At 46.0% G+C, this 140,018-nt stretch overlaps 3 protein-coding genes and 1 long non-coding RNA gene across 12 annotated transcripts; 3 read left to right on the top strand and 1 right to left on the bottom strand.

Annotated features, from left to right (window-relative positions):
• Positions 1-1,748: 1,748 nt before the first annotated feature.
• PIP4K2B (phosphatidylinositol-5-phosphate 4-kinase type 2 beta) lies at positions 1,749-45,063 on the top strand. Of its 2 annotated transcripts, none has more exons than XM_079949837.1 (10): positions 1,749-2,603; positions 10,519-10,616; positions 21,213-21,309; positions 25,049-25,201; positions 27,235-27,381; positions 28,687-28,725; positions 31,857-31,970; positions 33,714-33,972; positions 36,482-36,585; positions 38,151-45,063. In XM_079949837.1, exons 1-10 carry the CDS (start codon positions 2,427-2,429, stop codon positions 38,229-38,231), a joined length of 1,269 nt encoding a protein of 422 aa, XP_079805963.1. In that variant the 5' UTR covers positions 1,749-2,426; the 3' UTR covers positions 38,232-45,063. The 2 variants fall into 2 exon arrangements, with proteins under 2 accessions (XP_079805963.1, XP_079805964.1); XM_079949838.1 differs by having other exon boundaries at positions 2,360-2,626.
• Positions 45,064-49,326: 4,263 nt separating this feature from the next.
• Positions 49,327-57,946, bottom strand: PSMB3 (proteasome 20S subunit beta 3). The gene is made up of 6 exons (XM_079950126.1): positions 57,813-57,946; positions 55,032-55,216; positions 53,841-53,948; positions 51,334-51,511; positions 50,450-50,544; positions 49,327-49,544 (listed from the first exon to the last, which is right to left on the bottom strand). Exons 1-6 carry the CDS (start codon positions 57,813-57,815, stop codon positions 49,496-49,498), a joined length of 618 nt encoding a protein of 205 aa, XP_079806252.1. The 5' UTR covers positions 57,816-57,946; the 3' UTR covers positions 49,327-49,495.
• Positions 57,947-71,677: 13,731 nt separating this feature from the next.
• PCGF2 (polycomb group ring finger 2) lies at positions 71,678-110,565 on the top strand. Of its 8 annotated transcripts, none has more exons than XM_079949773.1 (10): positions 71,678-71,836; positions 96,502-96,644; positions 97,078-97,174; positions 101,310-101,365; positions 101,787-101,837; positions 101,970-102,078; positions 104,175-104,223; positions 105,040-105,138; positions 107,521-107,601; positions 109,882-110,565. In XM_079949773.1, exons 2-10 carry the CDS (start codon positions 96,533-96,535, stop codon positions 110,239-110,241), a joined length of 1,014 nt encoding a protein of 337 aa, XP_079805899.1. In that variant the 5' UTR covers positions 71,678-71,836; positions 96,502-96,532; the 3' UTR covers positions 110,242-110,565. The 8 variants fall into 8 exon arrangements, with proteins under 8 accessions (XP_079805899.1, XP_079805898.1, XP_079805902.1 ...); XM_079949772.1 differs by having other exon boundaries at positions 71,679-71,963; XM_079949776.1 differs by lacking the exon at positions 71,678-71,836 and adding an exon at positions 91,210-91,233.
• A 5,027-nt stretch (positions 110,566-115,592) lies between these two features.
• LOC307201082 lies at positions 115,593-117,611 on the top strand. Its single transcript, XR_013832512.1, has 2 exons — positions 115,593-116,409; positions 116,788-117,611. It is a non-coding gene; the product is annotated as an uncharacterized lncRNA (long non-coding RNA).
• The last annotated feature ends 22,407 nt before the right edge of the window (positions 117,612-140,018 follow it).

Raw genomic sequence — 140,018 nt, 5'->3', positions numbered from 1 at the left:
CTAAGATTCCTGTGTTGCATGGGGTTGGACTAGATTGATTGATTTCAGTTTTGTGTGTGGGCATGAGGTTTACCTGGGAGGAGTCACCCTTTTTCTTTAGGCTTCTTTAAGTGTTGGTGCTGACCTTGAAAGCCCTAAATGGCCTCGGCCCAGTATACCCTGAAAGTGTGTCTCCACCCCCATCGTTCAGCCCGGACACTGAGGTCCAGCTCCGAGGGCTTCTGGCAGTTCCCTCACTGCAATAAGTGAGGTTAAAGGTAAAGGTAAAGGTACCCCTGCCCGTACGGGCCAGTCTTGACAGACTCTGGGGTTGTGCGCCCATCTCACTTAAGAGGCCAGGGGCCAGCGCTGTCCGGAGACACTTCCGGGTCACGTGGCCAGCGTGACATTGCTGCTCTGGCCAGAGCCAGAGCCAGAGCCGCACACGGAAACGCCGTTTACCTTCCCGCTGGTAAGCGGTCCCTATTTATCTACTTGCACCCGAGGGTGCTTTCGAACTGCTAGGTTGGCAGGCGCTGGGACCGAGCAGCGGGAGCGCACCCCGCCGCAGGGATTCGAACCGCCGACCTTTCGATCGGTAAGCCCTAGGCGCTGAGGCTTTTACCCACAGCGCCACCTGCAGGGAACCAAGCAAAGGGCTTTCTCGGTAGTGGCACCCGCCCTGTGGAACACGCTCCCTTGAGATGTCAAGGAAATAGACAACTATCTGACTTTTAGAAGACATCTGAAGGCAGCCCTGTATTGGGAAATTTTCAATGTCTAATGTTTTACAATTTTTTTATGTGCTGTCAGCCACCCAGAGTGACTGGGGAAACCCAGCCAGATGGGCGGGATATAAATAATAGAATTGCTATTTTTATTATTATTTATGAATGATTCCCCGCCAGCCCAAAATGGGCTGGAAGTTGGGTAGTTGTGGGGGAGACGATGCTTAATGGAGGAGAAAAGAAATAAGGGCTCAAATTTACCCATACACTGGGCACTTTTTTCTCTCTAGGTTGTCAAATGGGGTGGATGGGCTAACTGAAGGCATGACAGCTATGAATGAAAAGGGAGACAATTGCGTGAGGTTCACTCCAGCCACAGGCGGCGCTGTCTGCAAAAACACCACGTCCCTGACGTACCATCGCAATTCCCCATTCATAATTCCAGGCGCCTCTCCGCTGATTGGTCATAAAACGGAGAGGCGTGGTCCCTCCCATCTGTACGTCACTTTTTCTTTACCGGAGCGTACTAATACTGAAAGAAAGGGATGTGGAGGAAATATTTCTGGTTCCTCTGCTCGAATCTCCCTGTAACCTGTCTCAGATTGATATTTTTTCTCCCCTCCACACGGGGAACCCCCGCGTGCCTTGACTTTAACTATCCTCACAGCACTTTTCTCCCCCCAACTGAAGCGCAAATGGTACATCCCGCTCCGCCGCCCGCCCCCCTCCCTCCCTCCCTCCGGCCGACGCCATCTTGACGCCTCTGCGCAGGAGCCGAGCGCGCGGGGTGCTCGTTCCGCGGTGGAGCAAACCACCGAGGAGGAAGCGCGGGGGGGAGGGAGGGGTGGAAGGGAGGTGGGCAGGCGGGGCGGGGCGACGTGTTGCCCGCGGACGAAACTACTTCTGGCGGCCGCGGAGGGGTGTCTGTGTGTTTGAGGCGGGGGGGGGGGCGGGCAAGCGCCCGGATTCGGTTCGCTAGGGAGGCGGGCGGCGCTATTCGGCAGCAGCTGACAGCGGGTGGGTGGGGCGCGGGCGCGACCATTATGCGGACGGCGGGGGTGGCAGCGCGGCGGCCGATTCTCTGAGCGGAACCACTTGGTGGCACGCAGCGGGGGTGGGGAGGAGAGGGTCTGCTGCGAGCCAGCGGCTCAGGTGATACAGGTGCGGCGGCGGGCGGTACCACTCTTAATTCCCGCGGGGGGGGGGAGAGGGCAAGAGAGCGAGCGAGGGCGTGCTACTGACGGGCTTGGAATGGTAACAGCTCTGAGGAGGCGTGGCCGGGCGGTACCATTCGGGGGAGGCGGGCGGGGAGGCATGCCACAGACTTGACGTGTGCGTGTCTGCGAGGGGGGGGAATGTTCCATTGCGCGTGGGTGAGGAAGGCTCCATGTGGTGCTTTTGGGGGGCCCCGTCTAGGGTGATACCACTGCATTCAGCAAGGGGGGCAGAGGGAGGCAGGAGGTGCCACTTAGGGGACTGAGGGGGGGGCAACTTTTGGTTTTGGGGGTGCCTCTCTGGGGAATGCCAGGCAGTGCCAGCGCATGGGGCAAGTGGTGCCATTTTGAGCTGTGGTAGCGGAAGGGGTGTGCCTTTCACCCAAAGAGCATCAATAAGCGGGTATTGAAAGGGACCATGCCCCGGCCCTGCTGCTCTTAGGGGGCTGTGAGGGGTGGTGGTCTTTTTTGGCAAGCGAGGAGCCCGGCGGATCCCCTCGCCGCCATGGCCTCCAACTGCACTGGGGGCACGGCCTCGGCGAACGTCGGCGCGGCCATCGGAGCGGCGCTGAGCGCTTCCAAGACCAAGACGAAGAAGAAGCATTTTGTGTGCCAGAAGGTGAAGCTCTTCCGAGCCTCGGAGCCGCTCCTCAGCGTCCTGATGTGGGGAATCAACCACACGGTGAGCAAGAGAGGCATGCAAACGTAGGTAGATCCCTACTCCCACTTCCCTTGAGTCACGCACAGGCGAGAGGCGAAAGGTGGCATTCATCCATCTCCATTAGGAGAGGTACACCTCCTCATGCCATGAGTCTTAGTGGCAGATCTTTCGCATCACCTGTTTGTTTGTTTTCAGTGACTAAGCTCGGAAGAACCAGTTCTTACAGGTCCTGTTGCCAACATGGATTAGGATCCATATTCTGCAGGAGAACATGCTTTGCGGAAAGAGAATTTAAAAGTTCCCATCTTTTGAAACGGGAGGCGTGTCAGGTTTCGTTGGACTGCAGTTTCCATCATCCCAATGGTCAGGGTTGATGGGAGATATATAGCAAGATCTGGAGGGTCACCATTCCCCAACCTATATTTTAAAATAATCTGGTAGTGTGTGGAGCAGGTGATAATACTCATAATACAACAGCTTGGGGTCATCCACTGAAGCTGAATATCAGAACATCCAAAAGGATGGACTTCACACAGCACATAGTTCAATTCTGGAAGAGGCCACCACAAAATGTCGTGGTGGCCACCATCTTGGATGATTTCAAAAGGGGATTAGGCAAATTCATGGAGGATAAGGCTATCAGTACCTACTAGTCATGATGATTACATACTACCTTAGTACTGGAGGCAGTAAGTCCCCAGTTGCTGGGGATCACGAGTGTGAGAGGGCTATTGTGCTCATGTTGCGCTTATGGGCTTCCCATTGGTATCTGGTCAGCCACTGTGAGAGCAGAGTGCTGGACTTGGTGGGCCTTTGGTCTGATACAGCAGGGCTTCTATGTTCTTGTTAAATGCTGTGTGAAGGGGTAACAGCACTGTGTTTAATGAACTTGAAGGAGGGCCCTTCTACGTGGATGTCATCCATATCGATTTCACACAATGAGATAGGCAGTTACAAGTCCACCTCCCAGTTTACCTTATCTAGGGTTGCTTTCCCTGTTGACCCTTCTCTTCAGCTGTTATGGGAAGAAGAAACAAAAGGTTTTTCAGCCACTTCAGCAATTAACTCCACAGTCCTACATGTTTCTGCTCAGAAGTAAGCCCAATTTCCTGCAGTAGGACTTACTCCCAGAAAAGTGCAAGTAGGATTGCACACTAAATCAGATCTAAGCAAGCAAGTTTCCACTTTTATATTGGCTTGGATGTGTCTGTTTGGAGTAAGCTGCACACCACAAACTTGTTTCTATAAATACATTATTTTGCCATGATGAATTCTGATTTCTTGGGTTTAATAATTCACAGTTTAAAACATGCATGCATACTTTTGGATGGTGGTTTGGTGCTTGATGAGGCTTGTAAAATATTCCAAATATTTCCCCAACTATTATTGGTGCTACGGTGACCAGGCAAATGAGATTTTGTCAGCCTTATTCAAAACCCTTCTTTTTACACCAGGTAACAGAAATGAGTGGTCACTTCCTCTCCTGAGGACAGAAGTGTTTTGCTGAATCTGGGTTCCAATCCCCATTCATCTTGAGCTCGCTCTGTTGCAATTTATTGCTACTCTATTGATCACCTGTGTGAAATGGGAAGCGTACCTTCCCGAGTATCTGGGTGGAGAATGAGAGAAGATGGCAACATTTTCAATATGCAACAGTGTGCCAGATAAATGCTACACAAACATCTTATCACCTGTTGCAGTTTAATAGTCATTTTGGTTGCAATCATTTGTACACCAGCCACCCACGTGTTGTGGAACTCCAGTCCCCATGAGCCAACAGGCGGTTGAAAGGCGTTGTCCAACACCTGGAGGACTGCAAATTCCACGTTTCCCACCTGTGCCCTAAAGGTGTTTGCTAGCTGTGGTTGATAAAATGGCCCCAGATAACTGGCGGGGCATTTATTGACTAGCACAGGCATAGGCAAATTCGGCCCTCCAGACGTTTTGGGACTACAACTCCCATCATCCCTAGCTAACAGGACCAGTGGTCAGGGATGAGTTTGCCTATGCCTGGCAGAGCCCCCCTCCTGTGGACTGGGAACAATGCTGTCTGTTCAGGAATTGTCTACAGTATATATGCATGTACTGGTTTGTGAGAGGGGGCTGGATTATTCAGTGGTGTGAATATTGGCGCCATGCATAACTTATATGAGCAAAGTGCCCCCTTCCCCAGGACTTTCACATTCCCTGTGATAAATATGGCAGTGTTGTCCTATGTGTCGTGCATATAAACTCTGTGAAACCACACCTCACTCTTGGATTATTGGATATTCCTCTGCCTCTGCTAAGCATGAGACAAAATGCAGTAGCAAGTAGAGAGAATGTCAACTTTGGCAATGTGTATTGCTCAGCAGGAAACTGGAGGGCACAGGAGACCTGGATTATTATTATTATTTGTCTAGGGTTTGATGAATTGAGTAAAAAAACTGGACGGCTTGAATTTACAAGCAGTGCTTTTACCTGCTGCAGCTGACCTGTAATTTTGTAATATTGATTTAATGGCGTGTTTTGTTGCAACTGCGTTTTTCAATTTGTTTTAAGTTGCCTCAAGTAATAGGAAATTCGCCAGGTAAATGGCAGTGAATAAAAAGGAATAGCTTTGACCAATCCTGCCAAATCGGTTGGGTACGTTTGGGTTGGACAGAGGGGTCACATAGTTGTCAATCTGTGGGGTTTCTTGTTGCCAGAGGTGATGCTGGCCACCAGCATAAAAGGCTTAAAGATTAGATGCATTTATGGGTGGCGCTGTGGGTTAAACCACAGAGCCTAGGGCTTGCTGATCAGAAGGTTGGCAGTTCGAATCCCCGTGACGGGGTGAGCTCCCGTTGCTCGGTCCCTGCTCCTGCCAACCTAGCAGTTCGAAAGCACGTCAAAGTGCAAGTAGATAAATAGGTACCACTCCAACGGGAAGGTAAATGGTGTTTCCGTGAGCTGATCTGGTTCGCCAGAAGCGGCTTAGTCATGCAGGCCACTAGCTTACCTTCGAATTTTGGGTTGCAAGCATCAGGGCAGAAGGGGGTGGAGGCAGTTGGAAGAAGCTTCCCTAAGGTGCATTGATCAGCATGCAACTTAATATTTTTTTCTGAAGAAGTCTGCATGCATACGAAAGCTTATACCAAGAACAAACCTAATTGGTCTCTGAGATGCTACTGGACAATTTTTTATATACAGTGGTATCTCGGGTTAAGTACTTAATTCGTTCCGGAGGTCCATTCTTAACCTGAAACTGTTCTTAACCAGAAGCACCATTTTAGCTAATGGGGCCTCCCGCTGCCGCCGCACCGCCAGAGCACGATTTCTGTTCTCATCCTGAAGCAAAGTTCTTAACCTGAGGTACTATTTCTGGGTTAGCGGAGTCTGTAACCTGAAGCGTCTGTAACCTGAAGCATATGTAACCCGAGGTACCACTGTAAATATATATATAGAGAGAGAGAGCCCAAGTTTTTCCACCCTCGTGGTTGAAAGTGGGTAGGTGGTGTCTCCTGTAATGTAAGGAACTGAAAAAGCTTTCCAGTAGTCAGGGGCAAGCCCTCCGTCCCTTCCTGTTATAGTCCCTTGAATATTAAAAGAGAATAAATCCTACACAAGAGAGAGAGAGAAATAATTGCATTACTTAGGTTGTAGTATTCTGCATTTCATGACACAGAATTATGATTGACTGGCTACAGATAAGTTTATTTTTTCTAATGTGGACTGTTTATGTCCATGGAAGAGTGTCATGCAAATCCACAGTGAATGGGCTTTGCCTGTAAAATGTGACTAAATTATCTTACAATGTGAGCCTATTCAAACTGGTTTAATATGTGCTGTGGGTAACCATAGTTTCCTGGTTTAGATGAAATGGGAAACTGTGGTTAATCAAAGGCTTCCTAGCTGAATCATGGCTTTTAAAAAAATTAAAAGTTTATTGGTATAAACACATACAGAATACAATAAAAATGATAGATACGGTGAGTAAAAATATATGTAAAAGTACAAAAATAAAACACAGGTACATGGGTGGGGTAAAAAAACCAATAAACTACTGAAAGTCATTTTCTGTCCGTGCAATGTCATTTTCACTTGTTGCACGAACAGAAAAAGGTGGGTCAATTCAGTTCTCAAGAAAACGTCTCCACATACTTGTCTGTAAAGCAAGGGGTTTAGTGGGCTGTTCAGTTGAGTTAGCACAGGAGAAAAACTTATGCCGTATTGAGTAGAAAGGATCCAATTTTGATGAACCACTGAGGACTCTCTGGTTTTATGTCTGATGTTCTGACAATGCAATGTTCCATTCTTTCGCTAGCCACTCTTCCTGAGAAGGAAGTGACTTGGACTTCCAATGGGCAGCCACTGGCTGCCGAAGGAAGCATGAACACAAGAGATTTATGCGTGATAGATGAGTTGGTCCCACGCTCCAAGGATAGCAGTGCCAAAGCTGGGTCTGAGAAAAGTACCTGTGAAGTAATTATGGGGATACAGTGGTACCTTGGTTCTCAAACGCCTTGGTACTGAAACAACTTGGAACCCAAACACTGCAAACCCGGAAGTAAGTGTTCCGGTTTGCGAACTTTTTTCAGAAGTTGAACTCGGTTTTGAGTGTTATGCTGACAATTTGAGTGTTACGCTGACGATTTGAGTGCCAACACTTCAGTTTTGAGTGTTACACTGAGGTCTGTCTGTTTTTACTATTTATTTTGCGTTTTTGTTTTCGCGGCTCTTTTTTGTTTTGTTTTTGTGAGGAACCCAGTTCAGCTACTGATTGATTGATTGTGTGGCTGCAGTACATGGTTCATTGCTTTCATTTTATGGAGCAATGGTCTCGTTAGATAGTAAAATTCATGTTAAATTGCTGTTTTAGGGGCTGTTTTTAAAAGTCTGGAACAGATTAATCCATTTTGCATTATTTTCTATGGGAAAGCACGCCTTGGTTTTGGAACGCTTTGGTTTTGGAACGGACTTCTGGAACGTTTTTGAAAAGTTTTTTGCAGATAAAATCGCTCAGATTCGGGAAGAAGTAAACTCCACCGTGGGAGCAGGGCCGGGGCGGGAGAGTGCTAGAGACCTGTCTAGTCAAGTTGCGTGGGATCAGTTCCAATCTATTACCTCCGAGGATGTGGACAGGCTGCTTGGACGAGTGAAGCCAACCACCTGTCTCCTGGATCCTTGCCCATCCTGGCTTATAAAAGCTAGCTGGGAAGGACTGGGCAATGGGCTTCGTGGGGTGGTGAATGCTTCCCTCCGTGAGGGAGCTTTCCCAGACCCGCTGAAAGAGGCGGTTATTAAACCGCTTCTTAAAAAACCATCTTTAGATGTGGCCACGATGGCCAACTATTGCCCAGTCTCAAATCTTCCATTCTTGGGCAAGGTGCTTGAGCGAGTGGTTGCTGAACAACTCCAGGCACGCCTGGAAGAAGCGGACCATTTGGATCCCTTCCAGTCGGGATTCAGGCCTCATCATGGGACTGAAACTGCCTTGGTCGCACTGGTTGATGATCTCCGGCGGGCTAGGGACAAAGGTGAGAGCTGTTTCCTAGTTCTGCTGGATCTCTCAGCGGCGTTTGATACCATCGACCATAACATCCTTCTGGACCGTCTTGAGGGGCTGGGAGTTGGGGGCACTGTCATACAGTGGTTCCGCTCCTTCCTCCTGGGCCGTGTTCAGAAAGTGGTGGTGGGGAATGAGTGTTCAGACCCCTGGGCTCTCACTTGTGGGGTGCCTCAGGGTTCTGTCCTCTCCCCCATGCTTTTCAACATTTACATGCAGCCACTGGGAGAGATCATCAGGGGGTTTGGGCTGGGTGTCCATCAGTATGCAGATGACACCCAGCTCTACCTCTCTTTTAAATCAGAACCAGTGAAGGCGGTGAAGGTCCTGTGTGAGAGTCTGGAGGCGGTTGGAGGATGGATGGCGGCTAACAGATTGAGGTTGAATCCTGACAAGACAGAAGTACTGTTTTTGGGGGACAGGAGGCGGGCAGGTGTGGAGGATTCCCTGGTCCTGAATGGGGTAACTGTGCCCCTGAAGGACCAGGTGCGCAGCCTGGGAGTCATTTTGGACTCACAGCTGTCCATGGAGGCACAGGTCAAATCTGCGTCCAGGGCAGCTGTTTATCAGCTCCATATGGTACGTAGGCTGAGACCCTATCTGCCTGCGGACTGTCTCGCCAGAGTGGTGCATGCTCTGGTTATCTCCTGCTTGGACTACTGCAATGCGCTCTACGTGGGGCTACCTTTGAAGGTGACTCGGAAACTACAACTAATCCAGAATGCGGCAGCTAGACTGGTGACTGGGGGCGGCCGCCGACACCATATAACACCGGTCTTGAAAGACCTACATTGGCTCCCAGTACGTTTCCGAGCACAATTCAAAGTGTTGGTGCTGACCTTTAAAGCCCTAAACGGCCTCGGTCCAGTATACGTGAAGGAGCATCTCCACCCCCATCATTCTGCCCGGATGCTGAGGTCCAGCGCCGAGGGCCTTCTGGCGGTTCCCTCATTGCGAGAAGCAAAGCTACAGGGAACCAGGCAGAGGGCCTTCTCGGTAGTGGCGCCCGCCCTGTGGAACGCCCTCCCACGAGATGTCAAAGCGATAAACAACTACCTAACATTCAGAAGACATCTTAAGGCAGCCCTGTTCAGGGAAGTTTTTAACGTGTGATATTTTAGTGTATTTTTGGTTTCTATGGAAGCCGCCCAGAGTGGCTGTGGAGGCCTAGCCAAATGGGTGGGGTATAAATAATAAATTATTATTATTATTATTATTATTATTATTATTATTACGGATTAAGTTTGAGACCCAAGGTACCACTGTAGTGTCAAAAGTTTGGATCCAGAATCTCTGAACTATGCAACAATCCCACCACATGTGAAGCAATGGTTCAGCGTGTCCACAACCCTGCCAACATAAACTGTAGCCTTTGCCAATTCTAACTAGGCGGAGTGGAGTCCGATGCCATCTTAGCAATGTTTTCAACATGGCTTCCTGTATTCTTACAGAGATGGTTTTAAGTGGAGGTTTAGACCATATTGCTTCCCATACTTGATCCTTTCTCCGAAGGCCCAGATTACTCTCTCACACTGATCATAGCCCCTGGGAAGAGCCCGATACTTTATTGAGTAGAATTTTGTAGCTATTGGAAGCCCTACCCTTGTTATTTAAAGGTAAAGGGATCCCTGACCATTAGGTCCAGTCGTGACCGACTCTGGGGTTGCGGCACTCGTCTCGCTTTATTGGCCGAGGGAGCCGATGTACAGCTTCTGGGTCATGTGGCCAGCATGACTAAGCCACTTCTGGCGAACCAGAGCAGCACACAGAAATGCCGTTTACCTTCCCGCCGGAGTGGTACCTATTTATCTACTTGTACTTTGACGTGCTTTTGAACTGCTAGGTTGGCAGGAGCAGGGACCGAGCAATGGGAGCTCACCCTGTTGCGGGGATTCGAACTGCTGACCTTCTGATCGGCAAGTCCTAGGCTCTGTGGTTTAACCCACAGCGCCACCTGGGTCCCCTCCCTTATTATTTAGGGACTCATTAATACGAAGTAGTTCAAAGGGAGGAACCATGGTTTGCTGCAAAGGAGGAGCAAAGAGGTTGTGTATGTGGACAACATGTTTGTTCACATCCCAGCTTTATACGCCAAGATATACCCATCCAAGCTTGGCCAATGAGTTCATAAGATTGGATTCCAGTTCCCACAAATGCGTGGCACGGGCAGCTGTAGCCTCAGGATTGTACCTGCTCAGTAAACGCAGCAGGGAATTCAGTGTGGCAATGCATTAAGTGTGTGGTTGAATATAAATCTGGTTTCTGTTCTGCAGAATTCTGCAGGTCTTCACTTAGCGCTGACTCTCCCAGTGAAAGTTTAATGGGGTTTATTGGCTCTGCGCTCAGTACAGATGGTTTTCTTTCCCTTCTCCCTTCACTGCCTATTTAGATTTTGTGTTTCTTTTTCAGATTAACGAATTGAGTAATGTCCCTGTCCCAGTTATGTTAATGCCAGATGACTTTAAGGCCTACAGCAAGATTAAGGTGGACAATCATCTTTTCAACAAGTGAGTAATGAACGTAACTTTTGATCTGATTCCTCCCTTGATAGGAACTTCAGTATATAAATAGCTGGTTTCTTTTTACTTGATGTACAATGATGTATCGTCCATAATTTCACAAGAGTCACTTTGCAATGGAGGTGAAAGAAATGAGAAGCATAGACCGTAGAGGAGCATGGTTTTATATACAATTTCCCACATGTTTGTCTGTGTACTCTAAACCCTGCTGGTGTGTGGATATTGCTTGGAATCTGCAGCTCATCTATTGAGAAAGACAGGCCATGGGAAACATTACAACTCCTATTCAGGCCCAGCTGCATATGGCTACTTATAAGTTTTTATACTTTCAAGCCCAGTTCTGATTACATTTTCAGCCTATCATGGTTTTGGACCTGCATACCTTAAAAGGAGCACCTCCTTCCATATGTTTATTTTCACTTAACAAAATTTATATATCAGTTCTTTTTTTAAGAAAAGCTCTCAAGTGGTTTGCCAAAATGTAAAATGTAACTTCTACAGGTCTGGATAGGCTCGCCCGCACAAAAAAGTGTTTTAAGCAGAAGCTGGAAAGAATATGACGAAACTGCCACAGGAGGCAATTGGCAAAACCCTAAAACTAATGGTTTTTAATTTGTGAGGGAATGAATGGATTTTATTTTTTTTTTTTTTATAAATATTTATTGAGATTTTTTAAAATACAAAATGCAAAAATAATAAACAATATAACATAGATCATAACACATTTTTCAGAACTTCTTTGGACTCCCTCGCGTCTCCCACTCCCACTTACATCGTTGTAAATTTTTTCCAGCAATTTATCATCTTGTTTATATTCTTAAATTTTATTCAGTTAATTTAATCTATTCTCCACAAATTTATGTTTCCCTCAATCTCACTTATCGTCAAGTTCAATCTAATTCAATGGTAGGCAATTATTTATGATCTAGCATCCTTCTTAGCATTCAACCAAATTGCAATACTTTTGTAGATAAATCTTGAATTTCTTCCAGTCTTCTTCAACCCTCTCTTCTCCCAGGTCTCGGATTCTGCCAGTCATCTCGGCCAGTTGCATATAGTCCGTCAGCTGCATCTGCCATTCTTCCAGTGTGGGTAGATCTTGAGTTTTCCAACTCTTGGCAATGAGTATCCTTGCTGCCGTTGTTGCATACATAAAAAATGTTCGGTCCTTCTTTAACACCTTCTGGCCGACAATGCCCAGGAGGAAGGCCTCTGGTTTCTTAGTAAAGGTATACTTAAATACCTTTTTCAACTCATTATAAATCATTTCCCAGAAGGCCTTCACCCTAGGGCAAGTCCACCAGAGGTGAAAGAATGTTCCTTCATGTTCTTTACATTTCCAACATTTATTATCAGACAAATGGTATATTTTGGCAAGTTTAACTGGGGTCATGTACCATCTATATATCATTTTCATTACATTTTCCTTCAAAGCATTACATGCAGTGAAGTTCAGCCCAGTGGTCCACAACCTTTCCCAGTCCTCAAACATAATATTATGCCCAATATCCTGAGCCCACTTTATCATAACCGATTTAACCATTTCGTCTTGTGTATTCCATTTCAGCAGCAAGTTATACATTCTTGATAAAACCTTAGTTTTTGGCTCTAACAATTCTGTTTCCAACTTCGATTTCTCCACCTGGAACCCTAGCTTTTTGTCATTTTTAAAAACTTCTTTAATCTGAGCGTAATGTAACCAGTCTCGCACTTTATCCTTCATTTTCTCCAAACTCTGCAATTTCCAATTGTCTCCATCTTTTTCTAATATTTCCCAATATTTTGGCCAGTTGGCCTCCATATTGAGTCTTTTTCGGGCCTTAGCTTCCAGAGGTGAAAGCCACCTCGGAGTTTTATTTTCCAATAAGTCTTTGTATTTTATCCAGACTTTAAAAACTGCTTTCCTGACAATATGGTTCTTAAAGACCTTATTAATCTTAACCTTATCGTACCATAGATATGCATGCCAACCAAAGGCATTATTAAACCCTTCCAAGTCCAATACGTCAGTGTCCTCAAGAAGTAGCCAGTCTTTTAGCCAGCAAAAGGCTGCGGCTTCATAATACAACTTTAGGTCTGGCAGGGCAAAGCCCCCTCTTTCTTTCGCATCAGTTAGTATCTTGAACTTAATTCTGGGCTTTTTGCCCTGCCAGACAAATCTAGATATATCTCTCTGCCACTTCCGGAAACACTCTGTCTTGTCCACAATCTGCAATGTTTGAAACAAAAACAACATCTTTGGCAATACATTCATCTTAACAGCAGCGATTCGGCCTAACAGAGAAAGCTTCAATTTTGTCCAGCTATCCAAATCTCTCTTAATTTCAGACCAACATTTTTCATAATTATCCTTAAATAGACTCAGATTTTTTGCTGTTATGTTTACCCCTAGGTACTTTACTTTTTTAACCACAGTTAGTTCCGTTTCTCTCTGAAACTGTTCCGACTCTACATCTGTCAGATTTTTCCCCAACACCTTAGTTTTCTGTTTATTTAGTTTAAATCCTGCCACCCGACCAAAATCTTGAATCAGTTGTAATACTCTTTTTGTACTAGATTCTGGCTCCTGCAGGGTCAAAACTAGGTCATCTGCAAAAGCTTTAAGTTTATATTGTTTCACTCCGACCTGAATCCCTTCCACCAACCGGTCCCCTCTAATCATATTCAAGAGCACCTCCAGAACTGATATAAATAACAAAGGGGAAATCGGGCAGCCTTGTCGTGTTCCTTTTTCAATTTTAAACTCTTCAGTGACCACATTGTTTACTATCAATTTAGCCTTTTGTTCTGAATATATTGCATCAATCCCATTCTCAAAACCCCGACCCACTCCCATTTCTTTTAAATTTCCCTTCATAAATTTCCAAGAGATATTATCAAAGGCCTTCTCCGCATCTATAAAGATTAACACTGCTTTTGTATTTATATCAATTTGCAAAAGTTCCAAAATGTCAATAATGTTCCTTGTATTAGCAAACATGTGTCTGCCTGGGAGAAAGCCTGCCTGATCTTTATGAATTACTTCATTTAGAACTTTTTTAAATCTACTTGCCAAAACATCTGCAAAGATTTTGTAATCCACATTTAAAAGGGAGATGGGACGGTAGTTCTTAAGTTGTGTCTTTTCAGCTTCCGATTTTGGTATCAATGTGATGAAAGCTTCCTTCCACGATTCCGGCGCCCTCCTCCCCTCCATAATTTCATTGCTAACCTCCATCAGTGGTTGAATCAAATGGTCTTTTAATATCTTATAATACTTGGAGGTTAGCCCGTCTGGCCCTGGAGATTTGCCCGGTTTCATGTTTTGAATGGCTTGTTCAATTTCTTGACATGTTATTTTGCTGTTCAGGAGAGATCTATTTTCTTGTGACAACCTTTTAAGTCCATTTTTCTCCAAAAATTGTTTTATCTCGTCCTCATTCTGCGGCCCTTGGGTATATAATTTTTTGAAGTATTTCTGGAAACACTTTCTAATCTCCGTGGGGTTCTGAATGTTTCTTCCTTCAATTTCCAAATTTGTAACTGTATTCAATTTTTGTCTCTTCTTCAACTGCCAAGCTAGCAGTTTCCCACATTTGTTTGCCGATTCAAAAGTTTTTTGTTTCATTAATTTAATCTTCCACTCTATTTCCTGATTTATCAGTTTAGAATATTGTGCTTGATAGAGTTTGATTTCTCTCAAGATCGGCAGGGACTTCGGGTTTGATCTTAACTTCTTCTCCAATTCTTTTATTTTCTCCAAAATCTTATCTTTTCTATCATTTTGTTTCCTCTTCCTTGCCACGTTCTGTTGTATCAAGAACCCCCTCATCACAGCTTTACTTGCATCCCAAATAATTCTTTTTTCCACCGCAGTGTTCATATTTATCTCAAAGTAATCCTTCAATGCTTTCTGGGCCTTCTTAGTAATCTCCTGATCTCTGAACAAATTGTCATTCATCTTCCATCTAAAGGAGCCAGTTGGTAATAGTATCATATCCATTTTCAGTGCATTATGGTCGGAGCAGGTTTTTGGGCAGATTTCCACCTTTCTGACCTTCGGTGCCAGACCTCTAGTTATCCATATTTGGTCGATTCTTGTCCAAGTCAGCTGAGCTTCAGAGAAGAATGTTCCTTCTTTTCCCAAGGGATTCTTCGTTCTCCAAATATCTATCCAGTCCATATTGTCAGTCATTTCAAAAAAGGTCTTTGGTAGTCTGCCATCTTTGGTGACATTCTGGCTTTGTGACTTATCCATATTTGTTGATACAACCCCGTTCATATCTCCCATCATGATGATGTTGTCATAATCCAGATGTTCCAGCATAGTCTCATGCAACTTCTTGAAAAATTCCGACTTCCCTTCATTTGGTGCATAAATTCCTAATATCAGAATCTTTTCTCCTTGATGTTGTATTTCAATTGCCAAAATTCTTCCATATTCATCTTTAAATAAGAATTTGGGTGACAGGCTCTCTTTTGCATATATCACCACGCCTCTCTTCTTTACTTTGTCTGAAGATATAAATTCCTGACCTAGTCTTTTGTTTATTAATACTTTCCGATGGAGCCTAGTCACATGTGTTTCTTGTAAGCAAATAATGTCCAGTTGTTCCTTTTTCAATATATGAAAAATTTTCCTTCTTTTTTCCGGAATGTTACAGCCATTTATATTCCAACTCAAAAGTTGCAGAGACATCCTGGATAAGTCTGGTTATTTTTCTAGGGGTAGTACCTTGTTCGCTGGGTCTTCAGAATCCGAGGGTGCAGGCACCTCTGGTACTACAGGCCCCGAGGGTAATTCCAGTCCTTTTTGAAGGTCCTCTCCGTACGCAATCAGAAATTTGTCTCTATCTTCCAGTGATCTGATTTTAATCTTCTTCCCTCTAAAAGTAAAAGATAATCCTTGAGGAAAGTCCCACCTGAAGATAATTGTGTTGCTCCTTAACAGTCTTGTTAGTTCCAAATAGTCAGCTCTAAGATCCAACAGTTGTTTAGGAATATCCTTAAAAATTTCGATTCTTTTATCCAGAATGTCCAGTGACTTTCCGTAATGTAAGCCCAAAATCTTATCCCTTTCCTCCTTTGATCTCAATATTATTAAACAGTCTCTGGGCTTCTCTCTCTTTATAAGTCTTCCAAGTCTGAAGGCTGATGTAATTTTGAAGTCCTTTTCCTCTAGGTTCCAAAACTTGGAAAATTCTTTAGTCAGGAACTCAGCTAAGTTGCCTTCTTCCACCTCTGGTATCGACCTTATCCTTAAATTAGTCTGTCTATTCTGTAGTTCTATCATAGAGAGATAGGTCTGGTGTTCACCTACTTGTTTGCTGAGTGGTCTTACCTCTTTCTCTAAATTTCCCAATCTTTGGCTGGTATCTTCAGCCAATTTCCGATTTTCACCTGCAGTCTCCTTCAGTTCTCCAATTGCTTGCACATTTTGTGCAACTTGTCCAGTTAGTCTATTTAAACATTCAGTATTTTGTTCAATTTTAGCTGTTTGTTGATCAGCTTTTTTATCCAAAGATTCCACTTTTTTTTCCAAAGATTCCAATTTTTCAAGAATTTTCTCTAAAGTAGAGCTGATTCCTCCTGAGGCCATCTCTTCCAATTGAAATTCCTCAGTTTCTGCCCTTGGCAGAAAATCAGCTTCTTTCTCAGAAGTCAGAGTAGGCAAAGTAAGCACAGTAGGCACAGATGATCTACGTGCCTGGGAGACTGCGGTTAGAGTTGTTTGTCTGGTTCTCGGTCCCTTTCTTCTTGCGCCACTCATTCCAGAGTTATCTAAAATTCAAGGTCAAGCTGAGTTGTTCCCATGAGAGAAACAGCGGCCCAGATGGTAATAATCAAACAGGAGGCCGGGAAAGGGAAAGTAAAACAATGTCACTGCTATTAATCCCAAATCCTCTAGGGGGAACTTAAAATGTCTTTAGAGAAGAAGACAAATTTCCATAAAAATATTGTAATCCCATTTAATGTCCGAGAGCCTTCAATAAGGTAATTTTTAGCAGAGTTAGTGTTTAAAAAGTCACAGTGTTTCAGTGTTTCAGACAGTGCTTGCTGGTATTCCAAAAGATGCTTCAAAGTAACCAGTTCAAACTCCCTCAGATTGTTTCAAAGTTTAAGTTCAAAAGTATCCAGCCCTGCAAGCTGGCTACTCAATTACTCAGGCAGTTCCAGCACCTGGGTTTCTTGCTTTAATTGTAATCCAAATAGAAGAAAGGTATCAAAGTCCACATAAAAGTCATATAATCAATTACTTAGAGTCCTTATTCAGCTTAAAAATAATTTCCATGAATGCCCAGATCTGTTAGGTTAAAAGTTCACTCTTTGCCTCCACTCCTCCGGCTCTTTGCTTAATGATTCAATGACAGCGGAAGACGGACTTCCTATTTTTCGTCACTCCGCTTTCAGCCAAATTAAGTACTTAAAGTCCCGAAACTTTTAAAGTCCGTTTACTCACGGGTTGTTGTTTTCCGAATCTGTAGTTTAGGAAGAAAGGACAGCGCTCACCGACAGCAGCAACGCGGCTTCACTCCGCCGATTGCGGAACGATCCTCAGCGCCGCAACCCCCTCCGCGATCCGGAGCCCCTTACGGGGCTCCTTCAACGTTTTGGGGGCTGCTCCTGGCGCCCGCCGGACCCCAAGACCACAGGCTTCTGCTGCCTGTGGTTTTCCTGAATGGGTCCCCGCTTTGCCGCAGCGGGAGACCCTTTTTCGGCGGAGCTTCCCTTTCCCGACTAGGAAAGGGCAGCCATTGCCGTTCGCGCCGCCTCCGGAAGTGAATGGATTTTAACTGAACAGCACCCGAGGAGTATATGTGTGTTCTTGGGGTGTTTGTGAAGTTCATTGCATATAAATAAACACCCCATATGCTAATGCTATGGTTTTGTGTGTTTCAAATTCGTTCCATCATCCAGCAGTTTAAACCTGTGTTAACAAGAGACACAGAATTGCATGCGGATGCTTCTTGTATTGCATATGGAAAGAGCTCTTACCGCTTTAGCTCAAGATTAGCTTGCCCACAGTTTCCCCTCCCTGCCTCTGGACAGCTGTTATGAAACCAAGGAACACTTAGATTGTGCATTTTGTGGCTACACTGTTCATTAACCTTGCAATTTTTTGCGCTTAGTGCTTTTCAACCGCTTCTGTATATTTTGACCATGAACGTTTTGGAATCTGATTTGAGGCCACCTCATTCTGCTTCAGGAGACTGATATATTCAGGGTAGCATCTACTGTACCTTGCAGAAGAAACCAAGAACAGAATAACTTCCCATAAAAGAAAGGACAATATTTGTTTCTGTCTAAATGTAGGATTTGGGGTGCAGGAAATTCATTTGCCCAGCCTTTGAACATAGGGGTGGGGGAAAAACTAGCTGGGGCTAGTATCCTGGGAACACTTAGTTGGGAATTTGACCTGTTGAACACAGTGGGGATTCCAAGTAAAGAGGCGTAATACTGTGCTGCAAATTGGTACCTTGCCATAATATTTGTTCTAGGTGACCACTCCTTGTTGTGCTTATCTTGCAAAAATGTTTCATAGATGTTGATGAAAGGGAAGGAGAATGTCCACTGCCCCTTTTAAGAACTCTTCAAGGGGTTATGCCTTGGTCTTCTGCACTATGTTAGTTGTACAGTTGTACCTTGGAAGTCGAATGCAAGCCGTTCCGGAAGTCTGTTCGACTTCCAAAATGTTCGAAAACCAAAGTACGGCTTCTGATAGGCTGCAGGAAACAGGCATGTATGGATTTGCAATGTTTGGGAGCCAAAACGTTCCGGAACTACCAAATTTTTCGCCCTATAGGACACACTTATTCCCCTCCAAAAATGAAGGGGAAATGTGGGTGCGTCCTATGGGGCAAATACAGGCTTCAGGAAGCTCTGCGCAACCCTCCAGAGCCCTGCGCGAAGCCATGCCGGGCTCCGGAGGGTTGCGCAGAGCTGCCTGCGTTCCGAAGCCTCGGGCGTGCTTAAGAGCGCGCCCGGGCTTCGCACAGCTGTCCGCAAGCCTGGGGAGACCAGTGCGGCTCCCTAGGCTTGCGGATAGCAGGCTGTTCTGGGGGCTGGGGTCGGGGGAAGCCTGAGTTTCCCCTGCGCCAGCCCCGTGCCTGGGGGGAAAATAATTTTTTTTCTTTATTTCCCCCCCAAAATAACTAGGTGTGTCCTATGGGGCGAAAAATACGGTAAGCTGTTTGACTTCCAAGATATGACTGTACTCTTGTACTATTCCAGAGCAATGGAGCAACTATCGTCAGAAGTACTTTCAACGTTTGTGCAAGGGGAGCATGTTGTTAGGATATCGTTCCGTTCCACCTTAAAAGGGAACAGGCATGACTGTTGTGTGTCACATGCCTGTTTACTTCCAGCAAGTCTGCTGGGAACTTCCGTTTGTATATTGCTTTTGCTTTTAGCTGTTTTGCTGGAGACGAAGGGAAGCAGACATGTTTTCCTTTGTTCCTGAACTATGCTGAATAAATGCCTGTAATTAATGCTTACATCTGCCTCTGTCCGCCACTTCTGCCGTGAGAAGATTTATTCACTCTGCTGATAGAGCGTGCACGGGTCTCTAAACGTCTCTGAGGCTCGTGTCGCTGATTGATGATGTTCCAAGGGAGACCGGCGATCGTCTGGCTGCCGGCAGGTGGCTGGAGCCAGCTGGGGGCCTGCCTGCTGCCCCCGTCTCCCCGGCAGTATCCCAACAGATGTAATGCACCCCAGTTCAGGTGAATGGGATGGGACATGTGCTGGTATAGGTGCCATAACTTCTGCAGCACGTTAAGATACCTGGCTGGCACATACCGACCAATGTGACTCTGCAGAGACACAAGGGGGAAAGGCCTTTACTTGGTACAGATGTAAATGGATCTGGTTGCTATATAAGATTAAGCCAGTGTCTTCTGAAAAGCTGGAGGTTATGTCTGCACAAACACTGCCAACTCCTCTAAGATACGTCAGCTGGGCAAAGTTAAAATTCAAGTCCTAACAAGAGTGTCACAGCACACATCAAGAGGAATCACCCGCTTGTCTTCCCTTGGATTCGATTGGCAGGACTGAAAATCAGGGAGAGGCTGAACTTTTATCTATTGGTTACATCAGCTCTAGAGAGTATTGCTGCGGTGCAATAGTAAACATTGTCTGAGAAAATCTGCCAAGAAAGGAGGTGAACAGGCATGATGCAATGGTAATCGGGTGGTGGTAGTGATAAATGCAAGGTTATGGAAGGCTTTGACAAACTGCTATCTAGCAAAAGGCATAATAATAATAATAATAATAATAATAATAATAATAATAATAATAATTTATTTATACCCCACCCATCTGGCTGGGCGTCCCCCAAAAATAAAATAAAATACTGTAATGCATCAAACATTAAAAGCTTCCCTAAACAGGGCTGCCTTCAGATGTCTTCTAAAAGTCTGGTAGTTGTTGTTCTCTTTGACATCTGGTGGGAGGGCGTTCCACAGGGAGGGCGCCACTACCAAGAAGGCCCTCTGCCTGGTTCCCTGTAACTTGGCTTCTCACTGTGAGGGAACCGCCAGAAGGCCCTCGGTGCTGGACCTCAGTAATGAAAACCACATTAAAAGCTGGAGTTGCTATGTGGTTTCACACCGATCCAATTTAGTCCAGGGTTCTGTGCTCTTACGATGGCCTGTGACTATTGTTCCTTTATGAGCTGGCACCAATGCTAACATAATTGGGTCACAAGTACTACAGTGACAATGTCAGCGTTAAAAATGCAGCTCTGATTGAACCAGCTCTCTCTTTGATCCAGAAGAGATCTCCATCAACAGAATGGAGGGGAGGGCTCTTTTTCAATCTTGAACATTGCCAAATGCACCAGTTACTGCCATGAATGGTTGTTCTGTTCTTTGGATGATCCCTCCAGTGTCACAAGGTGTGATACAAGATGACATTGACTGATTTGTGGCATGTGTTATTAGGATAAAAGCTAAACGTGAACTAGCATGTCAAACCACTAAGTGATAGAGCCTAATTATGCAGACCACACTTCCGCCTCGGAAACCTGCACATGCCCAAGTCATAGAACTCGTTTGCTACCAGCTTTGGGTCGAGTTATGGCAAAAGAACAGTGACTGTCCACTACACAAAATTATAGGAATTAAGAGGATCCAGTCCCATCCTGAAAGAGGTTGACATGAGTTTTTGCCATCTTGCGAAGGGGAGATCTCAAGGACTGCTCATGAAGAGGCAGAAGTAATGATTCCATTTTTTAAAAAAGGTTTAATATTAGAGAACACTTTTCACTTGTGCTCCATAAAGCATGGAGACGGTGAGTTAGTGCGTATATAAAACCAAATTACATCTAAATGCTGAAAGATTGGAAGACCCGTTTTGTCAGAAGTCTTTTTATTTAAGTGTTTAATTAAGTATTAATTAGGAAGATTAAGGGTTTTTTTATGTACGTAAATTTGCTTTTTCTTCTTTCTTTTTTCTGTATTTTCTTTTTTCCCCTTAATTGTTTTTTCTTTAATTTTCTTTTTGTAGTATGAGATTGTAAATTCTTTGTATAAGTGTGTAAATTAAATTAATAAAGATTATTTAAATAAAAAGAAAGAAAGACAGCTTCTCTGCATCTGCTTCCAGGGAGAACCTCCCAAGTCGCTTCAAATTCAAGGAGTACTGCCCACTGGTGTTCCGAAATCTCCGCGAAAGGTTTGCGATTGATGATCAAGATTATCAGGTACGGAGCATTCAAGGAAGCGGATGAGTCGAAACAAAAGGTTGCAATATGTTGGGAGTGGTTTTGTTCAGAGGGTTGGGGTTTGTTTGCAGGGTGAGGCCAGGGGGGAAGTCCTTGCAGGAGGAAGCTTGCTTCACTGGAAGCAAGACAGATCCAGCGCGAAGGATGCAGGATGAGCCAAGATACTAGTTGTAATGGGGGTTGGGATTGCTTGTGCGTAAGTCGCAAACTGCTCCAAGCTGAGTAGTTTGGTTAAAACTTTCCCCTGGCTGGACAGTCAGTACTCCGTGACTGTCTCAATCACTGGCAGAATCTGTCAGTGGGCGTTTCCTGAATTTCCTCCAACATAAAAGTTCCTTGACACCAAGTCGTCGCCTAGCTTCCCTGCGCGGAAGCTTTCTGCGCAGAGTGGGCGTCCCAAGGGGAGGTCCTGTGCTCTCCCCGCTGGTCTCGCTGGAACAGTCCCGGAGCCTTCCCTCCGAAGCTCCCTCAGTCCCCTCTTTCTCCCTGGCGTCACGTCTATTTCCTTCCCCAGCGGAAGCTCTCCCTCTCTCCTTGCTGGTTCCCTCTCCAGCGTCATTGGGGAGCCTTACCACCACCCTTGGCTCCGATGGCAGTTCCCTGACACTAGTCCTTGGGGCCAAGGTGGGAAGTAGCAGGGTTACTTTCCATGGGAATGAGATCGGGAAGTAGGGAGGTTCAATGAGGAGGAGGAGGAAGATAGCAGTAGCTGACCGTGCAAGCAATGGAAAGGAAAGCCTGCAGCACTGTGGCAAATTCAGAAGCGCAGAGCCCCTTTATGATAACCACAGCCACGCCTCTTCTGAGATTATACAACTTTCTAATATTGTACAATACAGTGGTACCTCGCAAAACGAATGCCTCGGAAGACGAAAAACTCGCAAAACGAAAGGGTTTTTCGTTTTTTGAGTTGCTTCGCAAGACGGATTTCCCTATGGGCTTGCTTTGCAAGACGAAAACGTCTTGCAAGTTTGTTTCCTTTGTCTTGCGAATTTGTTTCCTTTTTCTTAAAACTGTGCATTCACTTCGGGGAGCAACTCATAGCACGCGGTGTGGTAGCCTTTTTTGAGGTTTTTGAAGACTTTGGTGCTTTTTGAAGCTTTTCCAAAGTCCGTGCTTCCCAAGACGAAAAAAGCGCAAGACGAAAAACTCGCGGAACGAATTAATTTCGTCTTGCGAGGCACCACTGTAATTGTAAATTGTAATTAGGTCCGGTCGTGGCCGACTCTGGAGTTGCAGCGCTCATCTTGCTTTGTTGGCCGAGGGAGCCGGCGTAAAGCTTCCGGGTCACGTGGCCGGCATGACTAAGCCTCTTCTGGCGAACCAGAGCAGCACACGGAAACGCCGTTTACCTTCCCGCCAGAGTGGTACCCATTTATCTACTTGCACTTTGACGTGTTTTCGAACTGCTAGGTTGGCAGGAGCTGGGACCGAGCAACGGGAGCTCACCCCGTCACGGGGATTCGAACCGCTGACCTTCTGATTGGCAAGTCCTAAGCTCTGTGGTTTCGACCAAAGCGCCACCTGCGTCCCTTCACAATAATCTTACAATTATACAATAATAGTAATTAAGGATGCTGTGCAATGATTGCTGTAGTTCTCCATGTGTTGCCTTTCAGCTAAATGTACTGTATTCTGTGCACGTACATGGGCAATTGATTTAGAGTACTTATTTCAGAGTGACTTGGTTGTCTGCAACAGAGCTCATACACCGCTCTCTTGAAATGGAAGCACCTTGTGTTTTCTGTGCCCCTAAATGCTTGGGCTTGGGGCATACAGGGGCTATAAATCTCCCCTTTTGTGCTGTTTGGGTAGCTCTAAGACATTAGAGACAGGGGCCCTGCTGCAGAAATGCTAATAGGTCTTTGACCCCGGCCCCGTGACCCTGGACCACTACACCACTAGACACAGTGAAGATCTGTGGTGGATGTGCAGCACAGTCCAGAGTGCCAGCCTCTTCCCGGACAGGCTTGTGTTTGAGTGTGTTTTCAGGGGCAAAGGTCTGATCTAGAAATCGATCGCTGCTCTGGAATGCAATCCTGGTATATAAGCTGTTATGGCAGCTTTTATGGGAAAACAGAAGAGGTTTCTACACCTGCAGCTGTTTAAAGCAGCTTTGGAAATATACTGAATACCCAGAAGGGGTGTGTGTGTGTGTGTGTGTGTGTGTGTGTGTTCATACATGGTGAGTGAGCTTTCAGTGAAGAAAGGGACATGACGTGTGCAGTCTATGTGCTTCCCTCTGTTCCCCTTTGCACACTCCTCACCCCCAAACCTTAGCTCTGTCAGTCATCAGGGAATGGCTTCAAACTTGGAAAGAAAATAGGACTGCTAAAACTTGTTTAGTTGTTTAGTCGTGTCTGACTCTTCATGACCCCCTGGACCAGAGCACACCAGGCACTCCTGTCTTCCACTGCCTCCCGCAGTTTGGTCAAACTCATTCTGGTAGCTTCGAGAACACTGTCCAACCATCTCGTCCTCTCTCGTCCTCTTCTCCTTGTGCCCTCCATCTTTCCCAACATCAGGGTCTTTTCCAGGGAGTCTTCTCTCCTCATGAGGTGGCCAAAGTACTGGAGCCTCAGCTTCAGGATCTGTCCTTCCAGTGAGCACTCAGGGCTGATTTCCTTCAGAATGGATCAGTTTGATCTTCTTGCAGTCCATGGGACTCTCAAGAGTCTCCTCCAGCACCATAATTCAAAAGCATCAATTCTTCGGCGATCAGCCTTCTTTATGGTCCAGCTTTCACTTCCATACATCACTACTGGGAAAACCATAGCTTTTACTATATGGACCTTTGTTGGCAAGGTGATGTCTCTAACTCTGCTAAAACTAGATCGAGGTAAAATTAGAGAACTGATTCCAAAGAGTTAGTTAGCTACTTCGATATTTTATTGCTAACCTTTACCCTTGGCTGAGCAGTTAGAATATTCATAAACATTCCAGCCAGTGGTTAGTGGAGTTTCCTAAGGGGCAGCCATTTTTGCTGGTTCAAAATGCATTCCTCAGATTGGTTACCTTTTAAAGTCAGCAGCAACAAACAGACAGCAACTCTTGGTTTCAGTTGCAAAAAAACCAGTTTAAAACTGGGATTATTGCAATGTCAAGGATCTGAAAGATGAGGGGCGTACTGTTTTGTTTTGTTCGCAGTGCTCTATATTAAGGGGAGCGGGTGGCACTGAAGGTCAGCGGTTTGAATCCCCGCAACAGGGTGAGCGCCCGTTATTCTGTCCCTGCTCCTGCCAACCTAGCAGTTCGAAAGCATGCCAGTGCAAGTAGATAAATAGGTACCGCTGCGGCGGGAAGGTAAACAGTGTTTCTGTGCGCTCTGGTTTCTGTCACGGTGTCCCGTTGCGCCAGAAACGGTTTAGTCATGCTGGCCACATGACCCGGAAAGCTGTCTGTGAACAAACGCTGGCTCCCTCGGCCTGAAAGCGAGATGAGCGCCGCAACCCCAAAGGCGCCTTTGACTGGACTTAACCATCCAGGGGTCCTTTGCCTTTACCTTTTACCTATATTAAAGTGCAGGCATGCCAACATAATGGAGCTCTGTTGTGCATAAGGCCTGGCACCCTACTGGCATGGCACGATGTGCTTCCGATGCAGCGTTCAATGTCCTTCTTACTCCTGCATCCAGTGAAGTTGCTCCAACTTTCACAGGGCTGGTCTGAAGAGGCGGCCGGTGCATCTCCTCCTCGTTCTTTTGTTTTCCTCTTTGTAGAATTCTGTGACGCGTAGCGCCCCGGTGTACAGTGACAGCCACGGCCGTTGCGGGGTCCGTTTCCTCACCACCTACGACCGGCGGTTTGTCATCAAGGCGGTGTCGAGTGAAGACGTCGCAGAGATGCACAACATCCTGAAGAAGTACCACCAAGTAAGGGAGGTGGAGAGAAAAAGGGTGTCTTAAGCACTAACCTAGCATTACTGAGAAGTGCTATTTCTGGTAATGCCTGGATTCTGGGTCATTTCTCTACGGGAGCTTCCTGCCCTCCCAGCACTGGACAAGAAAGCAGTTCTGATTATCTGCTCTGCTAGGTTCCCACAGTAGAGCCAGGTTGTCCTCAGTCCCACTGCAGTCTAAATTGACATTTCTGGTACTGAATTGAGCTAGTTCCTACTCTGGTTTTCCAATGCTGGGTATGCAAGGCTTTCACCATGGAGCCCCATAAGGTTAACAGATTTTTTTCAAAGAATCCAGGAACACTATTATTATTATTATTATTATTATTATTAGAGTTTATACACTTTTTATACACTTCCCTATACTTGAAGGTCTCAGGACGGTTCACAGAATAAATTCAAGATATAAGACCACAAAATACAGTGGTACCTCGGGTTACATTTTCTTCAGGTTACATACACTTCAGGTTACAGACTCTGCTAACCCAGAAATAGTACCTTGGGTTAAGAACTTTGCTTCAGGATGAAAACAGAAATCATGCTCCGGCGGCGTGGCAGCAATGGGAGGCCCCATTAGCTAAAGTGGTGCTTCAGGTTAAGAACAATTTCAGGTTAAGAACAGACCTCCGGAACAAATTAAGTATGTAAACAGAGGTACCACTGTACACAATAAAAATAAAAACAACAGCCCAATAGCCTCCCCCCCAAAAAAGAGCCACATTTTAAAAGGGCGTAGGATGTAGATCAGATCAACCAAAGGAAAGGCCTGGTTAAAAGGAACGTTTTTGCCTGGCGCCTACAGGTGTATGATGAAGGTGCCAGGCGAACTTCCCTGGGCATTCCACATTCAGCAGCAACTGGAGGGCCACAGTCTAGCCTTCTCTGCCACAGGAAATCACAGCCAATACAATGCCGCAGGTCTCACTCTCCCATAACTCCTTGCAAGCCTTTACTCACTGCTCTCTAAACATATATTGGGAGCAGAGCAGCCGCCACAGAAACCCAAATCTGTACTGGAGGATGTATACCTGAGTGTATGACAGTTCCAGAAGGAGAAATCATTAATAATAATCATCATCACTTATCTATAACAACAACAGCTCCTCTGGGCAACTCCCAACAGAATATTAAAAACATGATAAAACACCAAACATTAATAATAATAATAATAATAAATAATTTTTTATTTATACCCCACCCTCCCCAGCCAAGGCCAGGCTCAGAGCGGCTTACAAGCAATAATAAAAACAAGATGAATGATTACAAACTTAAAAACAAAAATAAAATACAACATTAAAATAATGGAACATTAAAATAATAAAATGTAGCCTCATCGCAGGAGGAGAAGGAAAAGAAACTTAAAAACTTTTAAAACTTAAAAAATTTAAAAAATTAAAAACTTCCCTAAACAGGGCTGCCTTCAGATGTCTTCTAAAAGTCAGATAGTTGTTTCATTGACATCTGATGGGAGGGTGTTCCACAGGGCGGGCGCCACTACTGAGAAGGCCCTCTGCCTAGTTCCCTCTAACCTCACTTCTTGCAATGAGGGAACAGCCGGAAGGCCCTCAGAGCTGGACCTCAGTGTGCGGGCTGCACAATGGGGGTGGCAATGTTCCTTCAGGTATACTGGGCCAAGACCGTTTAGGGCCTTAAAGGTCAGCACCAACACTTTGAATTGTGCTCGGAAATGTACTGGGAGCCAATGTAGGTCTTTCAGGACCGGTGTTATATGGTCTCGGCCACTCCCAGTCTAGCTACCGCATTCTGGATAATTGCAGTTTCCGGGTCACCTTCAAAGGTTTCTTTTATCTAAAAAGAAAGAATCCTTTCGGGTTCCAAACTCTTGTTGTGAAATGTTTACCTTTTTTTGTATGTTTAAGTGTCTCAAATACACTTGCAAGATTTGAAGCCGTCCTGTCCCTTTTGATCAAGCTGTGCTGAAGATCTGTGGCCTGATTCTAACAAACTTCTTGTTCTTGTTTTCTCCTCACCTCCTCTCCTCTTTAGTTCATTGTGGAATGCCATGGGAATACGCTTCTCCCCCAGTTCCTTGGTATGTACAGGCTCACTGTAGACGGCGTGGAAACATACATGGTGGTCACCAGGAACGTGTTCAGCCATCGGCTGACAGTGCATCGGAAATACGATCTCAAGGTGAGGGACGTTATAACATTCTTGCGTGGAGCCACATTCTGCGCATCTGACTGGCCATCGTGAAAACAGGATGTTTGGCCAAATGAGCCGCTGGCCTGATCCAGGGTGCTGTTATTACATTTTATTACATTCCAACTTCTTTCCTGTAGTGGTTAGTCTGACAGTTTTCTTCCTGAGGAGATGGACATTGGAGGTGTTTTAGTTATTTTACTGCATACCACGTGAGAGAGAGCATAGTTAGAAATGCTCAAATAAACAAACTGGATGGGGAAGAGGGGGAAGGATGCTTTCAGATATTTCACAGGTTACCTGCTTGCATGTGGATCACGTCTCTCGTCATGAGAGTGTGGTATCCTGAGAATCTCAGCTTTCGAGGGTTTGGCTGTAGGGTAAAGGTAAAGGGACCCCCTAACCATTAGGTCCAGTCGTGGCCGACTCTGGGATTGCAGTGTTCATCTCGCTTTCTTGGCTGAGGGAGCCGGCATACAGCTTCCAGGGCATGTGGCCAGCATGACTAAGCCGATTCTGGTGAACCAGAGCAGCGCACGGAAACGCCGTTTACCTTCCCACCGGAGTGGTACCTATTTATCTACTTGCACTCTGACGTGCTTTCGAACTGCTAGATTGGCAGGAGCAGGGACCGAGCAATGGGAGCTCACCCCGTAGCGGGGATTTGAACTGCCAGCCTTCTGATCGGCAAGCCCTAGGCTCTGTGGTTTAACCCACAGCGCCACCCGCGTCCCTTTTAGCTGTAGGGTGGTTTTGTACAATTGCATCTAGTGTGCCAGAAGTCCTTTTCAGACACCGCATGGTAGAGTTTAGGCTTGTGAGAGGTTATTGGAGACCACTTGAGGGAACCAGATATTAACACTGCTTTCTTAGGGATTTCTACATTAGACATCTGGGGCCCCTCTGGGCCGTGTGAGAGAGTCTCCTGACCGATGCATAGAATATCTGCTTCCATAGAATTGCTACCTACGTTATGCACATGGTAGCCAGAAGTTAACTATTTGCGTACTAAGTTCCTGCACTTGTGTGTCACATGTGCAACCGTATTTCACATAGCCCCCCCCCCCCCGCAACTTTTAAGCAATTTTAACATCCAAATTTCCACCCCATTGGTTGCATACTGTGGGTTTGCTTTTTTGTTGTTAATACTGTGAATTTGGTTTTAAGTCTGTCTCTCACTGCTGGAAATCTTCAAAAAGGCGCTCGGTTATCTAAGGTTCAACACTAGGGGCTATTTTTTCTTTAAATACTAAGTTTATTGGCTCTAAAATAGGTCTCCGCCCCTTTTCTTTCCAGGGTTCAACGGTAGCAAGGGAAGCCAGCGACAAGGAAAAGGTAAGAGCAACAGTCGGGGAAGGCATTCTGAATAAATCTACAAATGTCGCTGCTGTGGCTATAATTCTGGTAGGCTTAGAGAAAAGGGGGGTGCAGTTCCCCTTTAGCTTTAGAAGTGTGTGCTGTGCGTTGGAGAGGTGGCTGAATAAGCTATATAGCTGCATCTCCCCATTTAACTCATAACTTTTGATTGCCACTGTTAGAGAGAGCAGGGAGCAACAGCCTCTCTTGAAGTTTCATTCTGTTGATTTGAAATAAAAGAGTGAATCAGAGGGAGAGACAGAAATGGGTATAGCAGAGAGAGAAAGAAGGAGAAAAAGGGAAAGGGGTATAGCAGAAAGAAATGGAGGGACAGGATGCTTCCATCTTTGGCTGTGGTCCTACCCACTGTTAGCATGTAGTCCCTGCTGGATTGCTCCTAAGCGTATGTAGCCCTCGACAGAAAAAAAAAGGTTGCTTACCCTTGCATTAATCACCAGACTAGCCAACTACAGTGGTACCTCGGGTTAAGTACTTAATTCGTTCCGGAGGTCCATACTTAACCTGAAACTGTTCTTAACCTGAAGCACCACTTTAGCTAATGGGGCCTCCTGCTGCTGCCGCACCGCCGGAGCCCAATTTCTGTTCTTATCCTGAAGCAAAGTTCTTAACCTATTTCTGGCTTAGTGGAGTGTGTAACCTGAAGCGTATGTAACCCAAGGTACCACTGTAATATTTCAGCTTGTTTAATAAGCGAGGACCCCTTTTGATGGGTTACAGAGAAAAGGGCACCCTAGTTTGGTTATCGAGGCTGTTCAGCACGGGTTTCCTGGTAATCGTGGTTGCTGGATATGTGTGGACTGTGCAGCTGGTACGCTTCTAGAAAGTTGCTCCTCCCCAAACCAGAGGATCTGATCCAGTTTGGCTGGACTTGAGAGACTCGTTTGAGCCATAAGATTGGGCAGGGAGCAGGGGGGAATAAGTGAGTAAGTAAGGTCAGGTGGAGATCTCCAATGTCTGGATAGTCCAATGGGCAGCTGGTTGCCTACCCTGCCTGTCCAGGCCTTTCAAACTCTCTCTCTCTCTCTCTCTCTCTCTGTGTGTGTGTATCTCATCCAGGATTATTCTTCTTTGTAATTATAAGCAAACATAATTCCTACGGCTTCCCTTCCACCTCTCAAATTATGCTAGATATATGTTTGTCTCCAGTAAGCGGGGTGTGTGTGTGTGTGTGTCATAAACGGCTTCCTTCATGTTAGAAACAAGAATCTTATCAAATGCCTGAAATGATTTCTTTTTTTAATGCAATGTTTTATTTTTCCATTTGGTTATTTAAGAAGTATTTTAATTCTTCTCCCTCATTCTGTCCTGTTTTTCGTACTAATCCGGAAAAGCCAGATGGCTTTTCTCCTATTTTAGGGATTGCCAGTTGATTAGATATTCAGATTACCGAATATTTTTAACCTGACGGGAGTATAAACCTTTCAGACTGTGCAGCAGAGCCCTAAACAGTTGTACCAAAAATGTCTTTTGGGACTGGCCTTTTCTGCTGTAGGGAAATACTCACACCCATCATATTGGTGGTATGTCCAAAAGAATGGTAAAGAATCGACAAGTGTTTTTTTGGATTTCGATTCTCAGTTGGTTTTTGAAAATCAAACTTTTGTGATTGCAGGTTATTGAAAATGGCATTTAACCCTGCCAAATAAGCAGAAGATCACGAGCAGTGCAGTGGGGAGAAGTCTCTTCACTCACACATAAGGAAGTTGCGGAAGGAATAAAATTGCCCATTTGGCTATAGTTGTTAGCGTACCTGCTGACTTTTGAAAAATGCAGAAGAGGAAGGTCTAGGCTTCTGCTCATGAACTTCAGGCCCTCGTTACCGCTAGTACTTGAGCCCACGGTAGATACAATATTCATGTTTGATGAATATTGGTGATGAAGACTCAGATGAAGAGATATATGTGAGTAAGAGAGTCAAATCGGTCATATTCCTAAATCTGTACTAAGAGCAGTTAAAGGTAAAGGTAAAGGGACCCCTGACCATTAGGTCCAGTCGCGGACGACTCTGGGGTTGCGGCGCTCATCTCGCTTTATTGGCCAAGGGAGCCGGCGTACAGCTTCCAGGTCATGTGGCCAACATGACTAAGCCGCTTCTGGTGACCCAGAGCAGCGCACGGAAACGCCGCTTACCTTCCCGTCGGAGTGGTACCTATTTATCTACTTGCACTTTGACGTGCTTTCGAACTGCTAGGTTGGCAGGAGCAGGGACCGAGTAACAGGAGCTCACACCATCACGGGGATTCGAACTGCCGACCTTCTGATCGGCAAGTCCTAGGTTCTGTGGTTTAACCCACAGCGCCATCCGCGTTAAGAGCAGTTAAGATTCTACATATAAGGCCGTAGGATTTTGATATTCTGCTTTGTGCAGATTTTGACCTAAGAATCCTGAGCCCTTTTAGGTGTTCCTAATATCTGATTGCCAGGTGCCTAGACAGATAACTCTGGGAAACTCCCAACCAGAACATGTTCCCTTTTTCCTTGTCTCCAGAATCGGCTGATCCAAGAGCTTGTCCCTAAACAGGAAAGTTCTATTTCTGGCTAGCGTTGTTGACAGCCAGCAATAAGAGTTTTGTAGACAGGCCGCTTTGACCCGTCCGCAAGGCTACACTGTCATTCTTGAGATGGGTGAGAAAAAACTGCACCCAGGACTCGTGTACTGTAAGTGTGGCAGCACTGCAGCTTTTTATGGTCCCAACAAACCAGAGGAAACCAAATTTCCCCAGGGTTGGAAAAGTCACCCTGCAGCCTCAGAAGACATCACAGCCCTTGGTGCCTTTCAGTTTGCTGCCAGAAGAGTTGTGCCATAAGTGTCAGAGAGAGCATTGTTCTGGCTGTTTGAGCTTTAGCCCCCAGTAGCTCCCGGCCGATAATTCCCGTTGTATATTTCATCTTAACCCTAAACGCTTCCAGCGTCCAATTTGCCTTTCCCATAACCTCAGAGAGCTGACATTTTTGGGTGAGCGTCCTGTTATGACCAAGGCCTCTTTCCTGGTTAGATGTGGCCTCTTTGGATCTCATCCAGCCTCAACGTGAAATTGAGGGATTTATATATATTTTTTGCACTTATTCCAGTTCCGTCTTCTCTCTAGGCCAAGGACCTGCCGACCTTCAAGGACAACGACTTTCTGAACGAAGGCCAAAAGCTCCACGTTGGAGAGGAAAGCAAAAAGAACTTTTTGGAGAAGTTGAAGCGAGACGTCGAGGTAGGGTTTGCTGAGTGAAAATGCGAATGTGCGGAAAGCTTGTCCACAAACCTGGATAGGATAGATGGGGGATCTTTACAGACTCATTTCACCCCTGTAAGTTAGAATGCTTATGGACATGAATTGAAGTACAGTGGTACCTCGGGTTAAGTACTTAATTCGTTCCGGAGGTCCGTACTTAACCTGAAACTGTTCTTAACCTGAAGCATCACTTTAGCTAATGGGGCCCCCTCCTCCTGCTGCTGCTGCTGCACCACCAGAGCACAGTTTCTGTTCTCATCCTAAAGCAAAGTTCTTAACCTGAAGCACTATTTCTGGGTTAGCGGAGTCTGTAACCTGAAGCGTATGTAACTTGAAGTGTATGTAACCCGAGATACCACTGTACCGTATATACTTGAGTATAAGCCAACTTTTCCAGCACATTTTTTATGCTGAAAAAGCCCCCCCCCCGGCTTATACTCGAGTGAGGCAGGCAGCGGAGGGACGAGAAGCCCGAAAGGAGCCCTTTCAGGCTGCTTGTTCTTCCTCCGCCGCTGCCGCCACCACCAGGTTTGTGGCGTGCTGAACCGGCTTATACTTGAGTCAATAAGTTTTCCCAGGTTTTTGTGCTAAAATTAGGTGCCTCGGCTTATATTCGGGTCAGCTTATACTCGAGTATATACGGTATGTTTGAATTAGAGCTTTGAGTGAGGCCAGAGTGCCCACTCACACAGGGTTTCATTCGCTCTGTCTTCCTAAGCGTTTGGTGCTGAGGCTCAGAGGTGGACAAGTGCCTTCGGCTGGTGATTAATTGTCTGACAGCAGGATGAATGAAAGCCAATAGTCATGAGCGCAGACGGTAGATGCCGTGGTCTCCCTCAAGGACAAATTGCCCGGGTTGGACAAAGGCAGGAGTTTTGTATCAGCCAGTCAGTGGCACTGGATTGGTTATCTGGTGTCACGTGACTTCCCAGACATAAGAGGATTGTGGGCTGTTGTGCGACTGTTCTGTTTTTGATGCACCAGTTTGATCTTGGCACCTCCCGAGGGCATGATTCTCTGCCTCTTTCCTGTCAGTCTCCTCTGGGTTCAAATAACTGCCCTTCCTCTGCGCTCCCGGTAGGATTGGGCCAACACAAAAACGCAGCACGATCGCCTAACCTCAAAGAGGTGAAGCTCAGCCTATATATATAGGGAGCGCAGAGGAAGGGCAGTTCTTTGAACCCAGAGGAGGCTGACAGAAAAGAGGCAGAGAATCATGCCCTCAGGAGCTGCCAGGATCAAACTGGTGCGTCAAAAACAGAGTTCTTGTTGCCACCTGGTCAGGACTGCACACGGTTCTGGCTGGAACAGTCGCACAACAGCCCACAATCCATATCTATCTATCTATCTATCTATCTATCTATCTATCTATCTATCTATCCATCTATATATATCTTCTATATATATGGTGAACGTAGTGTTCCTCCAGTCTTAATTCCAGAATAAAGTTTGCCTTTGTCATTTGCTGGTATGGAGAATGGGGGCTTTTGGACTAAAAGGGTGAATTTGGTAAATTCTGAATTGATTCTAGAGAGCGAAAACAGGACAGAAGGAAGGATTAGGAAGAACAGAAAGGTACAGGAGTATGCAGGAGTCCAGGGTAAGAGGTCTAGGGTCTTGAAGCTGATGCAGGGAGTTTGAAAAGGATCATAGCTTGAAATCAGAGCAGCCGGAGACAGAGAGAGAGAGAGAGAGAGAGAATGTCTTTCTGTTGGCTTCCAGTTTCTCGCGCAGCTGAAGATCATGGATTACAGTTTGCTGGTGGGGATTCACGACGTGGACCGTGCTGAGCAAGAGGAGATGGAAGTTGAGGACCGGGCAGAAGACGAAGAATGCGAGAACGACGGCATTGGTGGGAACCCCATTGGCTCTTACGGGACCCCGCCTGACAGTCCCGGGAACCTTCTCAACTTCCCCCGGTTTTTTGGGCCTGGGGAGTTTGATCCCTCCGTGGATGTCTACGCTATGAAAAGCCACGAAAGTGAGTGTTTGGGTTCGGCGTGGGGGAATAGGGTGGAAAGGAGGAGATGGGAAGCCCAGTCTAAAGTCTTCTGGATGGAAGCCAGAGTGTTGTGTTGATAGGTTCCCGGACCACAGGCATTTTGCAACAAAATTATATCTGAAGTATATCTGAAGGAGCGTCTCCACCCCCATCGTTCTACCCAGACACTGAGGTCCAGCACCGAGGGCCCTCTGGCAGTTCCCTCACTACGAGAAGCCAGGTTACAGGGAACCAGGCAGAGGGCCTTCTCAGTAGTGGCACCCGCCCTGTGGAAAACCCTCCCACCAGATGTCAAAGAGAACAACTACCAGACTTTTAGAAGACATCTGAAGGCAGCCCTGTTTAGGGAAGCTTTTAATGTTTGATGTATTACAGTATTTTAATATTTTTTTGGAAGCCGCCCAGAGTGGCTGGGGAAGCCCAGTCAGATGGGCGGGGTATAAATAATAAATTATTATTATTATTTATTATTAAAATTGTGGCTGGCTAGTTGAATGAAATTAAAATAATCTGAAATACCTCTCGCGGTGTTTCTCAAACTGGGGTCCCCAGCTGTTGTTGGACTACAACTCCCATCATCCCTGATCACTGGTCCTGCCAGCTAGGGATGATGGGAGTTGTAGTCCAACAACAGCTGGGGACCCAAGTATGAGAAGCACCTCTCTTGGGTGTTCCGAGACCCTTGTCTCCCTGAACCACCATCACCCAACCACCAAAACTCCCTTGCCTGCCTACTCTTTCCGTCCCAATGCATGACAGCTTGCACCAAACCTTAGCTGTGTACACATTGCCCTCTTAAAATATAGTGTGATAATTTCCCCCTGTTGCATTTTGTATCACATTTGCACATCATTGTACGCATCTGTACAGTTTGACGCATTTCCAAGTTGTCTGCTGTCTGTCCACACCAGTGGGGAGAGAGGACGCATGGATCCCTTCCTATGGAACATGTCTGCAAATCAGATTCAAACTGGTTCCAAGGGGAAATGCATCAGAATATAGTATTTCTCAGAAATCTACAGGATAGACATGGATTGTGGCTATCATCATCATCATTTATTATTTATACCCCTCCCATCTGGCTGGGTGTCCCCAGCCACTCTGGGCAGCTCCCAACAGAATATTAAAAACACGATAAAACATCGAACATTAAACACTTCCCTAAATAGGGCTGCCTTCAGATGTCTTCTAAAAGTCAGATTGTTGTTTATTTCCTTGACATCTGACGGGAAGGCGTTCCACAAGGCGGGAACCACTACCAAAAGGCCCTGTGCCTGGTTCCCTTCAACCTCACTTCTTGCAATGAGGGGACTACCAGAAGGCCCTCAGCGCTGGACTTCAGTGTCCGGACTGAATGATGGGGGTGGAGATGCTCCTTCAGGTATTCTGGGCCAAGGCCATTTATGGCTTTAAAGGTCAGCACCAGCACTTTGAATTGTGCTTGGAAATATACTGGGAGCCAATGTAGGTCTTTTAGGACCGGTGTTCTATGGTATCGGCAGCTGCTCCCAGTCACCAGTCTAGCTGCCACATTCTGGATTAGTTGTAGTTTCAGAGTCACCTTCAAAGGTAGCCCCATGTAGAGCAGAAGCCCCATGCAGAAGTCCAAGCAGGAGGTAACCAGGGCATGCACCACTCTGGCGAGACAGTGCACAGACAGGTACGGTCTCAGCCAGCGTACCATACTGTGTACATGTCTTCACAAACCAGTGATGGGAATGCACTGGATAGGAAGCAAATTTTATGTGTGTGTGTGTGTACATAGCCCTGACTTTCCCCAGCAATGTGCAACCACAGCGGAGAGCATTGGTTCTGTTTTTGGGCACACTTGCAGTGCCCATGGATCAATCGTCTAAGGCCCAGCAGGCCTGGCCAGTGTCCTGCATAAACCAGACTGTGGCCTAGACTGTGTCCCAGAATCCTTTGAAATGCACATAGGTTTCTGTTTGTTACGGGTTCCCTAAAAGTTGGGAAATCGCTAATCTTAATAACATGATAATTCCGTGGAGAGAACTCCTGTCTCTTAACAGGTATTGGTCTCTGCTAGGTGTGTCTGAGCAATACTTGCTTTTCATTTCCTTATTATTGTGGTCCTTTCTCTTGCTTCCCCCTCCATTCGAAAGCCAGGGGGGCTGGTGCATTGGCAGTGGGAAGGCCCTTTTCTGGGGGGCGGGGGGGGGGAATCAAAACAAATCAACTGCCAATCAAGCATCATGAAGCCAATTGGAGAGGTGCTCTGCAGATACTCAGAGCAGCTGCTGACTTCTGGTCATGCTCTGCCACATTGAGATTGTCAGCAAGATACTACAGTCACATGCCCCCTCTGTTGGGCTGGAAAGGTGGCCTCAGCTCACAGATCTAGCCACAAAAACATTTGGCCATACTTGAACTGTGCTTGCTAGCCGAAGAGTAGGCGGCCAGCCCTAAATATGACTCTTTGCCTGATTAACCAGTTTTTCTCTCTCTCTCCCTCTCTCATTGTAATCAGGTGCCCCTAAAAAGGAGGTCTATTTCATGGCCATTATAGATATCCTCACACCGTATGACACAAAGAAAAAAGCGGCGCACGCTGCAAAAACTGTGAAACACGGGGTAAGACAAAACCATTCCTTTTGCTCATTCAGAACCTATTGCTGGAAAATTTCATGGAATGCAATTCTAGTGTTAAGGGGGGGGGGCATTTTTCTCCCGTCTTTATCAATTAAACAAGTTGTGTCTGTCATTTACCGTAAATTCTACTCAATATTGATCCGGAGTAGATTCCAATGTATAGTTAGCAGAGTAACAACTTAAACATGTGCAGGATTCCCAAAGAGACCAGAGGCATTTCATGCAGCAGAGCTTTACTGCTACTGAAGGCAAAGGAGCAGAATGGTCACAAATCCAGTACATTCTGGATTGGCACTGTCTGTAAGAAATCCAGTTGCAGCAGACTTAACTTAAACTTCACAATAACTTGTAATAAGTCTAAACCAGGGGTCGGCAACCTAAGGTCCCTGGGCCAGAAGTGGCACACAGAGGCCATTTAACCGGCCCATGAGCCACCCACGAACTGAGCCGCCTGCTTGGCGAGTCCCCGTGTGCTGCACTAAACTGGCGCAGCGTGGCGTGGGTGATTAGATAGCTTGCCTGTAACTGAACATGTTTGAGGAAGCAAAACTCCAGCTTCTTTCAGTGGGTGATTGATGTGGGTCAGTGGGGGGGGGATTAGGGGTCAGGCAAGAACATTCCTCTTAAATTGCTAATTATACAATTTACGGCCTTTAAATTGTGTATGTGTGACAGGAGTTACTGTTTCCATTCGTTACTATGTTGTATAATTTTGTGTTTTTGTATTACAAGTCGCCCTTCATTCCTCTGATAAAGTGCAGTATAGAAATTAAACAAGCAAGCAAATAAATTGCTAATCTTCCAGACTCTTTTTAAAATAATAATAATAATATTTTATCCCTTTTTTCCATATAGAAAGTTACATTTGTAGTAACAGTTATATTCCAGTTCCACAAAACTGGTGACTTCCGGCTTCCAAACTCTCAAAGCGATGCATGTTTGGTAGCAATGTAGAATTTGCTATAGCACCAACCCTTGCCTGTGAAGGGGGTTTCATTGCTGACTCATTTCACCCCTGTAAGTTAGAATGCTTATGGACATGAATTGAAGTACCATATATACTCGAGTATAAGCCAACTTTTCCAGCACATTTTTTATGCTGAAAAAGGCCCCCCCCCCCGGCTTATACTCGAGTGAGGCATGCGGCGGAGGGATGAGAAGCCCGAAAGGAGCCCTTTCAGGCTGCTTGTTCTTCCTCCGCTGCTGCCGCCACCACCAAGTTTGTGGTGTGGTGAACCGGCTTATACTCGTTTCAATAAGTTTTCCCAGTTTTTTGTGCTAAAATTAGGTGCCTCGGCTTATATTCGGGTCAGCTTATAGTCAAGTATATATGGTATGTTTGAATTAGAGCTTTGAGTGAGGCCAGAGTGCTCACTCACACAGGGTATCATTCGCTCTGTCTTCCTAAGCGTTTGGTGCTCAGGCTCAGAGGTGGACAAGTGCCTTCGGCTGGTGATTAATTGTCTGACAGCAGGATGAATGAAAGCCAATAGTCATGAGCGCAGAAGGGGGTTTCATTGCTTTAATCTGTTTGTTTTGTTTTCCAGGCCGGAGCAGAGATTTCCACAGTCAATCCAGAGCAGTATTCAAAACGCTTCAACGAATTTATGTCCAATATCCTGACATAGTTGCCTTCCCATCCTTGGCAAAAAAAAAAAAGCAGAGGGAGAAGACAAAGTGGGGGTGGGTGCAGGATGTGACTTCCAGAGCAACAGGAATGCACCCCCACTCTGCTGGGGTGTGATGTTCAGTGAATGTGCGATAACCGTGTGACCTAGCAGAAAACTAACTCATAGCTGTAGGCCTCCAAATACTCCGCTTGACCTGGTGGAAAAGTGGAGGTTTCTCTCTCTCTCTTTCTCTTTCTCCCTCTCTCTCTTTCTCTTTCTCTCTCTCTCTCTTTGGCTGCGAAAAAATCCAAACATAAACCTGAGGAATTACCTTTGAAGAGTATCACAGTCTCCTGAAGGTCAGGCGCAAATGTGAATAAATAGCAGAAACTCCACAGACATTTGTCCCTTCGATTGGACCTGCTTTTCTTCACTCCGAGCGAGAAAAAACAAACAAACCTCTTGTTGCTTCTTTCTCTAAGAACTGGACGGGAATAACCGTTTGCCGTTTGGAGGGGAAACTGTTACAGCGATGTGCAAAAGCCATTTTAAGTCCATTGAAACAGAGACTTTCCCCTTTGGGTTACATTTCTCCATTATTATTATTATTATTATTATTATTATTATTTTGCACCAATGTTCACGGCAAAAGAGATGGGGTGGAATATGATGGCAAGCTGGCTGCTTTAAAAATCACGCAAGTCAATGGGAGGAAAGCAGTTACAGACGAATTCTTACACCTGTCATTCTGGACCACAGCGAAGGCCCTTGGCAAAGAGACTATCTCCGAAGGGGGTGTGGCAACATTAAATCATTCTCTGGACGAGTTGCAAAGACATTTCTTTTGGAGCACCTGGACTCAGTTGCCTCTGTGACATAACTGATGTTCTGGCAGTGTTAAGCTAATCATGGTTCAGCCAACTTTTTAAACCCTGGATCTGGTTGCAAATCCCATAAGATGGTGCTTGCCATGAGAAGGCCGCCACTTTTTAAAGCAGCGTATTGTGTTGTGAATCAGTGTGTTGGAAATCTGTCTCCCTGGAGTTTTGGGAAGAACATGATCCTAGAATGTAGGGGAAAAAACATTATAAATCGATGCAGCTGACTGTTCCGTAACCACTAAGATAGACTGTCTGTGAGCTAGGACAGAACGTTGGAATAATTTGTGCTAGGTCAGTTTTCTTCAAGAAAGCAAACTCTTCTTGCCCCATTTGAATTGCAACTTTTTCCCCCTCTTACGTCTGCAGACAGTAACGTTGGATTGAACAGCCACGCTTGTTGAAACTGCCGAAGATTTGGAATGCAACGCATTGATTCCATGTTTTAAATCTTATGTGGGGTGGGGTGGGGGGGTTGTTTGTGGGTTGTTTTCTTTTTTAAGATGGATACAACAGTTTTTGAGCCGTCACCTTGCAATCAAGACACTTTGCTTACTCTGCCTTGAAACTGTTTCTCACATAGGCCTTTCTTACCCTGAATGTGGTTGTTGGGGAGTTTGTGTCTTGTGCTGTGTAGTATAGTTCTTGATTTGTGGATTCTGTCTTGTTGAGAATGTGGTGAATGTTTTCTTTCCTTCTTTCCCCCTTCCCTTGTAGTATATGCCCCTTCTTCTCTGATGGGATCCCCCCCGCCTTGCCTGATTAAAAAGAAAATTGATTCCACAATTATAAAGACATAGAAAGTTTTGCAAAACTTGAAAATGGTGGAGTATGCTGTAAATAGATTAAGGTTTCTTAAAAGCCTAAATGAAACCTTTCATTAGGAATAGGATAAGAAAGTCCCTCCTCTTCTCACTTGTGACTTTAATTTATCAGATCAGCTGCAACCATCTGCTATGTTTTAAGCATCGTGGGGCAGATCTACACTTGTCATTTATAATGTTAAAAACGTGTTATTGAAATGTGACTCCAGAGGGCACTGCAGAGCAGAACTCCACCGGCAATGGGAAACTGCCATTAAGAATTATAGATTGTTTTATTTATAGAAGATCAGTGTAGATCCAGCCCAGCTGACTACAACTGGTTGTGAATATGTGAGCATACTTTTCAGAGTGGGAATGGGGGTGTCGGCAGGTTGCAAATGCTTTGAAAGCTTTGAAAGGGCACCTTTCTTCTCTAGAAGCATGCACTCGAAACCCGTTGTGAAATAAGAGCATACAGCCTGGGAAGATTCTCCACTCTTGGATCCATTTCTTGGGCGCTTGCATCTCGACTCTTAAAAGCCATTTCACCCTACTTTCCGCTAGGTTGTCATTAGAAATACGTAAGCATCCGCGCCAAACACTGGTGACAATCTTCCTACCAACGTCTGTCCTTTTCGAAGCTTGGCAGTACAGTTAGCCCTGGGATGGGATACATTTCCTGGTCATGCTGGGACCCGATCCAAAGGCCCCACCTTCCTGTTTCTCACAATTGCCAGCCAAATGCTGCTGGGAAGCCTGGCAGGAGCACAGTAGCCCTCTTTTGCTTGTGTGCCCCAGCAACAGGCACCTGGAGGCTTCCTGCCTCTGATAACCAGAGGCCATATCTCGCCCATCATGGCCTAAATATTCAGTCTATCAAACTCCATCAGTGTACAGAAGCAGGCTCCCACACGCATGGAATGACCATCCTGGGAGCTCAAGGCACACTTTTTTAAGTATCTGTGGCCCACCCTATCTTTCTGCCTTTGTCTCTTCCCATTGCATTCCCATTGACCTTCTCTCTTCTGCCCCCCCTGAAAATCCCTTGCTCTCAAACATCTTTGTCAGTTCTGTTCTCATCTAATTTGCTTGAAGCTCCCTCCTTCAACACAACCTGGCTAATAATAATAATAATAATAATAATATTTTTTTATTTATACCCCACTCATCTGGCTGGGTTTCCCCAGCCACTCTGGGCAGCTTCCAACAGAACATTAAAATACAAGAACCTATTAAACATTTAAAGCTTCCCTAAACAAGGCTGCCTTCAGGTGTCTTCTAAAAGTCTGGTAGTTGTTGTTCTCTTTGACATCTGGTGGGAGGGTGTTCCATAGGGCGGGTGCCACTACCGAGAAGGCCCTCAGCCTGGTTCCCTGTAACAGTACCATCTCTCTCTTTTTCTCTTTCTCCCACTCTCCCTTCAGAAGCCAATTCTTCCCTGATGCTTTTGGCTTGATAAACCCCTGCGTTCTCTTGTAATGGGAGGAATGCGATCCATGGATATGGGTTGTTTCTGCCCATCTCTCCACTGGCAAAAAGCAAAAATCTTTCAGAGAATACACCCTCGGGGGCTGATACAATCCCCTCCAGTTCATCCCTAGCCCAGCTAAAGCCTGAGTAGCATAGTCATTTCCATATCTTGCTAGCCTTACTATCTCTCTGCAGTCATCCTTTTGATTGTATGCCCTGGGGGGGGGGGGCAAGCACTGACATTACTTTTTCATCTTTAAAAAAAGCATGCTGCTCCCATTAGGAGTGAGTGCAGGCAGCCAGTTACCCCTCTAACCATTCAAGCCACCTTACTGGGCTCCTATGTGTCGCCCACCTGTAGGCAAAACTGCAAGCCGTTTATTGGATACTGTTTGGAGACCTAAATATGAGAAGTCTTAAGCCCGAAGAGCTCTCCAGGGGGTGGTATGAGCAGGTGCTAGGTGACTTATCCAAGTTTCTCCACTCTGAACCTCTCACTAACGCCCTTTCCTGCGCCAACCTCTTTGTTGAGACCTTTGCTTCTCCTAAATTCGTTTTCTGCTCCGTGGCTATGAGGCCCCTGTCTGTTTTTGGCTTCCTGCCAAAGTCTACCCCCAACACTCTGCCTCTTCTCCCTAATCGCACCCCATCAGCAAACTTTTCCTCCCGCTCTTGTAGCTGTAGCCTTCTGCTGTGTCCCTCACCTGGTCCACTTTAATCTCCCCTTTTTGTCTCTTCTGCAAGTCCCATTTTAGCAAAGCTGCTCCCCATTCATTCTCGCCCCCAACTACCAAACCCTACCCTAAGGATGGCACCTCTCAGCTCTGCTCCCAACCACTGCATGTAGATGAGGACGCGGTCAGGTCTGCAACACTTCTGCATATTGCACCAGATTAACTATTGGCTGTTAATGTGGAGCCTTTGGGGATAATTCCTGGGCTCAACAGGACGGTTGTGTGGCTGGCCTTGTCTCCTCTTCTGCTAATGTTGGGTTTGATTGACACGTCAAGGCAGGTGGGTTTTCCCTTCCCCACAAAGCATGCTGAAGGCTCCTTTAGAGCCCTTTACTCTTCCCTTAGATTTGCCTCCCCACAGACCTCCCCTCCAATTTAAGAAATCGAAATCTTGCAAACAGGTGAAACCAGGGCAGGAGACTTGAGAGCTCCATCATGCTGGTCTGATTCTGGCCCACTGCCCATTGCCAATCTTCATCTTCTTCCATGCCGGATTAGTATCAAGCATTTCCAAATTCTTCTTCCGATGAAAGTTGGAAGTATATTTTTTGAAATAAGCAGAAAAGTGCACAGTTAGTTCTAGAATGGCAGGATATTTATTGTTCATGGCAGAATTTGAGTCACCATAGTACAGAACTAGATTATTTTTTTCCTCCTATGGAACGTCAGACGAACCTGGCAATCCAGTAAACATGAATTATGTGTAAAGGATATTCTAATCAAGGCAGTTGCTTCTTCTGGTGCTGTGGAAGTGCCTCCTGCCATCGTGACTACGATGTGCTGCTGAATTGCAGCTGAACAGTCTTAATCCCCCCCCCCAAGCTTCTCCCCCACTCCATCAAGAACCTTTTGCTTTCCCTTGGATTTTGGTGACCTCTGGGTTTCCTTTCCCCCCGAGCACCGACATTAAAACTGTCTGCATCCATAACCATAAGGAGGCCAGTTTTGTTGTGTAGCCCAAGTGACGGCACTGACGATGCAACTTTGCATCCGCATCAAGGGTGCTTAACTTTTTCTCTAGAGTCTATTCTGAAACTTTTGCACTTGCCCTGATGTCCTTTTCTAAGTGTGAGCTGTTTCCACGAAGGGCGCAGCTTGCCTGCACAGCCAGTGGGCTGCTGGCTTACTCTTGAACCTAACGGCCACCGGACACATCTGTTGTCACTGGGCATTTGAACACCACCTGCGGATTTAGTAGTAGTGATTTATATGGTCATTTCCCCCCAAGATCCTTAAGACAGAGAGAAGTGTGGATAAGTGCAAGGTGGAGCGAAACAATATCTGCTTGCCTGGACAGAACGCCCTTTTCAAAAGCCAGCATCGGTCCAGGCAAAGAATTGTAAACAGCCAGCACTTTTCCTCTGAGCAAGAGAGGTCAGCTGAGAGCCTTCTTTTTAATCTCTCACACACATGCACCACAGAAGCAAATATTTACTGGCTCTTGGAGAACACCTTGGTGGTGCTTTCTCAAAAAAGAGAGCAAAAGGCAGCCTAATTGCAATTTCAGTTGGAAGGATCTCTCTCTCTCTGTGTGTGTGTGTGTGTTAGTTCTGCTCCTGTGAACAGTCTTGCTCTCAAGATGCACATTCTCAGCTGGATTGTGCCCAGCCAGAGTACATGTTGTTTCTGTCTGCTCTCTTGCCTTGGGTATATGCTCTCTGGTGATGCCAAAGCCTGAACCCTAAGGAGTTAGACATATTTGTTAAGGAATCTATTGGTGGCTACTAGCTACATGGTCCTCATAGTTTAAACCTGCATGCTTTGGTCATCACAAAGGAGAAGATGAGGTCATCTACTCAGGAGAAGAAAATCTAGATGAGAGTTGGTTTCTGTGCAGAGTGAGGGTTTATCCACACTTACTTCCTCTCTTTCCAGGCACAGTCCGCACCTTAGAGCTTTGTGTCCAAGCGTTTGTTTTTCTTCCAGAGCTTTCTCCATGAAAACCTGCTCTTTAAAGTTCAATCGGAGCAAACAGCAATCCGCAGAAAACCAGAATGAACGTTTGCTCTGATTGAGCACTAAAGAGCGAGTTTTTGCGGCGAAAACTCCAGGGCAAAATTAAAAAAACAAAATGCTTGGACAAGGAATTTTAAACCACCTGGAAAGAGCAGGGACAAAAGGTAAATTGGATAAGCCTGGTGTTTGACAGCCATTATACACATCCATCCCATGCTTTTAGTGATTTGATGGGAGGTGGGTTATATTCAGGCACTTAGCACTTGAAAAAGATACTGTTGTGGGATTTTTAAGGGCTGGTGATGGCAACCAAGTTTGTTTAATCATGTCTGCCTCTTTCAAATGTAAAACGGGTTGGGGTGGATCTTAATTGATTATTGCAAAGGTCATGGGTACCACTTTGTGCTCAGTTGTTTCAGCCAGTTGTTTCCAGCACATCTGAGCCAGCCTGGGAACGGTTTATGTTCGTACCCCTTGTTCTTAGGCTCCTGTTGTTAAAAACGCACATACACACACACACACACTTTGTATGCGAGCGAGACAACCAACAAGCTGCTATGCAGTCTCACTTGGCCCCAAGAATGAAAATCGTAGCGCAAGTCTGCACAGTGTCACCACAGGTAATTTTTTTTTAATTGTACGAATTGTAAACGCAGCTCCTGTGTTCCTAGTCAGGGTGAAGGAATCATGAGCCAGTTCTGCTGAGCTACATTTTTTTTTAAAAGCCTGTTTTTTGTGCTGCATATGCAGTGGACTCAAAGGTGTTTTTAAAGATGTATCACAAAAGGTTCAAGTAGCTGGTGACAAAAAAAGTAAACAAAAAACTATGAAAAAACGCACCCGTTTCAATTTTCACAACATTTTTTTTAAAATAGAGATTAAAAGTTCAATGTGCTTATCTGTTTGCTAGAAGAAGTATGAGACACTTAGTGTTTTGAAATGCATGCATGTTAACAAGGTGAAGTCTCCCAGGTGGGACAAACGAAATAAAATTAAAACTTTGTGTACAGTTCTTTTTTTAAAATGTATTTCTGAGGCGGGGGGGAAACTGGGGAGGTGGGTCTCAAAAGGGAAGCAGGGTGGGAGGAACTCATTTTCACATTCATTCAGCATCACAGGCAGACAAGTATTTGGCCACAAGCCAGCAGTGGAGAAACTGCACTCAGGAAAAGCCGCGGTGCCCTGACCAAAGCAGGGTTTGCAAGTGCCGCTGAAGCTGTGAAAGTTGGTGTCTGAAAAGCCCAGTGCCCTTTACCCACAGATGTGATTTCAATCCCTGCAGGCAAAGGAAGTGTTTCGTTTGATGTCACCCAGTGACTGACAGGTGCCCAGTCACACTCACTGTCAAAATAGCAGGGGCTGGGAAGGATCTCAGCCCAGTACAGTGGTACCTCGGGTTACATACGCTTGAGATTACATGCGCTTCAGGTTACAGACACCACTAACCCAGAAATAGTACCTCGGGTTAAGAACTTTGAGAACAGAAATCGTGCTCCGGCAGCAGCAGGAGGCCCCATTAGCTAACGTGCTGCTTCAAGTTAAGAACAGTCAGGTTAAGAACGGACCTCCAGAACGAATTAAGTACTTAACCCAAGGTACCACTGTATGCCTGAAGGAGCATCTCCACACCCATCGTTCAGCCCAGATGCTGAGGTCCAGCTCCAAGGGCCTTCTGGCAGCTCCCTCACTGCGAGAAGTGAGGTTATAGTGGAACCTCATGTTATGTACCGTCCTCCTTGCGAACACTGCGGGTTAAGAGCTCCGTTAACCGGACGCGGGTGGAGCTGTGGTCTAAAAACCACTGAGCCTTGGGCTTGCCGATCGGAAGGTTGCGGTTCGAATCCCCGTGACGGGGTGAGCTCCCATTGCTCGGTCGCAGCCCCTGCCAACCTAGCAGTTCGAAAGCACGCCAAAAAGTGCAAGTAGATAAATAGATAACGCTCCGGCGGGAAGGTAACGGCATTTCCGTGCGCTGCTCTGGTGTTGGTGTTCCGTTGCACCATGCTGGCCACATGACCCCAAAAACTGTCTGCAGAGCAGAGAAACGGCGACTCCCTCAGCCTGTAAAGCGAGATGAGCGTTGCAACCCCAGAGTTGTTCGCGACTGGGCTTAACTGTCAGGGGTCCCTTTACCTTTACCTAACCCGGAAGTAGATGCTCCCAGTTGCAAACTTTCGCCCGAGATGCGAGCGGAAGTCGTGCGCCAGCAACGCAGCAGCAGCGGGAGGCGCCATTAGTGAAAGCGCGCCTCAGGTTATGAACAGCTTAACGGACCTCCGGAACGAATTAAGTTCGAAACCGGCGGTACCACTGTACAGGGAACCAGGCAGACGGCCTTTGGAACGCATCCACACTTTGGAACGCCTTCTCATCAGATGTCAAGGGGGAAAAAAACTATCTGACTTTTAGAAGACATCTGAAGGCAGCCCTGTTTAGGGAAGTTTTTAATGTTCAATGTTTTATCATGTTTTTAATATTTTGTTGAGAGCCACCCAGAGTGGCTGGGGAAACCCAGCCAGATGGGTGGTGTATAAATTTATTATTAATTAATTAATTTGTTACTTATTTAGCCCACCCAGCAAAACAGTCTGCAGTAAGTCGAAAAAGAAGGGTCGTTTTACCATATGTGGTGGGAGTGTAAGAAAGTAAAAGGTTTCTGGGAAATTATATACAATGAGTTGAAAAAGATGTTTAAATATATGTTTGTGAAGAAACCAGAAGCCTTTTTGTTGGGAATCACAGGAAGAGAAATTAATAGAAGTGACTATAAACTTTTACAATATGCAGTGACTGCGGCAAGAATCTTAATGGCCCAAAAATGGAAACAAGAAGAATTACCGACACTGGAAGAATGGAGACAGAAACTGATAGACTTTGCTGAACTAGACAAATTGACAGGAAAAATTAGATACCAAAAAGACCACAAGTTCACTCAGGACTGGAGAAAGTTTACGATTTATCTGGAAAATATTTGTGATGAGCAGACAACGCTAGTTGGTTTTAAAGAGGCTTTGTGAATGAGAAAGGGTATTGTAAAAGGGAAAAGAGCCGTAAAGATTTACAAACTGGCAATACAGTTATAAAGGAAATGTGGAATAAATATAAAAGTATGAGGATTGCGGAGGGGGCGGGGGGAAGTAAAAAAAAAATTGTCTATTATTTTGAATATGAGTGTGTTTATATAATTTGTAAAAGAAAAATTCTCTTAAAAAAATTAATAAAAAAAAGAAAGTTTAGAAAACAATCCCAGACTTTCTATTTAGAATTGCAAATTAAAATAAATGTATGCAGCTGTAAAAACAAAAACAAAAAAAAACAGTCTGCAGTAAGTCAATGTGCCAATGTCTGGCTTTTGCCCTTTCCTATCATCTGCTTCCTCCCAATGGCTGTGTTGGCGAGGTTTGTTCTCAAGACACTGTGGCCACCTCTGGTTTCTCTCAGTGCTTGCGGGGAGGTAGGAGCAAAACAGGCGCGATTCATTTGTGCTCAGTAAACCATGGCTTGCCCTGGCCTTTCTGCGAAGCTGAAAACCTGCCGGAAATGTAGAGCTTTCCTTTTCTTCCAGTTCCAAAAGTGAACTAACTTCACCGCTTTAGGTTTTAGAGGAATTCCGAGCAAAGCCCACCTGTGTTAACAGATAACTAGCTTGAAATGACTAAAGCTTCAGGGGATCTGATCTACTGATCGCGTTAAAATCCATCTGTTTGTTCCACATGCTGTCTCAAAGGAAATTGAAGCTTGACAACGGCTTTTGAATCTGTTTTTATCAGAGGCTAGCAGGCGTTTTGCACTTCCGAGCAAACTTACTCTAGGCTTCCCTGCCGGCAATCAAAACTACAGAAAAATGAACTTGACATTGCAGGAAGTTCTAGACAGGCACTACCCACCCATTTACATGTGAACACATATACGTGGAGTGCTGGGAAATAATTACGTAAATAAATAGAATCATATTCTTATGGCGTGAGAGAGAGCTGGAGAGTCCTTGTGGCTTGTGAGGAAATCCTAGGTAAAGGTAAAGGGTCCCCTGACCATTAGGTCCAGTCGTGACCGACTGGTGTTGCAGCGCTCATCTCACTTTATTGGCCGAGAGAGCCGGCCTACAGCTTCCGGGTCATGTGGCCAGCATGACTAAGCTGCTTCTGGCGAACCAGAGCAGTGCACGGAAACGCTGTTTACCTTCCCGTCGGAGCGGTACCTATTTATCTACTTGCACTTTGATGTGCTTTCGAACTGCTAGGTTGGCAGGAGCAGGGACCGAGCAACGGGAGCCCACCCCGTCGCAGGGATTCGAACCGCTGACCTTCTGATCGGCACGCCCTAGGCTCTGTGGTTTAACCCACAGCGCCACCTGCATCCTACCAGGAGCCTAAAGAGGTCAGTCAAGGCAGAGGAAGCCCCAGAGACCTCAGGCACAGCAGGGCTTTGTTTAGGCTGCTCAGCCTCCCCACCTTAACAGCTGATCCATGGGATAGAACAGCAGCGGTCCCAGATTTCCCCCACGTCCTCCAGCTGGCCCCAGAGCTTCAACCCTAGTTGAAAAGCGATTTGCGTGGAGGGAAAGAGAGCAGAACAGCAAGGGAGAAATGGGTGTTTAGAGGCTTTTTGGAGTGTACTCCTAAATTTATGCAATTTCACTTACGTGCGCAATTAACACAAGTCCTGTAAGGTCATCGTCTAACTCCAGTCCTTCTGTAGTACTGGTGGGACTTGCAACATAATAAATAAGGAATATTCTGTACGGGAGACTTTCCACTTGACGAAAAAGACTATCTTACAAGAGACTTCAAATTTACCTCTTTCAGTGGTCTTGAAATATGTAAATATGATGGAATATAACCTATGAAAAGGTTGACAGCTGGGCTAGTGGAAGATCCAAGTTTCTTTAATGTTATCAAGCCAATAATTTACCCAGAATACTACTTTGTGCTGGAACTTGATAAACACGACAGTGGTACCTTGGTTCTCGAATGTAATCTGTTCCAGAATTCCGTTCAACTTATGAAACGTTTGAAAACCAAGGCGTAGCTTCCGATTGGCGCAGGTGCCCAGGAAACAATAGCTGACAGCCGCACTGGACGTTCGGCTTCCGAAAAACCTTCAAAAACTGGATCACACAATTCTGGGTTTTCAGCATTTGGGAGCCGAAATGTTTGAGACCCAAGGATCCACTGTAATAATCTTCGAATGGATTTTTCTTAATGACCATCTATTGCTTACTGTTTTCAGAAGTGATAAAGTTTGTGTATTATAAATGAAAAGCCTAGTAGAATTCTTAGTGAAAACATTTATTATGCCAACAATACATCTCATTTCCATCATATATAATTTTGAGCTCCGAGAACAAAATCATATACGGTTTTCTTAACAGAAGAGCATTCCAGCCGTTAAGATAATGTCAAGTAAAATACTGAGCATCCCAAAACAACTGTGCCTTTTGCTTAGTCCATACGAGCTTTCAGTGTTCGGGTAGTAATCTTGTCTTTTTCACTGGTGAAGAGAGAAAAGAGGAGGAGAAACGGAGGTGAACTCTCACACTGATGCCCTGCAGTGTAAATCATATTTTTTACCTCTTGGGGAATTTCCATCAAGTATCGGCCACTCATTAGAAAAACAAGGAGCTTAGCTAGGTTAGTCCAGCTCCCTTGTTGCAGATGCTGACCATTTTCTCACTGGTGCAAGCAGGAATGCCTGCTGCTCTTAAAACCTACCCCCAAGCAGGAGGGGAAACTAAATTACTGTATTTTTCGCTCTATAGGACGCACTTTCCCCCCTCCCAAAATTAAGGGGAAATGTGTGTGCGTCCTATGGAGCGAATGCAGGCTCCTCGGCTTCAGTGATAGCAACACGAAGCCTCCGAAGCGCAGAGGGAGCGCTCCCGCCGTGCTCCGGAGGCTTCGCGTTGCTTTCGCTGAAGCCTGGAGAGCGAGAGGGGTCGGTGCACACCAACCCCTCTCATTCTCCAGGCTTCAGGGATAGCCGCCTGAAGCCTCTGGAGCGCAGCGGGAACTCGCAAGACTCTCCTGGCTTCAGCAGAGAGGGAGAGCTGCGCAGCGCCCCTTCAGCGAAGCGGGAGGAGAAATGGAAGGGGCTCCGTTTCTCCTGCCGCTTCGCTGAAGGGGCACTGAGCAGAGAGGGGGAGATTTCTTTTTTCTTGTTCTCTCCCTCTAAAACAAGGTGCGTCCTATGGTCGGGTGCATCCTATAGTGCGAAAAATATGGTAACTTCATCACTTCCATGGGACTCATTTTTCTGGGTCAACCTTGCTGCTGGTACGTGGAGAGCGACTCTCCCAGCAGCTAAGCCATGAAGATCAATCAACCTCTTGGACATATTTTGCAGCAAACGTACTAAGAAAAAGAGACCCAACCACAACAAACCAAAAGCATACTTACATGACATGAACTATCACGCCCATGCCTGACACGGCATCTCTGTCCACCGCATTGAGCATGGCTTGGCCTATGGTTTCAAAGAGGTCGTCTGGTTCCTGCATTCAAGAGAGGAAGAGAGAAACCCTCGTCTTTTACTGTGGTACCTCTGGTTACGAACTTAATTTGTTCTTAACCTGAAACCGTTCTTAACCTGAGGTACCACTTTAGCTAATGGGGCCTCCCGCTGCTGCCATACAATTTCTGTTCTCATCCTGAGGTAAAGTTCTTAACCCAAGGTACTACTTCCGGGTTAGCAGAGTCTGTAATCTGAAGTGTTTGTAACCTGATGTGTTTGTAACCCGAGGTACCACTGTAATTCGTTCCGGAGGTCCGTTCTTAAACTGAAACCGTTCTTATTCTGAGGTGCACTTTCGCTAATGGGCCCTCCTACTGCACGCCTGCCTCTGGCGCACAATTTCCGTTTGCATCCTGGGGCAAAGTTCGCAACCAGGAGCAGCTACTTCCAGGTTAGTGGAGTTCGTAACCCAAAGCATTCGTAACCCGGAGCATTCGTAACCAGAGGTACCACTGTATTTGGAATTCCTATAGGTGTGTTGTATCTAGAACGAGCTTTGCACAAGGAGGAATTAGATTATGTGGCATCTTTTAAAGGCCCTTAAATTTGTAATCTGACAACACGTGAGATGGGGTGGATTACAACATCATCATCATCATCATCATCATCATCATTATTATTATTATTATTATTAAAATTTGTGCATTAGCGAGAGCAGCCGTTTTTAGAGGCAGCCCCACAAAATCTTGGCCTTGCCAAGGTAATGAAAGCAGAAACACTCATGCCCATGCTTCTTGTGTGCTCCTGGCTAAGGCGGCATCCCTCTTACCATGTCTGGCTCCCACAGGGACTCGCACATGCCGTACATCTGCTCTGCGCAAGTCCCGCTGACCACAAAGTCCTCTGTTGTCATTGGGCAGCCGATCAGGTCTAAGGAGCAGATGAAGGGCTCGTATGTGACTGGGTCCAACCCGGCTATCACGGGCTCCGTGTAGTAAGGTCCAAACCTGAAAGCAGCAAGAAAAGGCGTGTTAGCTATCCATTCAGTAAACTCGTCCCAAACACCATCTAGACATGACAAAGCTATGCTAAAAAAAAGCTATTACAAACTCAACTTTGAGAAAAGGGGAAACAGCAGGAAAATACATCCAATCACATTTCCGTTGGGATGCCTATGCAGAAGTTTAGGTTATGCTTAGAATTGGCCAGATCTTCAAATATCTGGAGAGGAGGGCAGAACTCCCCTGCCCCTCCAGTTCAGACGTAGCTTTCTAGAGCTACCCAGAGCACTTTTTGCGGTACACCAGCTTTTGGCCTGACATATGTATTGATTTGTGTCAGGTTTGCAGAGTCCTGCCCTCCCTTCGGTAACTTCACAGACAAGAATTAATGGGAAGTTTATATTTGTTGTTGTTGTTGTTTAGTTGTTTAGTCGTGTCCGACTCTTCGTGACCCCATGGACCAGAGCACGCCAGGCACTCCTGTCTTCCACTGCCTCCCGCAGTTTGGTCAAACTCATGCTGGTAGCTTCGAGAACACTGTCCAACCACCTCGTCCTCTCTCGTCCCCTTCTCCTTGTGCCCTCCATCTTTCCCAACATCAGGATCTTTTCCAGGGAGTCTTCTCTTCTCATGAGGTGGCCAAAGTATTGGAGTCTCAGCTTCAGGATCTGTCCTTGCTGATTTCCTTCAGAATGGATAGGTTTGATCTTCTTGCAGTCCATGGGACTCTCAAGAGTCTCCTCCAGCACCATAATTCAAAGCATCAATTCTTCAGCGATCAGCCTTCTTTATGGTCCACTTCCATACATCACTACTGGGAAAACCATAGCTTTAACTATACGGACCTTTGTGGGCAAGGTGATGTCTTTGCTTTTTAAGATGCTCTCTAGGTTTGTCATTGCTTTTCTCCCAAGTAGCAGGCATCTTTTAATTTCGTGGCTGCTGTCACCATCTGCAGTGATCATGGAGCCCAAGAAAGTAAAATCTCTCACTGCCTCCATTTCTTCCCCTTCTATTTGCCAGGAGGTGATGGGCCCAGTGGCCATGATCTTCGTTTTTTTGAAGTTGAACTTCAGACCATATTTTGCCCTCTCCTCTTTCACCCTCATTAAAAGGTTCTTTAATTCTGCCTCACTTTCTGCCATCAAGGTTGTGTCATCTGCATATCTGAGGTTGTTGATATTTCTTCCGGCAATCTTAATTCCGGCTAGGATTCATCCAGCCCATTTTATAGTCCTTTTTTATTTTACAGTCCTTTTTAATTCAGTCATCTGAATTGGCTGCATGCAAAAATCCACATCTCTCCACACGGAGAGCAGCTGGCTACTCTAAATTTCTCCTGCTTCCGTCCCTGGCAACATCTTGGACGCCAATGGGAAGTTCCTCTTCCTCCTCTCTGCATTCTTTGTTCTCTAATACGGTCGGACCTCCTAGTTCTTGAAGAGGGAGGGTCCCCCACACTCTCTAATGCCGCCTTTCTCAACCTGTGGGTCCCCAGATGTTGTTGAACTACAACTCCCATCATCCCTAGCTAGCAAGGCCAGAGCTCAAGGATGATGGGAGTTGTAGTCCAACAACATCTGGGGATCCACAGGTTGAAAACCGCTGCTCTAATGACATCTCTGCTAGCTGTTCCCTCCCTTCTGTTTCTCTTTCCATTATCTCGTAACTAGGCAACTCCTGTCAAAGCTGCTCCATGTCTGTGTCTCTCTGCTCCTGAAACTGCTGGAAACAAGGGAGGCGAAATTTTCCCTTCCTTCTCTTCAGAGACAAGCTGATCTGCCTGAGAATGCATTCCCCCATCCTCTGATTCAGACCATTCCCTGACAATTTGAGGGGGTTGGCAGATGGATGATCCCATCTTTGAAGAAGAAGAGAAGAGTTTGGATTTGATATCCTGCTTTTTCACTACCGGAAGCAATCTCAAAGCAGCTAACATTCTCCTTTCCCTTCCTCCCCCACAACAAACACTCTGTGAGGTGAGTGGGGCAGAGAGACTTCAGAGAAGTGTGACTAGCCCAAGGTCACCCAGCAGCTGCATGTGGAGGAGCGGAGACGCGAACCCGGTTCACCAGATTACAAGTCCACCGCTCTTAACCACTACACCACACTGGCTCTGAGCAGGAGGAATGGGCCACAGGACCTCCTTGTCTCTTCCAAATCAAACTGGTGCTTCAAGAGAACCCACCAGCCAGCAGAGATTCCAGGAGTTCAGTTGCAGCTAGGGATTCAATCTGTTCTAGGATTTATCTTCAGTTCAATCCCATGCATTCACCCCCCTGCCCGCATGTTACTGAACTTCTTAGCTGAAATGCAATTCTTTTAAATCCTTTACCGTCTCTCATACAGCAGGTTAGACACCATACTCATCAGGGTCTGCGGTTTGATTTGCCGGCCTTCTTTCAGCTCATAAAGATTCAGCCGGAACTTGAGCCTTTGAGCGCTGTTAAGAGACAAAAACTGGTGTTTATTCCATTTCAAGGCCCTAAATCCATTTTCCACTTGGTGGCTGAGGAAGCCCAATGTACATATCTCAGGACATTCTGCAACTGCTCCCCATGGCATGGCGGACAGTTGTTTATTGGAGAATTTTGGACTAATTTAAGTAATCTCCAGTTTCCTTTTTTTCTTTTTCTTTTTTATAAGACCAAGATCATTTATAAGACTAAGTCTTAGTTGTTGCAGGATACAACACAGATCTATGCAAGTACTTTGCAAAACCTGCACCGGCTGGAAGCCCAGACTTCTCTACTAATCACAATTTGATAACTTCAGCTTAAAATTTAGAAGTTCGAACCTATTGTCTCTATGAATTGGGGTGGGGGAGATTATTTAATGCCAATATGTTATTGCTCTCAAACACACACCCTGTGAAAAAAATTAGGCAATGCCATTTAATAAGCCATTCTTAAAACATGTTTGCATTTGATCTGAGTTTCAATTCAAAATTGCATTGTTCTAAGACAAAGATATTGCTGGACTACAAACCCCATTATCCTTGACCATGGGCCATGCTGGCTGGGGATAATGGGAATTGGGAGTCCAAAAACATCTAGAGTTCAGAGGTTTCCCATCTCTGTTTTAAGAGGGGGAAATGTAGCTCATTCTTCTAGGAACTTGGCTTCTGTGTTCTAAAAAGGCAAAATAAAAACAAACCCTCAAGGTACTGAATATTTTAACTTTCAGTTCACAGGATGTGTGTGTGTTGGTGATCTATAACATGCTCAGCTGCAGGGAATTTTTGCCTCTGGAAAAAACTGTCCCAGTCCAACAGCTCAGGTGATGAGAAAAACTACAAAACATTATCTGTATTTTCTGATATTCCAAAACATTTTCTGATATTTGCAACTTCAAAGCAACCTTGCCAAGAGAGCCACTCTTCCCATTTTGGAAGAGTTGGGGATACCAAGACCGAAAGAGCAGCAATTCACAAAAATCTAGCCACGAACCTCCCAAAAACAGTTCCCAAGGCCCCTAGCACTGGACAACACCAATTTCCTTGCTTTGAGCAAGAACAAATACTTACACTGTCTGAACATCAGTGGCGAGTCCAGCCAAACCGATGAATAATCTGTCTCCCATTGGGAAAATCTTCTGGAAATCCGTAGTCACCATCTGAGCTTGAATACCAAACCTCCGGTCAGCGGCAATGGCCACACAGTTTTTCCCTTTCATGGCCATTACGGCCCCACCGTTATAGGACATAATAGACTGGGAAAGGAGGGAGAAGGCAGGCTGGTTAGTCAACATTATTAAGAAACCAATTCGGCAACAGTTTTTCACTGGGATGGAGATTTTCCAAATCAGACCACTATGTGTGAGCCTCTTCGGTACGAAGGCCAACTACACACATGTAAGGAAAGTGTGTTGCAGATCTGACACGATTCCCACTTTCTTCCAAATGTTGTAAGCAATAGAGTGCGCCTCTGGGGGCAAAGTCAAAATGCTGTGCTAGCAACACCAAAGTGACCTCCCTGGGGAACAAGACTGTGCAGTGCATATGGAGGTCCTGGGTTGCCCAGACGACAAGACCCCCCCCCCCCCGCCTCGCTGATGCAGTCCAAAGGAAAGCAGAGCAATACGTTAAGCACCAGCTTGGCTGCAGTTGTTGTTAGAAAGAAGAAGAGGAGGAGTTTGGATTTGATATCCCGCTTTATCCCTCCCCTTCAGGAGTCTCAAAGCGGCTAACATTCTCCTTTCCCTTCCTCCCCCACAACAAACACTCTGTGAGGTGAGTGGGGCTGAGAGACTTCGGAGAAGTGTGACTAGCCCAAGGTCACCCAGCAGCTGCATGTGGAGGAGCAGGGAAGCGAACCCGGTTCACCAGATTACGAGACTACTGCTCTTAACCACTACACCACACTGGCATACAAAAAGCATACAAGGCACCGCCCAACTGTGTTAGGGACCCCACTCCAGATTTGTGCACTCCTTAGCCTTTTCTTCTCTCAAAGATATCCCCTCAAGGCAGCAGACGCTCAGGATCAGAATCTTCCTTCTTTCTCAAATGTGGGCCTCCAGCTGTTTTTGGACTACAACTCCTATCATCCCTAGCTATAAGGTAAAGGTAAAGAACTCCTGGATGGTTAAGTCCAGTCAAAGGTGACTCTGGGGTTGTGGCGCTCATCTTGCTTTCAGCCCAAGAGAGCCAGCGTTTGTCCACGGATAGCTTTCTGCGTCACGTGGCTAGCATGACTAAACCACTTCTGGTGCAACGGGACATTGTGACAGAAATCAGAGCGCACAGAAACGCCGTTTACCTTCCCGCCAGGGCGGCACCTATTTATCTACTTGCACTGGTGTGCTTTCGAACTGCTACGTAGGCAGGAGCTGGGACAGAGCAACAGGAGCTCACCCCGTCACGGGGATTCAAACCTCCAACCTTCTGACTGGCAAGTCCAAGAGGCTCAGTGGTTTAGACCACAGCGCCACCCGCATCCCTAGCTACAGCAGGACCAGTGGTCAGGCATGATGGGAACTGTAGTCCAAAACACACACACACCAGCTGCAAGCCCAAGTTTGGGGGAAACTCTGTCCCAGATACACTACTTTCCTAGATGGATGAGCCCCATGTGCCCCTATGTCAGCCTTTCTCAACCTGTGGGTCCCCAGATGTTGTTGAACCACAATTCCCATCACCCCTAGCTAGCAAGGCCAGAGCTCAGGGATGATGGGAGTTGTAGTCCAACAACATCTGAGGACCCACAGGTTGAGAACCACTGCCCTATGTGGACAATAAAGAAAGCCTCTATTCCCCCAACCCCGGCAGGCGCCTGAAACCACTTGATGGGGGCCAACTTTCGTTATTGCTTTACCAGAGCCCGGGACGATCCGTCACGGGGATTCAAACCTTCTGATCGGCAAGCCCAAGGGGCTCAGTGGTTTAGACCACAGCGCCACCCGCATCCCTAGCTATAGCAGGACCAGTGGTCAGGCATGATGGGAACTGTAGGCCAAAAAACACACACCAGCTGCCAGCCCAAGTTTGGGAAAAACGCTGTCCCAGATGGACAAGCCCCATGTGCTCCTACGTCAGCCTTTCTCAACCTGTGGGTCCCCAGATGTTGTTGCACTACAACTCCCATCACCTCTAGCTAGCCAGGCCAGAGCTCAGGGATGATGGGAGTTGCAGTCCAACATTATCTGCGGACCCACAGGTTGAGAACCTATGTGGGCAATAAAGAAAGGCTCGATTCCCCCAACCCCGGGCCACGTGATGGGGGCCAACTTTCACTATCGCTTCTACCAGATTCGAACCGCCAACCTTCTGATCATCAAGCCTAAGGGGCTCAGTGGTTTAGACCACAGCGCCACCTGCATCCCTAGCTATAGCAGGACCAGTGGTCAGGCATGATGGGAACTGTAGTCCAAAACACACACACACCAGCTGCAAGCCCAGGTTTGGGGAAACTCTGTCCCAGATGCACTACCTTCCCATCTGCCCCTATGTAGACAATAAAGAAAGCCTCGATTCCCCCAACCCAGGGTGGATGCCTGGAACCACTTGATGGGGGGCAACTTTCGCTATCGCTTCTACCAGAGCCCGGGCTGGATCAGGCCAGAGCCCAGCGCAGCCCACCCTCCTCTTTCCCACGGGATCTGCGGGAAGGGGAGCCGCCTTTCCCCGGCCTCTCCCTCCCTCGTCCCCCGGCGATTCGCACCCAGAGCCTGGCCGAGGGCTCCCATCTTGGCAGAGGCGGGATTCAGCCAGGAGCAGCCCATCAGCGCCTCGACCACCTTGGTCCAGTGGCACCCCGTTCCGCTGGTCATTTTTTGCCCCCCACCCCAGCTCCCCTTTAGAACCCACCATGATGGACGCTGGTAAGAAAACGAGCCCTGATCTCCGCGCTCCTGCTCGCTGCCGCTAAGCCCCGCCCCCGCCTCCCTGCCACTGGCTAGCGTGGCCACTCGCGCCGCTTCCCATTGGGTAGCTGGGCGCCGTCAGTCAAGGTTCGGCCTCCACCCTCGGAGCGGCCGGCAGAAGGATGTGAAGAGTCATGGTTCCTCCTTCCCTCGCAGTACCCTCGCACGTAGAGATAAAAAAAATAGAGAGAGACGCATCTTCTCTCGTGGAGAAATAGCTTCCGGGTTCGCAATGGATTTTTTTTCCAAAAAAAATTTTTTTATTTATATTTTACAAGTGCAGAGTTATAACAATACAAAATACATACCCATATTTAGAGATTCCTCCGAATCTCTATAGACTACCCACCTTCCCCTCCCATGGGTCCTGTTATAAACCTTTTCAACTGCATATTATTTCCTCGTCCAAATTTTAAGTCTCTCTCCATTTTATCCATAATATCTTCTGCATTACAAGTGTTATTGCAACCCTGCTAATGTTTTTATCTGGAATGGGTATCGATTTTAGTCCCCAGCCCCAGGGGGAAATTCAGGATCACATTCTGCGCTTCGTCTGGAAAAAATTTATATATATATATATATATATATATATATATATATCCCTACCGTGTGAAATATTTTCATTATTGCCTGTATTGCAGCTCCCTATGATATTATGCCCATGTTGCCTTGTACTGTATTCCATTCACCGGCATACACCCACAATGTGTTTTTACGTATAAAAAAACTCAGTTATAAACTGTGCTGAGCTAAGAAAGATAAGAAACACGCGTTGCCATCTAATCGCACGCTAAAATTATGGATTTCTGCAAACAAACACCTAACAGAGAAAAACCGCTTTTTAAAAAAAGTGGCAGAAAGGAGGCTTAGTAATAAGGAATCGGGATTCGGAAGTGATGCGCGACTCTTCTATTGCATTTGTTTCCTATATCTATGAACAGCAACCGGAAGTGGCGCAAGATCCAATTGTAAGCCTGAATGCTCCCCCCCCCCAACCAAGTATCCACAGAGATAATAAATGAGAGAGATGTCTCATGGTTGGTTGGCTAAATGGCAGCAGATCAGAAGGGTTTCTGACTCGCGACTGGTTAAAAATGGCAAATTTGTTGTCTGTCTTGTATTTTGACGGCCTACCGAAAGCCCTCCTTCTACAAGGCTTGTAAATGGAGAACTTTCCCAATTTGCATCTGCACTGCAATTGCTTTTTAAATATATTTTAAAGACTTTTCTGTATTTTAACTCTGTGGTTTGGTACCCTGGCCTCCTTTGGGAGGAAGGGTGGTATAGAATTTAATAAATTAAATAAACTAAAAAGCACCCCTTTCCCCCCTGACCCCCTGGACCAGAGCACGCCAGGCACTCCTGTCTTCCCCTGCCTCCCGTAGTTTGGTCAAACTCATGCTGGTAGCTTCCAGAACGCTGTCCAACCATCTCGTCCTCTATCGTCCCCTTCTCCTTGTGCCCTCCATCTTTCCCAACATCAGGGTCTTTTCCAAGGAGTCTTCTCTTCTCATGAGGTGGCCAAAGTATTGGAGTCTCAGCTTCAGGATCTGTCCTTCCAGTGAGCACTCAGGGCTGATTTCCTTCAGAATGGATCGGTTGGATCTTCTTGCAGTCCATGGGACTCTCAAGAGTCTCCTCCAGCACCATAATTCAAAAGCATCAATTCTTCGGCGATCAGCCTTCTTAATGGTCCAGCTCTCACTTCTATACATCACTACTGGGAAAACCATAGCTGTAACTATACGGACCTTTGTTGGCAAGGTGATGTCTCTGCTTTTTAAGATGCTGTCTAGGCCTGTCATTGCCCTTCTCCCAAGAAGCAGGCATCTTTTAATTTTGTGACTCTGTTACCATCTGCCGTGATCATGGAGCCCAAGAAAGTAAAATCTCTAACTGCCTCCATTTCTTCCCCTTCTAGTTGCCAGGAGGCGATGGGCACAGTGGCTATGATCTTAGTTTTTTTGATGTTGATGTTAAAAACATACACAAAGTAAAATAAAAAATTCTTTCCAGTAGCACCTTAAAGACCAACTAAGTTTGTTACTGGTATGAGCTTTTGTGTGCATGCCAGTAACAAACTTAGTTGGTCTCTAAGGTGCTACTGGAAGGAATTTTTTTATTTTGTTTCAACTACGGCAGACCAACACGGCTACCTACCTGTAACTAGAACTATGGAAGGCATATACAAAGTAGTTCCTACAATCCTGAAGTCTGCCCATCATTCCTTCAAACGATGGGTAGAAATTCAACAAGTAAAACGTCTAATCATTGCATCTCTGATACTATGAGGCATTTTAAAACACTGGGACCCATTCAGGAAAGAAACAACAACATCTTTGTCTAGGATTGGGTTTATTTGTTGTGTTTTGGCAGCTTACTTGATTATTGCAAATCGGTTAAACGAAAGGAAGCATTTAAACCTCCCTGGCGAATTATACTTTTCAGATTAATTCTGCTGGCTTCCATCCTCTTGTTCAGTAAAGGCAAGAAGATTCTACCTGCTACATTCAGGAAAGTAGGGATTGCTAAAAGGAATGCCAGAAAAGGCCAATTGGGACAGGATGAAACCTTGCAAGGCTCTGAATAAAAGGAAATGGAAACTCATTTTCATTAAATAAGAGATGTTGCGGCTAAGGGAAGAAACCATCTGACATATGTTTGCAACAGGAGCGGGAAACCTGATTTTAAGAAATTGTATTCAATTAAAGCAATTTGGTTTGATTTGTAATAATTTGGAAAATTAATAAAAATAATTGCGGGGGGGGGGAGAGAAAACTCATTTTCCCCCCTATCAGGACCCCCACCTACAATGTCTGAAAACCTGCATCTGGTTTGGAAGAATGGCAGATGAAGATGATGGATTTTTCGGAGCTAGCCGACCTAACCGGAAGAGTCCGCGACCAGAAGGAGGAGGAGTATCAGGAAGAATGGATAAAATTTAATGATTACTTAGTTAAATATGTTAAGTTAAATTAACTGAAAACAGCTTGCAGATACTTAATTGGCTTAGGATTTTATTTATGTTAAGTGATGAATTAATATGTTTAATTTCATAATGTGAAGATCTAAGGTTGTTAATGTCCAAGTTAAATTTTATAAGAACTGCGATTTGGAAAACTGTTAAAAGGACATGCAATGAAATTCAACCAAGGGGAAGCGAGGAAGTCACTTAACAATGTTAATAAGAGTAATTTTCAATAAGGCTATAATTTATGTTTGTTTGTCTTATGTGTTTGTTTGTTTATAATGTTGTGAAAACCAATAAAAAAGAATTGGGGGAAAAAGAAAAAAAGAAAACCTGTCTCTGCAGAATGGAAAGTTCCAGGTTATTCTTTGTGGCCTCTACCACCTTTTATGCCAGATTCAGCAGGAATAACTAAAAACGCACGAATCCTAGAGGAGCGGCAGGACTTGCCCTGGGATCAAGGGGGGAGCTGCGTTTATGGGGCGCCCCTCGTTTTGCAAACCGATGGGAAGCCAGTTGAGAAACAAAAGACACCGTCGTCCCTGGGTGGGCTCGAACCACCAACCTTTCGGTTAACAGCCGAACGCGCTAACCGATTGCGCCACAGAGACCAGCTTGCAATGGGGAAGCGCTTGCCCTGCATTGCTAACTCCGAAGCCTGTTTTTTTTTTTAAAAAAAATAGACAACGGTTCTGGATTCGACCGCTGGAGGCGGAGTGAGATTGGAAAGGTTTGGAAGAAAAGCCAGCGCGCAACACGATCTTCAGGTTGTGGCTGGTAGTGCAATGGATACTTAGGCAGACTGCAGAAAGAAAATGCATGCAAAAAAATTGGTATACCATATTCTATTCTATCCTCCTTTTTCTGAATAATTTTTTTTGGGGGAGGTGTACATGGCTGTCTTTTTAAAAGCAATCATCGCATGCAAGAGCTGGCATTGCTGCAGATTGCAAAATCAGCTTCCTCCTCTTCAGACTGCAGAAAGAAAATGCATGCAAAAAAATTGGTATACCATATTCTATTCTCCTTTTTCTGAATATTTTTTTTGGGGGGGGAGGTGCACATGGCTGTCTTTTTTAAAGCAATCTTCGCATGCAAGAGCTGGCATTGCTGCAGACTTCAAAATCAGCTTCCTCTTCTACAGCTGCCGTTCACGCGCCACGCACTGCGCTGGCCTCGCTCTTGCAGAGATAAAGGCGCTCTCTCCACGCAAGATCCTGCTCCGCGCGTGTCTTGTTGCGTCATGCGCGTGGTGGGCCAGCAGAGGGCGCGCCTCCTTCCTGCTCTTTGAACAGCATCCCTAGAACTGGCGCAATAGCAGGTCTCTATCCTGGTCTTGGTTAGCAGCGAGGAAAAACTCCCCCGCGAAGCTCAGCGTGCAAAGCCTGTTTTATAAAACCCTCTTCCATTGCTCTTTGTTCCCCAACCTTTTCTTTTCAGATCTCCCCTGTTATTTTATTTTAGTCCTCCTTCACCACCTTTATTTTCTTAATAAAGAAAATAATTTAAACAGTTTAAATTAACATTTGTTGGGGATTTTCTTGTGTTGCTTTATTACCCTTGGGTGATTCTCAAAGTCTGCTCACTCTCAGAGCAAAAATATTCAAAAACATAAAAAGTTGCGATAGCTCAGTCGGTAGAGCATGAGAGTTTTAATCTCAGGTTGGTGTGTTCGAGCCCCACTCTGGGCAAAAAAATTTCCTGCGTTACAGGGGGGTTGGACTAGATGATTCTCGTTGTTCCTTCCAACTCTACCATTCTGTGTTCCTGAGTATCTGTTGACTTAGGTTATTTTCCTGTGCAGTTGCTGTTCCTCTGAGTATATTATTATTATTATTATTATTATTATTATTATTACTATTGCATTGTGCCTTCTCGACAGCCCCCTCCAATGTTTGTTTGTTTAAACATCCTTTGCCAGTTGTGCTGTTGAACTTCTTGTTCCAGGTAGATAAATGTAGTAGGTGGTATCTTTCTTGGAGTCAGTTTTGGTTTGGTTGGGGCTGTGTAGCGGTCAGTTCCGGATGGTGTTAAGACTCCAATCAGCCCCCAGTAGCGTGGGAACTGTAGTTCCCTAACCCGGGTTGGTATGCAAGCTTTTGTGTTACACAGAATTCTTGGTCAGGCAGAAGAGAAAAGACGGTGGAGAGGCTGTCCCTAAACTGTCAGTCTCTGCACCAGTTGAAGGTGCAGAATTAGAGCCATGAAGAGTCCTTCTGAGCTGTGCCACAGACCTGGATAAAACGACTTCACTTCTCCACGCCATTATTCGAAAGCGACCTGTCTAGCCAAAGAATTTTATCTCCATTCATAAAATGGAGCGCCCAGTCTTTGGAGGTGACCTGTATGCATAACCAACAACCTCAATCGGTTAGAGTCCATTGCGGGGTGTGGACATCAGATACAGACAGCCCTTCGCTTTCACTTGTCAGTTGCAGCGTGGCAAAAGGTGGCGCTTGTCTCCCAAAGAACAGAGTTTCTGGATCAAGACAATGTTTAAAAATAAGATTGCGGATTTAGGGGATGAAAACTTCACCCTGGTGTGGCCAGCCTTGGATTAATTCAGCTCCTTTCCAACTTCTGCATGGATTCTCAACTGTTCTGCTCCTGTCGTTTTCTTATTGCACATAAAAGACTATCATAATAACCATTATTCCAGCCTTTCAAGGTACTGTCGTTCCCCCATAATCGCCTAGGAGTCATGCTTTTGTCACACTCCCTCATATTCAAAACGTCAAAAAATATCTCCCCTTGGTGGTTGCACGGAGAGTCTGCAACTTCAGAATCGTGTGCATTCTGACGTTCAAAGCCACACCGAGATTACTGTGATCTTTCATCGATCAGCTCACCCAGAAGCTCTTTAAAAATGCTGGTATTCTTGCGCTTGCGTGTGTGTGTGTGTGTGGTTGTTACTGACAAGACCGAGGGCGAGAGGAGAGAAAACTGGAGACTATTTGCTGAGCTTCAGAAAACGAAGTTATTGAAACTTTGCTAGGACTCTACCTGTTGTCTTTGTCCAGGGAGTTTTCTTGGCAGGGATACTGGAGTGGCTTGCAGGTTCCTGCTCCAGGTGGATCACGTTTGGTCAAAACTCTCCACTATGACCTGTCCATCTTGGGTGGCCCTGCATGGCATAGCTCATAGCTTCTCTGAGTTATTCAAGCCCCTTCGCCATGGCAAGGCTGTGATCCAGCAGTGACATCATCTTGCCAACAAAGGTCCGTATAGTTAAAGCTATGGTTTTCCCAGTAGTGATGTATGGAAGTGAGAGCTGGACCATAAAGAAGGCTGATGGCCGAAGAATTGATGTTTTGAATTATGGTGCTGGAGGAGACTCTTGAGAGTCCCATGGACTGCAAGAAGATCAAACCTCTCCATTCTGAAGGAAATCAGCCCTGAGTGCTCACTGGAAGGACAGATCGTGAAGCTGAGGCTCCAGTACTTTGGCCACCTCATGAGAAGAGAAGACTCCCTGGAAAAGACCCTGATGTTGGGAAAGATGGAGGGCACAAGGAGAAGGGGACGACAGAGGACGAGATGGTTGGATAGTGTTTTCGAGGTTACCAGCATGAGTCTGACCAAGCTGCGGGGGGCAGTGGAGGACAGGAGTGCCTGGCGTGCTCTGGTCCAGGGGGTCACAAAGGGTTGGACACGACTAAACAACTAAACAACAACAACAACAACAACAACAGGACTCTACCACTTCGTGCCTCCGGTGTGGAGAGAAATCGCCTGTTTTAAGGGTCCGTCTGCCATCATAGGACCCCCCCCCCCCGGAAAAAAACACTCTCAGAGAGAAAGGTAGGCTGATCCTCTTCTCCTTAGCATGCAATATTTTTCTCTGTTCCAGGAGCTGGTTTTGCAGGCAAGCGTTTTCTTTTTTAATGCGATACCTCTCCCCAGGAAGTGGAAGTGGTACGCGTGATTCTGCTGAACGCGTGAATCGGCCAGGTTCCTTTGGGGAATGAAGTCTGAAAAGGGCTTCTGAAAGGAGCGAGGAGAGTTGAGATACCGCCTGTGGATGTATATTATTTGAAATATGGGGCTGAGGGGAAGACACGGGGCAGAGACCTTTTCAAAAGTCTGGCTGGCAGCCCTGTTTCGATGCACATCTGGCCAGCCAGAAGTTTCTCCAATGCATCTTTTCCCAGAAAATAAAAAAGTCTACTCAAAGTTTGATAAAATAATGGACTCAATAAGGATTATAGGGTGGATGAGATGGGTGGAATCCAGCCCTCAGAAGAGCAGAAGGTTCTCTTTTCCCATAATACCCAGTAATTGACCTTCAAGTAGTCATATTTGAGGTTTTGCGCCACCGCTGATGGACTGAATCGCCAAAGGGTGTGCTAGTTGAATTACCAATGACAGAATGCCTGTGGCATCAACAGCTATTTTGCGAATCTCCACTGCTCAGGAGGTAATTCTCACTCTCTCTGCACTTTCCACTTTTTTTATTTTTTGGTCTCGCACAGACCCCACCCCGACCAACGTGCATTCTGTGCCGCAGAAAAAAAACAACCTTAATGCATATGGTTATATACTGTGGTCCACAATTCTCCTTGTCGCTTTTCCCTCCGAGAGGAAATCCGGTTTTATGGCCGTTCTCAATCAGAACGTCTTACACGAATCTTGAGGGTCGTGGGAATAGTATCCAAAGCATTACTCCTCTTCAAAGAACTGCGCGTCTGTAGCCAAGAGAGAATTATCGCTAGCCAAGGATGTGATTCTCATGATCACGCATTTCCTCCCTCAGTCTTAGGAAAAAACAAACCCCGAAGGCACGCGTCGCTTTGTTAAAATGGTCCCCATCCTAAATCTGCGTCCCCATTTGCGTGTGGTCCTTAGCAAAACCATCTTCTACTGAGCGAAGCTGAATTTGTACCTAAAAGAGACGAGGGAGGAGATCAGAGGGTCTTTTGTGGGAGGCGAGTTGTTGTTGATACAAAAGCTTAAGAAATTGCATCTAGAGACATTTGTTGTTTAGTCGTTTAGTCGTGTCCGACTCTTTGTGACCCCCTGGACCAGAGCACACCAGGCACTCCTGTCTTCCACTGCCTCCCGCAGTTTGGTCAAAGTCATGCTGGTAGCTTCCAGAACACTGTCCAACCATCTCGTCCTCTGTCGTCCCCTTCTCCTTGTGCCCTCCATCTTTCCCAACATCAGGGTCTTTTCCAGGGAGTCTTCTCTTCTCATGAGGTGGCCAAAGTACTGGAGCCTCAGCTTCAGGATCGGTCCTTCCAGTGAGCACTCAGGGCTGATTTCCTTCAGAATGGATAGGTTTGATCTTCTTGCAGTCCATGGGACTCTCAAGAGTCTCCTCCAGCACCAGAATTCAAAAGCATCAATTCTTTGGCGATCAGCCTTCTTTATGGTCCAGCTCTCACTTCCATACGTCACTACTGGGAAAACCATAGCTCAAACTATACGGACCTTTGTCGGCAAGGGGGTGTCTCTGCTTTTTAAGATGCATCTAGAGACATACATTCTCCTATTTTTCCTTTATCTTCCTATTCCTATCAATAAACCGCTGGGTTGTCTTTGTGTGAGACAAGAGCTCAGCTTATTCACACAGTATAGACAAACACGTAAGTGAGAAGAAGGTTAGCCTGAAGTATGCAGGATGTTTTAGCTGGTTGAACGCTTGTCGAGATCCACACCTCATTTGTGGTTCCCATTGACATATATTGAGTCGTGTGCGTGTGTAAAGACAGGAGACTGCGTTGGGCTACACTTTTATGCGCCACTTTCTTGGGAGTAAGCCAGTTCAAAGGAACTTACTTCCCAATAGCCTTGTGCCGAGCTTTCTGTTGCAAGCGAGCAAGCTTCCAAGTTACACAGCATTCTTCGCTGCGCGGTGAAAGCGCCGTGCGGCGAGGCGCACCCAGATCTTGACTTCCGAAATCATTTCCTCCCACCCACTCTACTCAGCACAATTTTAATGGCATTCAGGGGCGCAACTGCTCCTTATGCCACGCCCCTCTGCACTTTTCCATTTAGCCACATCCTCTGGTGCCCCTATCTGAGGCTCCTCGCCGCTTTCAGTCCTAGAGGCTGAGATGGGGGTAAGATGCAAAGGGCTTGTGGGTGCTAGACCGGCAGATCAGCGCCCCTGCAAGGCCGCCACCAGCAAGACGCCTACTCTAGAGCAGTGTTTCCCAACCTTTGGTCTCCAGCTGTTTTCAGACTACAATTCCCATCATCCCTGACCATTGATCTTGCTAGCTAGGGATCATGGGAGTTGTAGTCCAAAAACAGCTGGAGATCCAAGGTTGGGAAACACTGCTCTAGAGTAAGTGCCACCAAACCACAGCCAAATTAAGTCGGACCCACCGGTTTCAGCACTTTCTTCCAAGAGTCAAGCGGAGGTGTTTTGGGTTTTTGGGGTGATTTTTAAATCTAGATCTCTTGAATCCCCCCATCTCCGTGAACGGCCTGACCCGGGACAAGGCAGCTTCCCGATGCTCCAATTTCTTTAGCTCTTTCCCCTCTCCTTCCTTGCTTTGAAAAGAGCCGAAGAAATTGCCTTTGCAAGGCCAGAGCCCCCTTTTCCAAAGAATTCTACATTGGGGCGTGTGAGTCCTCTGGTGTGGTCCTTCTGGGGCGGTTTGTCCACCTTTGGTCCCCATCCTGCACTCAGCTCTCACCTGTGGCTCCTAGAAGCTGTCAGCATGCGACAGCAGCATCCTGGGAAGATGGCTTCAACTGGCCAGGTAAACCAGGTGAGGGCAGCTGATGGGTCTCAAACCCGGGGAGAGTTAGGGATTTCCCCTGCATGTGAAGATGGGCTCTGGAGGACTGAGTGGCCAGACCAGCAGTGGGTCCAGTGGTCAAGAAGGAGGTTTCCTCACATGCCATAGAGCAGGGGTCAGCAAACTTTTTCAGCAGGGGGCCGGTCCACTGTCCCTCAGACCTTGTGGGGGGGGGCGGACTATATTTTGGATTTTTAAGAAACAACGAATTCCTATGCCCCACAAATAACCCAGAGATGCATTTTAAATAAAAACACATATTCTACTCATGTAAAAACACCAGGCAGGCCCCACAAATAACCCAGAGATGCGTTTTAAATAAAAGGACACATTCTACTCATGTAAAAACACGCTGATTCCCGGACCGTCCGCGGGCCGGATTGAGAAGGCAATTGGGCCGGATCCGGCCCCCGGGCCTTAGTTTGCCTACCCATGCCGTTTACAGGGAGGTGAGGGGCAGCTAGGGGTCGCCAACCCAGGAAGGTCGCCCACCTGGGAGAAGGAAGACCCTGATCCTTAACCTCTGTTGCCTTACGTGGTATCTTGGGGAGAAGAAAAGGCAAACGCTACTCAAATCCGGAGTGGAGTCCCTAAGATGGTTGGAAGGCGCCTTGTACGCCTCCTTCGGGCAACTCCTGTAGCCAGGCTGGCTCCAAATATATTGCTCTGCTTGGCTTTGGACCACATCAGTGAGGCCGAGGGAGAAGGGTGTCTTTTCGCCTGGGCATCCCAGCCCCTCCCTATCCATCGCCCAGACTTGCACCCCAAGGTTGTTGATGTTGCTTAGTCATTTAGTCGTGTCCGACTTCGTGACCCCCTGGACCAGAGCACGCCAGGCACTCCTATCATCCATTGCCTCCCACAGTTTGGTCAGACTCATGCTGGTAGCTTCGAGAACACTATCCAACCATCTCGTCCTCTGTCGTCCCCTTCTCCTTGTGCCCTCCATCTTTCCCAACATCAGGGTCTTTTCCAGGGAGTCTTCTCTTCTCATGAGGTGGCCAAAGTATTGGAGGCTCAGCTTCAGGATCTGTCCTTCCAGTGAGCACTCAGGGCTGATTTCCTTCAGAATGGAGAGGTTTGATCTTCTTGCAGTCCATGGGACTCTCAAGAGTCTCCTCCAGAACCATAATTCAAAAGCATCAATTCTTCGGTGATCAGCCTTCTTTATGGTCCAGCTCTCACTTCCATACACCACTACTGGGAAAACCATAGCTTTAACTATACGGACCTTTGTTGGCAAGGTGATGTCTTTACTTTTTAAGATGCTGTCTAGGTTTGTCACCCCAAGATGCTGCTGCTAATACAAATTGCAACGACTTCTCTCTCGCTCCATTGTCTCTCCAATACCGTGGAAAGGACTGGTCCCCATCTCCTCCGGATCCTGAACAGGCAAATAGATGTGTTTCTGCAGTTTTCGGGGATGCCGACTGTACCAGAGACCCCCCACCCCAACTGCAAACTAGTGTCTCACCCCTGTCCTGCTACTGGACTCCGGTGCTTGCATTAAATCCAGGCGCTTCGCATATTCTCCCCCCCCCCCCCAGACTTCGCTTATGTTGTCATTTCAGCACCTTATTTCCCCTCACTGTTGCTGCAACCCCTGGCACCTGTCCGATGGGCCATCGCACCTCCTCCTTCCTTTCGTCGCCATCCCGAAAAATGCTCTGCGAGGACGCAAGGTCAAGTCGACGCGGCGATTCGTTAATTCGACGCTGGATCCGGATTAGGCGCGCGTTGGTGTCAGTCTGGACTGCCGCGAGTTTAGGCTCTCCAAAGGATCCGGCGCCGTTGGCGACGACCTTGTGGCTTCGGATCCTCACCTCTGTGGATGGGAAGCTGGATCGCGCCGCTTAATCCGTGGTTCACAGCTTGCTAAAAATCTGGATCAATAAATTTATCCCGTGTCATCTTCCTTCCCTGCCGGTTCCTGTGCCCTGTACCGATTTACAAGCCTGCCTGAACCAGGATTAACTCGTTCCGCGGTAACCACTCTCTCCTCCTGGTTCTGATGGCAGCATAGACACGAGAGCGACCCAGAGGGTTCACACGTGACGGCCACCACGCCATCGCGATTCCTAGGGATTCTCATCGTCTGTCCGCACATAAATGTGCTTGCAAAAAAGCTGGGAGATATGCGATCGGGCTTTTTAGTTACTAGCGCTTAAGAGCTGCACGCTGGCCGCGAGGGAATTGGTTTTTGTAGGCAGTCTCGAGCTGCCATGGTCACTTTAGACGTCCCTGTCCCCAGCCACAAAGCTTAAGCTGAACTAGAACACGGGTGCCACAAAAAAAAAACCCTTGGTCTATAACTGGGGGAGAAAACTCGTGGATGACATTGCTGCAGATTATGCCCACTGCTACCTCTCCGGAATGGACCTTGTAGGTCATCTGCCATGGATATATTAGCATTGCAGGGGGTGGACTAGATGACTCGAGGGTTCCCTTCCATTCTACGATTCTGTGACTTTAAACCGGTGGCGCCACTGAAGAAGACGCCCTTCTCCAGCAAAGCCCCACTCCCCACTGGGGGAACCACCTAAGAGGTAAAGTGCACGTGAAAAAGGACATCTCAGAAAGATCTAACATTGCGAAGCAAATCAGGGCTTCGAATCTCCCTCCATAGAAACAGTTAAAGTATTTTAGAAACAATCGACACCCCACCGGCTCACCCCCCCCCCCAATATTTCCTTGGTGCAAATCCCACCTTGGGCATGGGCGACGTCTCCGAGAGAAGCGTGCTTGAAAACACGCGGGGGAAGCAGGCAGCTTCTATATGGAGTCCAGTTTGTCTTGTTTAGTCACGAAACGGTTGGTAGTTAAAGTTTACTGGTTGCAATGCACCCTCTGCTTTAGGTGTTTTTGTTTTAATCTTACGTTTTGACGCCCTGCGTTTTAATTCACACGCTCTTTGTAAAAAAAGTGGGTCATTCCTCGCTGTAAAACAGAAAAAAAAGCTGTAATCTATTTTTTAAAACAACAACAAAGCTCCTTTTCCATTATCCTTTGCACGCGTCTTTAATTGGTTCTTTGGGATTCGTTATACAGATTGCAAACTTTTAGCGAACTTTTTATTCTGCGGGGAAGGGAGGACGTTAGCCCTTCCTTGGTGTCCGAACGTGCCTGGTACAAGTCACGCTTATAAAGTAACACATACACACACAAATACTTACACCTGGGAGAAGAAATATAATTCTCGTTTTCAGATTGTCCATAGTCTCTCTCTCTCTCTCTCCCCCTTTCCCAAGTTCTGAATTTTAAGGGCTGCATCGAACTGCGTCGTGGATTTGAAGCCGACTCCTGTTTAGAATTCGAATTCTTTTATACACGTGACAATTCCGCAAGCCTCCAACCAATGCATGCCTTCTTCTTGGAAGGATCACAGATTTACGCATCTCCCCCCGTAGCTCGTGGAAGAGCAGAAAATCGGAGAACTGCAGTATGGTCCTTTTGTATATTCCAGAGATCAAACACCAGGGTTGTTGTTTTTTTTTTAAATTAAACTTTCTTTTTTGGAGGGTGTGTGTGCGCGCCTGTCCTTTTGCCTGCACCGGGTGTCTTTTCCACTTTCCCTCCTGCGCGTCTTTCCTCCCAGCAATAAAAGACTCCGGGCCGACCGTCTGTGTGTTTCTGTGTGTGTGTGTGTTGTGTGTGTGTTTGTGTCAAACGGTCCCCAAAGCCTTCGCTTTTGTTCCCCCGCGCGATCGCAGGCTTTTCTCTTCCAAATCGTGGCTTTACAGTACTTCGATCGACGCGTTCTTTTTTGTGCTTTCCTTTTTGCTTTTGCAAGGTTGTTTTTGTATTGTCTGGATGCGAAGTCTGTCTGTCTGGAGACAGAGGCGGAAGGGAAACCCGCACATTTTCCTCCCCCCCCTCTCTCTCCCCCCCCACCCCCAGATCCCAAGTCTCTCCACCTCCTCATTTATTTATTTCCAGGGACTTCGCTCTTTTGCAAACACCCCTGAAGGGACGAAATCACGTGAGGCTCCCAAAAGGGGGCGGGGCTTTTTGTCCGGAGGAAAAGAGGTGGGGGGGGGAGGAGGGGGAGGAAGAGGAGGAGGGGGAAGGGCCATTTTGTAGATTTCTCCCTCCCTCCCTCTTTCTGTAGCCCGGCAGAAAGAGAGAGAGAGAGAGGAGAGGAGAGATACGGCTGGCCAGAGAATCTCTCTGCCTCTGGAGAGAGAGAGAGAGATATTTATCTATACTGTATATATTTATATGTATATATTTAAACATTCCAGTCTGATCAGTGCAAGTGGGGCGAAAAGGGGGGGCGGCGTCGGTTCCTCCCCCCTTTGCTTCTCCTCTCTCTTCTCTCTCTCCCCATCCGGTCTTTCGCTGCCTCCGTGCGCCCCTCTAGAAAGGATCCGGGGATCAGGTAGGGCTGCTATACTTTCCCCCTCCGAAATCTATGTGTGTGTGTGTCCCTTTTTTAAAAACTAGCATTATTTGCTCCCGGGATCTGCCCCGCTTGCTTTCCCCTGGCGCCTTTTCCCTCCTTTCCCTTTGTCACTCCTTCTCTCTCTCTCTCTCTCTTTCCCTCTCCTCTTTTCCTTCTCTTTCTCCCCCCCTCCTCACCCTGCCTGGCTTTCAAGATGGCCGATCTTTTCTCTCTCTTTCTCTCTCTCTCTCTCTCGAAATTTTGCCAGCCCTCTCCGGCTCCGAGGAGCCCGCCTTTGTTGTTGTGGTTGTGGCCGCGGGTCGCTTTTCCCCTTCCCCAAATCGCGAAAGGGGGACACCTCCGGAGGCTCTCCAAAAAGGTCTCCTCGGGTTCCCCCTTTGGAGAGCTCAGCTCCGCCCCCCGGGACCCCCTTTCCCTTGGGTGTGAGTGTGTGTTTGCGCGTCTGCGTCCCCCCCATCGCAACTCAGGAAGCCGGCGGCCAGCGTGGCTCCCTTCCCCGGCCCAGGGCTGCCTCTCCTCGGCTGCTGCTCCGGCTTCTCCGGAGAGGCCTTTACCGCTTCGCTTGCGCGTCTGGGGCGTGTGGCTATGGTTTTTGTGTGTGTTTGTGTGTGCGCGCAAACGGCGATCGACGTTTTGACAGCCAGCATCTTGCAGGCCGCGGTGGAAAAAAAAGACTCTCCTCTGGTGTGGAGCTCGAGAGATCCACTCCTTTGGATCTCGAGAGATCCAAATGTCAGGCGATCCAGGGAGCCCCAAAGAGAAAGGCGCACGCGATGGCTCCTTCGGGCGCGCAGCTGCAGCAGCAGGCCCGGGGGATTTGGAGAGGACTGGGATTTATATTGTAAAAATAAATATATATATATCATTTAAAAGGGGGGGGGGCAAGAACCACAACATGGCGCGCAGGATGTTGTGGAGAGCGTTGTTGGTCTGGTGTGTGTGTGTGTGTGTGTGTATGTGTGTATAAATGGTAGGGGGAAAGGGACATATTGGTGCTTCCTTTGGTCTCAGACCGGAGGGGGTTTAAAAGTCTGATCTGGGGAACTCTAGAGCCAGAAAAGGGGTGTGTGTGTTTCTGTCATTCCCCCAAATCACATGGGAATATGGTTGTGTTTTTTTTTGCGGTGTGTGTGTGTGTGGGGGGGTGAGGTTCGACAACATAGTTGTTTCCAAATGCGGGCAGGGGGTGGGAAAGCAGATCGGGCTTGGGGCAGTTTGAGGCTGGAGATGCCGAAGCAACATTTGCTGATATTATTATTATTATTATTATTATTATTATTATTATTATTATGGTTGGCTGTCGCGATGTTTGGCGAGTGGACGAAATAAGGGAAGTAGGTGGATTTTGTGTGTGTGTGTGTGTAAAATATGAATGAGAGAACAGCTGTAGTGGAAAAGCCATATCACTACATATTTTTCACTGTGTGGCTACATAAATAAGAGCAGAATCCTATGGATGCCTGCTAGGAACACTACAGGGTTTAATGGGCCGCTACGTGTGTTTAGAACAACACCCTAAACTTCCCCCATCAACCCCCATTACTGCCTTTCTTTTCTTTTTTAAAAGACACCTGGTGGTAATTTAATTAGCCAGTTGCTCTTGACGCCCTTGCAAAAATAGGATGCAATGTCAGAACAGACATGAGGGCGGACTTTCAGAAAAGTACTTTCTCCTACTCTCAGTTTGCGATGGTTCATTCATTTCTGCCCCACTAAGGATGGGGGGGGGAGGAACCTCTCCTTGGTCACCGGATCAAAATCGTATTTCCCTCCAAAATTCTGATTTCTTCTTTGTAAGCCCCTTCAAAGCAACTTCTGGTATGTAGCTCCAGAATTCGAGGAAGGAAGGCGTCTCCTTGTCTTCTCTAGAGTATAATAAAAGCAGACACCGTGTTGGTATTTTCTAGAGTGCAGGGAGAAAGTACCTTTCTGGACTTTGCATTCCGTATTAGCTTCTAGAATGCAAGGAGGAAAGGATTGCCACCACCTCTATATTTTACTCCAGAATGGAAAAGACACCGTTTTCAATGTGGGCCTTTAGACGGAAGAAGTGACCTTCCTTCCAAGTATTTGCCTCTTAAATTCTGGGAATCCGGAACGGGAATTTAAAAAACGGGAGGTTCTAGGATGCAAGGAAGGAGAGGGGGTCATTCTACTTGCAGAAATGTCCGGGGGAAATTAAGGGTTGGATTTCCATTTGTCTATTTTGCTGGAGGTTTCATGGACAGGTTTCTGCTCCAAGCTTTTATATAGAACATTCCCCTCTAGAATTCCAAGATAAGTTTCTGGAGAACTCGAGAGAGGGCTAAGATCCAGATAAAGTTCAGCACTGCTCATTGTCTGTTAAAAATGCTTAACTTATTGGGTGGACCTTTTTTTTTAAAATAGAGATGCTTCTGCCTCCAGAGTCTAAAGAGATCCACTTTCAACCTACCTCGTGCCTTGTCTCATTTTTCTACCTTTAAATGTCAGATGGCTTGAAAGTCCTTCACGAAAGTGGTGGCAAGGGGAAAAGGAGGAGAGGCTGTTTTGTTCCTCTTTTATTATCTTCCTTTCCTCTGTTCTGGGACAAGGTTATTCTCTCAGTGTCTCCTGACACCTGCCCGTCGTTCTTAACCCTAACCTTGCAGTGTAGGCCACCCAAGCAGAGAGAGAAAGGCTGGTGTTCTTGCCTTTAGGCGGAGCAAAGCTTGTGCGTTTTTCTGTTGGAGGGGGGTTGCAGGGGGTTGGACTAGATGACCGGGGGCGTCCCCTCCCCAAGCTGCAATTCTATGAGAAGGATGGAGTGAACGATCAGTTCAAAGCGCTGTCCTGGGAGCGGAGCTTCTTCGTCTCTCTGCCGGTGGGTTTCACCCTCCAAGTGTCCCCTCCCTGCGCATCTCAGCCCCCAGAAGTTACCCAGTGGTAGGGTGCCGGTAGCTCGGGGTCCCCGGGGTCCCCGCCTCGCTTTCTGCGCTTCCCAAGAGGTATCTGGTTCGGCTGGGCTGGATGGCGGGCCTTCTTTGGTCGGATCCAGCAGAGTTGCCTTCCTTATGAAGGTGCTTTGGATGGGCGGAACGAGACAACGTGGACATCTTCTGCCTACACTTAAGATTGCGCACCGTCGGCTGATGGCGAAAGGCTCGCCGTTTTCCCCGCGCAGAGGCCGGCTGAATCCTAAGCGCCTTCCTGCCCTGGCTTTGGGCCGCGCAAGAGCGTTTCCCGCAGGATCGCGCGCTCTTATTCCATGTGGTGCTGGCTGGAGCGCCCGTGGCAGCGCAATCCTATGCACAGCCTTACGCGGAAGTAAGTACAAATGGGCTTACTCCCAGGCCAGAGGGACATAAAGGATTCCAGCCCAGGGCTCCCCTGCTTCCTCTAACCATTGACCTGGGAGCAAGTCGCGCTGCGCACAGGGAGATTTACTCATGAGGAAACACTTGGCCAGGATCGCTCTGAAAGCAGCCACCCCCCTGCCCAGGAGAAAGGCGAGGGTCGGAGCTGATGTTGGCTTGGCTTTTTCCCTGCTCTTTGGACTGGCGTGTATTTAAATCGGCGCTGAGACCCAGTCTTGCTGGCGATGGGGGTGGGTGGGTGGGGTGGGTTTGTTGTGTCTCGCTGGCGGTTTGTTGAGTCTTGCTTGGGGTTTTTGTTGCGTCTTGCTGGCAGTTTGTTGTGTCTGCTTTGGAGAGCGAGTTGCCTTTTGAACCCACGTGGGATCGAGAGAGCTGATGGCCGCAGGGAATCCCCTCGGGCTGGAGGGAGATCGCTTCTGAGAGCGCGCGCGATGGGGCTGGGGTGACGCGCGTCCCCGCTGCAGAAAGGCTAGGGTTTTAGGATCTCTCTCAGAAGGGAGGCATCCGACGCAGGTATTTGCGCTGCTCCCCGGAGGTCAAGGCCATGGATTCAGTACAGGCTTAACTCCCAAGTAAATCTCTTTCTGGATTGCAATTTTTTATAGTCTCAAATCCCACCCCATCCTTTGAAAACATTATTCCACTTTGACTTGTGATTTTTTTGGAGGTGTTTCAAAGATGTAGCCAAAGTTAGGCGTTTTAAAACACCCCATTGACTTCAGTGGGAGCGTATTCCTTCTTTTTTTGAAGATTTATACGCCGCTTTTCGATGGAGTGATGGCATGCGAAGAAACGCGAGTGGCTGGGGCTGCGCAGGCTGATGTACATGTTCGTGGCTAAGGCATCAACAGGGAATATCTCAATAGCTCTGATTCAGGGCTAAAGGGCATGGGTTTTGCGGATAGGTATTCTGTTCTAGGTTGTCAATTGGCCTTCAGCTCGGACAACAAATCCCAGTGCTCCAGAAAACCGGGAGGGCTTGACTGGAGAGCGCAAGCTTAGCAATGGATCTGGAGATGTAACGAACACCCGGATCTGTTTCCTTCGCCGAATTCTAGAAGCTAATAAAATGAAGGGACTGTCCTTGAATTTCTGTGTGGTGCACAGAAAGCCCGGCCTTTTCCCAGCGCGGAAATCAATAAGAAGATCTAGAGAAATAGATTGATGCACAGGGATAGGGGCTGCGTCGTGCAGAGATCAGTAGAATCTGGAATGGACGGGTTCTAGACTGGATTACTGGATGCTAAAGAAACATTTTTTTGGGGGGGGGCGTGGAGTGTTTGCCACACTTGCCTGGTGAAATATTACATGCACTCTCCCGGTGAACCTCGGAACTTGTTTCAAAGGGCCCTTCTCGGGTCCCTGAGCATATGGAGCAATGAAGAGTGGCTCTGAGCACATGGCAGAGTGCCCGTTAACTATTGAGTAATCGCTGTCCGCATACATCTTAGAGGAAAATGTCTGAAACCCTGGCCAATTTTTAAAAAAACAAACCAGCAACAACTAGGCAAGTGACCAGGAGGCATTAAATAAACCATCTGAAAGATCCTTTCGCTCCACCCGTTTGTTTTCTCGTTTATTTAGGGATCTAAGTATTATATATTTGGCAAACGGCTTGGTGTGCGAGATGGTGATCTCAAATTTCTGGAGACTTGCCTTGGAGTTTGGGGGCTGCGGGTGAGAGTGGCAGGAGGCGTTGCCCTAAATTTACAGATCTGAATCTAAGCTCGCTATAGTTCCTTAGGTTGCCCCTCCAGACTCACTTTTCCAAGAGTCCTGGCCCGGATGATGGGAACTGTAGTCCAAACCACCTGGAAGAGGCACCAGGTTGGCGCAAAAATAGTAGTAACCTTGACCGGGATTAGGGTGAAGAGTTTCCGGGCTTCGGGGAAGTCGGAGCACCGGGGGAAAATTTTAAAATAAAAGAAGGATTAAAGAAATGTGAATGCTAACCTTTATACTGGGGAAGAGGCCAATGTATTTAGGATGCAATTCGGTGCATGGGTAGGACATCTTGGAGCCGCTGTTGCGCAGCGCAATCCTATGGCTCTCTACTGAGAGGTAAGCCGGAGTGAGTTCAGGCACTCTTTGCATAGGATGGGAGTGCAACAACCCGGATTGCAGTCAGGGCTGGTTGCAGTCTTATGCACACTTACATGCGGGGAAGCCCCATTGCTGGGTCCCCCCCCCCTTTTGAAATAGACCTTCGTAGGATCTGCTCCGCCTCGCGCTGCGCTGCGCTGTTGTTCTGAAGATCCCTCCGTTTCCACACTTCCTGGTTGGTTGCATCGAGCAAAACAGGCTTTCCAAAGTTTGCAGGCTTAGAGAAGGAGGCTGCCTCCCGCCCATTTACCCGGGAGAAATCCTTGCTATTTATTTTATCCGAAGGTTGCCTTTCAGAGCAAAACCCCACTTTCTTTAAACTCAGGGGGGCGTGCTTCGGAACGGGGGTGCCAACTTGAATAAAATATTGCGGGCGCCCAGGTAAGCCCCGCACCGCATAATGGAGCACATGATGCGATGCACACACACCGTTTGAATGGGGATGCCCATCAACTTTGTGGGAGCCCGGCCCCCTCAAATATTTTATTGTGCGGGTTGAAGTCGGCTCCTGTGCTTCGGGATCTACAGCTGCGCGCTGTCTGGCAGCGTTTTCCGACCGATCCTGTCTTTTTAAAGCAAATAAATAAATGCCCAAATGGAGCCCCTTTTAAGGGTCTTGCTCCTTTAACAATTGCAGGAAGGTCTGCAGCTGCTAGATTCTGCAAATGTATTCGTTTGAATGTATAGCTTGGCTGTGCAGCTGACCGGACCCAGATCTGTTCAGCTTCTGCAATGTTACAAGATGACAATCTTCCTAGATGATGTTGGATTGTAGCCATCATCCTTGCCCATTGGCCGCGCTTGGATGTTGATTCTGAGAGCTTGGGATCCAATATCTGACGGGGTGGGGGCAGAGATGTCTAGTCCAGTGTTTCCCAACCTTGGGCCTCCAGCTGTTTTTGGACTACAACTCCCATCATCCCTAGCTAGCAAGACCAGTGGTCAGGGATGATGGGAATTGTAGTTCAAAAACAGCTGGAGGCCCAAGGTTGGGAAACACTGGTCTAGTCCCTAGCAGTGCAATGATAAAGGGAACTATCTTAAAGTAGTTCCTTTATCCGATGAGTTTTCGATTCATGGGGGGGGGGGGGAGAGGAAGGCAAGGGGATGCAATGACGCCCCCCCCGGACCACTCCAATTAGGAGAGATCTAGGTTTTGAGTGACCCCAACATTAAATGGAAATTTAAAATACGAAGCATGGTTTATTTGTATGTAAACGCCGTCATCATAAATAGGACCTCCTTCTCCCAAAAGAGGTGTAGAATGGGAACATCAGTAGCTCGAAGGGGCCTAGAGAAATTCCCTCTACCCATCTTTGCGGCCCCCCCCCGATCCCCAGCACCCATTATTTTGCCTGGCGCCGCCGCTGGATATTTTCTCGAAGCGCTGAGCTTCGTTTTCATCGGGAGTGGTTTTAGTAGAGTAGAGAGTGCGTCTGAGCACGTGCAGAAGGTCTTTCCTTCCAGGGCCCGTGTAACCAGACCTTCCTTGATCGTAGCGCATCAAGAATTAGGATTGGGCCCAAGACGGACGGTCCAACTTTGGGGAATCTTGAGCACTTTTGGGGGCGGAAGGGGGGTGAGGAGGGAAGCCGTTTTTTAAACGAAAATTGACTACTGGTGACCCCAAAGGGAGGGTTCACCTTATTTCCACACCTCCATTGCTCCTGTCCTCTGGGGAGCATAAAATCTGCGATGGTGGCCTGTTTGCAAACATGTATTGGTTTTCCCCGACACACGCACCGATTTCATTTTTTATTTCATTTTTTTGCCTGTGTAGGATTTTGGTCTTCTTGGTTTCTAATCTTGAGCCGTTTGCCTGTTTCAGGAGCTAAATAATGTAATGCAAAGTAGGTGAAAGGGGCTGCCCGGCGATATTTCACGTTGAAAAGTCCCTTTGATTTCAAAGGAGAGAGCTCGATCTTCTGTAAATCGGAAGAAAACCCAAGTCTGTTGAATGGGGCGTGAAGCGGAAACCTAAGCATGCTTGTTCAGAAGTAAGCCCCACTGAGTTCAATAGGAGTTGCTTTGCAGGCTTCCTTTGGGGGCAGCAAATCTGCAGCAAAAGCCCCTACCTGGGGCTAGGGGGAAGCCACTGTGGTGGAGCGGTTAGTGCGCTAGCCTAGGAGCCAGGAGACCCGGGTTTCGATCCCCATTCGCCCATGAAGGTCGCTGCGTGACCCTGGACCTGCCACAATCTTTCAGTTTAACCAGATTTACAAAGTTGCTGTGCGGATAAAATGGGGAGGGGGGAGAACCAAACGCCTTGCAAAAAACAACCACACCGGGTATAAATGTAAATAAATGTAATAATAATGGCAATCATATACTTTTCGCATTGGAACACGAGGAATTCCTAGAGCAGTTGTGTGCATGTCTATTTAAAAGTGAAGGCAGCGAGTTCCATCGGTTACATACACCCTGTTAAGCGTGTACAGGAGTGCATTTCTTAAAAGTGCATAACTGGCTGAGCTGTCAGGGAAGTCCCGGCCCAGGCGAGGTTTGTGAGAAGGCGCGCCAGCTTTCAGGCTCTGCAGAGCTCTTCTTCAGGCAGTCGGTACCTGTTTCTTTCCCTTGCTGGTGCTCCTGCGCTTTCAGCAGTACTTGCGCAGGAGACAGGAGCACATCAGGTGGAAGGAAGCTTTCTTCATTTCCTACTCGTCCTGACAAAATTCCTTCCCTCTAAAGCATTTGGGGAGCGGAAGTAAATCAACAACACGCGATTCCTCAAATCAGGGTGCACAATTAAGGGTTTACCACCATGCAGTGTAACTCCTAAACCAAGGAAACCCTGGGGTGTATCTACCCACCCAAACATGTGTACAAAGGACCATTTAAAGGAGCCCGATTTATTAAATAAATATCCTATGCACATAATGACAGTAGAACCTCTGTACTCCGGCGCGCAATTGTGGCCAGTAGGTCGTGCTTCCGGGTAAGCGTGCGTAAAATTGCGTTGTTTGGATCCGTTTTGCTGATCGAGTGAGATCCACCCTTTGCAGGGGCAGCAGCCGAGACTTCTCTGGCCATTTTATTGGGAAGCAAATCCCATTGCCTCCTCTCCGATGGGACTTTTCTCCCTGCCCGGGAAAGTGGGTGTGAGATGGTTTGCAAACTCGAGTGGGTCGCGTCCGTCTCCATCGTCCGTGAAAGGCTGGCTTGGTGACTTGAGGTGGCCTGATTCTTAGCTAGCCAAAAGTGAAAAAGAAAAGGCCATTTTGATCACCGATAAGAGAGAGAGACAGAGAAAAGTCGATTGATTTTAAGCTGCTCCACAGCCCATTCAACAAGAGTCTTGCCAGAAAATAAGATGGGAATGCGTTCTCAGGTTTACGCGTAAAAGGATAGTTTAGCCTGAAAAGACGATTGTTTGTTGCTCGTCTGGCTTTCTAAACGTTAAAGCAAGTCACAAGTTTCATAAGAGACCATTCTGCTCAGCTTCCCATCCAACTCCTTTCTCTTGCGCTGCAGCTAAAATCTCTCCACACCCCCTGGGTCCGGGTTGTAAAACAGCCTTGTTACTTGGATTTCCTTTCTTTCCAAAGGGAAAAAAATGCTTCTGAGATCCCTTCTCAACAAACTGTCCCCAAGATACTGAAATGCGATTAGGCTGTAAATTTCAAGGTTCCTTTAGATGCAGGTTCTCAGTCTGATGCGCTTCTAGTTAGAAGCAAACCCCTTTAAGTTCAGTGGGGTTTTGCCTCCAGGTAAGTATGCATATAGGATTTCAGCCTTTAAGCGAAAGCACCGCTGGGAGTAGTGCAAAAGCCTAAGCAATAATTTGGGAGGTTTTGGCTACACATCTGTGCAAATATTTTTCCTGGTTCCTAAGCAAGTTGGGTGAGGGGAGGGGAACCTGATGCTCTCAGTGACCTAAGAGTAAAACAGCAGGTTGGGGAGAAAAAGAGCAGCAATGGATGGATGCCTCCCAGCCCAGGGTGTTGATTCACGGGTCATTGATATGTCTAGCCAAAGGCTGTTTGATCTATCCATCTCCATGCTGGAAGGTCGTGTGGGCTGAAGCACATCTGAAAACTATACAAAACTGGAAGGCTGAGGAAATGGGAAAGGTGGTTCGTTTTATTTTATAATTTGTTCACCGCAGGATGGGTGGGGAGGACGCTCTGGGCTTTTCACCTGCACTTTTGTAAAATATATTCCTATCTCAAATTGTCTGTGCAATCAGTTCTCTGGAATTATCCACTCATCCCTCAATCTGATAAATTTATTTCTTTCTGTCTGTCTCTTTTCCACAGTCCCATTTTCCACAGATTTTTTTCTGTGTGCAAAGGATCTGTTTGATTCCTTTAAGATGGGAGGATCACTTGTAGTTTATAACCGTGCGTGTGTGTGTCTGAAGAAACAAATTAACTCCACATCCCAATAATAGACTGGGTGGGAAATCAGCCAAGCTCCTTGTTTTTCCTCCTCTCTTTTGTCTGGAATGAGATTAGCCCTTCCTTAAATATTGCCTATATATTCTCATCCTTGATCCGGGATATGCAGTCTTCGGCCCTGCAGATGTTGCTGGACTCCAACTTCCATCAGCTCCAGCCAGCATGGGATGATGGGAGTTGTAGTCCAGCAACATCTGTGTGGAATAACAGAGGAGACAGGTCTTAAATGCATTACAGTAAGCCTGCAATTTATGCAGGGGGTTATGTTCCAGGGATTCTACCTAAAGCAAACATTGTGCATACAGTGGTACCTCAGGTTACATACGCTTCAGGTTACAGACTCTGCTAACCCAGAAATAGTACCTCGGGTTAAGAACTTTGCTTCAGGATGAGAACAGAAATCGTGCTCTGACGGTGCGGCGGCAGCAGGAGGCCCCATTAGCTAAAGTGGTGCTTCAGGTTAAGAACAGTTTCAGGTTAAGAACGGACCTCCGGAACGAATTAAGTACTTAGCCCGAGGTACCACTGTAGTCAAAACACATTGGGTTCAGGGGTGGGTGGGATTGCCCGAGTCAATTTTTCGAGGAATCCCGCTCCTTTAAAAAAATTTATTTTGCCACATGTGTGAGTTAAATGTGCATAAATTGCGGGCTTACTGTAATTGCCTGAATGCAGGAGGAAGGTATCCCTCTGTAGAGAGGAATGAGGAGGTTGAGAAATGCTCAGTTTTTTTTTGTGTCAGGTAGGATCAGGTTGCTAATAAAGCTATTTCCACTTAGCCTAGAATTGGCTGGTGCAATGCAGGCAGCGGTGGCGGGCGACTGGGGTGAGGATATTAGCCGTTCCTCTTTCTTCCATTCCAGGGGTAGGCAACCTAAGGCCTGGGGGCTGGATGCAGCCCAATCACCTTCTTATTCTGGCCTGCGGACGGTCCAGGAATCAGTGTGTTTTTACATGAGTAGAATGTCTCCTTTTATTTAAAAGGCATCTCTGGGTTATTTGTGGGGCCTGCCTGGTGTTTTTACATGAGTAGAATGTGTGCTTTTTCTTTAAAATGCATCTCTGGGTTATTTGTGGGGCATAGGAATTCGTTCATTCCCCCCCCCCCAATATAGTCCGGCCCCCCACAAGGTCTGAGGGACAGTGGACCGGCCCACGGCAGAAAAAGTTTGCTGACCCCTCCCCCTGGTCCATCTTCCTTAACTCAATCAGTTGCACAGTTAGGTAATGCTAGACTTCTGGATTTAAACGTCTTGTGGGCCACAACTCTGTCTTTAGATGATCGTTGCTCTAATTTCACTTCCTGCAAAATGTGATAAGCCAGCCCTGCTGCGTGGGTTTTTTTTTGGGTTTTTTGGCTTCTCTTTCCTCTGAGTGGGGACTTGCACCTTTGTCACAAAGTCTTATCTTGATTGCCACCATTGAGCCTAACTTCTCCAGCTCAGGAGATAGTTAAAGGTAAAGGTAAAGGGACCCCTGACCATTAGGTCCAGTCGAGGCCGACTTTGGGGTTGCGGCGCTCATCTCGCTTTATTGGCCGAGGGAGCCGGTGTTTGTCCACAGACAGCTTCCGGGTCATGTGGCCAGCATGACTAAGCCGCTTCTGGCAAACCAGAGCAGCGCACAGAAACGCCATTTACCTTCCTGCCGGAGCGGTACCTATTTATCTACTTGCACTGGTGTGCTTTCGAACTGCTAGGCTGGCAGGAGTAGGGACTGAGCAACAGGAGCTCACCCCGTCGCGGGGATTCGAACCGCCGACAAATCCTAGGCTCTGTGGTTTAACCCACAGCGCCACCTGTGTCCCCAGGAGATAGTAAGTAGCTCAAATTAAAATATTCAGCTGAAGCAGGTAAGGTTGGTGAAGTATGCAAGTCTCCTGGTTTCTCAGTGCTCCTTAAGTGGTTTTTATGGTACAGTTTTGAAGGGGGAAGTCTTGGATTAGGGGTTGTGAGACCACATCCCTGCTCAATGGTGAAGGTCACAGGATGATTTTGGCCCCTCCCTCTATCTAATCTAATCTAATCTAATCTAATCTAATCTAATCTAATCTAATCTAATCTATTGTGAGGATAATATGCATGGAGGGAGACACCATGTACATTGGCCCTTAGCTCATTAGTTTTATATAGTTTTTATTTGATTTTACAGATATAAACTTATAGCAAAATCAATTAAAGGTAAAGGGACCCCTGACCATTAGGTCCAGTCGCGACCGACTCTGGGGTTGCGGCGCTCATCTCGCTTTACTGGCTGAGGGAGTCGGCGTACAGCTTCCGGGTCATGTGGCCAGCATGACTAAGCCGCTTCTGGCAAACCAGAGCAGCGCATGGAAACGCCGTTGACCTTCCCGCCAGAGCGGTACCTATTTATCGACTTGCACTTTGACGTGCCTTCGAACTGCTACAAATCTATATGAAGAGATTACTCCTGAATCTCACAACCTCCCCCCATCCCCTCCATGGGTCCTAATGTCACATTTACAATTGCATATCAATTCATTATCCACATTTTCTTATCCATCTGAATTATTCATAGTCGTCGTTACCTTACAAGTGAGGTTAAAATCCTGCCAGTGTTTTCATCTGCTAATAATGGTCTCCTAAATAAATTATAGATTTTCCCCATTCTTTTTTAAAGTTCTTGTCGTTTTGGTTCCTGAGCCTTCCAGTTAATTTTGCCATTTCGGCATAGTCCATCAACTTGGTTTGCCATTCTTTCCTTTAATTTCCTTTAATTGTTCTTTCCTTTAATTTCCTTTAATTGTTCCTTCTTTCCATCTCTGGGCTAGTAACATCCGTGTGGCTGTTGTCACATACATAAATATTCTTTTCTGATCCTTTGGAATCTCGGTACCTATCATTCCTAATAAAAAAGCTTCTGGTTTTTTAACAAACATTATTTTAAACTCCCCCCGCCCTTATTTCATTATATATCATCTCCCATAAAGTTTTTATTACCTTATACGACCACCACATATGATAAAAGGTGCCATCTTTTTCTTTTTCTTTACATTTCCAGCAGGTATTTGTTCTTGTTCTATACATTTTTGCTAACGTACTAGGTGTCAAATACATCATTTTCATATAATTTTCTTTCAGCGTGCAACATGCTGTAAATTTCAAGTTTTCTGTAACTTCTCCCAATCTGCCATAAAATTAATAAAGAAATTAAACCAATACATTAACTGAAAGATGTATAACGCTAGCTGGATTGTAAAAGACTGGGGTGAGGAGATCCCATTGGTGGAAATGGGCAATTTCGCAGAGCTGCTATCAAATGGGAGATAGTTAATAAAAGGGCATGCTGCCATACAAAGAGAAAACGTTTGTGAAAAGAAAAGACCAGATGGGTGTCACTGGAGTAGAGTTGAAAGACTTCTCTTCCAAAACCCACTAGTATCTGCTAATTAATTATCTTTCAAAGAGGCTTTCACAGAAATTAATTTCTTTTACAGGATTAATCTGTAAAAAGGGCTGTTGATTGATTAAAAGATTTTCAGTTGACTTATCTCCTGGCTTCCCATTAATTCATTTAAAGGAAGAAGCATATTGCAAAAGTCTTGATAGGTTTCTTCCTGAGGAGACCCGCAGTGTTCCTCTGATGTGTGAGAGGGATTGATAATGCTCTAAATAAGCTACTACTTATTGCTAGATGGAAAGACCGTATTTAATATTTTCAAAAGAAGCTAAAGGGTTTGAACAATTTCACCCCCTTCAGAATATTTTCACTGGTTTTTCTCATTTACCTAAAATCTGAACGATTTAAATCTCTTGTAATTGCTTTGTTTTGCCAGTTAAAGTTTGCAGCGCTACAGAGAGAGGTGCAGTGGTACCTCGGGTTAAGTACTTAATTCGTTCCAGAGGTCCGTACTTAATCTGAAACTGTTCTTAACCTGAAGCACCACTTTAGCTAATGGGGCCTCCTGCTGCCGCCGCGCCGCCGGAGTCCGATTTCTGTTCTTATCTTTAAGCAAATTTCTTAACCTGAAGCACTATTTCTGGGTTAGCGGAGTGTGTAACCTGAAGCGTATGTAACCTGAAGCGTATGTAACCCGAGGTACCACTGTACTGGGACACTAGACTTTGTGGAAATCCCATTCCCCTTGCTAAAGAAGTTGTGTTCTTTAATTCCAGATATGTGAGCTGTTACACCAGTGATGAATAGTGTAGGGAATTCATTCTGCTTATGTTAAAAGATGCGTTTGTCTATCAAATTGTATTTGAAATGTTGGCATGGGGAACAAATTCTAGGAGAAACCTCAGCTCAAACTGATTCTGATTCAACATATGGGGACAATGCTATGGCAAGATCCGGACTCAGCCAGGCTCAACCAGGGTTAAGTCCCCAACCCTGGAACACCCAAAGATACAGTGGCATTGCTGGCTGATTTAAATCTCAAAAAGGGTGGTGGTGGAGACAGGGACTAGAGAGGGAGAATTTAGGCTGGACCCTAAACCCATTCATCTTGGTTGCATGATTTGGCAACACATAACCATTTCAAAGTCTTGTTTTCCCTCTGCCAGAGTTAAGCAGAACAGCAGCCCCACTGCTGAAGTTTGGATCTGGCTTAACTTTAGACTGGCTTAACTTCGATGGTCTTTCTTTACACTAGCTCCTTGTACATAGGATTGTACTGTAGATGTACATAACAAAGGAGGCGTTGGGGCTTCAAACCGAAAGGAAACATTATTTGAAGAGTTTTGTTTTGATTTGATTTTTCTGCGGGGAGCAGAAACGGATGTAATTTTTACTAGAGGGAAAAAGCTGATTGAGGGAGTTAATTAGTGTAGGGAAAGTCTCATAGACTAGAAGTTATGTCATGTATGTATCATGCGGGTGTGTAGCATATATGTATGTATATGTGATGCGTAATTAATGTTACTTGTTGGGTGCCCTTAGAGAGAGAAACAGATCTTTCCGTGTAGCATGAATGAGGTCTTGATTTGTAGCATGAGGATTTTATTAAAACTAGCTTGCACTGGCACGCAGGCTGGCTGGCTTCTTTCCAGCATTTAATTTCCATTTAAGAAATAAAAGAGCGGTGCTCAGGCAACATGCTCTTAAGCCCCGACCCCTAATTCCAGATGTGTGAGGGCTGAGAAACGCAAACCTCCTTCTCCCATGTATTGGGAGAAAGAGCCCCCCCCCCACAACAATAAAAGGACTCGAGAGACAATGGAGTGCGCCTCAGGGGGTGAAGTCAAACCGCTGCAAAGTGACCTCCCCAGGGCACAAGCCTGGGCAGTGTATATGGAGGTCCTGGGTTGCCCAGACGACAAGACCCCCCCTTCTCGTCTTCACATGCAGGGCAAGTCTAAGTCACCAAGGGTTTTTGGACCCATTGGCTACCCTCACCTGGTTTAGCCGGCCAGTTGAAGCCATTCCCCGGGTGCGGCTGCTGTTGCATGCTTAATAATAATAATAATAATAATAATAATAATAATTTATTATTTATACCCCGCCCATCTGGCTGGGTTCCCCCAGCCACGCTGGGCAGCTTCCAACAAAATATTAAAATACAATAGTCTATTAAACACTAAAAGCTTCCCTAAACAGGGCTGCCTTCAGATGTCTTCTAAAAGTCTGATACAGTAGTTGTTTTTCTCTTTGACATCTGACGGGAGGGCGTTTCACAGGGTGGGTGCCACTACCGAGAAGGCCCCCTGCCTGGTTCCCTGCAACTTGGCTTCTTGCAGGGAGGGAACTGCCAGAAGGCCCTCGGTGCTGGATCTCAGTGTCCGGGCAGAACGATGGGGGTGGAAACGCTCCTTCAGGTACACTGGGCCGAGTCCGTTTAGGGCTGTCAAGGTCAGCACCAACACTTTGAATTGTGCTCGACGGCTTCCAGGAGCCAGAGGTGAGAGCCAGAGGTGAGAGAGGGTGGGGACTAAAGGTGGACAAAGTACCCCCAGAAGAGCACAACGTTTCCTCCACCATACTATCCCTTCCCTAACACCTCATATATCCCTATAGAAGTACTGAGCCTAGTAAGCTGGATAGCTCAGTTGGTTAGAACGGGGTCAGCAAGCTTTTTCAGCAGGGGGCCGGTCCACTGTCCTCAGAGCTCGTGGGGGCCGGACAATATTTTTTTGGGGGGGAAATGAACAAATTCCTATGACCCACAAATAACCCAGAGGTGCATTTTAAATAAAAGGACACATTCAATTCATGTAAAAACACGCTGATTCCAGGACTGTCCGTGGGCCGGATTTAGAAGGCAATTGGGCCGGATCCGGCCCCCAGGCCTTAGTTTGCCTACTCGTTAGAGTAGGTTTGATCCCCATAAGGGACATCTGCATTTTCCTTCATTTCAGGGGGTAATTCTCAGGGTCCCTTCCAACTATGCAATTCTATGTTCAGGGCTCACTTTGAAGCCCATTTCCCCTGAATTTGAGATAATGGGGAGCTAGTTATGATAATCAAGAGTGGCATTCTGCACATGTTCAGGTACATTTTTTCTTTTAAGTGCATCGGTTGCAATTGCATGTTCGTTGTCGCCATTGCAGCGTGTCAACGGTTCCGAGAACTGATGGGCTTTTACTAAAACTCTTTGCAGTAAACCGGACCGCCCCTTCTCAGTTTCCTTTCCTTTGACAGCATTTGCAGATGGAAGGAGTGAATTTCTTGCCGTGAAGGAGGAGAGGAGGGGGGCGGCCAGGAAGAGAATAGATTGCAAAAGCAGACCTCTCCCAGAAAATAAAAATGAGGAGGGAGGGAAGGGGAAAGACACACAATCTGGAGAATAGGGGAGCTCCCAAGGGTACCAGATAGGGGAATTGCGTTTCAGGACCACAAAGATGCAATGTAATCGGCTGGATTTCTCTCCGGTGCTGGCATCCTGCCATCTGGAGCAGCCATGTAACTATAGAAACTGGCTCGCTGCCTTACACCAATCAGGAAATGTAACATCACCTGAGAATGCAATGGAGAGAGCCACTTTGTTGATGCTGCGAAGGGAGGGAGCCAGCCCGCCATCCCTTCTTTGCTGTTCCTATTAAGTGAAATTAGGGGAAAGCTGGGGGGTAGGGAGAAAATTGTGAAGCGGGGAGGGGAAGAGCTCATGGGCCAGGTGGGGTGTCTATGTCCCCCAAGGAAATTGCGGAATGGAAAATGTGTGTGTGGCAAATAACATTTGGGGGTTAGAAGCAGGAGAAGCAGTAGAGTTGGAAGGGAACCAGAGGGTCATCTAGTCCACCGCTCTGCAGTGCAGGAATCTTCTGCCCCATGTGGGGCTCGAACCCAAGACCCTGAGATTAGGAGTCTGCCGACTGAACTATCGCAGCTTCTGGTCTTCGGGACTTGTATGTTTGTGGCTGATAGGTTCCCATGAAACGATGGGTGGTATTCAACTATGTTTCCATCAGAGGTAGACCCATTGAAATTAATGGACAAAAGGAATTCGCTTGGAACTACTCTGAGTAAAACTTCAGTTTGAATACCACCCTCTGAAAGGAAGATGAGTTTGTGATTTATTTATTTTTTAAATCATTGGCTCTTTCTTTGTTTCCCCTCCAACCCTTCAAGTTAAGCTATTTTTTGTGCTTGTTAATTTTTTTTTAAAAAAATAATAATCTTAAAGCTAGACTTTGGAGGGAAAAGAGGGATGGAAGAATGTGTGCTTGTAGCATATAGGGCAGAGGGCCTTCTTGGTAGTGGCGCCCACCTTGTGGAACGCCCTCCCATCAGATGTCAAGGACATAAACAACTATATGACTTTTCGAAGATATCTGAAGGCAGCCCTGTTTAGGGAAGTTTTTAATGTTTGATGTTTTATCGTGTTTTTTAATATTCTCTTGGGAGCCGCCTAGAGTGGCTGGGGAAACCCAGCCAGATGGGCAGGGTATAAATAATAAATTATTATTATTATTACTCCTTTTAAACCTGGGAATGCACGTGGCAGTGGTGGAAATAAGTGTGCCTATATTGTGTTTTGCAGACTTGCCACAAAACCCCTCACTCCCTGCTTTTGGGCAGTTCTTATATTATATAGGGAGGGCACGGGTGGGACGACTCTCTGCCCTTTATGGCCCCTTAATTTCTTTTTTTTTTAAAGTTACATGGGAACTGTAGCTTAGATAAACTGTGGGGTAAGGGTCAGAAAGTGGGATCTGTGGGTTTCTGTAAGGGACCCCTACCCTCTCCCCATACAATTCAAGCTCCAGGCTTCCTTTATTCCATGGTTTGCTGCTTGTTTTTGATAATCGTTTTTCTCTTTTTGACCATCCATGAGAGCCCAGTATGGGGATTTAACTGCAGTTGATCTTAAATCTGGTTACCAAGAATACTTCTTTTTTAAAGAAAAACAACACACACAGAGTTCCTTTGCCCTCTCTTTGTCATGAAAGTTAATATCTCTTTATAAACTCTATTTCCAATGGTTGTGGGATTCTGGTAATTACTATCCACCCCAACCTACGGTTTGCTCTGAAGAAGACAATGGCAGCTTTCTTAACATGGCTCTTATTTTCCTAAGGTGTGCATGTCCAAAGTTCATTTTGGGGGCCTAATCCAGCCCTCTGGTTGGTTTAATCCGGCCCCTGTGGCAGTTTATTTCCTGGGGTAAAATCCTAAAAAAACCTTAACAACTTCGGTTGGCCCTTAGGTCGGCCCTTCACTTCATCAAATCTGGCCCTCTTTGAAAAAAGTTTAGGGAAAAGGATAAATAAGGGTTCAGGAAGCCCTTATTGTACTTTTAATGTTTTAATGTACTTTGAATTTTTTGCTGGAAGCTGCCCAGAGTGCCTGGGGAAACCCAGCCAGATAGGCGGGGTATAAACAGGTGGCGCTGTGGGTTAAAGCCTCAGCGCCTAGGACTTGCCGATCGAAAGGTCGGCGGTTCGAATCCCTGCGGCGGGGTGCGCTCCCGCTGCTCGGTCCCAGCGCCTGCCAACCTAGCAGTTTGAAAGCACCCCTGGGTGCAAGTAGATAAATAGGGACCGCTTACCAGCGGGAAGGTAAACGGCGTTTCCGTGTGCGGCTCTGGCTCGCCAGAGCAGCGATGTCACGCTGGCCACGTGACCCGGAAGTGTCTCCGGACAGCGCTGGCCCCTGGCCTCTTAAGTGAGATGGGCGCACAACCCCAGAGTCTGTCAAGACTGGCCCGTACGGGCAGGGGTACCTTTACCTTTACCTTAAACAATAAATAATAATAATAATTTAGAATGTGACCCCCCCCCCCAAGCACGATGTCTTCCTCCATTTTGTGGCGTACTTTGAGCACAGGCCCATGCAGGACCAGCCCTAACAGGCAACACCCTGGGCAGATGCCATGCATGGAATGTGTGGTGCCATCTTGTTATGTCTCGGGCTGACTTTGGGTCCATGGCACAAATGTACATTAAATGTACATATACTAATTTATGTGTACGGAAACAAATTTAGACCAGGTTTCGGAAGGAAAGCTGTCTTGTGAGAAAAGTTTTTTATTTTTTTTTTAAATGTAAAGTGGGAAAAAACCCCAAAAAGGTGGAAGGGCAAGAGATCCAGGTGGAAAAGACCCTTTGAGGATCTTCTTTAAGAAGCGGAAGGGACTACCATGGAACCAGTGATGATATTGCCAAGATTTAGGCGATTTAGGGGGAAAGGACGGCAAATTCTCTTGCACTTTTTCTTAGGTTCTCCACACAAAGTGAAAATGTGGCAAATACTAAGTTTCTCCACCCTCTGGAAGCTACAAGGGGCAATTTAATAGCTAAGTGAATGACAATAGCAAGTGAATTGCAAGCAAAAGGGACATAAAGAGTTTCTCCCAGTGGTGTCCTCTATGTGCCCCTAGAAAATTGCAGGGGGCAGATGAGGTTGGGGGCGATGAGTAAATAAAAATGGAAGCGATATCAGAATGAATCAAAGCAAAATGCATGTATGAGAGACTCAAAACATCCTTTCCTCACCTCTCTCCCCTAAATTAGCATGTGCGCCTATGTTTGTGGCAATGCTGGCTTGTTTGTTGGCAGTTTAAAGAATCCCAGAACTTGGCCTAGCAGGAGTGATGTGGAGAGAAAGCTTTTTTTTAACAAGCTGGTTTCCTTGATGAAACCTGAGACGGTCGCCTCCATCGAATTTCATATCCAGACCTTTTGCTGTTGAAACAGACAGAGCAAGCAAAATAATTGCTCCCCCATCTGTTAGGGCTGCTTATCCCTTATTCAGCTTTCCTTTCTCTTATGCTTCTCTCCCGTATAGGGAGAAAAGGTTGACTTCTGTCCTGAGCAGTTTTTGCTTTTCATCAGCAGACCTGTAAAGATTTTTTAAAGCAATACGAGAATGGTGCGCCCCTTTTGCAAAGAGCTGGGCTCTGAGGAATCTGTGACCCTCCAGATATTTCTGGATTATGCCTGGGCCTGACAGTTTTTAGAGACCAGCAAACATCTGGAAGCCCAAAAGCCTTGAAATGAAATAGGGCCTCATTTTTGCAGTTATGTTCTGCCACCATTGCTGATGTAAAATTAAACTAGTTATCTGGATGATTTCCATAACATGCATCTGAGGGGGCATTTTATCCTTTGCTTTGGGTGGTGGTAGGGATCGCCTAGGCCCAGAAACGATGTGGGTCTCAAACCAATTTGCAAACGCCACACCAGTATGGCATTTCTTTCTTATTCTTTTTTTTATTCCCTGCTTTCCCCATCTTCCTCCTCCTTCCTTCCCCTCTTTTTCTCCCACCTCCACCTTGGGTAGTTGCAATAATAATCTGGCTTCTTGCCAAGTATAGGCGTTACTATGGAAACAGAAAAGCTGCCTCTGTGAGCCAGGAGGGGTTGTGGCTTCTAATGTCTCCTATTGTATATATTCAGCCGTATATAGTAGAGAGGAAAAGAGGGAGAACTATAATCACAGGATTCCCCCCCTTCCTTTAAACCCTTCCTACATTTCATTGTATAAAACAAGGCTGCATTTCCTAGAAGAAACAGAGAATGTGGGGGGGGGGAGAAAAGGCCTATTTCCCTTTTCCCCATCCTTGAAAACACCCGACATGCCGCTAAATTTCTTCATCAGCCACAAAGGAGAAACAACTTATTTTCTTCTTTGCATCTTAATATCGAGACGAAGGATGCTTTTGAAAATGTTTCCCCACCCCCGTTGTTTCCCCCTTCCCCATTTTAAACCCGAGGCCTTGATCCAAGGAGCTGCAAAGAAAGAAGATGCTGTGCTTTCGAAAATGTTTCGATACCCCTGTTATTTCCCCCTTCCCCATTTTAAACTGGAGGCCTTGATCCACAGAAGCTGTGGCTGCCCCTTGATGTGGTGTTGTTGTTGTTTTGCAGAAACAGTGCCTATTTGTGGTGCATGAAGGGGTCCCCAATACGCAGTGGCGTAGCGTGGGTTGTCAGCACCCGGGGCAAGGCAAGTAATTTGCGCCCCCTAACCCGTGGATTTGCGCCCCCTAACCCATGGATTTGTGCCCCCTAACCCTAACCCCCAGATGTTGCGCCCGGTGCGGCCGGCCCCCCTGCACCCCCCACGCTATGCCACTGCCAATACGAGCGGGGGGGGGGGGAGATCACACATGAAGTTGTTATAAGGTACCTGCCATGGCAAGATGCCATAGAAAGGTTATGGCAGAAGGGGAGGCAGACCCTACCCAGAGGCATAAATGTTAATCTGGTAAGGCTACATAAGCCTTATGGGGCCCCTCCTCTCTGCCCCCCCCCAGCAGACTGTGTTCAGGGGATCTTCAAGCCTTATTTGTTTCTGTACAATTATTTCGTTATGTCGTGTTGACTGGGCCCAGGGATGGCCCAAAACAGTTGGCTGCCTGAGGCAAAGGACAACATGATGCCCTCCCCTCCCCATTTCACATAGAGAAGCCAGTTGAATATTTCCTCAACACGGATGAGGGGGTAGGAGCAGTGGCGTAGCGTGGGTTGTCAGCACCCGGGGCAAGGCAAGTAATTTGCGCCCCCTAACGCGTGGATTTGCGCCCCCTAACCCTAACCCCCAGATGTTGCGCCCGGTGCGGCCGGCCCCCCCTGCACCCCCCACGCTACGCCACTGGGTAGGAGGCTTGTTTAGGATGGGCAATATAGCCTGGGGGCACAAACAGCCCTGTCCTCCAGCAGAGGGGAACAGCTTAGGGTAGGGACTGAGAAGAACAGCCGCAGTGCTGCTGCCGCCCCCCAGGACTTGATGCCCGAGGCAGTTGCCTTACTCTGACTAATGAGAGGGCTGGCTCTAGGGTTCTGTATAATTACTTTCAGGCTTGCCATAGGGTTTTGTTTTAGTCACTATGGGGGGGGGGACCAACTCTCCTTTTCAAATACATTTTTTAAAAAGATAGGAAGAATATGAAGAGAAGTACGGCAGAAGAACAAACAAAATGGCAGACTTGGGGCAGGATATAAACCATGTATATGGAAGACAATCTTACTCGGCTACGAGTGATCGCCAAAGGAGAATGTATTGGTCTGAATCCGGGGAACAATGGAAGGCTATGTGATTGTTACTGTGCCCGACAGCCAAATTTACCAAATGGCCCAATGTTAAGCCATCCTCTGTTCGCTATGTGGGAATGGGATGTGTGTGGCATTATGGTCTAAACCACTGAGCCTCTTGGGCTTGCCAATTGGAAGGTCGGCGGTTCGAATCCCCGCGACGGGGTGAGCTCCCATTGCTCTGTCCCAGCTCCTGTCAACCTAGCAGTTCGAAAGCACGCCAGTGCAAGTAGATAAACAGGCACCACTGAGGTGGGAAGGTAAACGGTGTTTCCTTGCGCTCTGGTTTCTGTCACAGTGTTCTGTTGCACCAGAAGTGGTTTAGTCATGCTGGCCACTTGATCCGGAAAGCTGTCTGTGGACAAATGCCAGCTCCCTCGGCCTGAAAGCAAGATGAGCGCCACAACCCCATAGTTACCTTTGACTGGACTTAACCGTTCAGGGTTCCTTTACTGTTACCATATGTGGATATGGGAAAGAAACGCGGCACACAATCTGAAGTTGCAGCCACAGCATCTGGCAATGTTGCAGGGTCTTCTGGGGGGTGGGGTGTGCTTTTTCGCCCTTACGGATGCAGAGGTGGTCTTTGAAAAGGTGTGGCACAAGACCTGGTTGCATATCAGCAGTGAGCTAGTGCCCTTGGGTTAATGTTAATGGAGCACCAAAAATCCATCAAGGATGGATTTTTCATCCCTATTCAGTTTAGCTAGTGATCAACGCTCTAGAAAAAGCATCTCCTTGTTTTCAAAATTGTGCTAGGTCAGCTTTCGAATAAGTATTTTATGATACTCTTTATCTGGCACCTCAGTGATGCCTTGGAGTCAGGAAGAGAGGCTCCCCTAGTCTCGCAATTACTTACAAAAGTTAATTTAACTTATTGTCACCTAGACTACCTGTGATGGTTGTGAGGGGGTTACTTGTGCGTAAATTGCCTTCAGATTAGTTCGATTGCTTGCTCAATCATGTTTAGGGTTAGAGCTCGCCCTCCGTGACCTGTTAGTCACTTGCAGAGTCCGTCAGTGGGCGTTTCTTGAATCTCTTCCAGCATAAAAGCTGTTTGACCCCAAGTCTCCTCCTATGTTCCCTGCGCGGAACGCGTCTGCGCAAGTAAGGGGAAGGCAGGGGCGTGCCAGTGCTCTCTCCGCTAGTTTCAGTTGAAGGGTCTTGGAGCCCTGACACCGATTCCTCTATCTCCCTATCCTCTCTATTGGTGTCACGCTGAATTCCTTCCCCATTGCTGGTTCCCTCTCCGGCATCGCTCTGGAGCCCTGCCTCCGCTTCTCGCTCTGATGTCAGTTCCCTGACACTACCCCTTCCCCATGCCAGTGGATCTGGCAAGCTACTTTCCTAGGAGGAAATATTACTTAGCCTGAACACGTGTGGGACTTGCAATTGGTGTATGTTTGCAGTCTGCTACAGAATAATGTCCCAAAAGTCAAAATTCTGCCAGATTATATACTCTGTGCATTGCATTTTTTATTTTATGGATTTATTTAGATTCCTTGGGCTTCCTTTTTTGGAAGAAAAGGTAGGGTTTTAAAAATAATTTTCTATGACACCTTTTTTTGTATTGGTCCTCTGGGAATTGAAAAACCTCAGTGAGTAATGTGGTTTGCATGCCCCCCAGCTCTGGGGATTGCAAGGACTACTATATCCCGTCCCTATTGTATCTGATGGCACTACTCAGGATACAATATGGAAAGAGCTTGTTCGTTCCCCAGATGGCTTGCAGTCTGCATTTGATAGGCAAGTATACTGAGATCCATGTACAGACTGTGACAGCACTATGCATACAGATGTACAGAAGATAGCATCCCAAGTCAGGATTGAAAAAAACACCCTCTTTTCACTTCAGGGTGTGGTATTGCTCTGAAAGTGTATGAGCAATATCCGGTGAGGTCTCCAAAAACCAGAGAGTGAGGAACTGAGCAAGCTTTTTCTGTGGTCAGGGTTTCAGTGACTCTGTCTTTTATGTGCAGAATTCTTTATTGTTCTTCAGAGACAGCTTAATAAATGATGCAACCTGAACAACCTGTATAGGGTACAAAATTCATTATATATATGTGCATTAAGAAAAGCACAGATGATACCCATCACTGCCCCTAGGAGAACTTCAAAGCACACAGTTTCTTGCAGCCTGCTCTGATACCCCTGTTTGAAATATTTGGCCATTGCCACAAATTTTCGGCATGACTGAGGCTGTCTTATTTACCCCAGGTCTTTTTCCCCCTTCTTCTTCTTCCAGAGAGGATCTGCTGAGCTTCTCAGGATCCAAAATGCACAGGACCACCAGGATAAAAATCACAGAGCTGAACCCTCACTTGATGTGCGCTTTGTGCGGGGGCTACTTCATCGATGCCACAACCATTGTGGAATGCTTACACTCTTGTAAGTTTAAAAACCATATCTGGAAACTCCTGAGGATTAATGGAATACATGCCTCATCCCTGGGCTCTCTTTTCAGAGCTGGGGCCAGCTGTCGAAAGATGCAGAGCAATAATCACCCCCCTTTGAGCATAAGAAAAGGGCATTTTCCTCACTATCGACTGGGTGGCATCCCATGCTTCCCCCCTTGGCCGCCTCTGCCACCAGGGCCTTCCCCCCCCCCAAAAAAAGTCCAGGCAGTGGCAAGACACAGGCATTATCTGAGACTATCAAGCGCTGGAATTTTGGCACTCCATGTGACTTCCTAAATTCAGTTCTGTCAGTCTTATGAGGCTTTGCCTCACGGTAGGGCCGACCATGGCTGTTGTCCACAGTGTCGTAAATCTTCCCCTGTGGTGACTTTGTCCCCCCACCCCTGTTGTCTTCTTTCCTTTAGTCTGCAAAACCTGCATCGTCCGTTACCTGGAAACGAACAAATACTGCCCGATGTGCGATGTCCAAGTGCATAAAACAAGGCCACTCCTCAGCATCAGGTATGTCATATTCATTTATATGTCAGCTGGGGCGGTTATCTGTGTCAGGCAAGCAGCTGAGCGACGTGCTCATGTCACCTTGAAAGTTTCGGAGCGGGGGGGGGGGGGCAAGGTCCCTCGGCTCGCCCTAGCTGGCACCCCTGCAGCCAAGGATGGGTTCATATAGATGGAAGCAGCATGTAGCGGCTAGAGCAGGGGTCAGCAACCTTTTTCAGCCATGGACCGGTCCACCATCCCTCAGACCACGTGGTGGTCTGGACTATATTTTGTAAAATCAAAATAAAAAAATGAACGAATTCCTATGCCCCACAAATAACCCAGAGATGCATTTTAAATAAAAGGGCACATTCTGCTCATGTAAAAATATGCTGATTCCCGGACCGTCCACAGGCTGGATTGAGAAGGCGATTGGCCCCCGGGCCGTAGGTTGCCTACCCCTGGGCTAGAGCTTGCCCTGTAATGTCTGTAACTGTGGAGAGGTTGTCACTTAGACCCAAAAGACTTGCACAGAGCTAGGCAAAACCTGATGGTTGGCTTGAACTGCAGGTGAGGACAAAAGCAGGTCACCTGCTGTTATTGGGACATGTGATTGACAGGTGGGCAGCCCAACCTACCTATCAAATTTGGCATGCAGGAAGCTGTTGGACTGTGCTGAAATGGCAAAACTGACCGGAAAGCTCAGGAACCAATTAGATCAAAACTTTAATAAGAAATGGGAAAAAATTATAACTTATCTAGGAGACCACTGTAAGCAGATGAAAACATTAGCTGGATTCTAATAACACTTGTAATGTAGCAATACTATGGACAATATGGAGAGATATAAAATATGGATTATGAAATAATATGCAGTTGAGAAGGTGTACAATAGGACCCGTGGAGGGGAAGATGGGAAGTCCAGAGATTCGGAGAAATCTCTAGATATGGTTCTGCAGTTTGGATTGTTACAATTCTACATTTGTAAAATCAAATAAAAATTATTATTTTTTTTTTTAAAATTGGCATGCAGGATGTGAGGGAGATCTTGCCTGCTGGCAAGATCCAGTTCCTCCCCAGCGAACCCACAGCACACCCTGTCTTATTAGGATTCAGCCTCAGTTTTTTGGCCCCCACCCAGCCTGTCACTGCTTTCAGGCACTGATCCAATACACGCACAGCCTAACGTGGCTGTGTTTCTCTATCGGGCGACGAATGGCTGCATTTCTGTATGGCAAAGCTGCACTGCTAATTAATGGGCTCTGATAATGTCTTTGGACCACAGTCTTTGGACCACAGATGAGCAAGCTATTGAAGAAGCTCTAAGAACTATTAAATCCGAGTATGATTGTGGTTTATGATGTATCGATCCATTTGTCTTGGAGCTCTTGCATTAACCTCCTGCCCGAGGCATGCACGTGTCACGCTTTTCCCAATTCTGCATCAATTTAAACCCGCTGTGCGTCGCGGAGAGCCTGCCTCTAATGCAAGATTAAAATGCAGAATATTTGCACACATTCATGGATTTTGCACAATCTATTCAGCTTTAGCAAGTTGGAAAGAGAGTCAATGGGCTAAGCAGAGCACTGAGACCCACTCCCATCGCCAACTCTCCTGTCTTTGTGGCTTTGCATTTTTTTTTTTGATGAAACGTTTCTTTTCCAAAAGTAAGCCCGCCCAGCAATGCTTGGCTTTGAAGTGGTTATCCGGCTGCTTCCTTGTTAGTCTGGATTTTGGGGGAAGCCAGACGTACCTTACTGAACTCTACAGATGGTTGGCATAGAAACCAAGAAGGCGCCTTCTCACAGATGCATCTCTCCGGTTGTATTTTTAGCTTCTGCGCTGCGCAAATTAATTTCTCTAGTAACACTTCAGGCATTCCGCAAAATATTTACAAGCCGAGCTCCCACCAGCCTCTCCTCTTAGGCCCACGAACATCCGCGCTCCCAGACGCATGTATGCGCCCACCCATCCACCCGGCAGATGCGAGCTGCCAGTGCAAAGAGGCATGCGAGAGGGGAGAAAACGCGCCAGGTTAAAAGTGCAGCAAAATGTCACTGGGGTTTAGCGACCCCATGGCGAGACCGCAGTCTCTGATTGATTTCAAATGTGCCACTGAGAGCAGGTGTACTGGGTATATTAGTTGTGATTTCCTCTCCAGCTTCCCTGAATGTCTCCAATCTCCAGTTTTATGATTTTTAGGATGTTTAAAAGGCGTCCGTATGCCTCAGTCCTGGAGTACACGACAGTATTTTACTTTATTTCACAAGGAAACTGATAAGGCACTGATCTGTGAAGCAGGTATGTTTCACTGCTATATGCAAGTGGGTTGCTTTGATGTTCTGCTAGGGGCAGAACGGTCTTAGCCCAGTATACCTGAAGGAGCGTCTCCACCCCCATCGTTCAGACCAGACACTGAGGCCCAGCTCCGAGGGCCTTCTGGCGGTTCCCTCACTGCGAGAAGTGAGGTTACAGGGAACCAGGCAGAGGGCCTTCTTGGTAGTGGCACCCACCTTGTGGAACGCCCTCCCATCAGATGTCAAGGAAATAAACAACTATATGACTTTTAGAAGACGCCTGAAGGCAGCCCTGTTTAGGGAAGCTTTTAATATTTCATGAATTATTGTATTTTAATATTTTGCTGGGGAACCCAGCCAGATGGGCAGGTTATAAATAATAATAATACATTATTATTATTATTATTATTATTATTATTATTATTATTAATTGGAAGAATGGGGTGGGTTTGCGGGAGCTGTATAGGCAGCAGTATGGCAAAGTGCATTGGCTCAGTGGTTCAGGGTTGCTCTTCCCTTCCCACCAATGATTTCTTAGAATGTTTGCATGGGGGGGGGGGAGGCTTTTTATATTTTATTTTACCAGGCCCCTTGGTTGCAACAGGTGGCTTCAGGGCTCTGTTGCGGAGACATGACTCGTCACACTTTGTAGCAGCTCAGGAATAATAGGGTGTCCTGGATGTCTTAAGTGTCTTATTGACTCAAGCAAATATAATGGCTTTCCTTGTAACCTAGCTGCCAGTCACGCAGCCCTTGGACAAAGCTTGTTTTCATTAGCTTGCCATAAATCACAAAACAAAGTCAATATGCATGTGTAATAAATAACATTACCAAATTGGATTGATGGAGGGGGGGCGGTCCTCAGGACAGCACAACACTGTGAAGATTGTGCCACTGTAAATTAAAACAAACACTGCCTGGTGTGTGTACACACACACACACACACACACACACACTCTCTTAAACAGAGCCTTTTAAATCAAACTCTGCATGCTGTTCAACACAGAAATAATTGTGTGTTGCCTCCCTTACCCCCAGTAAATCCAAATTCAGAGGGGTTTTGACACATTTATATGTTTCATCAATAGATCAAAGCAGCAGTTAATAGTATTGCAACACTGGAACTGTGCATAAAATGAAATCAAAACTTGGTGCCAAGAACACCTGAACTCCGGCACCCCTGCCCATTATGTGACTTATAACAAGTTTTCATTATGTGCTTATTTTGCATAATTGTTTTCTCACGGCAGGGAAGAGTGAACTATGAATCTTCCTGACTGGCTGGTACGGGGTGTGGGCTGGGCTGTAAGTTCCATTACCATGAAGAAGAAACTTTGGCTAAAGTGTAGGTCAGGACTGGGAAACCTGTAGCTTAAAATAGCTTTTGTTGATAGCCACTCTCTTAACCAACTGAACTGATCTGCTGAAATATTCAGTTCTGAATTTGGTCCTAAATTGGCTGCATGAGAGGTGTTGGGGCTAAAGGCTTATCTTCTAAAGTTAGGCACACTTCTGTTCTCTTGGCACTTAAAAAAAAAAAAAAAAGATTTTGTAGCAAGCGTTGGAACACCCTAAGTCCGATTAAGCAACAGAGATAGTGAGCGCTTTGTTTTGAAATGTTAAGCCTCTTCTTCCTGCCTTTGCTGCAATGCCTCCTGTTCAGTTTGCAGAGGGGATTGCACTAAAGTAGCTATTCGTTTTAATAAGTCCGTATAGTGGGGCTGGGGCAAGAGAGGCTTGCTCTATGTTTCTGTTATTATCAATAGCAAAAATGAATTTGAATTGGGATTTTAATATTTTCCCCCCACTTTCCCCCTTGCAATTGACCTTTGCTAACCCATCTTTCTCTCCTCATGTTTCAGATCAGATAAAACCCTACAGGATATAGTCTACAAGCTGGTACCAGGACTTTTCAAAGGTGTGAACATGTTCAGATTTTGTGGCTGTTTTTCTGTTTTGTTTTTAAGAAGTTGCTTCTGTTGACTTTGATGCAGTTAGAAAAAGAAGCCATCTGATTATTATATAGGGCTGATGAACAGTATATAAATAACTGAGCAGAGTAGGGCCAAATATTCAACTATAGTATTACCTCATTAACTAATACAAATAGTCTTCGAAACTATGGCTGTTGTGCTTTTGGTCCTAATGCAAATTTAATCCTAGTTCTTTTATTTGTTTTCCGTTCAGTCAGTGATTTAAAATGTATGAATAATTATATGGTAGCGTGTTGCTAAACATGAATGCATTTATTTATTCACTGTGATGTGTAGCCCCACCTGCAGAATAAGTGAAAGATAAAAATGCTAATAAATGAATTAACTGTTTGCTTTTGCCTGCAGATGAAATGAAGAGGCGACGTGATTTCTACGCAGCATACCCTCTGGCAGATGGTATGGCGTCTCTCATGAATTTCCCTCCTACATGTCAACAGTGATGCATTAAAAAAAAAACAACCCACAAAAAGGTGTGATCTTTATTTTTTCTCTGTCTCCTCCTTTCCTCTCAATTGTTTGCTTGTCTAGTTCCGAATGGATCCAATGAAGACCGGGGAGAAGTTTCGGAACAGGAGAAAGGGAACCTGACAGACGATGAAATTGTCAGCTTATCCATAGAGTTCTATGAAGGAATCAGGTAATACAGAAAAAAATATGAGAGGAATAGTTTCACTTAATTTTCTTAATTTGCCCTGGGTTGTTTTTTTTTACTACACATATATTTTAACAAATTTTATATATTTATGCTTGGTAAATGTTTTGAAAGAATGTATGTATTACACTCACATACTTACGTACAGTCATACCTTGGTTGTCGAATGAATTCTGTTCTGGAAGTCAGTTCAACTTCTGAAAACATTCGAAAACCAAGGCTTCTGATTGGCTGCAGGAGCTTCCTGCACTCAATCGGAAGCCACGGAAGCCACATTCGGACATTTGGCTTCCAAAAAAAGTTAGCAAACCGGAACACTCACTTCTGGGTTTGCGGCGTTCAGGAGCCAAAACGTTTGAGTTGCAAGGCGTTCAACAACCAAGGTACGACTGTATATTAGTTGTATTTGTGGTGTAACATTATGTTTTGGCATTGTGTATGTCACCATGAGCATTCTTACTGAAAATGCGACAGATACATATGATTTAATAATAAACAAGTCTAGGCCTGTGCAGGGAACAATCAAAGTTTTCATAATGCGATATTGCTTTTTGTTTGTTTGCTTGTTTGTTTGTTACATCATACAATAAGAAGGATGTGGCCAGGACAAAGAGGAGGAAACTTTGTTAGACAGCCTAGGAATCATATGTGTGTGCATGTGCGTATTATAATCTCCCAGGGTAGATGCAGTCTGTTTGCACAATACTACTGTTGAACGATATTGCTGATGAAAACATGATTTTAATAGGCTGTGCAATGGAAATCAAGTGCAAACGCACATCGCAATAGAGGTGTGCATCTGATTTGCCCCACACCCACCAGGAGTCGGAATCGCCCTTGTGGCTTAAAGGTCTTGTTGGGTGAGGTTAGGCTTAGGGAACATGTGCTGCAAATTAATTATTTTATTCCCTTACATCCTACACTTCTGTATTGCTCAGTCAGCATTGTTCTTTGGACAGTTTACAATGAAGGCTAAAATCACAATACAGTGGTACCTTGGTTTTTGAACAGAATGCGTTCTGCGAGTCCCTTTGACTCCCGGAACTGTTTGAAAACCAAAGTGCGGCTTCCAATTGGCTTCAGGAGATGCTTGGCTTCTGAAAATTGTTTGAAAACCTAAAAACTCACTTCTGGGTTTCGATTGCTTGGCAGCTGATTTGTTTGGGAGCCAAGGTGTTCGGCTTCCAAGGTACGACTGTACAGAACAATACCTATCACAGAATAATAATAATAAAAAGAGCTCTATGAAAACAAAAGAAAAACAGCAACAGAGAATAAACAGTACAGAAGACCTAAGGAGCTCAAACACTTTCTAAAGGCTCAGTGGTACAGAATGTTGGTTGAATGGGGGTAAGGACTGATAGCAGAGCAGGAAAGGGGACAGAGGGAGGAAGAGAGACACAGAGATAAAACAGAAGGAACCATCTTGTTGTGTGGAGAGGTCCTTTTCTGTTTCGTTCTGAGAAGTTATTGTAAAATATTCCTGGAGAAAGAAGTCAAATGTACCCCTAGAAATCTCTGGAGAACTCCCAAGATTTTTAAAAACATGGCTGGTACTAGTGTGTCCATTTCCCCTCCCCACAACCTGCCCTCTTCAAATATTAGCAGAAAGCGAAGAAGTCCTGCTCTTTCTGAGTTCTAGTTTAGTGTGAAACAACATTTTAAAAAGAACATCCTACCAGTGCAAATTCCAAAGCAGGTTGGAAGTGGTCGTTGCTGGGAAAGAATCCTAATCCAACCATATCTGGAGCGGTGCCACACAGGTGTGCTCAAGTTGCGCTGCCAAGCTGCTCACCTGACCACGGCACTGCAGAAGCAGTGGGTGAGGTTGGGGTTGTGTGGGGGCAACAGCAAAGCCAATCTGGAGCCCAGGTAAGTTGCAGCAACACTGCTGACAGGAAGATGGCTCTGCCCCACTCTACTGGCTGCTCCTGGGACGTTGCTTTTGATTGTGATCTTCCACATATGGCTGAAGTGTGCAGAAATAACCAAAGTTCTGGACCCACAGAGGCCTGGATAAACTGGTCCGTCCTCTTGTGTGTGTGTTTCATTAATTCCCCCTATTTCTCTCTCTCTCTCAGAGAAGAAAACAAAGGGACCGTTGAGAATGGGAACACAGAGAAAGACAAGGTGAGCTATGTAGTTTCTGCCCTTGAATAATGCTTTAGAAATGTGGAGAATCCCATGTCCCCTGCATGCCCTCAAATTATTGAATTCATAAAATAAGAGGTTCAGGGGCTGCCTGGAAGCCATGTCCTCTGAGCTGGGATCCCAGAGTTGTGCCATAGGTGGTGATCTCTAAAGTAAGAGGTACAGGGGCTCAAGGTGGTCGTCTTCCAACTGGGAGGCCCTTTCCATTAATATTTCATATTTAGGAACCAATCGCAAGGCACCCCAATCTTAATTGGGATTTTTATGTCCTCTGGGCGTAAATCATGATGAATCAAGTTAGCGCTCAATACCTCAAAAGCCCCCTACACTGCCTCCTCTTGCTTCCCACCTCCAACCTTTCCCCTCAATTTGACTTTCAATTTTTCTTTTCTATTTAGTCCATTTTTCTTTCCTTCCTGCTTTCACCTTTGCTGTGTCCCTTTCCCTGTTTCTGTGGCTGTGCTAGGATATACTCCCAACTTTCTCCTTTCCTCTTTTTAAGTTTCAGATTCTGTTTCCCTCCCCCCACAGATGTTGTGCTTTCCCTCCCCCCTCCAACGGTATATAGATTGCAAGGGTGTCCTTTGCCTGTGACCTCTGACCCTTCCCGGACTCCTCCCCCTGCCCCCTTCCCTGGTATCCTTGCCTTTTGGCAGATTTACAGCTGCTTCAATACATATTTCAACGACTCTGCCTGCTCCAGCTGCCTAGCCCTCTCCCAATAAAATCTTTTCTCTCACTTTCTCTCTCTCCCTCCCCTCCCTCCCTTGCTTTCTCTCTCATATTCCTCCCTAGAAGAACAGCATGAGATTCCTCCGTTGCCCTGCCGCTATGACGATCATGCACCTGGCTAAGTTCCTCCGCAACAAGATGGATGTTCCCAGCAAATACAAAGTGAGTTGCTATCAAATGCTATCACACTTTCCTGGGCCAAGGTTGATGCTGCATGTTCAAAACTATTTGCACATCAAGGAAGCTCCAGTTCCACACTCATTATAAAATAAGCAAACAGCAAAATGTGCAAACAGCATTTTAAGTGTGCATGCTTTCTCCCTGACGAAGAACTGGCTTCGCTCTGAAGGCTTATATAGTTTTTTTTAGCAACAGAGGTTTGCCAAATTCCAAACCCAAACGAACTGTGCAGATTGAGAAAACATGTCTCTGTTTGCTTGCTCTGCGTAATTTAGTTTACTTCTAGTTAGGGGAAGGGACATATGCTTTCAAACTTTCTTTACTGCTTAAGGGCTAGAAAATTACTTCTTTAAAAAACAGCAACAAAGATGAAGATGTTCAGGCGACTTTGGACCTGTAAAAGGGTAAAAGAGTATATAAAAGAATATATAATTGTAATGGTTCTAGGGGTTGCTCGTGCGTAAGCCGGTGTCAACACCTGGCTGGGTTGCCTGAGTGAACCTTTTCTGTCCGGACAGCCACTCACCCGTGGCTGTCTCAGTCGCTGGCAGAATCCGTCAGTGGGCGTTTCTTGAACTTCTTCCAGCAAAGAAGCTCTTTGACGCCTAGTCTCCTCCTACTCTCCCTGCGCGGAAGCCTTCTGCGCAAGGAGGGTGTAGGCAGCGGAGGACCCTTACTCTCCCTGCTGGTCCCTGGCAAGGAGTCATGGGACCACCTCACCGATTCCCCCATCTGCCCCCCTTCTCCACTGGTGCTACGCTGATTCTCTTCCCCAGAAGATGGGCTGCCTCTCCCCATCCCGGGACGCTCTCTGGGACCCCTCCGGAGCCCGCTCTCTCCCTCCAGCCCTGATGGCAGTTCCCTGACAATAATCTATAATGAAATTTTAAAAATGTTTGAAAGTACTTTTCAAAAAAGGAAAAAAGAAGAAAAAAACAACAGAGTCCTTTTTGTTGGGGATAATTCAGACAGAAATTCCCAGGTGTCAAAAAAAGGTTATTTATGTATGCCACTACTGCGGCCCGTGTTTTGTTAGCCCCCAAATGGAAAACGAGCGAGGTCCCAAGCAAAGAAGAATGGCAACTTAAACTGATTGAATATGTGCAGCTTGCAGACCTAATACATAGAATAAGAGAACAAGAAGAACATATGTTTAAAGAAGAATGGCAGCATTAAGATAAATTCAACAGTGTAAATAAGTTTTGATTGATGTAATAATGGAATACTGATTGGTATAGTTTTTGTAAAATACGCAAGGATTTATGATATGCAAAATGAACCATGGATAGAGAAGAGAAGTCACTGCTATTTTAAGATTGTTTAAAAGAGTATTCTAAATTGCAAAACAGAAAATCTAATAAAAGTGTGTGTGTGTGTGTATATATATATATATATATATATATATATATATGAGTGAGAGAGAGTGTGTGTGTGTGTGTGTATATGTGTGTGTGTGTGTGTGTGTGTGTGTGTGTGTGTGTGTGTATATATATACACACCGTATTTTTCGCCCTATAGGAAGGACGCAATTTTTCCCCTCCAAAAATGAAGGGGAAATCTGGGTGTGTCCTATGGGGCGAATGCAGGCTTTCGCTGAAGCTTGGAGAGCGAGAGGGGTCGGTGCGCACCGACCCCTCTCGCTCTCCAGGCTTCAGGAAGACATCCACAGCTTAGGCAGCCCTGTGGGAGGTCCCGCAGGGATGTCTAGGCTGCGGATAGCAGCCTGCTTCCCGGAGCGTTGGGCGCCCTGAAAGCAGAGCGCCCGGCGCTTCGGGAACACATCCGCAGCCTATGGGATGGAGCGTCCCATGGGACGAAAAATACGGTATGTGTGTGTATATATATATATATATATATATGGGACGCAGGTGGCGCTGTGGGTTAAAGCCTCAGCGCCTAGGACTTGCCGATCAAAAGGTCGGCGGTTCGAATCCCTGCGGCGGGGTGCGCTCCCGCTGCTCGGTCCCAGCGCCTGCCAGCCTAGCAGTTCGAAAGCACCTCTGGGTGCAAGTAGATAAATAGGGACCGCTTACCAGCGGGAAGGTAAACGGCGTTTCCGTGTGCGGCTCTGGCTCGCCAGAGCAGCGATGTCACGCTGGCCACGTGACCCGGAAGTGTCTCCGGACAGCGCTGGCCCCTGGCCTCTTGAGTGAGATGGGCGCACAACCCCAGAGTCTGTCAAGACTGGCCCGTATGGGCAGGGGTACCTTTACCTTTACCTTTATATATATATATATATATATATATATATATATATATGAATGAGAAAGATGCTCAGGAGACTTAAATCTGTGCCCAGTACTTATTCATCTGTGCCTGCCATGTAACTCAGAATTTCTTTACTTGTGTTATTAAATCTGTTAGGTGGAAGTTCTCTATGAAGATGAACCTCTGAAGGAATACTATACCCTAATGGACATAACTTATATCTATCCTTGGCGACGGGTAAGTGCGTAGAGAGAAGCGACCCCTAAGGGTGATCTAGCCCAACTTCCTGCAATGCAGGAATCTCAACTAGATCATAAATGACAGATGGCCATAAGAAGCTGTCTTGTCCTGAGTCAGACTGTTGGTTCATTTAGTTCAGTGTTGTCAGCACTGACATAGCAACATCTCCAGTGAAAGACTCTTGTCCGAAACCCCCGAGAGCCGCTGTACCTTCGTATAGACCAGTGTTACCCAAACATGGGTCTCCAGCTGTTTTTGGTCTACAACTCCCATCATCCTTAGCTAGCAGGACCAGTGGTCAGGGATGATGCGTATTGTAGTCCAGCTTGGGAAACCCTGGTACAGACTGAGCAAGATGGACCAACAGCTTCATTCATGGTAAGGCAGCATTCCGTAGATTCATAAGAGACAAATAAAAGCAGAGGAAATTTGAGTTGTGACCCAAGTTGGCTCAAGGTCTGAGACAGAACTCATTTGAGAACGAGGAGCAAGTGTATCTTCCATTCAGAACCCACCAAGTAGGATGGAAGGGTACGTCTTGTTTGTTACATCTGAAAACAACAATGAAAACAAATGCCAAATTAGCATTCGGGATTTAGGATGCAGGTGGCGCTGTGGGTTAAACCACTGAGCCTAGGACTTGCCGATCAGAAGGTCGGCGGTTCGAATCCCCGTGACGGGGTGAGCTCCCGTTGCTCCGTCCCAGCTCCTGCCACCCTAGCAGTTCGAAAGCACATCAAAGTGCAAGTAGATAAATAGGTACCGCTCCGGCAGGAAGGTAAATGGCGTTTCGTGCGCTGCTCTGGTTCGCCAGAAGCGGCTTAGTCATGCTGGCCACATGACCCGGAAGCTGTACACCAGCTCCGTCAGCCAAGAAAGCGAGATGAGCGCCACAACCCCAGAGTCAGCCACGACTGGACCTAATGGTCAGGGGTCCCTTTACCTTTACCTTTACCTTTACCTTTAAGAATTGGAAATGTTATGTTGGCCCTCATATCTGGAGGAAGAAGTTAGAGCAGAGGAAGGGAAATAGTCTTTTTTAAAAAAATGTTATTAAGGTTTATAGAGAAAAGAATAAAACTTAGTATCTTTTCCCTTTTTTTAACCAACCAAGACTTTTATATAGATACAATAAAAACACAAAAAGGCGTGGGGGAGGGGGAGGGGAAGGAGGAGAGAGGAAATAGAGAAGTAAAAAATAAATAACGTCCAATTCTTCATCTGTCCGCTATATGAAAACAATAATCACTTCGTCCAATCCAATCTAACACTTGACAAAGCCACTTTCTATAATCAAACATTATCTTCAGTCCTCAAATCCAGGTGCTATTATTTCATTTTCTTTTTTACGCAGAAAGTCTATGAGAGGTTTCCAATCTTTTATTTTTATTTTTTAGACATCTTTATTGAACAAGTTCAAAAAGTACATAATTATATGTGCGCTGAGCATGATGAGATGCAAATAAAAAAGAGAAAGAGAGAAAGAGAAATAGCACCCGTGTAGAAGGGAAAATAATGGGGGGACGGAGAAAAAAACCCAAAACCTTATGCTTTCTAAAGTTGTTATTGTACTTTACCAAATCTTAACCTATTACAGTATTTGCAAGAATAGATTCCACATATCATTGAATTGGTCCATGGCAAGTCTGCATTTATATGCAAGTTGTTCATATGTTGCGAGTTTGTATAAGACTTCAATCTTTAACAAATGTTAACAATGACCTTTCTCTGGTAAAACATGCCAGTTTTGCCCTCTCGGCTAAGTCCCTGTTAGTTTTAACAGCCATTTTATCATCAATGTGTCCTTCTGTCTTGGTGCATATAAAAAGGGGGGTTTAAAAGGGGAGTAAAATGGTTGCAGGTGGGACGTGGGTGGCGCTGTGGGTTAAACCACAGACCCTAGGACTTGCCAATCAGAAGGTCAGTGGTTCAAATCCTCGAGACGGGGTGAGCTCCCGTTGCTCAGTCCCTGTTCCTGCCAACCTAGCAGTTCGAAAGCACGTCAAAGTGCAAGTAGATAAATAGGTACCGCTCCGGCGGGAAGGTAAACGGCGTTTCTGTGCGCTGCTCTGGTTTGCCAGAAGCGGCTTAGTCATGCTGGCCACATGACCTGGAAGCTGTACGCCGGCTCCCTCAGCCAAGAAAGCGAGATGAGCGCCACAACCCCAGAGTCGGCCACGACTGGACCTAATGGTCAGGGGTCCCTTTACCTTTTAAAATGGTTGCAGCCAAGCTGTGAAGAAGATGAAATGTTACGTCTATGCTCTCCCTCTGCAGAATGGCCCTCTCCCTCTGAAATACCGTGTCCAGCCGGCCTGCAAGAGGCTAAAACTCTCCTCCCAGCTCCCCAACTCCGAATGCACCAATACCAGCGGCGCGTCAGAGTGCGAGTCCGTCAGCGACAAGGCGAACAGCCCGGCCACCTTGCCGGCCACTACTTCCTCTTCATTGCCAAGCCCTGCCACCCCTTCCCACGGGTCGCCCAGCTCCAACACCACCACGGTGAGCATCCCCGCCAACCCTGCGCCCGGGACCATGCTCAACGGCACTTCGAACTGCCACCAGATGCAACCCTTGGCCAGCAGGGGGCGCAAGGCAATGGTAAATGGCGGCCCCACCATGTCGGCTTTGACTTAAAGGGACGGGACACCTTTTTCTTTTTCTTCCCTTCTCCTTCTTGGCTGGATCTCGCGTTTTATAAATAAGTATATTATGTGTAGATAAGGGCAGTGGAGGGGTGGGGTGGGTGGTGGGTGGGGAAATTATACATACTTATTTTCTATCAATCGACCTGATTTAATTTAAGAAGAAAAAAAGGCAAAAAGAGACAAAAAAAATTCCAACGTGTCCTCCCCCCTTTTTTATTTTAAAAAAGAAAAAAAAAGTGCTCCTGTAACTGCATGATGTCATCTGTGTTAAAGCGGCAGCCCCTTCCTGTTAAAAAACTCTTTTTTATTTGTGCCCTCTGTTTGTAGTCAGATTTAATGCACAGTCCCCGAGAGAGAAAAACGCACAGTTCTGAATCAAGCAGGCTTCCTGTCTTAGAAGCACACGTGGCTTTCTCATGCTTTCTTTGTCCTTTGACTTACGCACCGTCACGGAATCTGGTTCCCTCCCAGTGTTTCTGGACTTCAACTCCCATGAGCCCTAACCAGCACGGGCTGAGGGAAAGGGACAATGGGAGTTGTAGTCCAACACTATTTAGAGGGCGCCAAGTTGAGGAAGGCAGGACGCCTTCCACCTTCGGCACCCTTGCTGTCTCCACTTACGCTTCCTTTCAGGCCCCCCCCCCAGCTACACAAGCGCAATGCCTTTAAAGATGTGCAGAACATTTGGCTCTCCGTGTGTCGCTGAAACATAACTCCCATCCGCTGCAGCAAGCATGGCCAATGGCCAGAGGCGACAGGAGTTCATCTGGAGGGCCAAAGATTCCTCTCACCTGCTTGAAAGCACATCCGAAGCACATTCCCCCACCCTCTCAAAGAATTCTGTAATTTGTTAAGGGTTGCTGGGAGCTAACTCTGAGTGGCTAACTACAGTGCCCAGAATTCCTGGAGGGAAATAATGTGCTTTGAGCGTGCTTTAGAGGTGTAGGGTATACACAGCTTTAGCCTCATATTCCCTCATCTGTACCTCCCGTGGTCTCCTGCAGAGCCGAGATGCAGCTATAAAGCCTGAAGGAGAGGTCCGGACAACTGCACACATCAGAAGGGTTGACGCCGCCGGTCTCCTTCCTTTAATGATGCGAAAGGCCAGCAGCCACTGCTGGTTTGCAAGCAGCCATGTGACAAAACATGGCAGCTAGGAACAGAGGGGCAGCTGAGATAGGGCTGAGGACTAGAAGCTTAGCCCCACAAGGTTCAGGTCTGAAGGTGGGCCTTGGGCCATTGGTGGAGGGACAGGTTCCGTGAAATGCAATGCAAATTGTCTCACACACAGGGACCCAGGCTAGCGTGGCACCCTGAGCTTCACAAGCAAGGCCACACATCACAAGCAAGGCCTGCTAAGATGTCTTGCTGTTTTGTTAGTCGCTGGGGCCGCTTCTTCTGTCCGCGTTTCAAACCCAACATGTGGACTGGGATGTCCTCAGAGCAGCGAGTTCCGCACATTCCCCTCTCCCGCCTGTTTCTATGCCCACAGCAGTGCAATGTTGCAGGTGGCAACTGTCGTGGGTGGCTCTGTGGTCTAAACCAGTGTTTCCCAACCTTGGGCCTCCAGCTGTTTTTGGACTACAATTCCCATCATCCCTTGCCACTGGTCTTGCTAGTCAGGGATGATGGGAGTTGTAGTTCAAAAACAGCTGGAGGCCCAAGGTTGGGAAACACTGGTCTAAACCACTGAGCCGCTTGGGCTTGCCGATCGGAAGGTTGGCGGTTCGAATCCCTGCGATGGAGTGAGCTCCCGTTGCTCTGCTCCAGCTCCTGCCAACCCAGCAGTTCGAAAGCACGCCAGTGCAAGTAAATAAATAGATACCACTGCAGCAGGAAGATAGGCAGCGTTTCTGTGCGCTCTGGTTTCTGTCACAGTGTCCTGTTGCGCCAGAAGCGGTTCAGTCCTGCTGGCCACATGATCCGAAAAGCTGTCTGTGGAGAAACGCCGGCTCCCTCAGCCTGAAAGCAAGATGAGCGCCGCAACCCCATAGTCGCCTTTGACTGGACTTAACCGTCCAGGGGTCCTTTACCTTTTTACCTTTAATGTTGCATCTGGTGAGGCCAACCACTACTGGCGTCACATCTCCAAAACCCATACAGGTGTGGCATTGCCAGTGACGCTGTTACGGTGGACATAGTGCCTTGAGCTTAAGCTGGCTTCCTCCTGGTCAGTCCTCCAGACATTTTGAACCATGACTCCTTCCACTCCCACCCCTCAATTCTGTTCCTTTGTGCCAGACGTCTCTGCCTGTATCTCAGGAGATCTCATCTTCACTTCTGTTTCCAACCACTTCAGCCGTCCCGCCAACAGACCTTGGATTTTTTGGGGGGCGGGGTTACGGAGAGTACGTTTTCTTAGGACACATTCACACCACCTATTTCACACACGTTTAAAGCACACAGCTCCTCACCCCACCCCAAGAATCCTGGAAACTGCAGTTTTCTTGAGTTTGCTGGGAATTGTAGCACCTATCAGGTAAAACAAGGTAAAGGACCCCTGGACGGTTAAGTCCAGTCAAAGGCAACTATGGCGTTGCGGAGCCTCTTGGGCTTGCTGATCAGAAGGTTGGTGTTTAGGATCCCTGCAACGGGGCGAGCTCCTGTTGCTCTGTCCTAGCTCCTGCCAACCTAGCAGTTCAAAAGCACGCCAGTGCAAGTAGATAAATAGGTATGGCTGCAGCGGGAAGCTAAACTATGTTTCTGTGTGCTCTGGTTTCCGTCACGGTGTCCCATTGCACCGGAAGCAGTGTAGCCATGCTGGCCACATGACCCGAAAAGCTGTCCGTGGACAAACGCCGGCTCCCTTGGCCTGAACGCGAGGTGAGTGCCACAACCCCATAGTTGCCTTTGACTGGACTTAACTGTCCAGGCGTCCTTTACCTTACACCTATCATTCATATGTTTTTTGAGGGGATGTCATGCGCTTTAACGGCATGAGGTTGTATCTGACGCTAGCTCTGCTCAGAGCAGACACATTGAATGAAGATAATGGACAGGACGTCACTTGATTACATTGGGTTTTCTTTGAGCAAGACTTAGTTGAAAACACCCCACTGTGTGGATGTGTCATTAGAGATCGCTATTGGCCATTTACTGGCCTACAGTTCTCAGGGCTTGAAGTCCTAGAAGACAGAAGTGGAGCCCTCCATATTCAGAGGTAGTATACTGGGGAAGAATGAGCAGAGCATTTTCACACCCAGGATGTGAACCGCCCAGGGACATTGGGTGGCCATGGTCAAGAGCAGGGGTGGTGAACAACCTGCAGTGACCTGTTGTATGACCCTGCAGTGAAGGCCTGCAGTGAAGGATGATGGGAGTTGCAGACCAGCAGACCAGCCGGTTCACCTCCACTGGTCAAAAGACAGATGGTTACGTGAGGCGGGGTTTTCAGTCTTCTCCAGAAAACCAGCTTGCACACACTTAATGATTTCTTGGCTGGGAGCAGTGACAGTTGGAAACAGTTTAGATTTGCGGTGTTGATCTGGCCCACGTGTGTGCTTTCAGGGAGTAGCAGTAACTTTGAAACCAGGAGTCCATAAAACTTGGTCACAGAAACTTCTACCCATCTTGGAGGCTGGGAGGATGCATACCTTGAGTTTGTGAGATCCGGGGCAGCCAAGACCCATATGCTCACAGCTGTTTGCGTTATAGTTACGCAAGCAGATGCGCTTGGGGGGCGGCCTGATTTGGCTCATGCCAAGTTTTTGCTTGAACTGCCTCTTGAGATGAGAAACAACTTGTAGACTTTGAGGGATCCTGTTCTGCATCTCTCTCCTCCCCCCAAAGCCTCCCTTTTCTCATTCACCCTGCTTGTAAAACTAGTTTCAAAGAAATAAATACAGTGCCTTTGAAAAGGAAACCTACTGCTTGATCCGCTGGGGTGACAGAAGAGGGTTTTGTGGTTTTAACCGGGTGGGGTGGGGTCGGGGGAAGACCATGTCTTTTCATTTGCTGACTTGTGTTTTCAAGGCTGCCAGGTGGAAACGCACAACTTCCAGCGGGAAGAGTTCTATTCTTCCGTCAGCTTGAATCCTCTCCTCTTTTTCTGATTGGAAGAAAAGCGATCCCAGAGGGCAGCCTTCGCCAAGCCTGTTCACCTCCAGATGCTTTGGACTACAACTCCCATCAGCCCCTGCCAGCACGGCTGATGGGAGTTGTAGTCCGGAGGGGGCGACAAGTTGGCAAAAGCTGCCAGGGTGATCATCTTCCTTTTTTTTAATGTAAGTTAGGAAGGGCTAACTTGACACAAGCACATTTTGTATTCCTGAATGTCAAAGGAACTTTTGATAGGCTCCCCCCCCCCCCCGGGCTGGCTCACAAGAGCGGCTGACCTCACAAAGGCAATCCAACCTCGGAGGTTTTTGCAGGTGGATCTGTTGTGCTCGACGTGCACTGAGACCAAGATGTGCAGCGGAGAACACATGTTTTGGCAACCTGGCAACGCACCTGGACTCCCAAGTCTTACCCCATGTCACCCAAACTTATAAATAAGGGGTCGTACCCTATTGTGTACCTGTGCTGATGGAAGGGTTTTTTGATCTTGCTTGAGCAGAAGGGGAGAGGAGGTGTTTTTTATTTTTTTATTTTTTATTTAATTCACCCTTTCTCCGACATCCCCTTGCACTACCTCCCACACTGTTCTAAGGGGATCCTCAACCATCTTCAGCAGATTGGGAGGCATAGGGAGGCAAGGTCTGTGGAGGGAAGGGGGAATAACACAAAAAATATATTCCTCTTTCACTTCTGCATCAGAGAGTCTTCCATCAAGGGGAGGGACACACCTGGGATACAGGTCATCTGCCGGTGCAATAGGATGGGTCCAAGTCTGCTGTTGTTACCCTGCTGCTCTGCATCAGGACCACTGTGCAGCAGAAGTCACTGCTAAGAATAGGAAGCTGATCTAGGGATATGTGGGGCCTTGCACAACGTGACATTTGGAGGATGACTATAATAATAATACATTTCCCCTTGCTCTTGCCATTGACATACAGTGGTGCCTCGCAAGACGAAATTAATCCGTTCTGTGAGGCTCTTCGTATAGCAGTTTTTTCGTCTTGCGAAGCAAGCCCATTGACAGCTTAGCGGATTAGCGCTATTAGCGGTTTAGCGGCTTTTAGCGGATCAGCTGATAAGCGGCTTATCAGCGGATCAGCTGATAAGCGGCTTAGGGCTTAGGAAAAGGGGAAAAAAAGGGGGGAAAACCTGCAGGAACTCGCAAGACATTTCGTCTTGCGAAGCAAGACCATAGGGAAATTCGTTTTGCGCAGCGCCTCCAAAATGGAAAACCCTTTCGTCTAGCGGGTTTTCCGTCTTGCGAGGCGTTCGTCTTGCGGGGCACCACTCTACTGCATTTGAAGTGAGGAGGAAAAATCATAGTCCTGGGAAGGACCCCCAAAACTCTCCTTTCCAGTCCCATTTCACAGAGGACCAGCACATCTGAATCGTCTTGCTGGGTCGGACTCAAGGTTTACTTGTCCCGGCACTCTGACCAAAAAGCTGCTTAGGTTTGTGTGGCAGCCCAGTGAGATATTTTCGGTTAACTTTTCTCTCTGTAAACAGCTGGCACCTCTGATTTCCCTCTTCCTGCACCATGTCACAGATCACATCACTAGTTTCCCTTGCTTTCCAAGGCGGTTTGCCGCCTAGCGAGGAACGCAACTGCCAGAGACAGAGAAACAAAACCTTGCTGCTCGGGTTCTTGGCATAGCTGTGGTCAACAGAATCTGGTAGTGAAAGGGATGTTGCCTCCTGGAGGTTCCAGTTTTGTAATTGTGGCTAATAACCATTGGAAGGCACATCCACTTCCTCTGAAACCGAAGACATGTCCAAAAGTTTAGCATCCCAAAAGCAACTTGTTCTACAGCTGAGCTCCTCTTAGAGTAAGGAAGGCTCTTTTTCCTAATCTGCTCCTCATAATTTCCCGCTCCTTGCTGCTTGTCCTGGCTGCAGGCTGAGCATTAGTTTTCTTGAGATTCTTTATATTAAAAAAAATAGAACCTTGCAGTTTTATCACACTGTTCTAAGCAGCATTTGCAGCAATGCCATAATGTCAAGGGTGTATGTAGGGGGAAGCCTCGTAACAACTACACACACACACACACACACACACACACACACACACACACACCCTGATTTGACAAGCTCTATTGTGAAGGTGCTGGGGACGCAGGTGGCGCTGTGGGTTAAAGCCTCAGCGCCTAGGGCTTGCCGATCGAAAGGTCGGCGGTTCGAATCCCTGCGGCGGGGTGCGCTCCCGCTGCTCGGTCCCAGCGCCTGCCAACCTAGCAGTTCGAAAGCACCGCCGGGTGCAAGTAGATAAATAGGGACCGCTTACCAGCGGGAAGGTAAACGGCGTTTCCGTGTGCGGCTCTGGCTCGCCAGAGCAGCGATGTCACGCTGGCCACGTGACCCAGAAGTGTCTCCGGACAGCGCTGGCCCCTGGCCTCTTGAGTGAGATGGGCGCACAACCCCAGAGTCTGTCAAGACTGGCCCCTACGGGCAGGGGTACCTTTACCTTTACCTTATTGTGAAGGTGACGGTTCCTGCATTTGGGGGAACTGAAGTCACTGGGGAGAGGCATGCCTTATGCCGCCACCTCGTAGGGAACATAACAACCGTGGTCCTCCTTTAAAAATACCTTCGTGGTAGAGCATCCCCTTGCAGACAGAAGGTCCAGATTCAATCCGCAGCATTTTCAGGTAAGGCTGGGAGATGCTTCTGTCTGAAATCTTAGAGAGCCACTGCTGGTGTAGACAATAAACTAAACAAGGTCAGTATAATAAGACAGTTTCCTCTAACAGCCTGCTGGCAAAACGCCACTTTGTCTGGGCTGGATTTGGTTCTGGCGCCTCCAGCCGCTAACCCAGAAGATAACCAGTTTTTTTTTTACCCCCTTACAAGGAAGTATAGGAGGCCCAGAGGGGCCAACAGGAAGAATTTACAGAAACACATGCACATTTTATTGACCAGTCCTATTGCTCCTCTCTTTCTCGTTGGCCGAGACCGAACTTTGGCCTTGCTACTGGCGTTGTGCCATGTTTTAAGATTTTCTGGACTTCAAACACCCAAAAGGTGTTTCCCACCTGCACATTAACTTTGTACATACCGAGTGAAATGACCAAGGCGACGGAAGGCCTCACGTTTTTCTCTTCTGAGCTCCCCACCCCCACCCCAACAACCTTTTTTGTACATTTTTTTAATATGGTACAAGCCAAATCGCTCTGTATGTTTGCAAACCTGTATGATGTTTTAATGTGCTGTAATATATTCTGATATTCATATATTGTTATTGGTTAAAACATTTGTATCAATAAGACAGTTTGTAAATGGTAATAAATGCTACAACTTTGTCCTTCAGCTCCGGTGTCTGGCATTGTTGTGCTTTGCAAGTTTTTTCTCCCCCATCGCTAGCCCACAAAATCCTAAACTTTGCAAAAAGGGGCCCAAATTGCTTCACCCCAATGAAGAGCTGAAGCCTCTTATCAGTTTCAAGACAACAGGTTGATGGATGTTGTTCCGGACTTGGTGGTGGAGTATGAAATATCTATGGCAGCAACTAGATAAAGGGATTTCTCTGATTATTATGCTACTTCTCTGATTATTATGTTTTGACACCTTAGGATTTGCCGTTGTATTTGGTACCACAGAACTGCTACTGTGTATATATGTTTTCAGTGAGGCCGAAACTAGAAGTGACATTGAATAGTCTTTGCATTTAACAGGCACCATTTTTAAAAAACCCGCAAATAGCAGCTGGTGAGTGTGTGAGCAGCTTAACCCTTTCAATGGGGGAAGTTCCCTTGAGCACTGATAGTAGCTTTCCAATCCCAATACTGTAGTAGTTTCAAAGGAGGAATTTTCCTTGTGACTGAAACAGGGGAGACGTCCTTCCAATCTGCTGTGATCCTGATAACAATCAGCCTCCTCCTCCTCCTTGCATTTTAAAAAGCTGCTTGTTGTATTTAACTTCCTATCTAGTTTGTTCCTTGTGTGCTCTCTAAGCGTTCCCCATCCCCCAAACAATCTCTCAATTTCTTTCAAGTGCAGCCCTACCAGTAACTCTGCAAAAACATTTAACGCAATTTTAAAACTGCCAAGAAAAGATGGTTTGCGATTAAACAGAGCCCATCTGCATAACCCCTCCTTTTGCATCACATTCTGATTCTGTTCAGATGCATTGGAATTTTGTTCTGTCTGGGCATTCCAAGGACGTTAAAGCCCCACCCACAACCACCAAAAATCTTATTTAGTAACCTGTCTGGTGTCGGAGATTTTATCAGGCGTTGTCTACACAGTTTCAAGTGTTCAAAGCCAATGAGGACTAGAAATTTGCCTTTTATTTATTTATATTTTAAAAAGGTAAGATTAGCAGGAAGCTGGATTTTGTACCTTCTGCAGTTTTTGTTGTTTTGTACATCAGTTGTAGCATGAACACAGTTCTACACAGACACACAAACAACAACAAGGCATGCTGTTTTAAAATCCCAATGTACCTGCCAGGTGGTGGTGTTTCAAAATCATCCCAAAGTACAACATGCTGCATCAAACCCCTGTCTCTTTATTTTGCTGTTCCCTATTTGAAGAACTCTTCATAATCTTGGGATTTCACTTTTGGTGGATTTCGACAACAATGTTTTCTTAGCACTGGCAAGTACATACAGAACTGCTGGCATTATTCAGAATCCACAAATGATCCTATACGATCTGCAATTGCTCGATAAGTGTGTATGCAGACATAGAGCCAAATAATATAGCCACCAAGCAGTGCACAGTGAGCACCACACCACCACTTAGCCATGTAATAGCAATGGGTGCAAATCTGGGACAGGAATTCCAATTTCTCCATTGCATGCTGAACTCCAGAGCCAGGGTGGTGTAGTGGGTAAGAGTGGTGGACTCGTAATCTGGTGAACTGGATTCGCTTCCCCGCTCCTCCACTTGCAGCTGCTGGGTGACCTTGGGCTAGTCATACTTCTCTGAAGTCTCTCAGCCCCACTCACCTCACAGAGTGTTTGTTGTGGGGGAAGAAGGGAAAGGATATTGTGAGCCGCTTTGAGACTCCTTAGGGTAGTGATAAAGCGGGATATCAAAACCAAACTACTACTACTACTACTCTTCTTCTTCTTCTTCTTCTTCTTCTTCTTCTTCTTCTTCTTCTTCTTCTTCCAGCAGGTCAGGTGAACCTGTGTTATCCCTGCAATTACCTGTGTTATCCCTGTGCTAACAGAGCAATTTAAAGATTTCTGGTCTGTGTACTACAGATAGAACACAAAAATGCAGAAATACACAGGATCCTTATTTGGGTTAGGTGCAGCCATGGCAGAAACCTGTATCTCCACCAGCTGGCATTCTGTGCCTCCTTTTTAGTTGTTTTCTCGCTGCATCATTCATCCGTCTTGACATCCAGCTAATGCAAACATCAACAGCTAGAAGCCAAGTCAGGAGAGTAGGGAGGGAAAGAGAGATCAAGAAATTGGAAGGAAGAGGGACCTCAAGCAGTTGGGGAAGTTGTGGTGGGACCCATTGGGTTACCTCCCGAGTCTGGATAATGCATTATTTTTGAAGAGAATACCTCAATTATAAATACGCCAATTGAACACTCATCACCTGACGTGTTAGTATCAAGCTGTGTTCTTGCTGGACACAGAGCTGCTTTCAAAATATCACTAAGGTGAGTAGCATAGCATTTTGGATTGGAGTTTCAGAAGTGTCAATTCAGAAAGCTGAATTCAAGGGACGCGATAACCAAAACCAGATCTGGCCATGTGGTGGCAGCAAAATGCAATTTTTGAAAGCATCTGCATTACATCCTATGGTGTGCTGTCACTAAATAAACAAATACTTGTCATTTGAAAGGCTATAGAAGGGCAAGAAGCAGGGTTGAATTTGCGTTGGGGATCTGTCAGTACCAGCCTTGGATAAGTGGACTCCCTTATTTCACTCCCAGACACTTTTCAAAAGTTGTTCCACTAACTCTTTGAATTCTCTCTCCTTATTTGGATTTAATTTGGGGATTTTTGTGGCTCCGGTGAGAGTCTTAGAAGCTATGTGCTGATGAGCTGATCTCTCCTTCTAGCGCCATGGCTCATTTCCCAAATTCTCCAGAGCTTGTGTTGCCCCAGCGGGGAGCTCGGTTTTTTTCTTTTTTGTTTGCGTTTATAGAAAATTTTATTCATTGTTTTTAAAAGATGGCGTGTCAAGTCATCAAGCACAAGGAAAGAAAGATTAAACAGCAAATCCCTGGGTTATGTATGGCAAAGAACAAGAACATTCAATATAAAATGTCATTTTTCTATTATCATTTTTTTCCGTCTATAAGACGCCCCCATATATAAGACGCCTCCTATTTTTGGGGACTCCAAATTAAGAAAACATCACTCAGTACGACACATGTATAAGACAGGCCCCAATTTTAAACCTAATTTTTTGGTAAAAAACCCCCTAGTCTTATACATGGAAAAATACGGCAGGCCTCAGGGCGGTTCACATAAAAAGATCACAGTATATAAAATAAAGATAAACGCATGGGTATGGGATGTTGATCAGGTCACCCAAAGGCCTGGTTAAAAAGGAACATTTTTGCCTGGCTCCTAAAGGTGTATAATGAAGGTGCCAGGCGAACTTCCCTGGGGAGAGCATTCCACAGACGGGGAGCCACTGCAGAGGACTGGTTGGAGGAGTTCCAGATAAATACATAGCTAATTATATGAATCTATTTTATTCTAAGGTGCATTAGGGTAACAGAGACCAACGTTTGGTGCTGCCTGGAATCTCAGGAAGGACATTTTTATGGGATGCAGAAATCAGTCAGATTTTTGCTGAAATTGTGACCCCGGGGCTTAGGGATATTAAAAAAAACAACAAAAAACTTTTTCTGCCGGTTAAGTTGCTGAGGGCTGATTTCTTGTCCTGTGATAGAAAGCCTTCTGTTCTGACCGCCAGGGGAGCATTTGCAAGCGTTCAGCACCATATTTGACTGAATTGCCCAAAGTCAGATTTTTGCTGAAATTGTGACCCCGGGGCTTAGGGATTTTTCCAAAAAAATCTTTTTCCGCCGGTTAAGTTGTCGAGGGCTGATTTATTGTCCTGTGATAAAAAGCCTTCTGTTTCCATTGCTAAAGCTTTCGGGGGAGCATTTGGAACCTTTTCGCACCATTTTTGAGTGAATTACCAAAAGTCAGATTTTTAGAGATTTTTTCAAAAAAAATAAAATTCGCCGGTTAAGTTGCTGAGGGCTGATTTCTTGTCCTGTCATAAAAAGCCTTCAGTTTCAACCGCCAAAGCTTTCAGGGTATAGAATCATAGAATCATAGAATCACAGAGTTGGAAGAGACCACAAGGGCCATCGAGTCCAACCCCCTGCCAAGCAGGAAACACCATCAGAGCACTCCTGACATATGGTTGTCAAGCCTCTGCTTAAAGACCTCCAAAGAAGGAGACTCCACTACACTCCTTGGCAGCAAATTCCACTGTCAAACAGCTCTTACTGTCAGGAAGTTCTTCCTAATGTTTAGGTGGAATCTTCTTTCTTGTAGTTTGGATCCATTGCTCCGTGTCCGCTTCTCTGGAGCAGCAGAAAACAACCTTTCTCCCTCCTCTAAGTGACATCCTTTTATATATTTGAACATGACTATCATATCACCCCTTAACCGCCTCTTCTCCAGGCTAAACATGCCCAGCTCCCTTAGCCGTTCCTCATAAGGCATCGTTTCCAGGCCTTTGACCATTTTGGTTGCCCTCCTCTGGACACCTTCCAGTTTGTCAGTGTCCTTCTTGAACTGTGGTGCCCAGAACTGGACACAGTACTCCAGGTGAGGTCTGACCAGAGCAGAATACAGTGGCACTATTACTTCCCTTGATCTAGATGCTATACTCCTATTGATGCAGCCCAGAATTGCATTGGCTTTTTTAGCTGCCGCGTCACACAGTTGGCTCATGTCAAGTTTGTGGTCAACCAAGACTCCTAGATCCTTTTCACATGTACTGCTCTCAAGCCAGGTGTCACCCATCTTGTATTTGTGCCTCTCATTTTTTTTGCCCAAGTGCAATACTTTACATTTCTCCCTGTTAAAATTCATCTTGTTTGTTTTGGCCCAGTTCTCTAATCTGTCTAGGTCGTTTTGAAGTGTGATCCTGTCCTCTGGGGTGTTAGCCACCCCTCCCAGTTTGGTGTCATCTGCAAATTTGATCAGGATGCCCTTGAGTCCATCATCCAAGTCGTTTATAAAGATGTTGAATAAGACCGGGCCCAAGACAGAACCCTGTGGCACCCCACTAGTCACTCTTCTCCAGGATGAAGAGGAACCATTGATGAGCACCCTTTGGGTTTGGTCAGTCAGCCAGTTACAAATCCACTGAGTGGTAGCATAGTCAAGACCGCATTTTACCAGCTTCTTTACAAGAATATCATGGGGCACCTTGTCAAATGCCTTGCTGAAATCAAGGTAGGCTACATCCACTGCGTTCCCTTCATCTACCAGGCTTGTAATTCTGTCAAAAAACGAGATCAGGTTAGTCTGACATGACTTATTTTTCAGAAATCCATGCTGACTATTGGTGATCACAGCATTCCTTTCTAGGTGCTCACAGACTGTTTGCTTAATGATCTGCTCCAGAATCTTCCCTGGTATTGATGTCAGACTGACTGGGCGGTAATTATTTGGGTCCTCTCTTTTCCCCTTTTTGAAAATAGGGACAACATTTACCCTCCTCCAGTCTGCCAGGACTTCGCCTGTTCTCCAGGAATTCTCAAAGATGACTGCCAGTGGTTCTGAGATCACATCTGCCAGTTCTTTTGATACTCTTGGATGCAGTTCATCTGGCCCTGGAGACTTGAATACATCTAAACTAGCCAAGTATTCTTGTACTATCTCCTTAGTTATTCTGGGCTGTGTTTCATCTGCTGAATCATTTGCTCCAAATTCTTCAGGTCGGGCATTGTTTTCTTTATCGGAGAAGACTTAGGCAAAGAAGGCATTGAGGAGTTCAGCCCTTTCTGTGTCCCCTGTTTGCATTTCACCATCTTCTCCTCTGAGTGACCCCACTGTTTCTTTGTTCTTCCTTTTGCTACGAACATACCCATAAAAGCCTTTTTTGTTGCTTTTAACCTCTCTAGCAAGCCTGAGTTCATTCTGTCCTTTAGCTTTTCTGACTTTGTGTCTACACGTGCTGGCTATTTGTTCGAATTCCTCTTTGGTGGTTTCCCCCCTTTTCCATTTTTTGTACACATCCTTTTTTAATCTTAACTCAGTTAAAAGTTCTTTAGATAGCCACCCTGGCTTCTTTAGCCACCTTCCATGTTTCCGTCTCATTGGTATTGCCTGAAGTTGTGCTTTTACTATCTCCCTCTTAACAAACTCCCAGCCATCATGAACTCCCTTTCCTTTTAGTATTACTGTCCATGGGATCTCACCCAGCACTTTCCTAAGTTTTATGAAGTCGGCTTTCTTAAAGTCTAGAAATTGAGTCCTAGTATGCTTGGCTGCTCCTTTCCACTGTATAGTAAACTTTAGAAGAGCATGATCACTCGCGCCTAATGATCCTTCCACTTCTACCCCACTAACCAGGTCATCAACATTGGTTAGGACCAGATCTAAAATGGCTGTTCCTCTTGTTGCTTCTCCCACTTTCTGGACAATGAAGTTGTCTGCAAGGCCAGTGAGGAATCTGTTTGACCTTATGCTCTTGGTTGAGTTTGACATCCAACAAATATCCGGGTAATTGAAGTCCCCCATTACTACTATCTCCCTTCCTTTTGCATGCTTGGCCATCTGTTCCAGGAAGGCATCATCTATGTCCTCTGTTTGGCTTGGGGATCTATAGTAAACTCCCACAAGGAGGTCACTGTTATTCTTCTCTCCCTTAATTTTGACCCAAATGCTTCTCACTTTGGCTTTGAGGTTCTAAATCTTGGATCTCTTCACAGGTATACACATCCCTGACATATAACGCCACTCCTCCTCCTTTCTTGTCTGGTCTGATTCTCTGAAATAGATTACATTATTACATTCCAATCGTGGGACTTATCCCACCAGGTTTCAGTGATGCCTATTATGTCATATTTAGTTTGCTGTACCAAGAGCTCAAGCTTATCTTGTTTATTTCCCATGCTTTGCGCATTAGTGTACAGACACTGAAGTCCATTAATCATTCCCCCGTGTCTCTTATTTAAGGATTTTTTCCTCCCACCACTAGGTCTGCATGATGTTTGCTCCATTTGGTCTATGACATTTGGATGATCATTTTCATCAATTGATAGACTCCTACCTTCAGGAGCACTGTCTCCCTCCCCCACATTAGTGAGTTTAAAGCCCTCCTGATGAGGTTTCTGAGATTTTTGGCAAAAACATTCCTCCCAACTGTTGTGAGGTGCAGCCCATCGCTTGCCAGAAGTCCATCTTCAAGAAACTGCAGTCCGTGATCTAAGAATCCAAACCGTTCCTGTTTACACCATTTGCGAAGCCAGCTGTTCACTTCCACTATTTTTCCCTCTCTCCCTGGGCCACATCGTTCAACTGGGAGGACAGATGAGATGACAATTTGTGCATTTAATTGCTTCAATTTCCTGCCCAGAGCCTCGTAGTCTCTTTTGATCTTCTGGAGGCTATTGCTTGCAGTGTCATTGGCTCCCACATGAACCAAGAGGAAGGGGTATTTGTCAGTGGTTTTTATGATTCCTTGCAGTCGTTCAGTTACATCTTGGATCTTAGCCCCGGGGAGACAGCACACTTCCCGAGACATCTTGTCAGGCCCACAGATCACTGCTTCTGTTCCCCTCAGTAGGGAATCCCCTATCACCACTACACGCCTCCTCTTAGGTCTGGTCGGGGTTCTTCCATGAGCTGTCCGTTCCATGGTCGCCTGCACATTCCCTGAGGACTGACTTTGCTGCTCGTCTTCATATACCTGATCGACTGTAATGAGGGAGAGATCCTCAAATGGAGTCTGCTCTTCTTCCATGCTAGGGGAGAGGACCTCAAAGCGATTGTGTATTTCTAAACAATCAGAGCGAACCCTGGGCCTCCTACTTCTTTGAGTCACGTTTCTCCATATATCTGGCTCCTGTGTTGGTGAACTAGCCTCCTTCTCAGGGGAGTCCCCTGTCTCCTCCTTGGTGGAGACGGTGTGCTCTGTTGCTTCCAAGAAGAGCTCCAGCTCTCTAATTCTTTGGAGCGTAGCCACACGTTCCTCCAGTAGCTGGACTTTGTCTTCTAAGAGGGCAATCAACATGCAATTGCTGCAGGTAAAGCTGCCAGCAACCTTTGGCGAGATGGCAAAAATTGCGCAGGAACCGCAGGCAACTGCAGCTGTTCCCTCACCCTCCATCTTGAGAACGTGTCATTGGGGGTGACTACAGCGTGAAGACAGGACAAATAACTCCCCCCAAACTCCCCCAAAAATAACTCCCCCCCAAAAACCCTAGGTCTCCCCCAACAAACGTTTGAGACTAGCTCCCCTAAATCTAAAAGATGGATCAAACTGCTGCTAGGTGCGCGCCACTGTACTGCAAGCTCTGATAAGCTCCTCCCACAGCTAATCACCTACCTCAACAGAAACCCTGCCCCCTCTGACCTTTGCACAGGGAGAGCAGCTAATCAGCCACAAGAAACACACACACAAGAAAAACCTTTTTGCTCCTTCTTCAGCTGCTGCCCTGCATTCACAAGATTTTGGCACCATTTTTGAGTGAATTGCCAAAAGTCAGATTTTTGCTGAAATTGTGACCCCAGGCCTTAGGGATTTTCCAAAAAAATCTTTTTCCGCCGGTTAAGTTGTCGAGGGCTGATTTCTTGCCCTGTGATAAAATGCCTTCCGTTTCCATCGCCAAAGCTTTCAGGGGAGCATTTGCAACCAGTTGGAACCATTTTTGAGTGAATTGTCAAAAGTCAGATTTTTGCTGATATTGTGACCCCGGGGCTTAGGGATATTGTTTTTAAAAAACTTTTTCCGCCGGTTAAGTTGTCAAGGGCTGATTTCTTGTCCTGTGATAAAAAGCCTTCTGTTTTGACCGCCAAGCCTTTCCGGGGAGCATTTGCATCCATTCAGACCATTTCTGAGTGAATTGTCAAAAGTCACATATTTGCTGAAATTGTGACCCCAGGGCTTAGGGATTTTTTCAAAAAAATCTTTTTCCACCCCTTAAGATGTCGAGGGCTGATTTCTTGTCCTGTGATAAAAAGCCTTCTGTTTTGACTGCCAAAACTTTCAGGGGAGCATTTGCAACCTGTTCGGCACCATATTTGACTGAATTCCCGAAGGTCAGATTTTTGCTGAAATTGTGACCCCGGGGCTTAGGGATTTTTTCAAAAAAATCTTTTTCCGCCCCTTAAGATGTCGAGGGCTCATTTCTTGTCCTGTGATAAAAAGCCTAATGTTTCCATCGCCAATGCTTTCAGGGGCGCATTTGCAACCGGGTGGCACCATTTTGAGTGAATTGTCAAAAGTCAGATTTTTGCTGAAATAGGGATTTTTCCCAAAAGTTTTTTTCCACCGGTTAAGTTGTCAAGGGCTGATTTCTTGTCCTGTGATAAAAAGCTTTCTGTTTTGACTGCCAAACCTTTCAAGGTAGCAGATGCAAGCGTTTGGCACCATTTTTTAGTGAACTGCCAAAAGTCAGAATTTGCTGAAATCGTGACCCTGGGGCTTAGGGGTTTTTTCAAAAAAATCTTTTTCCGCCGGTTAAGTTGTCAAAGGGCTGATTACTTGTCCTGTGATAAACAGCCTTCTTTTTCGACTACAAAACCATTCAGGGGAGCATTTGCAACCGTTCGACACCATTTTTGAGTGAATTGCCAAAGTCAGATTTTTGCTGAAATTGTGACCCCGGGGCTTAGGGATTTTTTTCAAAAAAAAAATTTCGATCGGTTAAGTTGCTGAGGGCTGATTTCTTGTCCTGTGATAAAAAGCCTTCTGTTTCGACTGCCAAACCTTTCAGGGGAGCATTTGCAAGTGTTTGGCACCATTTTTGAGTGAATTGCCAAAAGTCAGATTTTTGCTAAAATTGTGATCCCGGGCCTTAGGGATGTTTTCAAAAATTTTTTTTCCTCCGGTTAAGTTGCTGAGGGCTGATTTCTTGTCCTGTGATAAGAAGCCTTCTGTTTCGACCGCCAAACCTTTCAGGGGAGCATTTGCAAGCGTTTGGCACCATTTTTGAGTGAATTGCCAAAAGTCAGATTTTTGCTGAAATTGTGACCCCGGGGCTTAGGGATTTTTACAAAACAAATTTCCTCCGGTTAAGTTGCTGAGGGGTGATTTCTTGTCCTGTGATAAAAAGCCTTCTGTTTCGACCGCCAAACCTTTCAGGGGAGCATTTGCAAGCGTTTGGCACCATTTTTGAGTGAATTGCCAAAAGTCAGATTTTTGCTGAAATTGTGACGCCGGGGCTTAGGGATTTTTTCAAAAAAAAAAATTTCCCCCGGGTTTATTGCTGAGGGCTGATTTCTTGTCCTGTGATAAAAAGCCTTCTGTTTCGACCGCCAAACCTTTCAGGGGAGCATTTGCAAGCGTTTGACACCATTTTTGAGTGAATTGCCAAAAGTCAGATTTTTGCTGAAATTGTGACCCCGGGGCTTAGGGATTTTTCCAAAAACAAATTTCCTCCGGTTAAGTTGCTGAGGGATGATTTCTTGTCGTGTGAAAAAAAGCCTTCTGTTTCGACTGCCAAACCTTTCAGGGGAGCATTTGCAAGCGTTTCGCACCATTTTTGAGTGAATTGCCCAAAGTCAGATTTTTGCTGAAATTGTGACCCCGGGGCTTAGGGATTTTTGCTGAGGGCTGATTTCTTGTCCTGTGATAAAAAGCCTTCTGTTTCAACTGCCATACATTTCAGGGGAGCATTTGCAAGCGTTTGGCACCATTTTTGAGTGAATTGCCAAAAGTCAGATTTTTGCTGAAATTGTGACCCCGGGGCTTAGGTATTTTTCCAAAAACAAATTTCCTCCGGTTAAGTTGCTGAGGGCTGATTTCTTGTCCTGTGATAAAAAGCCTTCTGTTTCGACCGCCAAACCTTTCAGGGGAGCATTTGCAAGCGTTTGGCACCATTTTTGAGTGAATTGCCAAAAGTCGGATTTTTGCTGAAATTGTGACCCCGGGGCTTAGGGATTTTTTCAAAAAAAAAATATTCCGTCGGGTAAGTTGCTGAGGGATGATTTCTTGTCGTGTGAAAAAAAGCCTTCTGTTTCGACTGCCAAACCTTTCAGGGGAGCATTTGCAAGCGTTTCGCACCATTTTTGAGTGAATTGCCAAAAGTCAGATTTTTGCTGAAATTGTGACCCCGTGGCTTACGGATTTTTGCTGAGGGCTGATTTCTTGTCCTGTGATAAAAAGCCTTCTGTTTCAACTGCCATACATTTCAGGGGAGCATTTGCAAGCGTTTGGCACCATTTTTGAGTGAATTGCCAAAAGTCAGATTTTTGCTGAAATTGTGACCCCGGGGCTTAGGTATTTTTCCAAAAACAAATTTCCTCCGGTTAAGTTGCTGAGGGCTGATTTCTTGTCCTGTGATAAAAAGCCTTCTGTTTCGACAGCCAAACCTTTCAGGGGAGCATTTGCAAGCGTTTGGCACCATTTTTGAGAGAATTGCCCAAAGTCAGATTTTTGCTGAAATTGTGACCCCGGGGCTTAGGGATTTTTCCAAAAACAAATTTCCTCCGGTTAAGTTGCTGAGGGCTGATTTCTTGTCCTGTGATAAAAAGCCTTCTGTTTCGACCGCCAAACCTTTCAGGGGAGCATTTGCAAGCGTTTGGCACCATTTTTGAGTGAATTGCCAAAAGTCAGATTTTTGCTGAAATTGTGACCCCGGGGCTTAGGGATTTTTGCTGAAGGCTGATTTCTTGTCCTGTGATAAAAAGCCTTCTGTTTCGACCGCCAAACCTTTCAGGGGAGCATTTGCAAGCGTTTGGCACCATTTTTGAGTGAATTGCCAAAAGTCAGATTTTTCCTGAAATTGTGACCACGGGGCTTAGTGTTTTTTTCAAATAAAAAATTCTGCCGGGTAAGTTGCTGAGGGGTTATTTCTTCTCCTGTGATAAAAAGCCTTCTGTTTCGACTGCCAAACCTTTCAGGGGAGCATTTGCAAGCGTTTGGCACCATTTTTGAGTGAATTGTCAAAAGTCAGATTTTTGCTGAAATTGTGACCTTAGGGATTTTTTCAAAAAAACAAATTTCCTCCAGTTAAGTTGCTGAGGGCTGATTTCCTGTCCTGTGATAAAAAGCCTTCTGTTTCGACTGCCAAACATTTCAGGGGAGCATTTGCAAGCGTTTGGCACCATTTTTGAGTGAATTGTCAAAAGTCAGATTTTTGCTGAAATTGTGACCTTAGGGATTTTTTCAAAAAAACAAATTTCCTCCAGTTAAGTTGCTGAGGGCTGATTTCCTGTCCTGTGATAAAAAGCCTTCTGTTTCGACCACCAAACATTTCAGGGGAGCATTTGCAAGCATTTGACACCATTTTTGAGTGAATTACCAAAAGTCAGATTTTTGCTGAAATTGTGACCCCGGGGCTTAGGGATTTCTCCAAAAACAAATTTCCTCCGGTTAAGTTGCTGAGGACTGATATCTTGTCCTGTGATAAAAAGCCTTCTGTTTCGACTGCCAAACCTTTCAGGGGAGCATTTGCAAGCGTTTGGCACCATTTTTGAGTGAATTGCCAAAAGTCAGATTTTTGCTGAAATTGTGACCCCGGGGCTTAGGGATTTTTCCAAAAACAAATTTCCTCTGGTTAAGTTGCTGAGGGGTGATTTCTTGTCCTGTGATAAAAAGCCTTCTGTTTCGACTGCCAAACATTTCAGGGGAGCATTTGCAAGCGTTTGGCACCATTTTTGAGTGAATTGCCAAAAGTCAGATTTTTGCTGAAATTGTGACCCCGGGGCTTAGGGTTTTTTTCAAATAAAAAATTCCGCCGGGTAAGTTGCTGAGGGCTGATTTATTGTCCTGTGATAAAAAGCCTTCTGTTTCGACTGCCAAACCTTTCAGGGGAGCATTTGCAAGCGTTTGGCACCATTTTTGAGTGAATTGCCAAAAGTCAGATTTTTGCTGAAATTGTGACCCCGGGGCTTAGGGATTTTTACAAAAACAAATTTCCTCCGGTTAAGTTGCTGAGGGGTGATTTCTTGTCCTGTGATAAAAAGCCTTCTGTTTCGACTGCCAAACCTTTCAGGGGAGCATTTGCAAGCGTTTGGCACCATTTTTGAGTGAATTGCCAAAAGTCAGATTTTTGATGAAATTGTGACCCCCGGGGCTTGGGGATTTTTTCAAAAAAAAAAAATTCCGCCGGGTAAGTTGCTGAGGGCTGATTTATTGTCCTGTGATAAAAAGCCTTCTGTTTCGACTGCCAAACATTTCAGGGGAGCATTTGCAAGCGTTTGGCACCATTTTTGAGTGAATTGCCAAAAGTCAGATTTTTGATGAAATTGTGACCCCCGGGGCTTGGGGATTTTTTCAAAAAAAAAAATTCCGCCGGGTAAGTTGCTGAGGGTTGATTTCTTGTCCTGTGATAAAAAGCCTTCTGTTTCGACTGCCATACATTTCAGGGGAGCATTTGGAAGCGTTTGACACCATTTTTGAGTGAATTGCCAAAAGTCAGATTTTTGCTGAAATTGTGACCCCGGGGCTTAGGGATTCTTGCTGAAGGCTGATTTCTTGTCCTGTGATAAAAAGCCTTCTGTTTCGACTGCCATACATTTCAGGGGAGCATTTGCAAGCGTTTGGCACCATTTCTGACTGAATTTCGAAAAGCCAGATTTTTGCTGAAATTGTGACCCTTAGGGATTTTTGATGAGGGGTGATTTCATGTCCTGTGATAAAAAGCCTTCTGTTTCGACTGCCAAACATTTCAGGGGAGCATTTGCAAGCGTTTGGCACCATTTTTGAGTGAATTGCCAAAAGTCAGATTTTTGCTGAAATTGTGACCCCGGGGCTTAGGGATTTTTCCAAAAAAAAAATTTCCCCCGGGTTTATTGCTGAGGGCTGATTTCTTGTCCTGTGATAAAAAGCCTTCTGTTTCGACCGCCAAACCTTTCAGGGGAGCATTTGCAAGCGTTTGACACCATTTTTGAGTGAATTGCCAAAAGTCAGATTTTTGCTGAAATTGTGACGCCGGGGCTTAGGGATTTTTTCAAAAAAAAAATTTCCCCCGGGTTTATTGCTGAGGGCTGATTTCTTGTCCTGTGATAAAAAGCCTTCTGTTTCGACTGCCAAACCTTTCAGGGGAGCATTTGCAAGCGTTTCGCACCATTTTTGAGTGAATTGCCAAAAGTCAGATTTTTGCTGAAATTGTGACCCCGGGGCTTAGGGATTTTTTCAAAAAAAAAATATTCCGTCGGGTAAGTTGCTGAGGGATGATTTCTTGTCGTGTGAAAAAAAGCCTTCTGTTTCGACTGCCAAACCTTTCAGGGGAGCATTTGCAAGCGTTTCGCACCATTTTTGAGTGAATTGCCAAAAGTCAGATTTTTGCTGAAATTGTGACCCCGTGGCTTACGGATTTTTGCTGAGGGCTGATTTCTTGTCCTGTGATAAAAAGCCTTCTGTTTCAACTGCCATACATTTCAGGGGAGCATTTGCAAGCGTTTGGCACCATTTTTGAGTGAATTGCCAAAAGTCAGATTTTTGCTGAAATTGTGACCCCGGGGCTTAGGTATTTTTCCAAAAACAAATTTCCTCCGGTTAAGTTGCTGAGGGCTGATTTCTTGTCCTGTGATAAAAAGCCTTCTGTTTCGACAGCCAAACCTTTCAGGGGAGCATTTGCAAGCGTTTGGCACCATTTTTGAGAGAATTGCCCAAAGTCAGATTTTTGCTGAAATTGTGACCCCGGGGCTTAGGGATTTTTCCAAAAACAAATTTCCTCCGGTTAAGTTGCTGAGGGCTGATTTCTTGTCCTGTGATAAAAAGCCTTCTGTTTCGACCGCCAAACCTTTCAGGGGAGCATTTGCAAGCGTTTGGCACCATTTTTGAGTGAATTGCCAAAAGTCAGATTTTTGCTGAAATTGTGACCCCGGGGCTTAGGGATTTTTGCTGAAGGCTGATTTCTTGTCCTGTGATAAAAAGCCTTCTGTTTCGACTGCCAAACCTTTCAGGGGAGCATTTGCAAGCGTTTGGCACCATTTTTGAGTGAATTGCCAAAAGTCAGATTTTTGCTGAAATTGTGACCACGGGGCTTAGTGTTTTTTTCAAATAAAAAATTCTGCCGGGTAAGTTGCTGAGGGGTTATTTCTTCTCCTGTGATAAAAAGCCTTCTGTTTCGACTGCCAAACCTTTCAGGGGAGCATTTGCAAGCGTTTGGCACCATTTTTGAGTGAATTGTCAAAAGTCAGATTTTTGCTGAAATTGTGACCTTAGGGATTTTTTCAAAAAAACAAATTTCCTCCAGTTAAGTTGCTGAGGGCTGATTTCCTGTCCTGTGATAAAAAGCCTTCTGTTTCGACTGCCAAACCTTTCAGGGGAGCATTTGCAAGCGTTTGGCACCATTTTTGAGTGAATTGCCAAAAGTCAGATTTTTGCTGAAATTGTGACCCCGGGGCTTAGGGTTTTTTTCAAATAAAAAATTCCGCCGGGTAGGTTGCTGAGGGCTGATTTATTGTCCTGTGATAAAAAGCCTTCTGTTTCGACCGCCAAACCTTTCAGGGGAGCATTTGCAAGCATTTGACACCATTTTTGAGTGAATTGCCAAAAGTCAGATTTTTGCTGAAATTGTGACCCCGGGGCTTAGGGATTTTTCCAAAAACAAATTTCCTCTGGTTAAGTTGCTGAGGGCTGATTTCTTGTCCTGTGATAAAAAGCCTTCTGTTTCGACTGCCAAACCTTTCAGGGGAGCATTTGCAAGCGTTTGGCACCATTTTTGAGTGAATTGCCAAAAGTCAGATTTTTGCTGAAATTGTGACCTGGGGCTTAGGGATTTTTTCAAAAAAACAAACTTCCTCTGGTTAAGTTGCTGAGGGCTGATTTCTTGTCCTGTGATAAAAAGCCTTCTGTTTCGACTGCCAAACCTTTCAGGGGAGCATTTGCAAGCGTTTGGCACCATTTTTGAGTGAATTGCCAAAAGTCAGTTTTTTGCTGAAATTGTGACCCCGGGGCTTAGGGTTTTTTTCAAATAAAAAATTCCGCCGGGTAAGTTGCTGAGGGCTGATTTATTGTCCTGTGATAAAAAGCCTTCTGTTTCGACCGCCAAACCTTTCAGGGGAGCATTTGCAAGTGTTTGTCACCATTTTTGAGTGAACTGCCGAAAGTCAGATTTTTGCTGAAATTGTGACCCCGGGGCTTAGGGATTTTTCCAAAAACAAATTTCCTCTGGTTAAGTTGCTGAGGGCTGATTTATTGTCCTGTGATAAAAAGCCTTCTGTTTCGACTGCCAAACATTTCAGGGGAGCATTTGCAAGCGTTTGGCACCATTTTTGAGTGAATTACCAAAAGTCAGATTTTTGCTGAAATTGTGACCCCGGGGCTTAGGGATTTCTCCAAAAACAAATTTCCTCCGGTTAAGTTGCTGAGGGCTGATTTATTGTCCTGTGATAAAAAGCCTTCTGTTTCGACCGCCAAACCTTTCAGGGGAGCATTTGCAAGTGTTTGTCACCATTTTTGAGTGAACTGCCGAAAGTCAGATTTTTGCTGAAATTGTGACCCCGGGGCTTAGGGATTTTTCCAAAAACAAATTTCCTCTGGTTAAGTTGCTGAGGGCTGATTTATTGTCCTGTGATAAAAAGCCTTCTGTTTCGACTGCCAAACATTTCAGGGGAGCATTTGCAAGCGTTTGGCACCATTTTTGAGTGAATTGCCAAAAGTCAGATTTTTGCTGAAATTGTGACCCCGGGGCTTAGGGATTTTTTCAAAAAAACAAACTTCCTCTGGTTAAGTTGCTGAGGGCTGATTTCTTGTCCTGTGATAAAAAGCCTTCTGTTTCCACTGCCAAACCTTTCAGGGGAGCATTTGCAAGCGTTTGGCACCATTTTTGAGTGAATTGTCAAAAGTCAGATTTTTGCTGAAATTGTGACCTTAGGGATTTTTTCAAAAAAACAAATTTCCTCCAGTTAAGTTGCTGAGGGCTGATTTCCTGTCCTGTGATAAAAAGCCTTCTGTTTCGACTGCCAAACCTTTCAGGGGAGCATTTGCAAGCGTTTGGCACCATTTTTGAGTGAATTGCCAAAAGTCAGATTTTTGCTGAAATTGTGACCCCGGGGCTTAGGGATTTTTTCAAATAAAAAATTCCGCCGGGTAAGTTGCTGAGGGCTGATTTATTGTCCTGTGATAAAAAGCCTTCTGTTTCGACCGCCAAACCTTTCAGGGGAGCATTTGCAAGCATTTGACACCATTTTTGAGTGAATTACCAAAAGTCAGATTTTTGCTGAAATTGTGACCCCGGGGCTTAGGGATTTCTCCAAAAACAAATTTCCTCCGGTTAAGTTGCTGAGGACTGATATCTTGTCCTGTGATAAAAAGCCTTCTGTTTCGACTGCCAAACCTTTCAGGGGAGCATTTGCAAGTGTTTGTCACCATTTTTGAGTGAACTGCCGAAAGTCAGATTTTTGCTGAAATTGTGACCCCGGGGCTTAGGGATTTTTCCAAAAACAAATTTCCTCTGTTAAGTTGCTGAGGGCTGATTTCTTGTCCTGTGATAAAAAGCCTTCTGTTTCGACTGCCAAACATTTCAGGGGAGCATTTGCAAGCGTTTGGCACCATTTTTGAGTGAATTGCCAAAAGTCAGATTTTTGCTGAAATTGTGACCCCGGGGCTTAGGGATTTTTGCTGAGGGCTGATTTCTTGTCCTGTGATAAAAAGCCTTCTGTTTCGACTGCCAAACCTTTCAGGGGAGCATTTACAAGGGTTTGGCACCATTTTTGAGTGAATTGCCAAAAGTCAGATTTTTGCTGAAATTGTGACCCCGGGGCTTAGGGATTTTTGCTGAAGGCTGATTTCTTGTCCTGTGATAAAAAGCCTTCTGTTTCGACCGGCAAACCTTTCAGGGGAGCATTTGCAAGCGTTTGGCACCATTTTTGAGTGAACTGCCGAAAGTCAGATTTTTGCTGAAATTGTGACCCCGGGGCTTAGGGATTTCTCCAAAAACAAATTTCCTCCGGTTAAGTTGCTGAGGACTGATATCTTGTCCTGTGATAAAAAGCCTTCTGTTTCGACTGCCAAACCTTTCAGGGGAGCATTTGCAAGTGTTTGTCACCATTTTTGAGTGAACTGCCGAAAGTCAGATTTTTGCTGAAATTGTGACCCCGGGGCTTAGGGATTTTTCCAAAAACAAATTTCCTCTGGTTAAGTTGCTGAGGGCTGATTTCTTGTCCTGTGATAAAAAGCCTTCTGTTTCGACTGCCAAACATTTCAGGGGAGCATTTGCAAGCGTTTGGCACCATTTTTGAGTGAATTGCCAAAAGTCAGATTTTTGCTGAAATTGTGACCCCGGGGCTTAGGGATTTTTGCTGAGGGCTGATTTCTTGTCCTGTGATAAAAAGCCTTCTGTTTCGACTGCCAAACCTTTCAGGGGAGCATTTGCAAGCGTTTGGCACCATTTTTGAGTGAATTGTCAAAAGTCAGATTTTTGTTGAAATTGTGACCTTAGGGATTTTTTCAAAAAAACAAATTTCCTCCGGTTAAATTGCTGAGGGCTGATTTCCTGTCCTGTGATAAAAAGCCTTCTGTTTCGACTGCCAAACCTTTCAGGGGAGCATTTACAAGGGTTTGGCACCATTTTTGAATGAATTGCCAAAAGTCAGATTTTTGCTGAAATTGTGACCCCGGGGCTTAGGGTTTTTTCCAAAAACAAATTTCCTCCGGTTAAGTTGCTGAGGGCTGATTTCTTGTCCTGTGATAAAAAGCCTTCTGTTTCGACTGCCAAACCTTTCAGGGGAGCATTTGCAAGCGTTTGGCACCATTTTTGAGTGAACTGCCAAAAGTCAGATTTTTGCTGAAATTGTGACCCCGGGGCTTAGGGTTTTTTTCAAATAAAAAATTCCGCCGGGTAAGTTGCTGAGGGATGATTTCTTGTCCTGTGATAAAAAGCCTTCTGTTTCGACCGCCAAACCTTTCAGGGGAGCATTTGCAAGCGTTTGGCACCATTTTTGAGTGAATTGCCAAAAGTCAGATTTTTGCTGAAATTGTGACCCCGGGGCTTAGGGATTTTTGCTGAGGGCTGATTTCTCGTCCTGTGATAAAAAGCCTTCTGTTTCGACCGCTAAAACTTTCAGGCGAGCATTTGCAAGCGTTTGGCACCATTTTTGAGTGAATTGCCAAAAGTCAGATTTTTGCTGAAATTGGGACCCCTTAGGGATTTTTTTTTTAAAAGAAATTCTGCCGGGTAAGTTGCTGAGGTCTGATTTCTCGACCTGTGATAAAAAGCCTTCGGTTTCGACCGCCAAACCTTTCAGGGGAGCATTTGCAAGCTTTTGGCACCATTTTTGAGTGAATTCCCAAAAGAAAGATTTTTGCTGAAATTGTGACCCCGGGGGTTAGTGTTTTTTTCAAAAAAAAAATTTCCTCCGGTTAATTTGCTGAGGGCTGATTTCTTGTCCTGTGATAAAAAGCCTTCTGTTTCGACTGCCAAACCTTTCAGGGGAGCATTTGCAAGCGTTTGGCACCATTTTTGAGTGAATTGCCAAAAGTCAGATTTTTGCTGAAATTGTGACCTTAGGGATTTTTTCAAAAAAACAAATTTCCTCCGGTTAAGTTGCTGAGGGCTGATTTCTTGTCCTGTGATAAAAAGCCTTCTGTTTCGACTGCCAAACATTTCAGGGGAGCATTTGCAAGCGTTTGGCACCATTTTTGAGTGAATTGCCAAAAGTCAGATTTTTGCTGAAATTGTGACCCCGGGGCTTAGGGATTTTTCCAAAAACAAATTTCCTCCGGTTAAGTTGCTGAGGACTGATTTCTTGTCCTGTGATAAAAAGCCTTCTGTTTCGACCGCTAAAACTTTCAGGCGAGCATTTGCAAGCCTTTGGCACCATTTTTGAGTGAATTGCCAAAAGTCAGATTTTTGCTGAAATTGTGACCCCGGGGCTTAGGGATTTTTCCAAAAACAAATTTCCTCCGGTTAAGTTGCTGAGGACTGATTTCTTGTCCTGTGATAAAAAGCCTTCTGTTTCGACTGCCAAACCTTTCAGGGGAGCATTTGCAAGCGTTTGGCACCATTTTTGAGTGAATTGCCAAACGTCAGATTTTTGCTGAAGTTGTGACCCCCGGGGCGTAGGGATTTTTAAAAAAATAACCCACCAGTTAAGTTGCTGAGGGCTGATTTCTTGTCCTGTGATAAAACGCCTTCTTTTCCGACCGCTAAAACATTCAGGGGAGCATTTGCAAGCGTTTGGCACCATTTTTGAGTGAATTGCCAAAAGTCAGATTTTTGCTGAAATTGGGACCCCTTAGGGATTTTTTTTTTAAAGAAATTCCACGGGATAAGTTGCTAAGGGCTGATTTATTGTCCTGTGATAAAAAGCCTTCTGTTTCGACCGCCAAACCTTTCAGGGGAGCATTTGGAAGCGTTTGGAATCATTTTTCAGTGAATTGCCAAAAGTCAGATTTTTGCTGAAATTGTGACCCCGGGGCATAGTGATTTAAAAAAAAAAAAAAAAAATTCCTCCGGTTAAGTTGCTGAGGGCTGATTTCTTGTCCTGTGATAAAAAGCCTTCTGTTTCGACCGCTAAAACTTTCAGGGGAGCATTTGCAAGCGTTTGGTACCATTTTTGAGTGAATTGCCAAAAGTCAGATTTTTGCTGAAATTGGGACCCCTTAGGGATTTTTTTTTAAAAGAAATTCCGCCGGATAAGTTGCTGAGGTCTGATTTCTCGTCCTGTGATAAAAAGCCTTCGGTTTCGACCGCCAAACCTTTCAGGGGAGCATTTGCAAGCTTTTGGCACCATTTTTGAGTGAATTCCCAAAAGTCAGATTTTTGCTGAAATTGGGACCCCGGGGCTTAGGGATTTTTTCAAAAAAAAAATTTCCTCCGGTTAAGTTGCTGAGGGCTGATTCCTTGTCCTGTGATAAAAAGCCTTCTGTTTCGTCCGCTAAAACTTTCAGGGCAGCATTTGCAAGCGTTTGGTACCATTTTTGAGTGAATTGCCAAAAGTCAGATTTTTGCTGAAATTGGGACCCCTTAGGGATTTTTTTTTTAAAGAAATTTCCGCCGGTTAAGTTGTTGAGGTCAGATTTCTTGTCCTGTGATAAAAAGCCTTCTGTTTCGACCGCCAAACCTATCAGGGGAGCATTTGCAAGCGTTTGGCACCATTTTTGAGTGAATTGCCAAAAGTCAGATTTTTGCTGAAATTGTGACTCCCGGGGCTTAGGGATTTTTTCAAAAAAAAAATTTCCTCCGGTTAAGTTGCTGAGGGCTGATTTCTTGTCCTGTGATAAAAAGCCTTCTGTTTCGACTGCCAAACCTTTCAGGGGAGCATTTGCAAGTGTTTGTCACCATTTTTGAGTGAAGTGCCAAAAGTCAGATTTTTGCTGAAATTGTGACCCCGGGGCTTAGGGATTTTTTCAAAAAAAAAATTTCCTCCGGTTAAGTTGCTGAGGTCTGATTTCTCGTCCTGTGATAAAAAGCCTTCTGTTTCGACCGCTAAAACTTTCAGGCGAGCATTTGCAAGCGTTTGGCACCATTTTTGAGTGAATTGCCAAAAGAAAGATTTTTGCTGAAATTGTGACCCCGCGGGTTAGGGATTTTTTCAAAAAAAAAATTTCCTCCGGGTAAGTTGCTGAGGGCTGATTTCTTGTCCTGTGATAAAAAGCCTTCGGTTTCGACTGCCAAACCTTTCGGGGGAGCATTTGCAAGCGTTTGGCACCATTTTTGAGTGAATTGCCAAAAGTCAGATTTTTGTTGAAATTGTGTCCCCGGGGTTAAGGGATTTTTTCAAAAAAAAAAAATTTCCTCCGGTTAAGTTGCTGAGGGCTGATTTCTCGTCCTGTGATAAAAAGCCTTCTGTTTCGACTGCCAAACCTTTCAGGGGAGCATTTGGAAGCATTTGGAATCATTTTTGAGTGAATTGCCAAAAGTCAGATTTTTGCTGAAATTGGGACCCCTTAGGGATTTTTTTTTTAAAGAAATTCCGCCGGATAAGTTGCTGAGGTCTGATTTCTCGTCCTGTGATAAAAAGCCTTCGGTTTCGACCGCCAAACCTTTCAGGGGAGCATTTGCAAGCTTTTGGCACCATTTTTGAGTGAATTCCCAAAAGTCAGATTTTTGCTAAAATTGGGACCCCGGGGCTTAGGGATTTTTTCAAAAAAAAAATTTCCTCCGGTTAAGTTGCTGAGGGCTGATTTCTTGTCCTGTGATAAAAAGCCTTCTATTTCGTCCGCTAAAACTTTCAGGGCAGCATTTGCAAGCGTTTGGTACCATTTTTGAGTGAATTGCCAAAAGTCAGATTTTTGCTGAAATTGGGACCACTTAGGGATTTTTTTTTAAAAGAAATTTCCGCCGGTTAAGTTGCTGAGGGCTGATTTCTTGTCCTGTGTTAAAAAGCCTTCTGTTTCGACCGCCAAACCTTTCAGGGGAGCATTTGCAAGCGTTTGGCACCATTTTTGAGTGAATTGCCAAAAGTCAGATTTTTGCTGAAATTGTGACTCCCGGGGCTTAGGGATTTTTTCAAAAAAAAATTTTCCTCCAGTTAAGTTGCTGAGGGCTGATTTCTTGTCCTGTGATAAAAAGCCTCCTGTTTCGACTGCCAAACCTTTCAGGGGAGCATTTGCAAGCGTTTGGCACCATTTTTGAGTGAATTGCCAAAAGTCAGATTTTTGCTGAAATTGTGACCCCTTAGGGATTTTTTTTTAAAAGAAATTCCGCCG

Source organism: Podarcis cretensis, assembly GCF_951804945.1.
Source record: "Podarcis cretensis genome assembly, chromosome: 13".
NCBI lineage: Eukaryota > Metazoa > Chordata > Lepidosauria > Squamata > Lacertidae > Podarcis > Podarcis cretensis.
The sequence above is the reverse complement of the archived record's forward strand: the minus strand, read 5'-3'. Positions and strand labels throughout refer to the sequence as shown.

Excerpts from the sequence above, each read along its gene's own strand:
- PIP4K2B (XM_079949837.1), top strand. The coding sequence starts at position 2,427 with ATGGCCTCCAACTGCACTGGGGGCACGGCCTCGGCGAACGTCGGCGCG. Across the intron at positions 10,617-21,212 it reads GACAATCATCTTTTCAACAA|GGAGAACCTCCCAAGTCGCT; the intron begins GTGAGTAATGAA and ends ATCTGCTTCCAG. Across the intron at positions 25,202-27,234 it reads TCCTGAAGAAGTACCACCAA|TTCATTGTGGAATGCCATGG; the intron begins GTAAGGGAGGTG and ends TCTCCTCTTTAG.
- PSMB3 (XM_079950126.1), bottom strand. Across the intron at positions 51,512-53,840 it reads AACCTGCTGTATGAGAGACG|GTTTGGACCTTACTACACGG; the intron begins GTAAAGGATTTA and ends TGCTGCTTTCAG. Across the intron at positions 50,545-51,333 it reads CCCTGTGGGAGCCAGACATG|GAACCAGACGACCTCTTTGA; the intron begins GTAAGAGGGATG and ends TCTTGAATGCAG.
- PCGF2 (XM_079949770.1), top strand. The coding sequence starts at position 92,545 with ATGGAAACAGAAAAGCTGCCTCT. Across the intron at positions 102,079-104,174 it reads GAGTTCTATGAAGGAATCAG|AGAAGAAAACAAAGGGACCG; the intron begins GTAATACAGAAA and ends TCTCTCTCTCAG. Across the intron at positions 107,602-109,881 it reads ATATCTATCCTTGGCGACGG|AATGGCCCTCTCCCTCTGAA; the intron begins GTAAGTGCGTAG and ends CTCCCTCTGCAG.